The sequence below is a fragment of the Clupea harengus genome, chromosome 12 (assembly GCF_900700415.2).
Source record: "Clupea harengus chromosome 12, Ch_v2.0.2, whole genome shotgun sequence".
NCBI classification, from domain to species: domain Eukaryota; kingdom Metazoa; phylum Chordata; class Actinopteri; order Clupeiformes; family Clupeidae; genus Clupea; species Clupea harengus.
Window position 1 is genome coordinate 2,161,513 of NC_045163.1, and position 144,179 is coordinate 2,305,691.

At 42.0% G+C, this 144,179-nt stretch overlaps 5 protein-coding genes across 24 annotated transcripts in view; 4 read left to right on the plus strand and 1 right to left on the minus strand.

The window, feature by feature from the left end:
* Positions 1-1,533: 1,533 nt before the first annotated feature.
* On the plus strand, positions 1,534-7,943 carry oacyl (O-acyltransferase like). The gene is made up of 14 exons (XM_031577864.1): positions 1,534-1,564; positions 1,696-1,866; positions 2,358-2,491; positions 2,597-2,675; positions 2,764-2,899; positions 3,191-3,459; positions 4,884-5,060; positions 5,261-5,363; positions 5,994-6,159; positions 6,783-6,862; positions 6,966-7,015; positions 7,126-7,304; positions 7,458-7,644; positions 7,767-7,943. Exons 1-14 carry the CDS (start codon positions 1,534-1,536, stop codon positions 7,934-7,936), a joined length of 1,932 nt encoding a protein of 643 aa, XP_031433724.1. The 3' UTR covers positions 7,937-7,943.
* Positions 7,944-18,718: 10,775 nt separating this feature from the next.
* alpk2 (alpha-kinase 2) lies at positions 18,719-31,132 on the plus strand. 3 transcript variants are annotated; one of them, XM_012840317.3, is made up of 12 exons: positions 18,719-18,827; positions 20,925-21,047; positions 21,354-23,967; positions 25,070-26,642; positions 27,189-27,336; positions 28,217-28,344; positions 28,469-28,507; positions 28,641-28,960; positions 29,160-29,248; positions 29,825-30,042; positions 30,193-30,241; positions 30,358-31,132. In XM_012840317.3, exons 2-12 carry the CDS (start codon positions 20,944-20,946, stop codon positions 30,557-30,559), a joined length of 5,484 nt encoding a protein of 1,827 aa, XP_012695771.2. In that variant the 5' UTR covers positions 18,719-18,827; positions 20,925-20,943; the 3' UTR covers positions 30,560-31,132. The 3 variants fall into 3 exon arrangements, with proteins under 3 accessions (XP_012695771.2, XP_012695770.2, XP_012695773.2); XM_012840316.3 differs by having other exon boundaries at positions 18,821-18,903; XM_012840319.3 differs by having other exon boundaries at positions 18,821-18,903; positions 28,641-28,939.
* Positions 31,133-35,983: 4,851 nt separating this feature from the next.
* Positions 35,984-103,533, minus strand: nedd4l (NEDD4 like E3 ubiquitin protein ligase). 18 transcript variants are annotated; one of them, XM_031577733.2, is made up of 33 exons: positions 103,038-103,533; positions 91,637-91,710; positions 83,075-83,156; positions 80,846-80,884; positions 79,098-79,151; positions 69,108-69,158; positions 68,483-68,533; positions 65,908-65,981; positions 65,291-65,393; positions 63,635-63,789; positions 63,122-63,257; positions 62,806-62,973; positions 62,402-62,482; positions 60,261-60,320; positions 58,647-58,784; positions 57,537-57,695; positions 54,579-54,776; positions 50,208-50,285; positions 49,000-49,014; positions 47,973-48,027; positions 47,159-47,217; positions 46,954-47,019; positions 46,375-46,604; positions 44,263-44,384; positions 43,941-44,011; positions 43,723-43,818; positions 42,378-42,451; positions 41,680-41,740; positions 41,326-41,385; positions 41,104-41,211; positions 38,456-38,552; positions 38,020-38,092; positions 35,984-37,843 (listed from the first exon to the last, which is right to left on the minus strand). In XM_031577733.2, the coding sequence occupies exons 1-33, from the start codon at positions 103,080-103,082 to the stop codon at positions 37,741-37,743; spliced, it is 3,036 nt and encodes a 1,011-aa protein (XP_031433593.1). In that variant the 5' UTR covers positions 103,083-103,533; the 3' UTR covers positions 35,984-37,740. The 18 variants fall into 18 exon arrangements, with proteins under 18 accessions (XP_031433593.1, XP_042565403.1, XP_031433594.1 ...); XM_042709469.1 differs by having other exon boundaries at positions 65,920-65,981; positions 103,038-103,532; XM_031577734.2 differs by lacking the exon at positions 69,108-69,158 and having other exon boundaries at positions 103,038-103,532.
* Positions 103,534-117,585: 14,052 nt separating this feature from the next.
* On the plus strand, positions 117,586-132,841 carry prlra (prolactin receptor a). The gene is made up of 9 exons (XM_012840272.3): positions 117,586-117,800; positions 125,663-125,763; positions 126,070-126,202; positions 127,519-127,688; positions 129,253-129,419; positions 130,011-130,149; positions 130,957-131,053; positions 131,233-131,302; positions 131,489-132,841. The coding sequence occupies exons 2-9, from the start codon at positions 125,697-125,699 to the stop codon at positions 132,305-132,307; spliced, it is 1,662 nt and encodes a 553-aa protein (XP_012695726.2). The 5' UTR covers positions 117,586-117,800; positions 125,663-125,696; the 3' UTR covers positions 132,308-132,841.
* A 7,098-nt stretch (positions 132,842-139,939) lies between these two features.
* The window catches only part of agxt2 (alanine--glyoxylate aminotransferase 2), an 11,219-nt gene continuing 6,979 nt past the window's right edge, over positions 139,940-144,179 (plus strand). Inside the window, exons 1-6 of the mRNA XM_012840286.3 lie at positions 139,940-140,172; positions 142,113-142,201; positions 142,597-142,787; positions 143,027-143,150; positions 143,403-143,497; positions 143,824-143,917. Of these exons, the coding sequence (XP_012695740.1) occupies positions 140,073-140,172; positions 142,113-142,201; positions 142,597-142,787; positions 143,027-143,150; positions 143,403-143,497; positions 143,824-143,917 (693 nt within the window). The 5' untranslated portion in view covers positions 139,940-140,072. The remainder of the gene's footprint in view (positions 140,173-142,112; positions 142,202-142,596; positions 142,788-143,026; positions 143,151-143,402; positions 143,498-143,823; positions 143,918-144,179) is intronic.

Below are 144,179 nucleotides of genomic sequence, written 5' to 3' on the forward strand. Positions count from 1 at the left end.
GATCTCTGCCTCTGTTGTTAACATGGCTGCCTTAGAGATGTGTTGCCTCCGCTCCTGCTGTGCAGGTGTGTTCACAAGCCTTTCCTCCAGGTGGGCCTCAATCAGACGTGCTTTGCAGGCCCACTGAAAGCTCACATTTCTCTTTATGCTGAAAAAAGGGGAGTGCCAGATGTTATTCTCCTGTTTTCCTCTTTGCCAGATGTTCTCCTCTTGTGACTTGCCAATCAACAGTGTAGCCTAGCCACAGCAAGCTCTTGACCCGCAGCGCAGGACTCCTGTGTTTAGTCCGCCCCCTAGTCTCATCTTGTCAGGAGCAAGAGTGACAAGGAGCCAAAGGAGAGCAAAACGGAAGACTGAAGAGAATATTGACTTGCCTTCTCTCTTAAGAATGTCTAAGTTTAAATAAGCACATTTAAACTGGAAATGTGTTATTTTGCTTTGTTCTCCCGCTAATCAGCAGTTTACTGTAGCTAAAGTTCAATACATTTTCCATTCCAAGTTTGGTTTTACGTTAAAGAAAAAAAGCAGTTTTCTAAGGACAGAAATAGCTATTCATGTTTTGTTTTGGTTCCCCTATTCCTTTTACGTAAAGGACCTGTTTTTTTTAAGTTTTGAGCGTCTGAATATTTGTCAAAATAATATGCATGACAGAAGCCATCAGTGGTTGTTATCTGTTACTTAGAAGGTGTCTTGCTGCTGTTTAGTAGAGATATTAGATGTTTGTGTACAAACTTCAGTAAACAATAAACACAAGCTCTGTTGAAGTCATGGCCTCATCATGCGTGTTTGTATTGACCACCAGGCCCGCTGTCAGAGGGGGGGGGGGGGGGTCAAAGGGCAAAGATGACCCCAGGGGAGGGGGGTAGGGGGGGGGGGGGGGGGAAGAAGAGAGCTGTTTTGCCGTGCGCAAATGGAACATGCCTATGGCCAGTCAGTGACCTGTGCAAGGGGAGGCCATCTTGTCTCCAGGCACGAACACAAGCACAAGCACAAGGAGAGCACAAGGAGAGCACGATTACCTCAAATGGCTTTTACTCTTTCTCCTTCAGTCCATGGCCACTTCTGAAAATGACTAAGTGAAGTGAATGAAGGATGATGTGCATCTCCTGACGTCAAGCATCTCCCGGTCATCTCTTTGTTCCATTCACGTCCTTTCAGCCAGCGCCTGCCCTGCAATTAAAGTGACATTTCCTTTGATGTGAGATCAATGCACAGTTGCCAAGTGCGCTGTCGTGCGTGTTTGGAGCAAAGGTCTATTTTCCATGTAAGGCACACCCCTGACCTTTCAATGCAGACAGCATCAGTAGCAGCTGGCTCTCACGGAGGTGCCAGCACTCCGCTTAATCACAGGGGACACTAAAGTGCTCTGTAGCACCAATACACAGCATCACCTCACAGGGACATGCCTGTTGTCTGTTCTTAAGTGAATCATCAAGTGAATATTACTTCAATTCATGATCTCTATCAGTAAGATAATGGCCTTAAATGTAAATGTGTATTTCCCTGTTCTCGGTACCTGAGGTGTATCCTGTGATGAGCAACATCGAGCGGCTACGTTACTGGGGTGTGCTATGTGGTTGATACTCAAATCCCTGATTTGACATGGATGTTAACTTATTAAAAGGCATGTCGTGATGAGTCATCAGTGTGTGTGGTCATGTGTCTGTGTTGTGATATTTAAATCGCCAAATGCAGAAAAAGGTGAGACTTCGGACAAGATGCTGCTTGTCTGGCGTGAGGTGACCACCTGCTTCCTGTTCCTCTCCATCGCTGAAGCTTTGAACGTCTCCCACAGGTGCATGCAGGACACCCAGACGTTCCTTCTGGAGCTGAGCAAAGACAAACCAGCAAAGTATGCAGCTCTCAGTAAGTCTGACACATTTCTTCAAAAGGGGATAGTCTTTCGAGAGGCGTTTTGTGTATGATTTTATTCATTTGGATCTTTCATGAACAAGAAAGTGAATTAGAAGTTTCTTAAACACAGCACCCAAACAGCCTGATCAAAGTCTCGTTTTTATCTTCATTGGTTGGAAGCTGAATGGTGTGAAATGTGCTGAAGATACTGTATGATCCCCCTATGGGAGTACTGTCTGATACTCATAGCAACTGTGTACAACTATTTATTTCAAGTTCATTTTGTATAAGCATGTTTCAAGGTGAATTACTTGATTATTGGAGAGCTATTGCAGAACAACAAAGAAATCAGTATATGAAGTGTCCATATCACTTTATAATTCCCTCCCTTGAATGAACTTCATTTGTCATGTCCTGACCCAAGGCCAGTCTCTTTGTCTCTGTTCAGTGAAGTTGAGCTGAAGACCCTGAGTGTATTCACCCGTGCTCTTGCATCATTGCAGTGTATGATGCATTTGGGAAGCTGGGCAGTGATGTGGAGGGCGGTAACGTGAACCGACCCGGCTCTGTACATGAGTGCCTCTCTGTGAGCGCACCCCACTTCAGAGGACAGTACTGCCAGGTGTACCTGAAACAGGTGACTGCATGGCTGTATACAATGTCATCTTTTAGCAGAGCCATTCACAGCGTCAGGTTCATAACACCACTCACGTTAATACCACATCTCTGTGCTGATATGCAGGAGGAAGTCCAGTATTTTGTGGGGATTTGTGTTCCTGACTCGTGTGCAGAGACAGAGGTGCAGACACTGGTCGTTTATGGTAATACAATTCAGTGTAAATGTATTGTTGTTGACATATATTATTTGTTATTGCAACATACATGCTATATGTTTGTGTTTGTCTTTAGATATGTTACAATCGGGAGGGGAGTCACTTATACCTCCAGTGCCCTCTCTGCTTCTGTCCAACCCCACGCTGGGCATCTTCATGACCCAGTGCCTTAGTGCCATCACTCCAGTCGACCCCTCTGCTGTCATCTGCCTGTGAGGATCATACAAATCTAGATATCTATGCACCTCTACTCTGTCTGCCTATCTGTCTTTCTGTCTGTCTGTCTGTCTGTCTGTCTGTCTGTCTGTCTGTCTGTCTGTCTGTCTGTCTGTCTGTCTGTCTGTCTGTCTGTCTGTCTGTCTGTCTGTATGTCTGTCTGTCTGTCTGTCTGTCTGTCTGTCTCTGCATCTCTCCTACAATGCCTTAAAATGGAGAGTATCTGTTGAATTCGACTGAGAAACGCTTTGTTTGTGTGTTGTGTGGCTGGCCGTGTCTACCCTCAGGTGTGTGTGTGCTGTGTTGCTGGCGGGGCCCCTGCTGGCCAGCCTTTATGTGGCCCTTCTCAGGTGGAGGCGCCAGAGAGAGGTCACCCCCAGCCCACACACACCCCTGAACTCTGACCCCAGTCACTATGGCAGTGTGCTCTCCAACGGCTCTCCAGCCAGTCAAGCAGACATGGACACCCCTGAAAACATCACTGCAGACATAGACGACAGAACCAGCGAGGACAGCAGCCCAAAGAGCAAGTCTACACACCCCAACACCCACACAGGTAAAAACACAGGCTTACGGAGCGACTATTCAGTCATTATTCGTCTGGCCGTAAACCACCTCGCAAACAACACACAGTATAGTGCAGGGGCTTTAAATGTTATTCTAAATAATTACTGGGCCTTTTAGATGTTGTCGTAGTAAAATGATAGATATGAGTTGTGTGGAGTGGCTGTGGCTGAAGATGTCAAGCATCTGGGATTCAGAGGGCTGTCAATGTCAACCTGACCTGACCTGACTGTGTGTCAAAGTGAACTGCTCCCTAACACATTGAAACCCAGGCTCAGTCATTGGTAGGTGAATGTGAGGTCTGAGGTGTAATGCTTTTGAAGTGCTCTCAGAGTGGAAACGTCCTGTCTGGATGAGGTCTATTTGAAGCCTGAGTGCCAGAGGCATGTTAAAAGGCTGTAATTATTATAAAAAGCAGAAGTCTCAGGAGCAGAAGAATAACATTTTTTATAATAGTTAAAGTCTGTTATGAAAGTGGATTCTTGTGGTCCTTTATTTAACCAGAGGTTAAAAGAATGTCTCAAGTGCATGTGTTTCCTTGTTTGTACGTGTGTGTGTGTGTGTGTGTGTGTGTGTGTGTGTACATATTTGTTTTTGTGTGTCTGTTCGAGTAGAAAAAAATGGATGACCTAAGGTTGTCCTTGACATTCACTACAGTGCAGAGTTTTTTTCTTAATTTCTAGTAGTCTCTAAATATGACCACATTTTCATATGTTGTAGTGTCTCTAAATATGACCATATTTTCATGTGTTGTAGTGTCTCCATACCTGGCCTATAATGGCAACCCACTTCCTGCCTGGTCATATCTTAGATTTCCTTTCCAAATGGCTTTAGGGAGAAAATGTTCAATCAACCATTAGGCCCACTTACTTTCTGAAGTGATTTCTCACAGAGATCTCATTAGCACATTGGCTGTGACTCATTCCTGTCATTAAATGAATCATTGAAAGGAAAGTTTCAGGTCTACCCCTATGCACAAAGTCTGTGAAATAGTTCATTTTTATTTGGTATATACACTGACATTGTGTTAACACAGTTATGGCCCCTTTCATATACACTAACATAGAGAAAATACATATGAAATGTACATGCGCACACAGATTTATCACGCAAGTGTTGTGCATGACAAGTGTGAGACTATGTTTATGTTGTATGTACTATGTTTACAGATCTTGTACACATGGGCAATCATGCATCCAGTAAATTGCACTGCTGTTGTTTTTTTTTTAAAGGGGGGTACATTGGTTTGTGTAGGGTTGGGTGAGCGACCGGTTTGTCATGTTTGAAAAGTGTTGTGTGAACTTTGTGTGTTCAATTAGAGTGTTCAAATAGAGTGTTCAATTAGAGTGTTCAAATAGAGTGCCTGGTGAATGTTCTATTCTGAGTTCCGTTACTGAATGGCTGGGTCCCTTGCAGGCTGCTTCCTGTCCTGCCTGCAGACCCTCTCCCTGCAGGGCAGCAGTGCAGGAGTGCTGAGCACCGGATGCTCAGGCAGTACCGGCAGCTACTCCTCCCTCAACGGCATCCGCATCCTCAGCCTGCTCTGGATCATCTCAGGCCACAACGTCCAGCTCAGCGCCTGGAACAACCTGGGTGACACATCAAACACACATCACACACCTCAGACACTGCCACATGTTAAACATATACATGAGATTCAAATACACTCTCTCTGCTCTCTCTCTCATTCACTCTCTCACCTCTCCCTCCCTCTTTCTTTTTTACTCACACACACACACACATAGACTCTCACACATAAACTGCTTCTTTTGTCCTGTTTTTGTCCCTTTCAGATAACGATAAGCGATGGAAAGAGAGTGTGGAGAGGAACCCTCTCTACGTGTTTGCATTCAGTGGTCCTGTATATCTGGCGGTGGACACCTTCCTGCTCCTGGGGTATGGCACAGCATAGTGGAGTAAAGTGAAGGATAGCTAGACAGTTACAGTTACTGTTCTATGACCTTCTATGACCTTCTATGACTGTTACTGTTCAACTCAAGTTACAATGGAATGGTGATGGTATTGTTGACATTTTCACACACAGAAATACCAACTCGCCCCCCCTCCCACACACAAACACACACACACACACACTCACACCCACACACACACACACATTGACATATCTCTCCTGTGTGATTCAGAGGTCTTTTGAGTGCCAAGTCCCTCTTGGGATCCATTCAGAGATCAGAGGACCAACTGAGCCCAGTGCTTGTGGCACATTTCCTGTTCAAGAGGTTTAAGAGGTAAGCCTTTAACACCTGTCATAGACAGACAGAGGACAGTTTCAGAGCCGTATAATAGGAGTGCTGCCATGTATGTTTGATAGCCATGCTGTGACTGGCTCCTCTCTTTGTTACCAGATTCAAAGAAATGCATGGTCTACGTGTGAATGTATACAGATAGAAGTATGGTGTAGATTAATACATAACAGCATGTTGCATAGGTAGCAAAAGCAGGTTTTACGTTTTTTTTTTGTGTCAAATGATTGAATTGAACAGCACTGATTTCTTTCTTCTCTGGCAGAGTTCAGCCTCTCCACCTCTTCATCGTGTGCCTGGCTATTGGTCTGTTCTCTGTGGTCCAGCGAGGGGCGTTTTGGTTCATCGCTGACGATGAGATTCGGAACTGTAAGAAATACTGGTGGTCCAACCTGCTGCTAGTGAACAATCTGTTCACCATCACTGACATAGTGCGTACCTTTTCACCATCACTGACATAGGCAAGGCAAGGCAAGGCAATTTTATTTATATAGCACAATTCATACACCGTGGTAATTCAATGTGCTTCACATACATACACAACAATGTGCTTCACATAAAAAAAGCAAAAGGTCAGTACATGATCATAAAAACAGTAAATTATAGAAAATAAAAGCATGAGAACATTAAGGCATAAAAATAGTAAAATATAGGAAATAAAAGCATAAAAAGAATAGTAACAATCACTAGTCTACTACAGTAAGCAATAATACTTCAAAGGAACTGTTCATGGCCAGTTAGCAGAAGGCATCTGAGAAAAGTTTGGTCTTTAGTCTAGACATAGTGCGTACCTTTTCACCATCACTGACATAGTGCGTACCTTTTCACCATCACTGACGTAGTGCGTACCTTTATTATGATACAGTACCTCTGATGATCCCTAGTAGAGAGGTGAACTGAGAGGAATTCATGTGAAGCTTGTGCTTTTGGTGTACGAGGGGTCTAATAGCTGTCTTTGGGTGTATCAGGGGTCTAATAGCTGTCTTTTGGGTGTATACGGGGTCTAATAGCTGTCTTTTGGTGTATCAGGGGTCTAATAGCTGTCTTTTTAAAGTGTGCACCATGGACCTGGTACCTGTCCATCGACTTCCAGTTCTATGTCACCACCCCTATACTCATATTGATATACAGATGGTGAGTTACTGTGCACTCTGTCTTCTCCTACTTGTGTTGTGGTGTTTGCTTGTTTGCTGTTTTGATGACTGTGCTCTCACTGTGCTGTGGTTTATGACTTTAGGAACAAGAGGGTGCTTGTAGCCGTGGCGATCATTCTTATGGTGGTGTCATGTTTGACCAGTGGCCTCCTCACGGCCATTTTGCACCTGCCTGTTCACCAACCCACCACCCTGTGAGTCAGATATGTCATGGCCAGTGCTGGTGACTGAGTTACACAGCAGCCTTCTTGCTAACTCCTGGTGTTGTTCATTTCCTGTTTCTGACTGCCATTCACAGATCCTATGAGAGCTACTTTCAGTATTACTACAACAAACCCTACACTAGATATGGACCATATCTGATTGGCATCCTTGTGGGAATCTATATGACAACCAAAACTGGGCAGTTTGTGAGACATCGGGTAAATTCATGGATCATTATATCATTTATTATTATGTCACCACGGTAACAAGTTAGATTCCATCATCTTGATCTCTCTCGTTGCTGGATTTTTTTATGTGATGTCGCTGACACCCCGCTGTTCCTTGTTTGACCCTTGAACTTGTGCTGTCAGTGGCAGGCCGTTCTGGGCTGGTTCTCCTCTCTCTCAGTGATGGGGGCTGTGGTGGGCCTGGCCTACAGTCTGAGGGAAGTTCCCCCGAGCCCCTCCCTGCCTCACGCACTGTACCAGGGTCTTCACCGCAGCCTGTGGGCCCTGGCTGTGGCCTGGATCATCCTGGCCTGTGAGGAGGGCTATGGAGGTGAGTGAGAGCAGCCGCTGGCCAGAGACGGCTGGACTAAGGAGCCTGGAGGATTGAAGAGGTTGTTATGTGTTTGGTTTAGGAGCTGTAACAATCATCTGGTCTTCCTTGTACCTGTGTAGGGTTTGTGGACAGGATTCTGTCTATGACTGTGTGGATTCCTCTGTCCAACATCAGCTTCGCCTGCTATCTCATCCACCCTATGCTTATTATTCTCTATAATGGCAAGCAGGAAACAGCCATTCACTACACTGACCTCAACTTTGTGAGTGCTTCCCATTTACCCTCCTAACATCCAAGGATGCAGTATCTGTCAGCACATTCATGTTGTTTTTAGCTGTGCACTGACACACAGTCAGTGTGTTTTCGCATTCAGTTTGTGTTTTTGAACCTTGACCTTTCTCCATCAGTTCTACCTGTTCCTGGGCCACAGTGCTTTGACCCTTTTTTTGGGCTATGTGCTGACGGTTCTGATTGAGAAACCGTACCTCTTTCTGAAGTCTTCATGAACTGGAGGAGGCGATGACATACACACACAAAAAAACACAACAAGATACTATGGCTACTAGAGCTTATATTTATATGTAAATATTGCCATTGTAATTTTAAATGGTAAATTATGTGAAAAATAAAGTAATGTTAATATATTATGCTAATTCAGATTCTAAAATGTTCCACAATGTGTCAACCCTGTCAATGGTTGATTGTTCAATGGAATTCTGTCCCCCTCCCCTTCCTCCTTTCATGTTCTTCTCCTCTCTTTCTTGTGCTATTCCTCTTCTCTATTCTTTTTTCCTTCCATTCTTTTATCCCCATTGCTGCTTGAATACGGAGATTTAGTCATCATTTCACAGAGCCTTTTTGCTTCTGAGTGCCCATTGAGTCAGAGATGATGGTGATCAAGTAGCCATAGTATTAGACATTATGTTCAATATTCAGCTTTATTAACTTGTGTCGGGCAATTATTATTTCTTCCTTTTTGTGAACCTGTAATTATGAACCATTTCGAACTTGGCATAAGTGCCTGATGGCTCACCAGCTGTGATGACCGCAAGCAGCTTTGGGTGTGGATTGTTTTATGTTAAATATCCCCCTCTAGTGGTCATATTGAGTAACTGAGTAACCAAATGTTTGTTGGGAGTGGAAATTCTATGCCCTCTGGCCAAATACATAGCACCATGAAGAAGAAATTACATATGTGGAAAAAGTAATCACAATAAAAGTCTAAACGCTGTAAATCATGTGTTTGAAATACACAAGAGAAACTAATTTAAATCAATTTGGTCTACGTGTCGTTAGATTTTCTCAAGCATTCAGCTCAAAGATGTGTCAAAACAATTCCTCTGCCCTTGTTCATGAGAGGAGCTGTTGAGCGATGACAATGTTAACTGTGTAGGTCAGACAACTGACCTAATGGACATAGCTGCCATTTTGACACGTGGCATTTTGTGGCAGGTGACTACTATCTCTGTACCTGTGGAAAACCATGTGTTTGTGACCCGTAACTGATTAGAGTAATTAATTACACATGTGTTTGTGACCCGTAACTGGTTAGAGTAATTAATTACACATGTGTTTGTGACCCGTAACTGGTTAGAGTAATTAATTACACATGTGTTTGTGACCCGTAACTGGTTAGAGTAATTAATTACACATGTGTTTGTGACCCGTAACTGGTTAGAGTAATTAATTACACATGTGTTTGTGACCCGTAACTGGTTAGAGTAGTTACACATGTGTTTGTGACCCGTAACTGGTTAGAGTAATTAATTACACATGTGTTTGTGACCCGTAACTGGTTAGAGTAATTAATTACACATGTGTTTGTGACCCGTAACTGGTTAGAGTAATTACACATGTGTTTGTGACCCGTAACTGGTTAGAGTAATTACACATGTGTTTGTGACCCGTAACTGGTTAGAGTAATTAATTACACATGTGTTTGTGACCCGTAACTGGTTAGAGTAATTACACATGTGTTTGTGACCCGTAACTGGTTAGAGTAATTAATTACACATGTGTTTGTGACCCGTAACTGGTTAGAGTAGTTACACATGTGTTTGTGACCCATACAGTAACTGGTTAGAGTAATTAATTACACATGTGTTTGTGACCCGTAACTGGTTAGAGTAATTAATTACACATGTGTTTGTGACCCGTAACTGGTTAGAGTAGTTACACATGTGTTTGTGACCCGTAACTGGTTAGAGTAATTAATTACACATGTGTTTGTGACCCGTAACTGGTTAGAGTAATTAATTACACATGTGTTTGTGACCCGTAACTGGTTAGAGTAATTAATTACACATGTGTTTTTGACCCTTAACTGGTTAGAGTAATTACACATGTGTTTGTGACCCATACAGTAACTGGTTAGAGTAATTAATTACACATGTGTTTGTGACCCGTAACTGGTTAGAGTAATTACACATGTGTTTGTGACCCATACAGTAACTGGTTAGAGTAATTACACATGTGTTTGTGACCCATACAGTAACTGGTTAGAGTAATTAATTACACATGTGTTTGTGACCCGTAACTGGTTAGAGTAATTACACATTATAGGTGTTCTGCTGTAGGATCACAAACACCAACAAACTGCATTGACAAAACATACATTAGATCAGAGAAATAGTCCTAATGACTCAAACTCTACACCTAACAATCACGTAGTCAATTAGTTTAATATATCATCGACATTTTTATTTCAATTTTGATGTGGTAATGGTTAACAAACAAGCTGTGTAGTTATCAGATTATGGTTACCTATCTACATCAATCAAATGGTGGGCAGGGATTGCGTAATGACTTGCTAGGAGGATGTAAATAATGCATCCTAAATGCAATCAAAACATAATAAAAATCACGCTTTTATCCAGTAGGGAATGACAGCAGTGTGAACTGAATATTATAATGGTTTTAGTTTTTTTTTTTTGCATCAAAGGTAAATAGTGTGCCTTTTAAGAGACGCAAATACACCATCAGCGATAGCTGAGAGTCTCTCTGGCAGAACTTAAAGTTTCCATCTCTGAAAAATGGCTCATGGATACGTTGGATCGTTAAATCCATTTTGCAATAGTGACCTCGGTGTTCAAATAGGCCTTTTGAACTGGACACTGTTTATGAGACCACGCGTGATGATGACATAAGACAAGCTGAACAGCGAGTCACAGAGATCCTCCAACTGCCCCATGGCACTCTGTTAATCTCCCCAATCATTCTGACCCATGCCTTTGAGATGACTGGACCTGCTCTCTGGGTATAGATGCATCCTAGCACCTCAGGAACTTCAAACTGGAGCCCCTGGATTGGTGAGGCCGAGGCCGTGTTGGCCACCTTGGGGGGCACTTACGGGGGGCGCTGGGAACGCAGTCAAAGGGCAGCCAGAGTTACGTCTGTGACACCCCAGTCCAGCTGGCCCGCCTCAGTGAGTCACGGCACGTAGCAGGAGCTCCAGGCGCCTTCCAGTACCACGGCACCGTTTATATTTAACCCCTAGGAAAGACGACACTGGACACACCTCTGCCACAAACACATACCCGACTCAGGCACACAGGCCAAAGAGGACACACACACATCAGCCTATAAATCTATTGGTGATACATACAGACACACAAATTACATACATTCCTCAAACATGTGTTTACACATCAATTCAATTCAATTCAATTCAAAGTCCGGTTTATTTATATATACAGTATATATATATATATATATATATATATTATATAGAGCCCAAACAATAAAACTGTGTCAAGGCGCTCTACTGAGCCTAGGGCCTCAACCCCCTAGATTAAGCACAAAGGTGAAAGGGGCAAGTGAACATTTGAACCCTGGCTCATTGGGGGGGGGGGGGGGGGGCTGATGCCAATATCAATATGCTGTCATATCAGTAATATTGTGTGTATTGTGTCAGCTATTAGTTCGATTGTATCAGGACCCATGTAGCAAACTGATATTACAGATACCATCATCAGACTACATGTATTCAATACGTTTTGCCACATCCTGTTAAGAAATACAATTTCTACATGTTCCAGGGCTTACTTACTATCACGGGACTCTCCTAATTATTACCTGAACTTACCTTAGATGTATGCACAACACATGTGCGTGTGTGTGTGTGTGTGTGTGTGTGTGTGTGTGTGTACCTCCATATTTATACTGTTCAACAACTGTTGAGAGTATTATTCAGTGTTTACAATCACTCTCTGGTAGAGCGACACATTACTTACATTAACTGACTCAAATGACATGTATTACTTTGTGAAATCTCAGTGCAACTGTTGTTATGGCTAATGTGGATACTGTGATATCTATTCACTTCTAGAACAGCACAGGCTGTTGATATGGCTAATGTGGCTACTGTGATATCTATTCACTTCTAGAACAGCACAGGCTGTTGATACCCTCTTTGGTAAACCTTTGCCTAGTGGTCACACTTGTATTTACAGTGTAGTGTTCATTATCAGAGCCACCACTTTGTTCCTTGATAGAGCACAAGGACTCCATGGATGTCACAGACTTATGTCTGTGTCGGAGCAGCCTGTGCTCCGCTCCATTAGCACACTGACATGAACTGGATCCACTATTGTCGTAACACCGCAGCCTATCAGTTCAGTTCACCTCCTCTGAGTGATGGCATGTTGCCCCACTGCAATGAATGACTATTTTCAGATCGATTCTTCAGAACTGTGGACAGCTCAGCTGGCAGTGCCATTATCGCCTGAAGTTCAAATATCAGTTTGACAGGTGTCTATGCTTGGCCTCGTGCAAGTATGCTTTAATGAAGTGCGTTTGGCATTTCAAAATTGTTTGTAAGAGATGTGTTAGGCTTTGTGTGTTTGTGTGTGTTTGTGTGTGTGTGTGTGTGTGTGTGTGTGTGTGTGTGTGTGTGTGTGTGTGTGTGTGTGTGTGTGTTGCACAGTTATCATAGTTTTAAAATGTTCGTTTTTATTTTGATATAAACGTGGATCTATGTCGCCATGGTACATCTCTGACCTAGCCTCCCAGACCCCCCACTGCCCCTCCCAGTAGCCCTGTTGCCCTGTGTCCATAGCCCTCGTTAAACACACATTAACAGCCCTGCTGAGTTTAGAGGACCCCAGGGCATCTTCACACCTGTTTCTGTTTCAGTGGAACAATGAGTGAGGACCTGGGGTCTCATAAATGACTCTTCAGTGTAAATCATTCACATGAATATACTCTTTCCAGTTGTTTATCAGGTAGGCTAATGCATGTTAGACCATATATCATATAACAGAAGAGGTCCGAAGATATGAGTACCTTTACAACCCCTCCTTAAAAACGTATAAGGACGTTCAAATTACGATACTTATGTGGTGCCAGTGTTGACAAAAACGTTGACTGCGACTGTTTGGACAGAACGCGCTAATTCACCGAACAAATACTTTCATATTAATTTCCCACCACTTGTTGGTCATGTCATCCATTCATATCGATGTGAATCAATCAATACTAATACATCTTTAACTGTGATGTGTTTTTGTTTCATTTCACAACGTATTTACTGTATAATCAACGATAGCAGGTGCCCGCTTGTAAACAGTCCACATTTTATTTGCTTAAAACACACAGCAGTACTGTCAAATCAGAAAGCAAATCAGCTGTCAAAGGGCTGTTACCTGACCAAATACCTTTCAAACTCGGTGATAGTATTCACAACTAATTTGTTCTTCATTCTATCAAATATGATGAAGTGTGGTCCGCGACGGCCACAAGTAAATTATTGCGACATTTCTAACATACAACTCAGAACGAAGAGAACACAGCCAGTAGTAGCCTAATCTAATAAAGAGTTGCCTAATCTATTAACAAGGTCATGGATTGGTGGTTTAAGACAGGAACTATGAAAAGAAAATTAAATGAGAAAGCCTCTAACATAGACAAGGAGAAAGTGGTTCAGCCTCATTGGGAATTATCTCGCCGCGGAGTTGCATTCAAAACACTGTGTTTTTCTCCCGCTGAGACAGCAAGATGATAACTAGGCTATATTCTGTGTTGTGTGACGTTGGATAATGACAGCTCTTAATTATGAAAAGTTGACTACTAGGATGGCTGTATTAATGCCAGTGGGCTAGCCTACTGTTGGTAGTGAAATACTGCGGTCAGTATGCGCATCGTTGTGTTTTGTGATGTCTGTCTGAGTGTGTGATGGGAGTATGAGGCTGTGAGCGAACTATAGTTTGTAACATAACCAAGTCACGCATGGAGCAGGGTTCCAGATGCTTTGCCTTGCGCATTGTCATATCTATAACTAGCCTACTGGTACGTACAAAAGGAGAGCCCACCCGCGAAAATCATGTGTGCGCTAACAATTGTCTGGCGCCAGGTCTTGGGTAGGAGGCATGTTGTTCCGGGGATATTTAGTTAAATGGTCCGCAAATTTTTTTTTATTGGCTAAGTGGTCCTTGGTCTGAAAAAGTTTGAGAAACACTGCTTTATAGACAATAACGATCATACACTCCCATTGCACTCAAACAACCATTGTATCAATTAGCCTATTAAGTACTGTATTTATTGATTGCAAAGAGTTCAACGTTACAGCAACATAACTTTGCTCCGGTCGCTAAATCTGATATATCCGTGTGCATCATCGCTCTCCCTCTCTCTCTCTGCCACACCCACCCTGTAACCTACGTGTTTATACATTATAGAAGCAAGACCATTATATTGTAACAAATCACGGAAGCGTGGTATAATTGTTATGGCTTTTTATTAAACACTAAAACACAACACACTGTCACAATGGCACAGGCTTTATGCCCACGAACAGACTGTGCTACCGTCACCCACCTGTATAAGCTCTGTCCCAATACAGAACAACGACATGTAATTAGAACGGTAAGGAACATATAGCCTAGGGAACGTCGTTGAGCGCTAGTGCATCACATAAAGTACAACAGTATGCGCCCGCTGCACGGCATTACGGGGCGACTATGCCGGCACGTTATAATATTCTGGTTTAAAGTTAATGCTTGTGAAATCAGCTGTCACTCGACTATTACCTGACCAATACCTGTCAAACTCGGTCATAGAAAAATATCATGAATGCATATTTATTACAATGGGGAAACTATAAAATCGGAGTACGGACAACTAATGCCCAGCGTTGACGATGCAGATATAGAGCTGGAAACAGCTAAATGAGCTACAGCCCAAATACAGTGAGCTTTATCAAGCCCTGGAAAGTTCGGCACATTTGCCCGTTTCCACAGCGTCTGCTGAGCGGTCATTCAGTACAATGGGGCGTCTTAAGACATATCTTACGAAGTACGATGACTGACAAAAGACTGACTGGACTTGCTCTTATGAATATTCACACAGATTTGGAAATCGACAGCGAAGAAGTACTTAAACAATTTGATGCAACTGGCAGAAGGGCAATGCGTTTTGGCTGTAACCCATTATTTGCGCGTGTGTGTGTGTGAATGTGCATGCGTTTCTCTCGCCTTTTATCTTTCACCTTTGAATAATGTAACTTATAAACACGTTGGCCCAGCAGAAACAAACAAACAACGCGATGGACAACCCAAGAGGCAACACGCATTTCTGGACCGATGAACAGACGCGATTCATGCTCAATCAACTGTTGTTGTTGGTAGTGGTGAAGAGGTCAAGCGGAAATGGCTGTATCACCACTAGTTGTAATGAAAACAGCGCCACCTATCGTATCGGATATGACATGCTTTCGACCAATGATTCGATTTATTCACTGCCATGTATATTGGGATAATAGCACTTGCCCCGAAAGATAGCATAGTCCGACTAAGCAAAGATTCGAATTATACCATCATGTAAACACACTGACAGACTCAAATGATAACAATGAAGAAAATTGCTTCATTAAACTCAATGCCATCCTGTATAAGGGGTTTGTGAAAATGGTCAAGGTCGTCAAAGGTGTAGCTAATATGTCATAAAGTGGAAAAGAACAATCTCAGGCAAAAGCATGTCACAATAATGTCACTGTGCAAATAATGTCATTTTGACCTCGTCACTAACAGTAGTCTTATCGGACATTCTACAACAGGTGGTGTGGTTATCATGAACCACTGCTTTCCTACTAGCCAGTTTCACAAAAGGAGTACAAATATCAAATTATATGTCATATAAAGGGTTCTTGAATACTTAGGGGTGAAATGATTCAGGGAAATAGAACTACAACATTATATAACATATTACAACATAATAGTGAGTAAGCTTGATGAATTTTAAGTAAGTCTGGTGCAGGAATTTGAAAATATGTTAACCACCACATGGACACAGAACATACATAAATACTTCTCACATGAAGCATTCATACATAAATACTTCTAACATGAAGCATTCATACATAAATACTTCTAACATGAAGCATTCATACATAAATACTTCTCACATGAAGCATTCATACATAAATACTTCTAACATGAAGCATTCATACATAAATACTTCTAAAATGAAGCATTCATACATCAATACTTCTAACATGAAGCATTCATACATCAATACTTCTAAAATGGAGCATTCATACATAAATACTTCTAAAATGAAGCATTCATACATAAATACTTCTAAAATGAAGCATTCATACATAAATACTTCTAAAATGAAGCATTCATACATCAATACTTCTAAAATGAAGCATTCATACATAAATACTTCTAAAATGAAGCATTCATACATCAATACTTCTAAAATGAAGCATTCATACATCAATACTTCTAAAATGAAGCATTCATACATAAATACTTCTAAAATGAAGCATTCATACATCAATACTTCTAAAATGAAGCATTCATACATCAATACTTCTAAAATGAAGCATTCATACATAAATACTTCTAAAATGAAGCATTCATACATCAATACTTCTAACATGAAGCATTCATACATCAATACTTCTAACATGAAGCATTCATACATCAATACTTCTCACATGAAGCATTCATACATCAATACTTCTAACATGAAGCATTCATACATCAATACTTCTAAAATGAAGCATTCATACATCAATACTTCTAACATGAAGCATTCATACATCAATACTTCTAACATGAAGCATTCATACATCAATACTTCTAACATGAAGCAGTCATACATCAATACTTCTAACATGAAGCATTCATACATCAATACTTCGGACATAAATAGAAGCCCATTGGCCAGCCTTGTTTCACATATTTAGGTCTGAAGTGTGTGTGTTGTGATATTTGCAAGTGCAAGCAGAGCAGCTGATAACGCAAGTGTAACCACACTAAGTGTAGTCATGCTTCCAACCTTATGCTGTTCATTTGATAAGGCAGGCGTGTTTAATACTATCTTGGTGAGACAAGACTTTGAGGGTTTGAGGGGACACTGGGGTAAGATGAGGGTGAGGGCTGGACTAAGACACAAACAATTTGTTGCCAAGGCGGCACAGTGAAACCCAACCTGAGCTATTTTAGAAGTCACCAAATCTCAAAGATGCTCCTGGATGGTGGGGAGACAACTTCAGAGAAAGTGTGTGAGAGAGTGTGTGAGTGAGTGACCAGGCACATGCAAGTGTGTGTGTTTGTGTGTGTGGAAACTATTCATGACCTAAGATCAAAGTGGAGCCAGAAACTCTTTCATCCTTGAGATTGCAGCTCTTATCTTATCTTTCAGCTGTTGGACTACACTTGTAGAAGACCTAAAAACAAAACAAAACATCACCGGACCTAAAAACATCCTAGTCCATTTTGGTATGTGTTAGGTAAAATGGTCAAATAAACCAAAAAAGAAAACTAAGAATAAGGAAAATGTTGTCAGGCTAAAGATTGTTTTGGACTACAATGAAAGCTAAGTCTGAAAGTAAAACTAGCAGTGAAAAAATAATTTTGTTAACAGAAATGAAAATAAAAACCAAAGTTTTCAAAAACATAAAAACAAACTAAAAACTACAATGAACATTGCAATACAAACTAAAACAAAATAGAATTGCAGGTAAAATCTGCTCCGTTTTCCCCCTCGATTTGCACTGTGGTTTCTATAGCACTTGTCCTGTTCTGTTTGACTTCTTGAGAGACACTATGCTAATAAAAAGGACCAAGGATGAATTAAATACATCATATTTGATGTCATGCTTTCCTTCATCCTACCTTTTTCAGCTTCTTGCTAAAAGGCTTTCCTCATAATACCTGAAAAACGTCAGCTAACAGTAAAACTAAATAAAAACTAAACTAAAAAGAGTAAATTCCTCAAAATAAAAATAAAAAATCGAACTAAAACTGAACAGAAAGAAAACCCGAACTGAAAGACAAAATAAAATAAAAAACCTAATGAACGTAATGAAAATGTCAAAACTGTGATCTTTACTTGCTGTGCCAGACCGCAATGAAAGAAACTAGTTTCTGGAGTGACTGTAACACCTTTCTGTGTATCTTGGCAGCAAATTCAACTCATCAGGGAAGAAATATACAGAGAAAAATGTTCCATGTCACAATACCATCCGCCCTGTTGCCAATCCGCTATGTGTTCCTCGAATTGAGCAACAGACCCATGTCACCGGGGTTTATGAAAACAACCACCTGTCAATGGAGGCACCTCACATTACACTCCCACGTGGGTCGCACCTCTCCCTGGGGAAGAGATGAGGAGGGACAGACAGACAGACAAACAGACAGCTAGAAAGGGGAGGAAGACCCACGAGTGCAAAAAACAAGAGAATGTACAGTATATTAATGGGCTCTAAAGGCTCTGAACGTCTCACAGTGCCTAGAATCTCTAGTCTATTTCACAAATCTCTCAACAAAAGTGTGTTCGTATTCCCATGTGATGCATTAAAATGCCTCTGAATACCAAGAGCTCGCTGCTTGGCATGGAGGCTGCACAGCACTGGCGCCACTCGGGGCCGTCTGAAAACACTCAGTCCGTCTTCACTCGCTCGTTTCACAGCCGCTGATTAAAAGAAAACAGTCGGAGAGAAAGTAGAGCTATTCGTGATGGACGATCAGAGAAAAAGAGAGCAAATATAGCCATGTGGTGTTAAGTGCTCAAAGCCGGCACATGTCTAAGCTATCAGGTAACTGACTTTGTACTTATGGGGGACAACAGCTAAAAATAGTCCCCACCTCCCCAAGTTCCTTCAGTCCCTTGCGTAAAACATGGTTCTGTGCCCTACATCCCTGTTCAGTTATAGGCACTCGGATGTTAAAAAGGTATGTAAAAACATTCTGGAAATATCCTGAGGGGAAGACAGGTCCATTGTGACGGCCGAGGCCTTCGCTTTCAGGGGTAATTAATACAGCATGCGCTTTAATCCAGTGGCAGCTGAGCCGGGGGACACAGGCCAGTCTGGGGACTGGGTCTTAGCTTGGGATGTTTACGGGTTGTACGCTTTCAACTGATTAGTCTGTTGAGACAGAAAGACAGCGTTCAACTACTCATTTCATTCATTGTTTATTGATGGACGCGGTTATTTGAGTAGCCATTTTGTGTAGCCTTTCACAGATGGTGTTCTGTATTCAAATCCTTACTGTAGACTAGTTTCTCTGTACGTTAGTTTGGCTGGTGAAGCCATAGAAGATGTGTTATGTATGCACTAAAGGTGATATCGAGCTGAATTTCTTGTTTACACAACAAAAACAGTAGTACGTCATCATACTTATTTTTAGTTTGCTGAAGGTAATGGGCATAGGGAGTCAAATACAGCTTGTACTCTAAAGAGAGCCACCCTGTAACCTGTGATGACAGTTTTATTGTACCTTAAATATAATCTTGAGGGGCTAAACCTAGTTGATCCAGTAACCAGCCTCCACGGGACCAGAGACCAGAGGAGTTCAACAACATCAATTGGCCTGTTAGTGTTCAAATTAACCATTTAAAAACATATTTACAAGTGCATACAGCAAAGAAAACAGCACCTTCTGTGGTTCAAACAACAAAACCTGGGGGGGGGGGACATGCAGTTCATGATGTTTTACACCCTTGTGTAAAAGGATGTCTCAGGATGGAAGATCCTCAATTGTCAGAGAGTCTACTGTCGATCTGAGGAGAACTTGTTTGTTTTGCACTGTGATAGCTACATATGGGTTTGGGTATATCAAACTAATTCTTCAGGCAAGCACATTAACATTCTTCCTTATTTGTTTTCAGATGTGTTTGCTACAAAGAAGCACAGGTTTTCAAAATGTCGAACCTTACAAAACCCCCATGTAGAGCTTTCATTAAATAAATCAGAAACGGGATTAAACTCCTTCTAATAGTGCGCTCGCTCGCTCGTGTCTCCTGTAGAGCTTCATTTAGACTGCTGAGTAACTCCATCTCATCCATGCATGTGAAGAGGCATACCTCCACGCTGGAGTTCTCCCTTCCATCTCTGGTTTCTCAGAAGGATGGAATGAGTCCAGGTCATCCAACGCTGCTCACACCACGGAATGACTCCCCACATGGGGCACAAGCTGATCTGACTGACTAGTGCCTCACTACAGCTCCAGACTAAAGTTAATGTCCTATATGCAATAACAAATCTCATCACATCAATATGTGTGTGTCCATTACAGGGCTTTATGCATGTGTGATCAAATCACATTACATTCCTAATTAAAATTACACTAACTCAAAAGGAGCGTAGCCAAAGGGTGTTGTTTGACTGTTTATTATAGTCTAAAGCCAACAAAATCGGAAACAACTTTTCAAAAACACCCCTCGCAGTTCTTAGAACCCAATAGTTTCAATTAAAAAAAAAGGGGGACAGCATTCTGTATTTAACTACAGGCAGATGGAATCCATTTAAATTCCACCCAGAGAGTTCCGAGCTACTATTTAGAGCATTTCTGTAAATTGGTCTTAACAATCCTAACATTATCCAGAGTTCCTCTGGCTTCATGATGTAAAATGTAACCAAAGAATGCAACTGGCACTTGAGTAGTAGTAGTAGTAATAGCAGTAGTGAGTGTGGGTATGTGTCCAAGATAAGTCTCCCAGGATAGCTATAGAGGCTTGTCAGCAAGAGGAAGATATGGGTCTCTGTCCTGAAGGGTATTAGAAAGGGAACAATGAAGCACTGGGATGCTTGTGATGATCTGGGAACACAGCCATGGGTCTCATCCTCAAAAGCTATTCTAATAACAGTCTGGGTGATGTTTACACTGGTCCAGTGTAGGTGATGTTTACACTGGTCCAGGAATGTGAAAGTGTACAGATTCCAGAACAGGTTTAAGTCTTAAAAACCTCTCTGCTTCCAAACTAAGACACTGAATTGAGGAGGATCTCATTTGCCTCTGCAACCTCTGTGTCTCTTCTCTCCTCTCTAGAGGTCAAGATTAGGACTTCATGAAAGACATGACTGACCTAAATGACACACAAGAGGATGAGTATGGATACGAATACTCAGAGTTCGGATGGACCAGAAGGCTCAAACCCACAGCTGTCACTTGGTAAAATGCATGTGGAGAAAGGCAACCTGATGAATATGATTAGCTTAAAGAGAACTGTAGCAACACACATGAAAGACACATGCATAGACAGTATTATACATACACTATTTGGGATCAGCCTCTGTCTATCAGCCTCTGTCTATCAGCCTCTATCTACTGTACCAGCCTCTGAAATGTGGAATGTGCTCATTTGACTCTGACTGTCCCTGTCTCTCTCTCTCTCTCTCTCTCTCTCTCTCTCTCTCTCTCTCTCTCTCTCTCTCCCTGTCCCTGTCTGTCTCTCTCTCTCTGTTTCTGCCCCTGCAGTGCCCCACAGAGCGAGTCCAACAATGTGACAGTAGGCTTAACCACAACAATGACAGCAGGTCATCCTGACCCTACCATTATCGCTGTCTCGACGGCCCATGACACGTGCCTTGCCCAGCAACAGTCCACTTTAACGACTCTGAGTGAGAGGGAACCCAGCTGGGCCACAGACCAGATTGAGGACAGTGACATCTGTACTGGTCCTCCTCCCACAGACCAGATTGAGGACAGTGACATCTGTACTGGTCCTCCTCCCACAGACACAGGCGTGGAGCCCTTCTGTCCCCCTGTAGACTGCAGCATTAATCCCACCGACCTTCTCACTGACACCCGCATAGTCTTCAGTACCAGTGCAGTAGAAGGTGACATGGGTCACCGCACCCCACTTATAGAGAGCACAGTGGACCCATTCATCCCTTCTGCTTCTGTAACCAGCAACAAGAACCCAATCAACTCTCTGACCAACACTAGCATGGTTCTTCATTCCCTTCCCACGGACTGCATTGCTCCTCCTGTGCACAGCTCTATGGATCCTACCTCCCCATGTCTAGACATAAGAACAGATAACATCAACTCTATGGATCCCACGTCCACATCTCTACACATAAGAACAGATAACATCAACTCTATCTCCACACCTCTAGACATTAGAACAGATACCATCAACTCTATCTCCACACCTCTAGACATACGAACAGATACCATCAACTCTATCTCCACACCTCTAGACATACGAACAGATACCATCAACTCTATCTCCACACCTCTAGACATACGAACAGATACCATCAACTCTATTTCCACACCTCTAGACATTAGAACAGATACCATCAACTCTATCTCCACACCTCTAGACATTAGAACAGATACCATCAACTCTATCTCCACACCTCTAGACATTAGAACAGATACCATCAACTCTATCTCCACACCTCTAGACATGCGAACAGATACCATCAACTCTATTTCCACACCTCTAGACATTAGAACAGATAACATCAACTCTATGGATCCTACCTCCACATCTCTAGACATAAGAACAGATAGCATCAACCCCTACACAAACAATACCATGAACCTTTTCAGTCATCCCATAGACAGCAATATGGATCCCATATCTTTCACACCTGACACCACAACTGTCCCAGCGATAGTCACTCATTTCACTGACAAACAGGATAACACTGTGGGGGGTGACAAAGAGAAGTGCATCAACTGTGACTCCCTTCCACTGATCCAGACTACAACACGTGTGTTGGTTGAGGAGCCTCAATCTCAATGTTCTCCTGATGTCAGAGAACACTGTGAGGTCAGAGCTATCTGTGAGTCAGAGAGGTGGACACAGATGGACACTCGTGACTGTGGCAATCCAGAGGAAGATAGCCATTTTGAAGCACATACCTTATGTCAGCCTCCAGAGAAGCTGGCGCCAGAGGAACCTCGTGGCTACCAGGAAGGTGACACTCAGGGAGGCTGTGCGGTCAGTGGTGACTTCAACACATACGACGTCTCAAAGCGTCTTAAGGGCTCATTAACAGCACACCGCAGGGATAGCCATGAATGTGAGGCTACATTGGAGCGTGAGGTTTTAGGTTACTGTGACACACATCTCTTGATGCAGACTGCTGAGAATTTCATGATGAAAGCGGTTGAGATTAGCTCTGAAGGTGAAATGATGGAGGGTAGTATTACTGATGGAGCCTTTGTCACACATCCCTTGGCCCATAACTTCCAGAATACAGTGACAGAAAGCCACCCGCGAAGTGAAAGCGGTAACTGGGACCAGTCAGAGGCAGGCCAGAGCCCCGCACCTGTTGCCCTGGGAGACTTAGCTGATGTCTCCACAGGAAAAGAAGGAGTCACTTTCAAGCCAGCAGATTATGACTCGTCTAATGAGTTGTGGTTGGATGCTTGCCAGTTCTTGGCAGGTGAGGAGAATGAGGGGTCTATTTTAGATGAGTGGGGGCATTCTCCCTCTGTGAGCAGCTCTGGTGAGCCAACACACAACACAAAGGAGTCAAGTTTCCCAAGGGAAGCAGCCACTGCCGTGGATGAGCCAGTCAGTGGCTCTGCCTTCTGGAGGCCACCTGTTGAGAGATGGTCGTCCACAGACAGCTGGGTTAGTGCACTCTCGGACTGGGCTCCTGCTCTGCCTGCACATCCAGAAGACCCATTCATCAACAAATCGTTGGCAGAGGCCAGCATGGCTATCCAGGACCAGGCAGCGGAACCCAAGCCAGACGGATCAACCCAAAGCGGGCAGATGCTCACTACCCTCCCACAAAATCTGTTGGTTCTTGGTGGACATCACTCAACTGAAGTCAGAGCGGAGGTTTGGGCAGATTCCAGAGGACAGACACCAGACCCAGGATTACGCGGCTGCCTTTCAACTCCCCCGCAGAAGGGTACGGCTTTGCCCAGTGACATAGGGGCTGCCTGCGACACAATCTCAGGGAGTGACGCCCTTACGCACCCAAGCCTATCTGACTGTTCCAGGGACATGCTTTATGGGGAGGGCTGTAGGATTCAGAGAGAGTCTCTGATGGATTTATACCACAAGGTGCCATCTTCCTTACAGTTTGCAACTAAAGGCAGTGGACAACACTATGCTAAGGTGAGCGAGCATGTAACTGTTTTGGCATTGTTCTACTTAAAAAGAGGGGGCATCAAGTGGCTGATGCGTCCTCCTGAAGGCTAAACTATGTTTCAGAGAACACATTGGTTGATCGCATTGATTATGTCGCAGACAGTCTGTATTACATTTTCTCAGTGTAGCATTGTCTGACCCGCACCTTTACTATTTGTCCTTGATACACCTAATATAGCACTCTGTGATGCCAGACATTTCTGTCGTTGTTCTCATGTATTTGTTATGATACACTAGCCAAGGGCTGGCAGAGGTGTGGTGTCAGGCTAGTGCACAAATGTCAGCAGAGCCCCCGGGGGTGTAAGGATCTCATTTAGCCTGGAACACTATAGCCACAGCTCTGCTTTAATCACACACGCATAGGCTACTGCTGAGAAGTAAACACTCATTCACATTCATTAACAGGCAGGCTAGTACACTCATAAGGACATACTAGGAACACTGGCAAATGACACGAAAACACTAACTGAGACTGACAACTGCGGCTGGACAGGAAGTAGAAGAAAAAAAGGCAGATAACCAAAACGGGAGGCTAAGTATAGAGCGGGGCATGATAATAGCGCACACCCAGTGGGAGTGGAGGCGTGGGGTGGTGGGGTTGTGGGGTGGAGCAGTGAACACTGAAACAGGACTCCATCAGCTCCCCCAGTAACTCACTGCACTCCACTCTCACCCATCTAACTGGCTCACAGGCTAGGGAAACCCGTTTCATTGGCTCAGCTTATTGTATGCGAGTTACGTAGGTAGTGTGTCTCTTATAATAGTGATGGAATTCTACCGAGCCTATATGCACACTGGACTCCTTTACTAAGACACCATGGGTCTGGGGCCAAGTAAGCTAATGCTCCAGGAAGGTATGTATGCAAAACAAAATGACGAACTATATGAAAACAGATATGGGAATAGAATACAGGCGGAATTTCAGTTTGACAGGCCATTGATCAAAATTGTTTGTGTTATATTTTTCCGCGTGTAGCTTCCAAGCATGCTCATCATACTTTTTTCCAGTCTAGTTAAACTTCCCCTGGAATTGCCGGCATAATCTTTTAGCATTTTCCACCCCCTTCAGCAAGAGACCACTCCGTGGGAGGTGACAGAAGTCGGTGTGTCCCTGCCCGTCTTGAACATTAAGGAGGAAGGTGAAAGGAGTTATGGCTCTCTGAACATCTCCGATTACTCCAGCCGATCAGCTCCAGCAGTGGGGCGTGAGGAGGAAGGACACAGCAAACGCACGCCTCGCCCGGCCACAGACAAGGGACACTTCACATGCAACTTGGACCAGACAGGGTCACTGGGGTGTACCAAACAAGAAAATAACGGATCTCAGCTGCCGGAGGATAAGAGAGGATTTCTTTCACAGTTTATTATGCCCTTAGCCCCGCTCTACCACCCCTGCCTTGGGAACACTCCCCAGAGACTCACTCACTGCTCTTTGGCAGGGGACCACCTCGGTGCAAGAGGCCTGCCGAAGGAGCTTCAGACTCGGACAAACTCACACGGGAGCACCCATCCCCCTGTCCTTCTTCCGTATCTACAGAATCGTCTGAAGACCCATCCAAAGCTTCCAGTGGTGAAAGATATTGGTAAACATGTGACGCGTGAGCTCAGAGCTCCCCTCGACACCACTGACACTTCCACCAGCTGTGACTCTTCCTCTCCCTTAAACACTTCCTCTTCCTCTGATGAGCAAGCTGTTCAGGCAGATTCAAGCTTCGAGAAGTGTGTTGACCAAGAGTCCTTGTGCAAGGCGAGAGTCCTTGGCAAAGATTGTACTAAGCTGCTCATAGCCACAGGAGAACGCTTTGCTGTTTTGGAGCAGGACCGTGTGGCCTGCCTCACTCTGGACTTGGACTACAGTTCATATCTTCCTCAGTGTGTTGGAGGACCTAAGAGTGAGAAAGAACAAATAAAAAGTGCCAATATGTCTCACAAGACTTTAAAGGCTGCTTTGGAGGGCAAAGGTCGCTTCAGGCACAAGGATAGGTCCGGAGGTCCTCACTTAACAACACACGCCTCCAAGAAACAGGAGAATGTTCATCCTGAGTCTCAAAGCGGCTCTATGTTAGCTGACGCTAGTTGTGAGGATGGCGTGGTGACTGTTATTGAGACCATTGTCATCACAGAGAAAGTCAGCGCCAAAGCTCATGGGAAAAAGAAGAAGAAACACCATCCGACTACTACAACAGGGAAAACAGAAGCAGTGCCACTGGCTGAGGTTGAGAATGGAGCCAAGCAGAAGACAACAAAGGATAAAATGGGCAGTGTTGAACCCTCGTTACACATGGAGGGTGGAGTCAAACAGAAAGCATTTGGGGCAAAGAGCAAGACTGACACTTTTGAGGCTAAGCTGGCTCAGAGGAGTGGAAAAGGCCTGGCCAAACCAGTGACACAGCCAAAGAGAGAGGCTCTGCTCTCTGACATTTCACCAGCTCAGAGATTGCTGCAAGAGAACGCAGGCAAACCAGATAGCAAGAAGAGTGACAACATCAGACACCTCACTGGGGACAAGCATGGGGTGCTCCCCTCTGAATCCAAACAGCAAATACCGAAGGGCTCTCTCCAACCTCAGAAGGGTGGAGAAGTGGGGCATAAGAAGGCCTACAGTGAGGTGGTCAAAGAGAGGACACACACACTAAAGCAAGGTGCGGAAGATTATGGCATCTTTATTTCTGACAAGGCTAATTATTTCTTACGCCTTCTTATGATCAGTTTGTAGGGTTGGGAAGATTACTTTTGAAATGTAATAGGTTCTAGATTACTAGTTACCCTGTTAAGTTAATTTAACTATTTTATTTACTTCATCAAAGTAATGTAACTTATTACATTGTATTACTTTTTGACTGGCAGACGAACGGTGGTGCAAATTCAAACGGGAGAACCAATCAAAAGCAACGCTCAAAATTTTAGCAAATACTGCCAAATGAATGGAGCCTGTTTAGATGGCAACAAAATGGATGCTAAATTCTACAGCTTTATAGATTTTTTAATGAAAATGTAATTCTCAGTAATCGCAATTGATTACAATTACATTTATTTTGTAATTTAATTATGTAACTCTGTTACATGTAACTAGTTACCCCCAACCCTGTCAGTGTGCGTACTGCATATCTGTGAGTTATATATAATGAAGTGAGTCATGTATGTATGTGAGGTATCTAATAATAATATGTCTGCATGTGATACCAAAGTCCCTCAGGTGCTGGAGGATATCCAAGCAGTGCCGGTCCTTAATGATGCCCAAAGTATCTCTCTTCAGTGCCAGTTTGGTACCCTCACAGCAAGTTCCACTGTCACCTGGACAAAGGGGGGAACCATGTTGTCAAAGAACCAAAAGGGGTGAGCAAAAATATGTATTTTCTTTTTGTAATTATTAAATGCATTGTTTTGAATTTTCATCTTGCCACTCTTAAATTAAATTAAATTAAAATATTTTAGCCGGCGCATAGATGATCTGGTCACATATGTTCTGCTCTGCTGGTATAAATCTGTATGATAATGGTAGTCTACCATCTTGTGTGGATGTAAATGCTGTAATGCTTCAATTCTTTATTCCCTTTAAAGTATTTATTTATACGTTTAAAGCACTTAACTCTTGAGAGGCGTAATCAGGAATGAATGCATTCAGTGAGGCATCGCACAATACGTGAGGGCATGTTTGTCAGTAATTTGATATTGCTGCCTTCCGCTGTGGAAAGGATTTTTCAAAGTGGCATTTATACAACAAACACATCCCACCTCCTGGGGGCACTGTGTCCCTGTTTGACATGAGTTGTCCGTTTGTCTAAAGCTATACTGAATATCAAGTGAGTCGATGACTCATCCTTTGCCTGTGCGTGGGAGTGATTTTTGCTCTTTATGTAAGGCTGTGATTCAGACTTTCAGTTTGTTTGATGGTGTTGTACTCATCTCTCCGGACCCTTTCTCTAGATATAGAGCCAACTGGGATTGTTGTGTAATGATTACCTCTGCTAACTTATGTAATACCAAAATATAAAGTTCCTTGTCAGTGGGTTTCAATTGGATCATCTTCACATTTTGGGAGAGTGAACTACCTCTGGAAGCATTTCCCTGAGAATAATAAAGATGTAGAATGTGAAACAGGGAGGGGTGCTAAAGTGATGCTGTACACTGAATTCCATGGAATCATGCATAATAACTCCTATACAATACAGCTCTGATGTGAACAGAAAGAACATACTCTTCTCTCTGCTGACAGGGCTGGTGATGAGGGCCAGGCGTGTCTGACCCTGCTGAAGGCCTGCAGTAAGGACCTGGGCATGTACCGCTGCCTGCTCAGCAGCCTTCACGGCTCAGCCTTCTCTGACTTCCACCTCACCTCTGAAGGTAAGGCAGCCAGGCCCTCATTCTCCAAACCTTACGATGCATCACTGAAGACACTACTAACTCATCTCCTGCTCTCGCAGTCCTCTCACCTCTCTTCTCTTCTCTTCTTCCTTCCCTCCACCAGTTCTCTGTGAACTTCTCATCCCAACTCATAGTACTGAAGGTTAGTGTTGTTACATAAAAACCTTGCTTGATTATTTCATCATTTGAAGATCATTTGACTTCAATTCTCAATATATTTCCCCCCTAGTAGCTTTTAATTTATTCTATCTTCCTGCATTTCTGCCCAATCTCAGTGGAGGCCTCTGAAGTCACGGGCGATGAGGAGGATGTGCACTGTGCCCCGCTGCTCTTCAGGGACAACTTCCTGTCAGAGCAGTATTTTGGGGAGAACCAGCCTGCCAGCATTGTGACGGAGAAAGAGCACTTTGGCGAGGGCATGCACCGCAAGGCCTTCCGGGCCACACTAAGGGCCGGCATGGCGTCAGTCTTCACCTCAGGGCACCCGTGTGTCCTGAAGGTGCATAACTCCATCAGCCATGGCACCAAGAACAGTGAGGAACTTGTTCAGAGGAACTACGGCCTGGCTGTGGAGGTGAGACATAGCAGCCATGAGGTGAATTCTGTTTATCATTTGAGTTGCCGTAGATTTAGAGTTAGTTAGTGCCTGTGCCAGTTCAAGTGTGCTACATGTAGACATGTATTCTAGATTGTTTTTTCTAGAATCCCATACCTGATGCTGTCGTTGAGATGAACTGGTATAGTATCTAATGATCTGTGCAGCATCGTCCTCAACCAGATATTTATACCCTTAGGAATGCCATGTACAGAATACTGCCAGAGAGTATATCAAGGAATACAACCATGTGGCCAAAGCATCTAAGTCGTTTGGAGAAGTTCCTGAGTGAGTAGAACGTCTAATAAATGAGGATTGATTAATTCATTTAATTCATTCATTCATCCACCCATCCATCCACCCATCCATCATCCATCCATCCATCCATCCATCCATCCATCCATCCATCCATCCATCCATCCATCATCCATCCATCCACCCATCCATCCATCCATCCATCCATCCATCCATCCACCCATTCATTTATCCATTCATCCATTCATTTATTGATTCATTCATTGATATAGCTTATAGCAGATGGAAAATTGAAAAAGGAATGAATGAACAGGTCTGTAGATGTACAGCAGATGTTCATGTAATATTCATTACCAATCATCAAACAAACACCCGCCGACTACAAGGACAAAAAGCTTCTGGCCTTCCCTCCCCTGTTACTGTCATATCAAGGTCCCAATGAACTACCCTGTTTTTGTGTGCCATTCCCAGAATCATTCCCATCTACCTGGTGCATCAGGGGTCCCAATGAACTACCCTGTTTTTGTGTGCCATTCCCAGAATCATTCCCATCTACCTGGTGCATCAGGGGTCCCAATGAACTACCCTGTTTTTGTGTGCCATTCCCAGAATCATTCCCATCTACCTGGTGCATCGGCCCTCCAGTGATATTCCCTATGCCACCCTGGAGGAGGAGCTTATGGGTGACTTTGTGAAGTACTCAGTGAAGGATGGAAAGGAAATCAACCTTAAGAGGAGGGATTCAGAGGCCGGGCAGAAGTGTTGTTCCTTTCAGCACTGGGTCTACTCCACCACAGAAGGCAACCTGCTGGTGACGGACATGCAAGGTAGGTCACCTCATCACACACCGTGAGACTGATGTTCAGTCCAGACACGACTTAACAAAACTCACATGTAACTGTGTCTGTTTGGTCAGTTCCATTGGGGAATTCCAAAATGTTCATACCATCTCTCTCTTTCTCGCTCGCTCTCCTCAGGAGTTGGCATGAAGCTAACAGATGTTGGCATCTCCACCTGCAGGAAAGGGTGAGTGTTGAGTGGTATTAGCATGAGGTAACAACTGACTGAATATCTGACATAATGGATGTTGATGACCATCAAGTTCACCTTATCTTCTAATCTGCTGGATTGCTATTTTTCAGGTATAAGGGCTTCAAAGGGAACTGTGCAGCCTCTTTCATTGACCAGTTCAAAGCCTTGCATCAGTGCAACCGCTTCTGTGAGCTCCTGGGCCTGACGTCTCTGCAGCCCAAGCCCAAAAGGGCCGCTCCTCCGGCCAAGCCCAAGCCCCAGCCTGCTGCCAAGAAAAAGACTTTTGGCCCAACACTGAAAGGAAAGTCCTGATAGATTGAGAGATGTGGCCAGCTTGTGAATGGGTGATTTATTTTTTCAATGTACATATCTGCAACAGGAGTGGGATGATGCAGTGTCACATGAGTTCATTGTGGACTGGAGTTCTGCGTTTGTTCTTGGAGCAGAGATCGAACCATGCTTGCACACAGTGTTAATGGACTGAAATGCTGTTATAAGATAAGAACAGTGCACATGCTCTTTACAAATGTTCACCAACTGTGTGAGGTGTTTGCGGAACATACCGGAATGAGCTCATGTATTTGTTGGTCCAGTCTTGGACTTTACGAGATTCTATTTAATTACACACATTAGGATTGTGTCCCGTAGGATTGTGTCACAGCGCCTTCTTCCGTTTTTGTCACAGAAGGTTTTCTTATCATCTGGCACATTAGCAAAAATTGTGTTCATTTGAACACTATACTGAATTTTGAGTTATGTGTCCCACATAACATATATTGAATTCTTGTGAGTTATTGTGTCATGCGTAGATTCAGATTGTGTCTGATCAGCTGTGAATATATGAATATATGAATGTGTTAAACACGCCAATGTCAATGTTGTTCTTCTCTGTTCTCTTTTAAATTATGGTTTTTTTTCCACCAAGAAGAAATCAATTTGAGACTGACAGATGAAATAACATGATTATTTTTTGTGTAAGATGAAATATACTTGTGTGATGACATGAGTGAATTTTGTTTTTGCATTTGGTGTTCTTTTTACCAAGGGTTAAAGAAAGAAGGGAAAGATAGTGTTTGTTTGTTTGTGACTGTATTTAAGAAGCTGTATATTCTGATTCAGTTGAACCGCTTGTTTCTGCAAGCACGGCCTATTTTGAGATGGCAACTAGTTGCGGGATGGACATTAGACTTGCCTGTAAACCATTTGTGGACTGCAGACAAATGCTCAGTTTGGTAGCAATCGCTTTTACATAAATCTGACATTTTCAGGAATAGAGGGATATTTCATTTGCAATTACACAACCAAATGCTCAGACACGCAATTTGTATTCTGTAGAATAGAATATCCTTGTGTGTCAAAAGGGGAAGTCCAAAAGAAAAGATTTGAATGTGTAAGGTCCTTCCACTTGACCTCGTCTTTATGTTTACCTGCCTCCTGTAGAATGTCGCCCTTCACAAGAGACGTAGGTTATCACCTACCCTCTATTTTGAATGTTCATTTTCATACAAACTGTACATAGCTGAGAAGAACTGGCTACCAGTGCTTCAACACTTTTTTTTTTTTACTGTTGTCAGCTTCCTTTTTGACCGAGAGAAAGTTTTGGTGTTTACCATGGACATAGACATGGTCACTGGCTTGAGAATGAGGACAAGGTGCGGTGTGTGCATGTGGGGACTGAATGGCTATGGTGGGGGTGGGGAGGGTGGGGGAGGGGAGACTTTGAGGTGTAAATATGTGAGGGGCCACACGGAGCCTGGAGTACAGGAGAAGTCTTCACAGCGCAGTCAGAAATCACACGCTTTGTTTGCATTACTGTCAAAAGCATTGTGGTTTGCCAACTGAAATATGTATTAAAATGAAGCATTTTATCAGTGCAATGAGTTCAGACTTTATTGAATATCAAGGCCAACATACAGTAATCCAAAAAAAAAGCACAAACTTTGCCACAGTATGATACTGGTGGTGAGACCAGAGCCCGTGATACTCAGAGACCTCTAAACAGGTTGAATGACTCTCAATCTGTGTGCTTACTGGCATCCACCATGTCTGACGAGTGGGTCATGTAACGCCGGCGGTGGAGGTTTCGTCGTGTTTCGCACATATCTGTCAAATAATCGCCCCCAGATGCACACAGGAAAATAGGTCAGCAGACATGCAAATACACGAACAGCCGGTGTCAGAGAGTGGTGTCAGAGACCCTCTCATATGGGGCTGCTATTCTCTGTTCACCAGGGTAAGGCATGTTGACCCAGTGAGTGGGCCAGGTGGACTTGTTGTTTTCACTGGGGCTATTTCCAGTGGAGGAGATCATTCAGGTCAGGCGCTTCACAGAAACTTAAAGGTCCACCTGTTGCTATACATGTTAGCATGCACACAAGGACATTGCACTCATGTAACTGGCTGTTTGCTGTTGGAGATTGTTCTCTCTATAGCTATTTAGTGTGATGATGGCGTTTGACTGCAAGCGACACAAACACCATTGTCACACTCCAAAGCTCTAGAGGACAGCGATGTTTGCCAGGCCCTGGGAAAAGATAGTAAAAAGGGAGAGAAAGAGAGAGATAGAGAGAGAGAGAGAGAGAGAGAGAGAGAGAACCAAGGTACCAAGGTAAATTCAGCCAGAATCAGAAAAGTCCCTTCCTACCTTACCTACTTTCTATATGTAGATGGGGAAGATGATTCTTCCACCAAATGGAAACACACTCACACAGCTAGAACAAGCTGGTTTGAGCTGGTCACGGGGCTAAAGCACCCTATCACTGAGCTCCGGCCAGGTGGCAGCGCTGGACTCGCACCTAGAGTCGCCTGGGGAAACCTGCAGCTGCTCAGGCCATGCGGCTGTGTTCACTGTGATAGAGTCCCTCTCTGAGAAACTACTTCTGAGTTAATGATTGAAGTTCCTTCTACAACTAACAACTCTGTATAGTAAATATCACATAATATATGAGCTGTTATGTGATTCAAATTAGAGAGGAGAGACCAGATGGAGAAAGAGAAAGAGAGAGAGAGAGAGTGAATGAGAGAGCGAAAGAGAGAGAGAGAGAGAAAGAGAGAGAGAGACATTAGGACAATGTGTGATGTGTGATCACGGTTGTCATTGGGATGCTCACCAAATAGCTACTGAGGTGATCACGTATTTGTCTTCCTCTTCCAGGCCTCCTCTCTCCCAGCAGGTGTCTCCTCTACATGCATTCACAGTCACACATACAACAGCATACAAACAGGAGGGATCCCTTCAAACCAGCCACACAATCAACTTCAGCCCACTCGCAATTCCAAAGAGCTTCCCTAACAAGTGTTTTGGTCCTCATGCTGCCCCTGCCCCTGCTTTATGTAGTCGAAGAGGAGTCTTTGGACAAACACCTAATTCCCTCCTGTGATAAGCTCGAGGGAAGTATTGATCTGGAGTGACGTACCTCAAAAGGGGCAGGAAGCACACGCAGGTAAAGCAAAGCATTGCTGGGAATCACACAAGACGGATAAAAAAATGGGGTATTTTTACTGATACATTAAAATACTTGAGCAAAAAATCTTATAGATATTATTATATTATATTAATATTCTTAGATGCAAAATCTGTTTAATTCATGAAGTTGATGTTTCAAATGGATATGCCAATCACAATGACCCAATGACAAGGCAGGAATAACAGTAAAGCATTGGTGTTGAAATTACTGAATGGTGCAGTAAAGATGAAACTCCATTTCTGTTCCATTTCTCTTTATCGCCACATTTGCCCCACTCCCCCATTCATTTACTTTTTCCTCGAGGAGACGAGGGACATTTGCCAAAATACGAATGGAACACTCATTCAAATTCAGAGAGGACACATTTATTCAACAGCAATGGTGTGTGGTTAGAGCACCAACGTCAAAGGTTAATGAATGATAAGAGAAGCGCTTCACAGCAAAAGTATATATTTAAGATCAGCATTAGACTGTGTGCTTCATCTCTGTTTGAATGTTAGTTTAATGTTTGCGTACAGGCAGGGGTTCTCTCAGGTCAAAGCACAGACAGCAGACCTCGAAACCAGACCACAGGTCACGGAGGAGAGAAAAGCACAAGGCTAAAAGTTCAAAATCACTTTTACACAAATCACTTTTATCAGGAAGTTTAATTTCACAGAAACACCTTAGCCAACACAAAGGACAACAAATGTGCACTGATGTGTGTTGATCCTAAAGCCTTATGTTACAAGTGTGGTGTGGTGCTGCAGGGGTGGAGTGGGGGGTTGGCTGTGGGCTTGTTTGTGATCAAATTGTGGGAGCTTGATAGTGTGTACCAGGATAGGCTGTGCGTATTTGCTCGTCCTTGGAGCTGATAACTGTCAGATTGGCTGTGTGAATGAACTGGGTTTCCTTCACCGTACATGTGCAAAGCAACTGTTCTCTTTATGCAGGCAGCATATTAAAAGTCCTATATAAGTGAAACTGCATCACTGAACTGGATCCACTAGTATCAGGCTACAAAGATGTAATTCATATAATCACTACTGGCTCATTCTATGTAAGATCACCCATTATTCTCCGCTGTCAAGTTGGTTTTGAGGTCATTGTCCGAAGGCAGCCTCTCACCATTGCTTGTATCTATCAAACTCAGATTTGATCAAACTCAGAACATTTATCAAAACCATGTTGTCATTTTAATGCTGTGTTAATACGTATGTGTGTGTGGTTGGTCGTTTTCTTTTTGCAAAAGTTTATGGAAATTTACAGAGAAGGCAAATAAATTGATCACCCTCATATTAAAAAATGACCATTCTTACAGGATACTGACCGTGAAAAAAACATCTGTGTTCTGTGGAAGGGTTTTTTTATGATTAGGATAGTATTTCTTGGTTAAAAAAATGCTTAACATTAATGCCATTTATGCCTAACAAACAATATTATACTCCTATTCATGTCCCAAACTAAGTGTTAATGAGAGCAGTGTACTATTCTACAATACAATGAAACAGGAGTTTGAATTTATCTCCAAATAGTTTATTACATATTTAACATACCTAAACATACCTGTGGACACAAGTATTTGTTTTTAATAGATCTATTCTGAGCTTTCTGTCAAGCTGAAATGAGTTAATGCTGCCCTCCAACCTTAGAACCAGTTTGAGAATAGAAGAACTCCAAGTTAGGGTTGGACACCTTCACACATGCTACTCTAGCTTTCATATCAATCGTGACCTCTTGCATGGTCCTGCAGTGAGCTAATCATACACTCTGTGGCCAAGTATAAAGGTTTGACAAGAGTATTAAATGTATTAAGGTTTTACAAGAGTATTAAAAGTATTCAACACAAAGGTTACATGACATACATAAGTGAATGAGATATAAGTAAGGGGTAACGGCCAGAGGTGTCACAGTATATGAACATATTGAATAAGGCGGAGGCAAAGATTTCTACAACGCCAAGTGGAGAAATATCAGACACCAGGCAGCCAATCAAAAAAAGAATATATTTGGTATAAAAGCGTTTAATATATATACACATAAGACTCATTTCTCATAATTTTGCTGACATACATCGGATCAGCAATGCTACTGCTGCTGGCACTCATGATATCTCAATGTTAGGTTATGATGTTACGACAGAGAAAATGTGTGTTAAGCTTTTGCCCATTCAGGTTCCACAATGCCGATCCACTGCCGACAGGTGTGGCAATAAACTCCCGTCTTGGCAGGGTTGCTGACCACAGAGACCAGACGCGAGGCACACAAAAGAATCACACCACACCATTCCTTACGGAGTTCAATGTCTCACTTTAATTTGTTCCAAGTAATATGAAATGCATGAGCTTGTGGTGATGTGGAATTAAACAAAGTGATAATTCCCCCATTCATAAAAAAGAACCCCATTTAAAAATGACACAGAAAGAAAGAAAGAAAAAAAAAGGAGGACAGATAAATAATACCATTAATTTATTAGGCCACATTTATGTTTAGTGAGTGGCTGAAGGAAGAATCTAGAAAATGGGAGACCCAGGTCTGGGTTGCCATGACTGTGTGTTAAAACGTTAGCAGCAGTCAGATGTAGACATAAGGTATTGCACCAGGTAATTGAGTGCTTTCAAGAGCAGAAATCAACAAACAAACAAAATCACATTCAAGTTAATATAAGACGCAGGACAGCCGATATGATCAAGAATGGGATCAATAAAGTGCCCTTTTGGTTTAGTGGTGTGTGTGAGAGAAAGAAGCATCGACAGACAGAGAGAGAGAGAGAGAGAGAGAATAAAACAAAGACAAAAAGCCTGTGGCTTTCAACATCACATCTTGCACAGCTTCAATCGTTCATGTGTTCATTAATACTTCCATCTGATGTAATACATACATATGAGAAAGAATTGTTAAGAAATTAATTTACAGCATTATGGACATGGATAAGCATAATCTTCATATTAATAGTAATAATAATAATAATAATAATATGTATATCTGCTGTGATGTCCCCACCTTCTCCAACCCAAACTAATGTACATGTCTTATATTTTCACCACAGCCCTTCTTGTACATCTCAGCAGGAGAAAAACAGAACAATTACTATGTAATCATAGCAAACACAAGTAACATGTTCATGCCAGTTTCATAGCACTATGATAAATGTGTAAATTGAGGCTTGCTCGCAATCCATATGGATGATTTTTCACTGTTGGCTTGATTCATGCCTACAGATAACATAGCCTAAGGGGGCAAACCATCAGATTGGTAGAAATATCACATCTGAGTATTCCCTAAGAGTAACCACAAGGATGATAAAAATCCAATAAAAATGATTATGAACATCCTGTTGCTTCATAGCTTTTTTTTGTTGCAAAAGGAGAATTAAAAAGCCAGGAGGCAGGACAGCGTGGCATGTTGGGGAGGAGAGAGTGGACTCTGATCATCGGTCATCATGTCATCATCAGTGCTTGGCTTGTGTTGCTAAGGTAATATGGTAGTGTGAGACCTGCTAAAGTCATAGTTGCAAGGTTGTCTTAGTGTTTGCTTTTTTGTTGTTGTTTTTTTTTATTTGTTTGTTTTTTTATTAAAATAATGCAAAAACTCAGGGCCGTGCCCGTTTCCAGCAGAAGAGAAGAGTAGAAATGCACCGGAGACTCGTGTCTAACGAGATGGAGAAGGGGCCTCTGCTCCTGCCTGCCCTGCCCTGCCTCAGCCCCCCCAGACAGGCAGACAGACAGACAGACAGACACAGACACCGACTCCAGCATAAAGGGCCCTGCTCTTTTGCTTGACTGCTGGGCTATGAGCAGTCTCAGGGTTGGGCTGCAGCCCGCTGCATGCATAAACGTGCACGTCTGCGTCTGCGTCTGCGTCTGCGCAGCTACACCTGTGGGCCACTAGGGCTCAGTGGCAAAATGGCAGCTTTATGTGTGTGTATCTGTGTGTGTGTGTGAGTGTGTGTGTGTGTATCTTTGTGTGTGTGTGTGTGTGTGTGTGAGAGAGTAGTGCTTTGTCTGTAGTTGCATTGCCAGGCAGTTCTGATCTCTCTCTCTCTCTTTAGTCCACTCCCTCAAAGCCCTGGGCATTCTCGACAGCCATCAGCAGCTTCTCTCTTAAGTCTTCAAACGTGTCGTAGGCAGGCAGGTCCAGTCGATTGAAGCTAAAACACAAATGCAAAGTACACTTAGTTTTGACCATCCTAAGTGTCAGCACTCAACTCATTGCAAAACAATTCAACTGAGACAGCAGACAGTTTTAGCGATCTACCTGAAGTCACTTAAATATATTTTTAAATGTGGTCCACACGAGTCCCACACAGGAAGGCTAAGTACATACCAGGTGTGCGCTCGGGGCAGCTTATCAGGCGTCCCCCACATCTCTATGGTGAAGAGCTGGGGCCCATTGGAACCTGAAAGGAAAAAAAAAGTCCAATCAATCACATAAAACATGTCATGAGTGCAAACGAGTCAAATCAAGCTCACACACGGACACACTCAGCCACACACTTTAATATCACATTTCCAAACCCCTTTAAAAAAAGAAAAGAGCTGAATAATACCCATCTCCTGGGTTCTCCACTGAATGAGTCACAGAGAGAACTGAATGATCCCCTGACAAGCACCCCCATACACTGGAGTGCTTTTGTGTATCCATCCTTGTGTGCAGAAGTACATTTGTTTTTTTTGTGTATGTGGGAGTTTGTGTGGGTATATGGCGGCATGCATGATTGGAGTATATGTATAGTGAGGGTTCATGCACGTTTCTTTATTACCATAGAGCTCAGCGAAGCCGTTCATTGGCACTCGGGACGTCCCAGTGACAAACTGTAGCAGACGGATCCTCTTCTCCGCATCCATCAGAAGCACAGCCTAAAATGACAACACACACACAGCCAGGACTATTAGTACTTCTGGTCGCCTTATGCCTTATGGTCTCATGACATTGAACAGTGTATGCTTTTCTGTGTGCCTTTGCAGCCAAATGCAAAGCCCTTTGGTCCCTAGCTCAGTAGCAAATGTCCCTGTAAACAGCATTTTCTTTTTGCTTCGTCTAATGCGGAAAACTATGGCTTCTATGCATTCCCAATGTCGGAATATCAGTAACATTCTGCCACAATGACTTCACTCTTTAATGATGACCTGTCATTTAATTTAGCCTGTAGAGTACAACCTCTCAGATGAAAGAAGATGTGGAGCCCCAAGTGGATTCACAGGCAGCCTTGTGTGTCATGCAAACAAATACATAAGGTTCCAGTTGTTACCTGATAGCTTACAGGTAAATAAGCCGAGGTTCAATGGAACATTCCATTTTACCGCTTTGGGTTCTAGTGGCGTGCACATTCACATAATGCACCATTGGAACGTGGTCCAGTTCTCAAGAATAAAATGAGTTCACTGCAGTCTGAAGAACTGAAGGTTGACGCATGCTAGCTTTAACTTGTTCTGGACAACTCTGATATCCCTGCAGCCTTTCAGTGGGATGATCAGGAGGTTGTTAGGGGCTAAGAGATAGGATAATGACACATTTTGAGACAAATGTTACATTTACCACTAGTTTCAGACTGTCCTATAAGAAATTAATACTCAAACAAAAGTCCTTTAAGTGTAATGAGAGATGTCAAAAATGAATACATTTACTCTATTGCTGTCTGAGACAAAACATAGCTGTTATTTCTACTGATTGGAATAAAAACCTGAACACTTTTAATGGCACATGAAATACAGCCACACATGGAGCCTCGAAGAATAGGTTTGGACCCTCACTGTGGTGAGTTACAGAGAAGGACAGACACATTGGTGAAGGTCTACTAAATGTTTAGGCAGGGGAACGGCAATTCTCAGTCCAAAGATGTTGGGCTTCAGTTTGCCGATTGGAGCATTTAAAAAAAAAAAAGCTAAATGCTGTAGCCTACATAAGAGGCTTTTTGACAATCTCCTTCATTGTTTTGTGTTGTTAATTGATTTATGCCTTTCAGTAACCGAGAATGTGCCTTCAGTTTTTGACAACATCAGTATACACAATGTGGTTATATGTCTGTGTACATGTATGTGTTTTATACATGCAACACATGTATTGACCCTAACCCTAACCCATGCACATCAGTGTTTCCTATGCGTGCATTTCATATTATTTGTGCATCCTTATGTGTGTGCAGAGCAACTGGTCTGTCTCTGTGTGTGTGTGTGTGTGTGTGTGTGTGTGTGTGTGTGTGTGTCTCTCTCTGTGTGTGTGTGTGTGTGTGTGTGTGTGTGTGTGTGTGTCTCTGTGTGTGTGTGTGTGTGTGTGTGTGTGTGTGTGTGTGTGTGTGTGTGTGTGTGTGTGTGTGTGTGTGTGTGTGTGTGTGTGTGTGTGTGTGTGTGTGTGTGTGTGTGTGTGTGTGTCAGGGCATCAGGCTCCTGATAAGCAGTTTCTGCTCTGTTCCAACAGCTTTCATCTGAGCAAACAGCAGCGTATCTCCAAACAGACTTTGATCTGAATCAGGCTCCCTTGCTGGGGGGCACAGGTCACAGCGCCACTGACACACACCACCCCCCAACACACAAACACACACATTATTTTTATAAGTTTCTGCTGATAATTACAAGCGGTAATGTGGCTGTACAGGTGTATTTTCTCCAAAATGAATTACTCGGTCACATCACCAAGGTGCTAAAAATATACATCCTTCTATTCATCTGATGTTACATTTCTGAGGGAAAAAACCTTATGAGTTATTTTGCCAAGTATAAAGGGCAAAGTTCCTTCCATTCTTGAGTGTTACTGAGTCATTCAACTGAAAGGGCATCAGGGATGAATGAAAAACAAAAACAACTGTTTGGTTGTGGTTTGTTACACATTTCTGTGAGATACTGCAAGCTTGTGATACATTTGGTAAAACTAGAAAATGTGAGTAGTTTCTACAAGGCTAATTGTAGCTTTACTAGGTTTACAAGGTTAGCTACTGCAGTATGTAAATATTTTGCCAGGCAGATTCATTTTGAAGCTGGATATTAAATATTACACAGTCCATCCTATATAGCCATTTGTTCGCACTGAAATCTCTCAAACAGTTATGCTAGCCCAAAACTGACATTACTATATATTTCAATTTGCAAACTTCAAAGTGTGCACTTGTCCATCAGTGAAGTCACCAGAGGTTTTCACTTGACCAATACAGCAATTCATGTCAAACCCTGGAACACGTATAACAAGTACCAGTGAAGTTCGAGGGATTTAAGTGTAAAAGCCAAACCAAACAATCATGGCTTATGCGAATGTGGGTAAAAAAGACAGAGAAAGAGAGGGACAGAGAGAGAGAGAGACTGAGAGAAAGAGAGAGAGACAGAGAGAAAGACAGCGACAGAGAGAGAGAGACAGAGACACAGAGAGAGAGAGAAAGAGAAAGAGAGAGAGAGAGAGAGAAAGAAATAGGGGAGTTACCTTCCAGAACCACTGAATGACAGGATGGTTGGGGCAGTAGCCATTCTTGTAGACCGTGTGCTGCCTCCAGTCATTCACATCCACATCACCCAGACCACACATCAGGAGCTAGACAAACACACACAATCATGAACACCTAGATATACAGAAACCTAAGATTGGTCCTCACTACACCTCCTCAGAATGTGTAAAAAAAGCAATACATCTGGTGCTAGTGCTTACCTCTAGCTCATTCTCATCAAATATCTTGATAAGGTCGATAATAATGAGTTCAGTGAAACCCTGTGAGAAAGACAGTATTGGTCATCAAAAACAGATCCAAATGACGTGCAGGTACACAGAGACAGAGATCATGTTTCCTTTACTATTGAACACGCATTCATTTTTATAGCTCTGCCAAATGTTTATATTATATAATATTTGCCTGTTAAATGAATTAACAATGTGGTACTGGCCTAAAACAAAAGCTACACTGATGAGATTAAAGTATGTTATTTTTCCAAAATGTATTGAATTCTGCCCCCTTGTGGTGAGACAGAGGAGTGCCCCTGAGGTGAGTGGTAGTGATGTAAATACCTCCAGAAAGGCATTCATCTGTTTCTGCACCCGGTTCACAAACCTCCACTGGATGACAAGACTACACACAGAGCAGAAACAACACAACATTTTATAAGTATCGTACTGACAAAACCATGATAACAGAAAAAAATGGTGGCAACACTGCAGGAATGCACTGCAACCAGCTATAAGGCCTGGGCATGTCTTCACTCTAAGGTTATAAGGCCTGGGCATGTCTTCACTCTAAAGTTAAAGCTATAAGGCCTGGGCATGTCTTCACTCTAAAGTTAAAGCTATAAGGCCTGGGCATGTCTTCACTCTAAAGTTATAAGGCCTGGGCATGTCTTCACTCTAAAGTTAAAGTTATAAGGCCTGGGCATGTCTTCACTCTAAAGTTAAAGTTATAAGGCCTGGGCATGTCTTCACTCTAAAGTTAAAGTTATAAGGCCTGGGCATGTCTTCACTCTAAAGTTAAAGTTATAAGGCCTGGGCATGTCTTCACTCTAAAGATAAAGCTATAAGGCCTGGGCATGTCTTCACTCTAATGTTATAAGGCCTGGGCATGTCTTCACTCTAAAGATAAAGCTATAAGGCCTGGGCATGTCTTCACTCTAAAGTTATAAGGCCTGGGCATGTCTTCACTCTAAAGATAAAGTTATAAGGCCTGGGCATGTCTTCACTCTAATGTTATGAAATTCTGGCCTTGGTCTACTCACTCAATATACTCCTTTTTGTTGTCATTTGTGACCAACATATCTGAGCCATTGGGTTTCAGGTCAACCTGGTATGTCTACAGGAAGACAAAATAACAAGAGATTAAGAGAGCTGGATCACACATGTAATTTGAAAGGGTTAGTTGAAATATTCTCGTTTAAAGGGCTAGTGGAAAGGGCCTGTGTGTGTGTGTACAGTACCAGACAAAAGTCTGGACACACATTCTCATTCAATGGTTTTTCTTTATTTTTATTATGTTCTATACTGTATATTAATACTGAAGATATCAGAACTATGGAAGAACACATATGGAATTATGTAGTAAACAAAAAGGTGTTAAACAAACCAGAATATGTAATATATTTTAGATTCTTCAAAGTAGCCACCTTTTGCTTTGATGACAGCTTTGCAAACTCTTAGCATTCTCTCAATCAGATTCATGAGGTAGTCAGGTAGTAGGTGTGCCTTGTCAAGACTTAATTTGTGAAATGTCTTGCCTTCTTAATGTGTTTGGGACCAACAGTTTTTATTGTGCAGAGGTAGGGTTGGATACATTTTTGGTAAAAGTTACCAGCCTCAGAAACTGCCATTTAACAGCACCTCAGATCAGAGCACAAATTTGAGATTTTTGGTTCCAACCGCCATGTCTTTGTGAGACGCAGAGAAGGTGAGTGGATGGTTTCTGCGTATGTGGTTCCCACTGTGAAGCATGGAGGAGGAGGTGTGATGGTGTGTGGGTGCTCTGCTGGTGACACTGTTGGTGATTTATTCATAAATTCGAGGCACACTTAACCAGCATGGCTACCACAGCATTCGGCAGCGACATTTCATCCCATCTGGTTTGCGCTTAGTGGGACCAGCATTTGTTTTTCAACAGGACAATGAACCCAAACACACCTCCAGGCTATGTAATGGCTATTTGACCAAAAAGGAGAGTGATTGAGTGCTGCATCAGATGACCTGGCCTCCACAATTACCTGACCTAAACCCAAATTGAGATGGTTTGGGATGAGTTGGACCGCAGAGTGAAGGAAAAGCAGCCAACAAGTGCTCAGCACCTCTGGGAATGCCAAGAGTTTGTAAAGCTGTCATCAAAGGAAAAGCTGGCTACTTGGAAGAATCTAAAATATAAAACATATTCTGGTTTGTTTAATTTAGTTTACTACATAATTTCATATGTTAATCTACAATGTAGAAAATAATAAAAGCAAAGAAAAACCATTGAATGAGAAGGTGTGTCCAAACTATTGACTGGTACGTGTTTTTGTTTGTACACTATGAAGTTCAAGCAAGGGTGCATTCTGTGTGTGTGTGTGTGTGTGTGTGTGTGTGTGTGTGTGTGTGTACCTGGCCAAAGTTGTCTTCATCAATACAAAACCGCAAGTCGAGTTCAGTGGGATCGTTCTCCAGGATCCATTTGAGGGAGTTGTAGTACTCACTATCCTACAGGTGCACACAGGGACACAGTCATTGAGCCACCATGCCACATACACAAGTATTAAAACATAAGCTTCAAAACATGACAGAGGAGTCAGACAGTATGTTGAGCTGCTGTGCCATCTTACCACAGACTCCATATCCTTCAGTGTGATCTGTTTCCCCAGCATCATCTTATAGAAGGGGCGGATGAAGAAGCCTGGGGCAACATCATGACAGAAGCATTTCATTTATTACATTAGATTAGATTTGAGTATATGTGTGGAATAAATAGAAACTCAATATCATGACAGAAGCATTGATTTATTACATTAGATTAGATTTGAGTATATGTGTGGAATAAATAGAAACTCTTTATCATGACAGAAGCATTGATTTATTACATTAGATTAGATTTGAGTATATGTGTGGAATAAATAGAAACTCTTTGAAATATTCCAAAATGCATACCGTCTAAAAGCTTCCCATGGTACACAGCCATGCCTGCCACGCGTCCAATGAACTTGAAGTATGAGAGGTGGTCCTCGTTACAGAGGCCTGAGTTGGGGTTGATCTGCAGGGTGTAGTTATCCCTGGAAAACACAGCAGGAAACACATGAGTCAGACAGACAACAGCCAGCGGAGACCACGGAGAAATCCATTTCATTGGTAAGTCATGAGGACAGGTAGTGACCCTTGACCCTTGACCCTTGGGAATGGCCTACTGGTTGTGTTAGGCAATATATTCTGACAAAGAAAGCTCTTCAAAACCACTTTTAACTACAGTTTCGATGGGCCCCTCTAGCAGACTGCCTGAGCTCAGCTGGGTGCAGCCACCAGAGAGAGAGAGAGAGAGAGAGAGAGAGAGAGAGAGAGAGAGAGAGAGAGAGAGAGAGAGAGAGAGAGAGAGAGAGAGAGAGTGAACACTTAGAGCGTGTGGGAAACTCCACACTGTTTTTCTCGGATCCATCCATCACCTAAGTACCACATCCATCTCCATCAGTCATGCGGAGGAAGAGAAGCCGGAGGGGTGCAATGTCTGAGACCCATATATGAGCAGCACCCCTGAGACGCAGTGGAAACGGCCTGGGAGTCTCATTCTGATGCTCGCATGTGTGTGAGTGTGAGTGTGAGTGTGAGTGTGTGTGTGTGTGAGAGTGTGAGTGTGTGTGTGTGTGAGAGTGTGAGTGTGTGTGTGTGTGTGTGTGTGTGAGAGTGTGAGTGTGGGTGTGTGGAAACGGCCTGGCAGTCTCATTGTGATGATCGCATGTGTGTGTGTCTGTGTGTCTGTGTGTGTGTGTGTGTGTGTGTGTGTGTGTGTGTGTGTGAGTGTGTGTGTGTGAGTGTGGGTGTGTGGAAACAGCCTGGCAGTCTCATTGTGATGCTCGCATGTGTGTGTGTGTGTGTGTGTGTGTGTGTGAGAGTGTGTGTATGTGTGTGTGTGTGTGTGTGTGTGTGTGAGAGTGTGGGGGTGTGTGTGTGTGTGAGTGTGGGTGTGTGTGTGTGTGTGTGTGAGTGTGGGGGTGTGTGTGTGTGAGTGTGGGTGTGTGGAAACGGCCTGGCAGTCTCATTGTGATCAGTTCCTGCAGCTTCAGGAAAGAGAGAGTGAATGGACGGAAAGACGCAGCTTGGGGGGCCGCGTCACGCTGAGACTTCCCACAGTGAGGGAAGTTCTGTTTTTATTTAATTATTTTCTTTAAGTTCTCCTGAGTCCATTACTCTGAACTACAATGAAAGAAACTTTGTTGTAGAACACTTTGCCTGAGCTGCTTGGATATTAGAGAAGAATCAGGATAAAAAAAACAATGGCTGTGTAATCAATCCAATATACATTTGTCCAGTATGCTTGCTACAGGAAGACATAGAAAACACCATTATAGGTGCTTTATTATTATTATTTATGGTCGGCGAAAACATACACGACTTAAGTAATTAAGACTTCAGTAATTCATGAAACTTGGAATGGTTGTAGCCCCACATGGCAGATACAGAATGTAAGGTTTGTGTCCCTAGGTGTGAATGTCCCTTGGTGCTAGCGCCCCTGGAGTGGGGTAGGCTCTAAGCACTTTTTGGGCAACAGCTTGAAAACCGCTTTGCCAAAACATTTTGATGGCAAACTGGCCTCCCGGAGTGCATTACCTTCATTACAATTCAATTGTAGAGTGGTGCCACCTAGTGGATACTGTTCAAAGCCAAATGAGTCCATAGGGGGCGCTGCAACTGACACATTTCAATATCTCAAGAACTGCTTAAGTTAAAATGATGACATTTTGTATGCTTATAGTTGGCTACATTTGCACACATCTCCTAAAGTTCCAATTGGCTCGTTCAACAAATGGCTGCCAACAACCAATCATAATTCAGCAGCCGATACATGCCTGTGTGAATGGCCAATCTTAATTACATTTTGTTGGCTCTATAATGGCATATAGAAGCTATTTACACAAAATCAGCCATAAGATGTCGCTACAACTTGTTTTCCTCTGTTCCTATGACATGGTTTTGGTCTATCTTCAAAATGAATTCAGAAGGTCAAAACATTCAACCTTTCTCTACATGGGGCAGTTGGCACACAACACTCACGTGGCTGAATACTCGAAGAGGCCGTAGTAGGGGTTGAACATCTCCTTGGAGAGCAGGAAGAACCACTCACGGGCCACACCGCCATAGTCCAGGCCCTTTTCAGACTCAAACTCTATCCACAGGCGCGCCTTCAAGATGTCCGGTCGCTTCAGCGACATGATGCGCCGATACGACTCCTCGAAGATGTTGTTTCTGTGGAGCTTCATCTCAAAGCGGTTGGGGATATCCGCCTGAATACAAATTGGGAATGGGAGAGAAACAGAGAGAGTGGAACAGGTTTGTGTGGTAAGAGGGAAAAGCAGACAGAAGGGATTTTTAAAAGAAAAAAAAAAAGTAAAATATGTAAAACAAGAGAACATGATAGAAAGACTAGAAGAAATAAAACAGTAGAAAACGAATGGAATTGGCTATAACTACGCAGTGTGCGGCCAGCTGCTTAGCAATGCATGCCAAACGTGTGAATTTTCACACTTCTTGAACAGAGATGAAATCACAGTGTTAAGAAATACAAGAACACTGACAGCGAGAGGTTCATACGAAGCCCCACGGCTCAAGTCGTGTAAAAAGCACGGGTCTTACCGGTTTCTTTAACTTCTTTCTGAAGTAATCGTATTTCTGTTTGAACTCCCTTGAGTATGGCACAGCCTGGGAGAAGAGCATTATGGGAAATGTCAGATAGTGAGTGAAACTCATCTGAGATTGCGTCATAGAATAGAAACAGACATTTCTGGACTATGTACGACAATTCCACTCAGCTAAAGGTTTAGAGGTTCCTGAAACTCACAGGGCCTGTGATGGCAGGGCTCTGGAGCCGAGGGTCCTCCCACTGCGTATTTCTGGTGTCTGGAAGGAGAGAGGATTACATATGACAGCCCATAACAGAACACTCTCACACAGTCTCACAGCTTAGCACTTCAACACAGGCACACGCTCGCTCACACACACACACACACACACACACACACACACACACACACACACACACACACACACACACACACACACACACACACACACACACACACACACACACACACAGAGTAGTTAGTCCAACAGGTATATTGACTGGTATAAAGATGGGTCATGTAGTTTGACACATGTCGGCGTAAGTGACAGCACCTCTTCCCATGTCAGCCTTTAATAATAGATGCTGTGAAACCTGATCGCTCAAACCCATTCCCATTCCCACAAGCCCTTAGCTATTGATTCTGCCCTGCCAATGAGATGCACCTGACTCAGGCTCTTCCATGGAGTGTCCCCTTCTCCCTTCTCTGTCTCTCAAGTATCACATTCTAAAGTTACGTCCTCACTCGCCTCTCTGTTTGAGGCTCCTGTTCTGCTCAAACTCTCTTAATCCTTCCCCTTATGTTCCCTCCTTCTCGCTCTCTAACGTCAAACCGCTTTTAAATATGTCACACGAGGACTGAAGGCTGAGAGAATGAGTGCGAGAGAGAGAGGCATACACCAGCACTGGAGAGGGCTCAGGGAAGGGAAGGGGAAGGGGGAACTCAATGAGAGGGATGGAAGAGGAGGATTAAAAAGCATCTGATCTCCAGGGTGACGGTGCATGAAGAAGAAGGAGAAGTTGGTGTTCTTACTGTGGTCGATGTAGAAGGTTCTTCCATCAGCATGCACACGCTCCTCCCAGCCAGGCTACAGAGCAGAGAGAAGAGTGTCAGCAGTGGCACCTCTCAAATACAAAACACACACACACAGTCCAAGAGAGAGGGAGAGGGAGAGAGAGAGAGAGAGAGAGAGAGAGAGAATATACACAACACACACAACAGCAATAAATACTTAATTTGATATGTAAAGGGGAAGACAACAAAATTCCACTCACATGCAAAACCACAAGCACACAAGTTTTCCCCCTACACCCCATCTCTCCTTTTATCACCCCTATCTCTCCCTCACTCTCTCTCTACCTCCTACCCATCCCCGCTGCAGCCAGGGAGAGAGGCTGCCCGCTGCCACGGCCCCGTCGGTAGGGGTGGAATCTGGCCTAGCCGCTGCCCTGGCATGCTGCACGGCACATATCCACCCGCCTCAGGCTGAGCCCCCAGCTCAGAGGGCCAGTTGGGGCCCTGACCTGACCTGACCTGACCTGACCAAACACAAAACACCAGAGCCACCCAGTGTGTCACATCACAAACACACGGGCCGCAGTCTCCCAGGAGATGACACACGTCCCCACTACTGACAGGGACTAGGGTGTGTGTGTGTGTGGGGTGGGGGAGTGGTTTGGGGGCACGGCACGCGGTGCAGTCGCAATCAAGGGAAGATTCCAGGCTCAACTGGAGCTGAGGAATGGATGGAGCAGAATGGAGATGTGTGGTGGGTGGAGGGGGTGATGGAGGGGGCCAGGGAGCTGGGCCAATGACAAGCAGGGACGGAGCACGATTGAGGGGAGGGGTGAGGGAGTGGGGAGCTGATGGGGACAGAGTCAGAACCATGCCAGTTATGAGAGTCCGGTCTGCAAGCAGTCGGAGAGAGAGAGAGAGAGAGAGAGAGAGAGAGAGAGAGAGAAAGAAAGAAAGAAAGAGAGAAAGAAAGAAAGAAAGAAAGAAAGAAAGAAAGAGAGAGAGAGCAGGCAGAGGGAGGCTGAGCTTGCAAACCAGCACCAACCTCCTCTGGAAGATTCTACCGGCCAAACGCCACCCCGCGCCACGCAGCGGGTCAAACCGCCGTCCCACACGCCACGGAGAGAACAGAGAAAAAGCAAACACACACACACACACACACACACACACACACACACACACACACACACACACACACACACATACATACATACATACATACAAAAATAATAAAAGAAACACCACCTGACCGTGAGAGACTGCTGCTTTGAAAGTGAAGATCATTTAAAAGTGTCATCCTAAAATATCAGTATACTGCTCGAGTTCAATGTGATTTAATCTGTTTGGTGAACTGCTTGTCTTTATGTCAGCTTCTTCTCTGCGACGCTAACGGATTTCATTGCCTGTCCATGTCTGCTAGCATGCCCCTGGTCTTACATTGTTACATTTCTGTGTGGCTTAAAAAAGTGCTTTGAAAAAGACCAAAGATGAAAAAAGAAAAGAAAAAACACATTTTGAAAAACTGGGAAGAAAACAGCAGAGTTTGAGCAGACATCCTCTCTCATAACTGTAGAGCACTGGTGCTCCAATGCAGGCTCATATGCATTCAGCATGGGATCATAGCAACGTCTGTGACTGGCTGGATTCTTAAGCTATACTACAGATGACAAACTGGATGTAAATATAGCCTCCAGAGACAGGAAACACCCAAGTGCAAATGATCCCCCTGAAATCAGGAATGGTTGAGATATGGCACTTAAGACCCCATTAGTGTGGAATGAATGGAACCAAACCCACAAACAACAAGCCATAATTTGCTTAGTCACTCTGGACATGAAGAAAATGGCCCCAGCTTTCTGCTCTGTGGGTGGAAATCACAACCCTAGACATTACAGTGATAATGTGATTTCTTGTCACACACACACACACACACACACACTAAAGATAGATAGATAGATATATTACATCCCACCCCCAGAAGAAAACTCGATCACACAAACACACACTTGTATAAAAGTATAGTAGCTCAGCCTCTTCAGGTAACTTTTCTGCACATATGTAAGACCTCAAATTCATTGGTAATAGTCTCCTGCATAGATCCTTATGGTGTAGCCCTCTGTGCCAGACCATTAAAGGTGCAGTCTGCAATACTGGATGAAAGGCTACCCTGTCCCATAGGGTATGGCAGACAGTGGCAATAGACCAGGTCTTGAGCAAATTGTGTGGGAAATGTGGTTGTCTTTTCCTACTCACTGGAAGCGGGCCAAGGTCACCAGGGTCCAGGGATGCTTTTGTCCTCATGTGGATGGGGTATTTCAGGCGTGGGTCCTCCTGAAAGGAGGCGGAAACAAACCTGGAGTAAGTGGCTGAGTGGGAGAGGGAAAGGGAAGAGGGGTTTACCAACAAAAGCTCCCTGTTGCCTTGAGGCCTTAAATATAATAATATTCAGTTAGCAATCCCAGGATTCAAATCACCTAAAGAAACAAAAATGAATGGCAAGGGGATACAGAAGATAACAGAACTCATACAGACATGTTTATACAGTGTTTCCCCTACCGTTATATTAGGGGGGCGCCCCGCCCCCCCAACGGCACCCCCCGCCCCTCCTGGAAGGTCAAGTTAATTTTGTTCAATTTTATTTTCTATAAAGCGCCAGGTCACAACGGAAGTCATTTAAGATTACCTTTCCTATAGAACAGGTCTATAGCTTGTTATTTTATTAAACAAAATAAATAGCCTTATGTTATTTATCTTATTTACACGACGGCATGTAATTTCTGTCTCTACATGGTCGCGCGATTACAATTCTCTGCTCTCAGTATCACGCATGGCGGAGTTCCGCCACGATGCGCACAAACACACACACAGACACGTGCGCGCACACACAGGTGAGCACGCTCCCACCAGCGGACAGAATTGGGCTTAAGAATCAGTGCACAGCTACGGACACTTAAGCTTTAAAAAACACATTTCCAGGCGTTCATGAATCCAGCGATCTTTTCCTAGGTAGGGTCGAGAAAGAGGCCTAATGAGAATGGCTACAACAGATGTGGAAACAGAACGTACGCCCATGTCCGCACCGAAAATTCAGAAATAGATCTGGCTTCCATTTTTTATCATTTTCCGCGAGTTCTGCGTGGCCCTTTTTACATAGAGTCTGGTAATAAATCTATGACATGTAATGAACATTATTTATTTTGCTGTGAATAATGAAGGAAGCAATACATCTGATTATTTCCCAAACCCTCAAGAGCTGTTGCCATGGAGATTTAACGTTACTTTCTGTTTGAAGATAAGGTAGCAGCTAGTGTTGAAGAATGGATGACTTTAAATTGGACGACTTTAGATTAATATATGAAATTGAACATTAACACCTATACGGATAAAATAAATAAACAAGGATAGCAAAACTGATTGAAAAGCATAGAATGAGAACGGCAGAAACACAGGCCGGACGTTAGAGACAGATCACTTTTTTTGCGTCATATGAAGGCTGAGACATTCATAAGATTTTATTCAGTCTTACTGATGGTCCTTTTGTAATGCCAACATGTGCACTTCGTTGTGGATAAGTAAAGCCTATTCTGCTACATTTTTGTAGTCCTGGTAATCTTTTGTTATTTTTCAACAAATAATTCAATTATAATTACAAAGAGGACAATTCGCAACTTTATATCCCAACTTTCACTTGTTTTCGGCAATTTCATTGCAAAAAACACCTACAAATAAAAACTTTCATCGGAACTTTTTGGAAAAGCTCCTGCGAAATCAGGAATTTTAGGCCGCAAATATCTCAAAACATTTTCTTCCAGAAGGCCAAAAAGGTAAACTGCAGTGACAAAAGCTGCACACTTTGGGGATAATTGTCATAAAAAGACATGTTCCGATGTTTAGTTCAATGTACAGTTAAAATAATTGTTCAGTTGTTATATTGACTGCTGTCATTAAAAGAAACACATGAACACCATGATTCCTTTAAGCGTTTGTGTCGGTGGCCGCGCCGCGCACCGTGCCCCCCCCCAAAGCTGTAAACCTAGGGGAAACACTGTTATACCTACTCAGATAAATACTTCAGAAATGCATATTTACATAAAAGCTTTAGGCATGAATAGACAACTTAACAAAATAAACTGGAGCTACATAGTATATAGCATGTATACAGTGGCTTGCACAAGTATTCCGCCCCTATGAAGGTTATCACAATTTTCTGATTTAGAAAAGATACTTGCCCATGTGTCTCTAATCAGCATTTTGATTGTGAACATTTAACCTGTGGTATATTTCTTAAGACAAAATAACCTCAAAATACTAAAATAAGGGGTTTAACTACTTACACAAGTAGTTTATTTGAATGTTAGCGCACAAATAACGTATAATGCATATGGAAATATACTAGACCACATATGTTCACAATAAAAATAATGATCAGGAAAATTAGTTTAAGTGTCTTTTGTAATTGTGATCATGGTGATGACGTTCATGGGGGGTTAAATACTTTTGCAAGGCAATATACCATGTCAAAGCCTGGTAAACAAACTCCTTTCATCCTGAAGAACTAGCACAACACTATTTGGTCCCGAATGAGAAATAGGGGTAGCAGCAATAGCACTGCAAATTGAACAATACTTAGAAAAAATCTATGTTTCCATTAGTCATTAAATGGCACTCTGCTCAATACTGCTTCCACAAAGACACAGAGAGGCAAACAAAGCAACTCTTGTGTTGATGGAATTCGACCACATGGGAATTGACAGAGCCTGCGATACCCATACCAAACACCAGGTGTCAGAATCTAACCATATGAAATATTACCATCTATATTTCAGCTTCATGAACCACACTCCACCTACACTCCACTCCAAAGGTGTTTACGTGAGCATGTAGGCGTTGGCCGTTACACACTTCTACAGTACCAGTCTTTCTGTTCCAGTCTGTCTTCTAATATGGGTAATGTCAATAATACTCCACCTCAAAAGCTAAGACTTGCCATTTCAACTCTAGCACAAACACACAAATATAACATTCTCTTTGTTTGGAGAACCACTTCGTACACAAGCCAGAAAATCTTTTGTGATTTTATCTGTAGGTTAGTTTTAACTTTAAAACTAGCCTGTCATCAATGTTTGCGGTTTAGTTTGTATGCGTGTTGAGTATTTCACAATAACCAGGACTGCAGCATGACTGACAAAAGTGTTTAACACGCCATGAAAATGGTCACCTGACCTTATTACTGATTACATTTGCCAAAAAGAAAAATCTGTCTTACCCAAATACTATTAGAAAATCAATAGGCCTGAACAAATCAATAATGCTTTACAAATTTCCTGAATAGTTTTCCTACAGATGCTGGATAATGTCATCAGTATTGCATTAACAACATGCGTTATAAAATAGTCAGCCTAGACAGCATATTATCCTACAAGAGATCTATCAGCAACGCAGCTAATGGAGTAAGAAGCCTAATCATTGCAGAAATAGGTTTATTTTGGTACCGGGTTCCTTACCGGTCTGCTGAAACAAAAGGAGAGCCATTCTGGCTAACGCACAAGTTGTAGTTTCAGCGGGATACATCAAGGCACACTATCTAGGAGGTTCGCTTCACGACATTTCTGAGATATGACATAGGATAAATAATGATTTCCTGTCCTCTTTCTCCTAATTGCTGCTGTGGATTTAAGCTAAAGGTCCATGGAGCATTTCATCTCATTAAACCCTGATGCTCATAAAGGTGCTGTGCTGTAGGATACTGTTTGTTGGGGGATGTTGGCTTTGTATAAAATGTGTGATTAGTTCCAGAATCAAAACCAGAATGTGGAGAAGTCAAACCTATTCGGTCTCATTGAATCCCAAACCCTACTAGATGTCCCCCGCTTTAGAACACTGAACACGTACCAGTCTGCCAGTGAGGGACTAAAATACATCAACAATACATTCCCCACTGCTCCAAGGCCCAGGGATTCCCCTGCGCTGCCCTGCGCTGTGCTGAGAGCTTGTCCACCTGTCTAAAGGCACGCTGACACCAAAGAGCTGTTTTCAGAGATCTTGCCAGCTCAGCAGATCGACTCCTCCATCAGCTGCCAGCTGCCTGCGGCTCATGCAGGCGGACCAGCGTGGGAACCTCACTTATCCAACGGACATCAAAACACAAGCAATCTCCACAAACAGCATAACAACACACCCAAAGCAACTTCCCAAAAAACAGCGCACAGGCAGCCCAAACTAAAAAAACATCCACGAGATTATGTCAATATTCTCACACATCTTGAGGAAGAAGAATGCAATGTATTGAGGATTTCAAAGTCCTGACTTTAATGATTCTTATTTGCCTTTCTCAGACTGCTGGAGTTGATGATGAATTCCACAGCCTTCACTCTTGTTGTCATTTAGTAAACATGTTTATATCTAATTCACAAAAGGAACAGTTAACAGTTGTGCATATCTGTTTAGGACATGAACATTCCAGCCATTGTTGTGGGGGTTCTGAATATGGTGAGGACAGCGAGGAAATGGAGTACGGACAGTGCTGGGAAGAATGTGTGGCTCCAGAGACATGAAGGGGCTGTAAGGTAACGCTCAAGGGGAAGTGCTGTGGTGTTTGGGATGAACGGACAGATAGAGCCTTACCCAGGTGGTGACCCTGCTGTTGTGATCAATGAAGAACGGCCGTCCATTGGGGGCGATCCTCATCTCCCAGCCGGGTGGTAGGAAGCTCTGGGGAGTCTTGGGCGTAGACTTGGGGGAGCTGAAGGGGGAGGCCTGTGGCGTCTGGGGATTGGACACGGTGTCCTTCACAGCTCGACGTACCTGAATGTTATTGGCCCCCTGGGAAAAAGAACGTTTATAGGTACAGGAAAGTTAGCTTCTGAAGGATGAACATTCACTTCTTAAGTTTCCCGATGGCCTCATAGAGAGTGAAATCTCATGACAATTACTGTACATCAGGAGTGTTACATAAAACTTTTAGCAGTGAACTTTGGAAAACTTGTTTTTTAATCCTGAGCCAAATGTAATTACCAGAGGGGATTTCACCTGTATGCACCCCAACCATCTCTCTGCCTTTCTCTGGCACACACACGCTCTCTCTCTCTCTCTTCCCATTCTTTAATTACTAAGGTAAGAGGTGTGCTCTCTCAAGACGGACACACGCTGCCTCTTCCAAAAGTTAAAAATACAACAGCAGGGTTATCAGTTGTTTCCGTCCCTTCACAGCTGTGTAATCGCTTGAGTGGCCTTGAGGATTGCGGCGCTGGAAGGGCCATTCTTTCCTCTTTAGGACTGCCTTGGGGGGCCTCTGAATATTGAAGAAACTTCAAAGACGTTTCTCCACTTCATCAGAACTGCATTTGGACTTTTTAAAGACACTTAATACAGAGATTTCCGTAATTAACTCATTTCATGTAGATATGGGTGCATTTGTGTGACCCTTACATTATTTCCGAGCTGCCTAAATATTGAACGGAAACATGTTTCACATTTTAGCATTCAATCTATAACATAAACAGCCATACATCATTTCACATAGGAACTCAACCCAACTTGAATGGCAAGCCACAAAAAAAAGCAATGTTGGTATGGCAACACCTGATTCCTTGTCTAACTCACTGGAAGACCCTCATTACTGCCACACATGTTTTGACATTCACCCGATCGCGTTAATTAGGCTTAATGGTTGTGATGACAATCGGTACTGTGTGGCAAAGAGATTGAATGGCACTGCCCACGCTCATTACCAATCAGACACCCAGTGCTCAGACCAGCACCTAAGCCCGCCTGCCTGTCTGTCTGTCTGGGCCTTCCTGCAGAGTGTGTGAGCAGGCATGTCTACTGCAGACAGTAAGGCACAGGGTTCTCAAGACACTGAGGCTCACACAGGCAACTTACTACAGTAGGAACAAATATTCACGAAAAAGAAGTACAGTATGCTGAGTGAAATACCCGGAATTAGAAGAAAAGCATGCGTGGTGATTCAAATATTAAGACCTGAGGTTCCTCGTTTAGGGCTATTTGACCTTCGCTTAGGAAAGAAAAGAGTAAGACCTTCCCAGAAAGCCACTGTGCAAGCTTTGGATACCGTGAGCGAATGAGTGCCACCAGAAACATTTGCCTAAGCGAGCAACCAAGTGTGTACACAGACACACACACACCACCCACGCACACACTACACCAACACCTACAAAACACACACACACACACACACACAGACACTACACCAACAAACACACAAACTTACACACACACACACACATAAGTGATGAGTGCATCTAACTTGATATCCACAACAGCTGCTAAACTGACTTCATCACCATGATGCAACATCACCCAAGAGGTCATGCCCTTCTCATGACCAGGGAAGAACCAATGCACATTATCCAGCCAGCATGTCCAGAGATCACTTAATGAGAATACCAGTCCATAGTGAGGGCAGGGGGACGAGAGAAACACCTCCAGGTCCAACTGAACAGAAGGTTAAACAGAGAGAGCTACTGAGGAGTAGACTGCATTATCAACTCGGGTATGTGATCCTAACCTATTCAGGTCAGGTAACGCAGGGGGCACTAATCACATCCACACGGTCCATTACACATTAACCACAAACTCTACTCCCTCCGTCAATACAAACAGCCACATTGCATGGACAAACCACCCCAAACCTTCTCACCAATACAGTCTAAAAAATAAGCTCTCTCTGCTGCCTGAATATTGCAAACAAGATCTCAGCTACAAAAGCACAATCATGCCGTCTCCTCCAGTGTTCTGCACAACTGTCTAAATGGTAGTTAGCAGAAGCTGCTGCTAATGCTAATGCACATCACAGATTAAAATGCTAAACGTTATGTCAGGGCATAGGACATGCTGCCTTAAGGGGACATATTATGAAAATTCTACTTTTTTTTAGTGCTTCCACACGTTAATCTGGGTATCTGGCATGTCTACCTACCCCAAAACACTGGGGGGAAAAACAACTCGGGCGGTTTGTTATGGTTTCTCTATGTCAGAAAGGATATGCTTGAGTGAGGGCATAGGACATGTTGTCTTAACATGTTGACTTAAATGTAGATTACTACTTTTCTGACAGTGAATACAGCATTAATACACCTTCATTTATTTGCTGGTTTTCCTCCTGATGACAGCACACTTTGTACACACACAAAAAATGGCATCAACAACAACAGAAAGACATTTTTGATGACAGTGGAACTACAGGTAAGTAGTAGTGGTACTCAAAGTGGCCTCCAATGACAAAGTAGAGATAAGACACACACAAACATAGTGAATGGACTCTACAGAGGGAGAAATAGAGATGAGGACACTGGGACTGTTACAAGGGAAGAAAAACAGGACACGACACAACAGCAGAATGGCAGAACCTGATGTGAGCAGAAGGAAACAGGGAGAGAAGGCATGACAAGATCAGTTAGATGAGAGATGGGAAACGGAGGAGGAGGAGGAGGGGGAGACTGCCCTCACCTCCAGTGGAGTGGAGAGGGTGACGGTGGGGGAGATGGGGGGGTAGAGTGACGAAGGAACGGGGAGGATGAGGAGGAGGAGGAGGAGGAGGAGGAGGGGAGAGACTGCCCTCACCTCCAGTGGAGTGGAGAGGGTGACGGTGGGGGAGCTGAGACTCCGGGGCCGGCGCATCTGGGGCTCGCTCAGGTGGCCCCCACTGGCCCCGCCCGGGGAGGGGGTGGCGCCCCCGCTGGTCCCGGCTCCAGCCGAGCTGCTGGCACCGTCTTCTGTGTTCTGGCAGAGGGAGAGGGAGCCGTTAAAGAGAAGCACTTCACCGCATGCGGCAGCAGCTCTTCTGCAGGAGGCGCTAATGAGAGCGAAGGCCAGAGCAGACGAGAGAGAGGAACACTCGCCAGACAGGCAGGAAACGCCTCTCTGAGGGACAAGACATGAGGGTGAAGGGAAGGTAGGCTGAAGAACTATAGATTGCTAAATCTGTTCATATCGAACAATTTAAAGGTCTACTGTGTAACTCTCGTGAAAATACATAAAGCTTCCTTTACATATATGTGTTCGCACCAACTTTTCTGCCCTGATCAAATATCTGCCAAGGGAAATCTATGCAATCATTGGAGAGCCATTTCAATCTGACTAGAAGCGCCTGGATACTAGATATGGTTAAGTAAGCAGATACTCATACTCAAGTCTATCTAGCCTTCCCTATATAACCAGACACTACATAAGGCATGTAGTGGGTGAAGAGAGGGCAAAAGGATTACAAAGGGCACAGAACAGGCATTCTTTGAAAATGGCAATACTGCAGAGAGGAGGACCAACTGGAATGGTCCCCTAGAAGAGAGCTTGGAGAGAAATGACACTGTCAGAGGGAGGGAAGGAAGGAAGCTAAGCCCCACACTGTACCAGAGAATGAGCTTATTCTCTCCAGTGGAATTGGATTCATTTTTTAGGGTTGATTCATTTCAAACTTTTTGGAAAATCATGAAAACAGAAACTGTGACTGTTTTAAACAATGGGGACAACAGAAAGTCAGTCATTCTCCTGACAGTGAAGGGCTGCTTTCAGTGCCTAAAATAAGACATTGACAGACACACTTAGAGAGAGGAGAAGAGAACAAGGAAGGGGAAATGATCCAATGTGAAATGCAGTCCCAAAACATCAATGGGTTGGGTTAGCCTGGGCCTGGTCTGAGAGGCCTGTGACCTGTGACCTGGTTGGCGGGTATACCTGCGCGATCGGCCGGGTCCAGGTGGTGCTGCGGATGTTGTGGTTGACATAGTACATGCGTCCCTTGCCGTCCTTCCGCTCCTCCCAGCCAGGGGGCAGGCCTGGGGTGGTCAGCGCATAGGCCGCTGATGATGGAGGCTGGGCCAGCAAGAGGCAAGTGGCACGTTAGATTAGCGCAGAAGCAAGCACACAACACAGCCATACAGGCATGACCAAGAAGGCCCGCTCATTAGGAAGAACAGTGGAGGGGAAAGGGACAACACGTTCTCCAATATGTCTACTTATGCCCAAGCTTATCATTAAAGAGACATGATGTTATGAGTAATATGCTTAAACTTGGGGAAGAAAATGGGTCCAGTTTCACTCTACAAATCACCAAATGCATGCAGTTCATTCCAAGAAGCATCAAATAAAAGTTGTTTTTCAGAAGAATGACTGTAAAACATTTGAAGTGTACACAGGTTCAATTGTGCATTTCTTTTGTGAAATTCCAAAACTAGCATGTCTCCTTCCAGGGCGGACACACTAATTCTGTCACATAATGCATAAGCAGCCATCTCATGTCAATCTAATACCACATCCAATCAGAGAGGAACAGTTGGGTTCAGGCTAAAACCATCTGGGTTCCGCAGCTGTGTGGCCTTCTTACAAACCTGGTGGAATAGTTCTCAAAAAACTCTCGCCTCAGAATAAGTAAAACATTTTCGACATGGACCTGTAAAAGTAAATGAGTTTCCTGTGTATGAGGTTCAGTGCCAATGTGGTTAATGACTAGAGGGATGCAAGATAAAATAACTCTTGAAATGACACGAAAACATAAAAAAATAAACAAAAGCAAAAAGATTTAAAGGAATGCAGGTACCGACACAAGTGAGCAACAACTGTAACGTAAAAATAAAATAAAATGGTGTACTTCACACTTGTGAACAGGATGCCCAATGATCTGTAACGTGTACAAAAGACAATCATGCACAACTGCTCTGAAGCCAAACACACAACCTCACTCCTAGGGGACAAAGTGACATCCACAGGTGGCCACTAGAGCCACACACTACTTCATAAATGCAGGGGTTGAGCAGGGCTGTCAGGAACAGGGGGGGGGGGGGTCACCACTGATGTTACCTTTATCTTTAATGTACGCCTCAACCTGGAACTCCCTTTCACGCGGGATTTATAGTATGAAAATAAAACGGACTGTGGAGAAAGGAAGGCATGTCACAGTCATGTCAACAACAAAAAAGAAGAAAAAAAAAGAAAAGAAAAAAAGATGAGCACTGGAAGTTTGTAGTGGTGGACACTGGTCAGGGATGTGTGCAAGAAGAATGAAGTGTGTTGTGGTGGACACTGGTCAGGGATGTGTGCAAGAAGAATGAAGTGTGTTGTGGTGGACACTGGTCAGGGATGTGTGCAAGAAGAATGAAGTGTGTTGTGGTGGACACTGGTCAGGGATGTGTGCAAGAAGAATGAAGTGTGTTGTGGTGGACACTGGTCAGGGATGTGTGCAAGAAGAATGAAGTGTGTTGTGGTGGACACTGGTCAGGGATGTGTGCAAGAAGAATGAAGTGTGTTGTGGTGGACACTGGTCAGGGGTGTGTGCAAGAAGACTGATATTACCATGGGCTCCTCAACGCCTGTGACAGTTTGAGCTCTGCTTCGTCTGGCCTGGGCGCTCTGCTGGCAGACAACAGCTGGTTTAAGAATGGGACCAAAGGGGTTGGGGGATGGAACGCACAAGAGGCAAGGGGGCTGGAGAATGGGGCTATGATTATAACCTGGGGTAGTGATTGGAAAAGTGTGAGGTGAGGGTCCAAGGTTTGAGAAAAAACTGAGGGGCATCTTGCCAAGCTGATTTCCCATACAGAGCTTAAGCCAAGACTGAGTGTGATTTCGAAGAAGAAGAAAAAAAAAAAAAGAGGAAAAAAAAACAAACAAAAAAAAACAACTAAAAAACCCACACCAATCATTTAAGGACAAGGCTTAAATCACTGTCTGTGAAACTATCCCCCACAGTTTTTAGATTAGGCTTGAAATGAAGTGTGTAGTGAGGACAGGGGGGGGATTTGAGAGCGCGGGATGTTGATTGGTGGAGGGGATGTGAGGGAGGCCAAACAGGACGGTGCAGCGAGGCGCACATGGGCACACCGTGAGGAAAGGAAAGACTTGCCCGGAGAGACAAGCTGGTGAGACTCCAGAGCCCATGAATCATGAGATGATTACATTCGATTGGAAAGCTGCTCTGATTATGCAGCAGCAACAGAAGCAGCGCGGCATGGAAAGGTCATTACGGATGATTATGCAGGCCAAAGAGGTTAACTGGAGAGGTTTGGAGTGACAGGAAGACAATTGGCACAGTAATTGGCACAGTCTTGCTCAGATTTCATTCTCCTCCTTATAGTAAGACACTGTAATTGCATTGTAATTGAATCACTTATCTTCTCATACCATTCTCACGCACACACACACACATCAAAGGCTGGAATTACAGCCAAATTGTTTATACTAAGACCATTTGCTTTCTCAAGAGTATGATTTTAAGTCACTTCCCCACTATGACACATCAATAGCAAACCGTGTGTCATCACAGGCACAAGCGCGCACACACACACACACACACACACGCACAAGCGCGTATAAACACACACACACACAGTGACAAACTGTTCTGCTCTGCTAATGCCACCCACTCTGTAAATATCAATGAGGTACGGCAAGACTATGACAAATCAATCATTTGTGCTTCCAAGAAGCCCTTAGGCCAATTTTCATCCCACAGCTTTAGCACTCCAGCTTTCAGAGCTCCTCAGAATGGTCAGCGACACCAGCTAGAAAAACCTGTTTGTGGGGAACTGAGGTTTTTTCCTTATTCATATTATGTAGTAACTAAGGCCTGAAAGAGCTGAACACAACTAAAAAACTTCTTAGGGATTTCCAAGATGAACAACAAAATGATTTTCCAAATAGGTAATCCTTCAGTTCAGCTACTGCTCTAAGTCTATTGGCATATCCGAGAGTAATGTTGTACTCTTAGATGAAATATAGATGCATATTGCTGGTTATACCTCAGAAATGATCCTGTGGCAAGAGTGCCTACTTCCTGTGACACATCCTCGCACTGTCTGTGAGTCTGTGAAGCCTGCTTTCTCGCTCAAGTCAGGTGACCAGTGAAGTGTGGCCAAGTGAGTCATGGCTGGCTGCCTTCCAGTGTGACAGGTCTGCAGCGTCTGCTACCATTCCCAGCCCTTTCCCACTGGGCTCTGGATCTCTCAGCACTCTGCTACCGCTAACGCTACCGCTAACTCAAGCATCAGCTCCCCTAACCAAGGCTGCACCCTCGGCTCACTTACTCATTACTAAAAATGATCTTAAATGAGACGCTTACCAACCACCACTTCAACCGACTCCCACTCCTGAATCTATTGCAATCAGTTAATACTTCCTAATGATTAATAATACTACTTATTATAAGAATACTTTAAACTATTTTTGGTGCTATGGTTAATAAGTTGTTTTATAAAAGCATGGTTGTATATTTTTGTAATGTCCCTGAATGGAATATGTGTAAATGGGTAATGATTTGAGACTTGAGGTCAATAGGACGCTTGTAACTCTTAAGGTCTGTCTATATTAGCAGTCTGTTCTACTGAGTCCACCAGTGAATCATGAAGAGCGGAGGGCACCGTGGGGACAGGAGAGGGGGAGAAAGGAGAGGAGAGGAGAGGAGAGCAGGAGAAAAAGGGGAGAGCAGAAAGGCATACCATTGGAGGGGGTGGCTGGACCTGCTCACTAACGCCATCAGTCATACTGGAGGAACGCAGTCTGGAGGAGAGATGGCTCTGCTGGAGACAGCATGGGGGAGGGAGGAGTGGAGAAGACAGACATAGAAGGACACACATTAAGAAAAGAAGCCTTATCTAACAGAGCCCTTCATTGAATGGGGCTCATTTATTATACATTTGGATTCTTTGACTAGAGGTACAACATGACTCTACCCAGGGGGAGTGATATAGTGTGTTTGAAACCACATGATCAGAGTTTCAGTTATATTAGCTACTAGTTGGAAATGTTTTCAAAGATTAAGCAAGTCCTCCCCATCTTTCTTAAGAGACATAAAAGCCGCTCGGTGTCCCAGTGTTGGTTGGGTTTCAGACATGGTGCTTACCACAGCAGAGCTGGGCCCAGGCAGCTCCCCATTAGAGTCAGGGGTGAGTGACAGGCGGAGGCTTATCTCCTCAGAGAACTCCGGTCCACCAGGCGTGGCCGAGGACGGACCTGGCAGGGATTGGCTAAGGGAGTCAACAGCGCTCTCCTCTGTGATCGTTTCCCATGTCTGTTGTTGGGGACGAGAGCAAGCATTCCTGTTATACTTTCCATCCATTTTGATATGCCATTAGCCTTTACAATGCTCAGCAACCTGCCACAAAATGGACCCGTCACACTGGCCCCTACAGGGCCGAAAGAGTGCCTCTCAGACTCACATCGTCCACGTCTCTAGGCTCCTGGTGCTCGTTCTCCAGGTCCTCACTGATGTGCCTGCGAGTGCGGAACACACGATGTGCCTCCTGGTTGATCTCCCGCAACTGGTTATCATTCTCTGTCTCCGACACCACATCCCTACAACGAAGAAAGGAGAAACTCACCCACTGTTCAAAGTCAAAGTCAGCAGGATCTGCTTGCTGGATTCGTCGGGGTATACTTTATCGACTGAGAGCAGGAGGCACAGTGAGTATGTGTGTGTGATTTGTGTGTGTATATACACAGTATTAGGCCTCTTCCACAGTGAGTATGTGTGTGTGTGTGATTTGTTTGTGTACACACACAGTATTAGGCCTCTTCCACTGTGAGTATGTGTGTGTGATTTGTGTGTGTACATACACAGTATTAGGCCTCTTCCACTGTGAGTATGTGTGTGTGTGATTTGTGTGTGTACATACACAGTATTAGGCCTCTTCCACTGTGAGTATGTGTGTGTGATTTGTGTGTGTACATACACAGTATTAGGCCTCTTCCACTGTGTGGTGCGGTTGTTGTGATTGACAAAGTAGGTGCGGCCCAGGTTGTCGACCTTCTCTTCCCATCCAGGGGGTAGTGGGGGCAGAAGCTGCTGGGGACGCTGGGTGCCTGGGTCAGTCGAGTCTTCCCAACCCTGAGAGACGGTGAGAGGGAGGGAGGAGGACACAGAGAGAGACAGAAGCGCATGAGTAAGAGGGGTCAGGTAAGGAGAGCAATATGGTGTGTGTGTGTGTGTGTGTGTGTGTGTGTGTGTGTGTGTGTGTGTGTGTGTGAGTGTGTGAGTGTGTGAGAGGGGTGTCAGGTAAGGAGAGCAATATGGTAAGTGTGTGAATGTATGTGTGTGTGTGTGTGTGTGTGTGTGTGTGTGTGTGTGTGTGTGTGTGTGTGTGTGTGTGTGTGTGTGTGAGGGGTGTCAGGTAAGGAGAGCAATATGGTAAGTGTGTGAATGTGTGTGTGTGTGTGTGTGTGTGTGTGTGTGTGTGTGTGTGTGTGTGTGTGTGTGTAAGAGGGTGGTCAGGTAAGGAAAGCAATATGGTAAGTGTGTGAGTGTGTGTGTGTGTGTGTGTAAGAGGGTGGTCAGGTAAGGAAAGCAATATGGTAAGTGTGTGTGTGTGTGTGTGTGTGTGTGTGTGTGTGTGTGTGTGTGTGTGTGTGTGTGTGTGTGTGTGTGTGTGTGTGTGTGTGTGTGTGTGTGTGTGTGTGTGTGTGTGTGTGTGTGTGTGTGTGTGTGTGTAAGAGGGTGGTCAGGTAAGGAAAGCAATATGGTAAGTGTGTGAGTGGTGGTACATCAAGGAGTGAGTGAGTCAGTAAGAGAGGGAGGGAGGGGGAATATCTGGATGCCAGGACCAGCATGGTTTCATGTCCGAGTGAGCACAAATTGGGGAGACAGCGGGGCATTTGAATTCTCACAGTCAGCAAGATGAGAGCAGAGCTGGAAACACTACAAGAGAAATGCAGCTTCAAGATATCAGACATCTTTAACAGCTCACTACATTTTCTCCAGCTGCATACGGGCAGACAGACACAGACACAGACACAGACACAAGGACTTTCCCAAAGATCACATTTCTCCGGAAAATTAGGGGAAGTAGGTAAATGGTCTTTCCAGACAGTGCTTCTCTCTCTTTCTCCCCCTGTGTGTGTGTGTGTGTGTGTGTGTGTGTGTGTGTGTGTGTGTGTGTGTGTGTGTGTGTGTGTGTGTGTGTGTGTCTGTGTGTGTGTGTGTGTGTCTGTGTGTGTGTGTGTGTGTGTGTGTGTGTGTGTGTCTGTGTGTGTGTGTGTGTGTGTTTGTGTGTGAGAGTGTGTGCGTGTGTGTGAAAGAGAGGGATAAGGTGAAAGAGAGAGAGAGAGTGTGTGCGTGCGTGTGAGTGAGGGTGAGTGTGTGTGTGTGTGTGAAAGAGAGGGATAAGGTGAAAGAGAGAGAGAGAGAGAGAGAGAGAGAGAGAGAGAGAGAGAGAGTGAGTGTCTGTGTGTGTGTGTGTGTGTGTGTAGGAGAGATTTTAGAAGGGGAGGGCAGTAGCAGACCTCAGAGAGCTAATCTATGAAGAGAAATGTAAAATGTAGAGACAACATGAAAAAGACAGGCAGCGAGTAGAGAAGTCCTCCGTTGGCACTCAGTGAAGGTCATGCTGTACCTCTGCCTCCTCCCTCATCTCAGCGGTGTCTTCTTCCTGCGCTCCATTCTTGGGCAGATAGGCCATCTTCAGACGGAGGTACCCTTTCACCCGGGACTTGTGACTGCAGTATCCACACAGAACACAAAAGAGTCAACATGAATTCACATTTCATTCATTAAGACAAAATAAGTGCATACATTTAGATATTACATTCTTAGTCCTATCGTTTTCATGAAGTTCAAGAAAATGTTTTAGAATGTAAAAAGGGTCAAATTAAGAAAGATATAAGAATTGGAAAATATATAATAATGCATTTACTTTTGGTAAAAACCAAACCAACCAGTAAAAAACGTAATCTAGATGGCTGCACAGACACTTGTGCTAAATCTACATACAAATGTAGGCTGATGAAGACAAATGTAAAATATTACTTTTATGACCAATTTTATGTAAGGATTCATACATGGTTCAGCACTAGCTACTTCTTAGGCTGAATGTCTATTAATCACCATAAGCTCACTAAGCAGTGAGGGGAACAGGCCTAAATGATCATTTTACAAACGTGGCCTTGCCTATCATATTGTTTTACTGTGCTAAAACTACAAACAATTCACTTTGAATCTCTTCCTGCTTACATAAGCACTGACCTTCGAGGACGCAAAAGGAAGTCTTTAAATGTGTATGGCCGCTCCATTGCCGGGTCCTCTGTCTGCAAAACATTAACTTCTTAATTCACTTCAGATTCTTCAGCATTAAAAGTCCAACAAATATTCAAATACCCACAGTATGAAAGCTAAATCACAACCAACTGGTAGAGGGGTGGTGGGTCACTGGATATTATCCAGTGAGTTGTTACACAACAGCCCTCTCCTGTTACATATTTAACAGCCCGCAGGTTGTACAGTCATGGCAAAGGAGGACCTGTCATTAGTGGCTTCTGAGGAATCAGAGGACTTTGTGCTCTGCCAGAGTAGGGACAATAACATGCATTGGTCTGAGAAGCTACAAAAAGAGATGAATGTGCTCTAAATGTTTAGCGTTAGTGTGTGTAAGTGCATAGTATCTTGATATTACCCATTATTTCAGATTCCAAATGCTTGTCATTGTTTTTGACCACATATCTAAGATTTGACTTTGTAAAGCAAGTTAATGTAAGTGTTTTTTTTTTTTAACTGATCATTTATAGTTGAATGTGAACAAACTAATCTCAATAGAAGAGGGACTCAATCTCAGTTGCCAATGTCTAAGGATCTAAGGATCATAAAGACTAGTTGAATCAATATGAATTGTTTTGATTTGAAGTAGAAACAGTTAACAACTTTGCTTAAAGCACCCACCTTTTTGCAGAGTTAAACCGTTTAAGGTATGTTTTTGTAGGTAGCTATTTTTCATAACATCATCAAATTCATTTTGATGGTTGTGAAGGAGAGATTTAATTTCACTAGTCACCCAGACTATTCATTGTGTAGTTTTGTGCTGTAGGTCGGAAACCCGCGAAAATGTAAGAATGTAAAGACGCTGCCAATCAGCTAGAAAGTTAGCTAGCTTTCAAAAGTGTAGGGCTGTAATGAACGATTATTTTGATCATCGATTAATCTGTGGATTATGTTTTCGATAAATCTATCAGTTGAAGTACTTTGAAAATGAAATATTTTATAATTTTTATATTTCAAGATTTGTACACTTACCATGCTTTTTACATTAAACAGAAGTTATAATAAACAAAGCCATGAAACATTTTATTCAATACATTACTACATATTTTCTTTTTAGCGTATTGTATTGTTGTGTTGTCATATGTTGTCCCTTGTGGCACCAACAGGAGCAGCGCTACACATTTTGTTGTATGCAGATACAATGACAATAAAGGCTTTTCATTTAATTTCATTGATGCATTTGTAGTAGCTTTAAAAATAGTTTCTCTATGCTGTGCACTTCTGCTGACTGCCTGGGGTGAAATTTCATGTTTCATAAACATTCATGACAAAACGTCATGGTCGTTACTTAGTTGGTGTTGACGTGGCTAACATTTCCTTAGAAATACCATTTTAAAGGCCAGCCTAAGTGTGAATCCCTCCTGCTTTAGACCTAGCATTAGCATCTCATCTGATCTGTCATCTGTCAAAGTGTTAAGCCAAGTTTGGGTCCAGTGCTGTGGGCTTGTGGAAGTGCATATAGCCACACCGCTGCTGACAACAATCCTCAGTGGAATCGGTGACACTTCGGTGTTAAGCATAGGGAACAATAAAACAAACAATCCAACCGAGTTTGATGTCAATGCACCACTTATTTGGAAGAGAAGAATAGCATAATGTATTCTAGTGGCTTTAACATCACACGATTCAGCGTGTCTAACACGACGAAACTTCCTATCACTAATTATCTACATATGCATTTGCTGCAGGCATAGAAACATCAGTAGAAAAGATAGATAGATAGATAGATGGATACTTTATTAATCCTGAAGGAAATTTAGGAAATTCAAAACGCAACATCTTTTAAAATGTTCTAATCAGTGTTTGAACCATTGGCAAGCAGTGACTATCACTGTCAAGATGGATGTCCATTTTGCTAGTCTGTGTCAATTATAATTGTCTGCATAGTCTGTTATTAACACCAACATAGCGAATTAGTAACAAAAAAATATATGGATACGGTCACCAAGTTGAATTTCATCCTTTCAGTGAAAATTCCCTAATTTTAGAAAGTCATGCAAGCAGCTGCATTGCATTGCCATTCGTACTTAATTTGATTTTGAACTTAAGTTAACAAAGTCTCCTTCCCCAGAGCCGACATGTTTCCTTTTCAAACGCCTGCATATGTACTCCCGTGCTGGTGCATCAACTCTGCATCGTTGCAATGCAGTTGACGACCCTCTTAGCAGAGGTCAGGGTTTGTATTGTATTGTGGCTGTTTTAGGGAGGGAGAGCGCAAATGTTCCTGCGAGTCTGATTGCCGGCGGGGCTCAAGGGAGCCCTGTCTACGACCTGCCCCTCTGTTTACATTCCACTTGGCCTTCTTTCCACTCCGTACAGGGAGGTGCTCCCTGCATAAGGGACACCTAATTACAAACAACTGCCTACCCGACACCATGAGGATGATCCCTAAAGCTCTCCATCATATTGTCTCACTCCCTGGTTGTAGCTTCTTACAGCTGACATAAAAAAGCAAATATCCACACAATACAGAAGAGAACAAATGTGTACTCACCGGCAAATGATTAAGAGGCACATCAACTTGTCCGAGAAAGTCATCTCTTGTCTGCAAAAAGTAAAAGATTAAAAGAGACAGACAGATTTTTGATAAAGAGAAGATGAGAATGGAGAAAGAAAGAGGCAGAGAGAGAGAGAGAGAGAGAGAGAGAGAGAGAGAGAGAGAGAGAGAGAGGTCAATATGTGAAGCGCTATCCAAATGTTTGGCTGCCAGTTAGTGGAATGGCTGAGTGCCAGGATGGCTCATAGGGGAAAACCACAATGATGAGGGGAATTATACACCTGTGTGACCCAGCGGAGGAATGTGTGTAATCAGCAGGATGCACAGAGAGAGAGAAACAGTGAGACAGAGACAGAAGTGGAAGAGAGTGAGGAGAGAGAGAGAGAGAGAGAGACCTGCAGGGTAATGGACAGCCAGGAGCAGCTTGTGCACCGAGAGGTAATGCTTCAGCAGGGAGGGAAACCCAGAGAGGACCAGAGGGGCTCAGAGAGGGGCAGAACCAGGGGTGGAGCTTTAGATCAGGTGATCCCCCATTTGTTAAGCCACCCACATCTGAACCAAAACGGTGAGACTGACAGGTGTGACTGACAAATGACTGAACCACTCGAAAGGAGTGGATTACCTGTCTGGGGTTGACATGCCCATTCTTGGAGCGATCGAGACCAAAGTGTGCCTGCATGTGGAACAAACTGGTTTAAGGAGAGCAAGGGCCAGCACACACAGCCACATCACACGCCTTCATGGACTTACAAGACAGGTGTAAATGGGCCGCTCAGCAAGAAGTCTCAACCAATATCCAATGAGGTGCATTCAGTAGAACCCCTTTGAGCTCAAACGATAGAGGCAGTGTGTCATCACAATATAACATCATAGCTATGGTCTGACCACAAGCAGGAGCAGGAGTGCCGGAAATTATCATAGGCATGATGTTCTTAGCAATAACAACAAAAATGTGGTTTTAAATAGATTTTATCTACAAACTCAAAAAGGAGACCAAGAAGCTTCCAAATATTTGTTGAAAAATTGACTGAAATGTTCAGCACAAATGTGAAAAAAGAAACAAAAACACAAACTCCTACACAGGCAGACAGTATAATAAAATGGGTACGTTTGCACATTTGCTTCTCAAAATAAATACATTTACAAAATAATTAAAATAACACTTGCATTTAAGGACAAAAAATGAAAGCTCAAAACTTCACTTAAAACTGGTTCTTATTCAAGACTGTGACCCAACCTAACCTAAGGCCAATGCAAAAGAGGAGTCCTAGAGATCATCAGGAAAGCAACAAGCAGTAGACCTAGAACAAAACCTACCAGAGCTAACCAGTCATGTTTATTCTAGAAGTCACTAGAAACTTCCAGTATGTGACTATGCTGACTCAGGAGCCTACAGATCCATTGCACAAAAGAAAGTTCCAGACTCTCTCTCGCAGTACCCACATATGCATGACTAACACTTAGCACAGTAGCCCTGTTTTCTCTTCCAGTTTACACCCAAGACATTCAGAAATAAAAGGTTATATGAGTCAGTCAGTCCATAATAGCGAGTGCACTGTGGGTCACAAATTCTTCAGAAGCACCAACACTATACTGAACAACACTGACACTGTGTAAAGGACAGAAGAAGCAAGAGAGATGTGGGGTATTTACGGAATAATTTTAACAAACAATGAAGCCTTTTGATATCTCCTTAAACATACGGTTATCCTTATCTAAACGTAACCTGTAGCCTCATTTCATAGGGTCACGGTTGATATGCAGCTGTCTATATTACACAGACACAGAGTCTATGGGGATTAAGGGGGAATCAGTGGGAAGGAGTAAGAAACAAGGAAAACTGGGGAGAATAGCTCAAAGGGGTAAGAAGACACGGGTCAGACTCTCCAAATGGAGGAAGCTGGCTGTTTTTTTAGCCATTTCGTTGTGAAATCTAAGAGCTCTGTCCACATAATCCCTGGGGAACACGCAGAGGAAAAGGTTATGTTATAATGCCACATAACCCCAGTATCACTGAAAAGGTTATGTTATAATGCCACATAACCCCAGTATCACTGAAAAGGTTATGTTATAATGCCACATAACCCCAGTATCACTGAAAAGGTTAAGTTATAATGCCACATAACCCCATTATCACTGCCCAGAGTGTTATAATGCCACATAACCCCAGTATCACTGCCAGTTTCCTGCACCAATGTCAACAGATGGACATCATCTAAAGTAAGCAGGAGACCCCCCTGTACATATTGTCTGTACATGCAGTGGTGGCTGGTGCCCTAACAGCAAAATTCATAAACCAATGTTATCTGTGTCGGTAGCCAACTCAACAAAATTAGCATGAAGCAGTAAAATCTAGTTTGAGTTAGCTAGCTAGCATTGTATTCTCATAATGTAAGCTAGGTAGCCAGCTAGTCACTAAATACTACTCTACCTGACAGTTAACTTGCAAACCAAATGTAGCTCACCAAACTCTTTGTAAGTCTTCATAAAAAGTTTTATTGAAGTCATCAAAGTAAATGTGAAAAACACACATCTGACTGTGTGTTACATGCTTATCATATTCATATTGCAGTTAACCAAACTGCTGTGCTACCTCCGTATTTAACATGTATAAATCAAAGATTCTAAAAATCTTTGTATGAAATGAATGCTGCCATGTACTTGGTCCAGCCCCTTTGCGCAATCTTCAGAGATGCCGTGCGTCCAGGCATGACAAAACTCATTTATGAAAGACTACTGTCCTATCAACCTTGAGATATTTTCACCTGTACAAAATGCATTCACAACCCTCTCGCAGACTCCAAGTGAAGCCGTGCGTCAGACCGTGTCCCAAAATGATGAGTTCAAAGCCTAATGTCCAATAAACATTGATCTTTTCTACCTTTAAATGAAGTGTACTTTGAGCTGATGCTCACCATCAATGAGGTCCTATGGGCTTTGCTTCCACTGCATATTGTGGTTAAAAGAAGGCAAGTTAAGTTAAACTAACAAATAGTACGGCAGTTCTGACAGATACTGAACTTGTCTATTCTGGAAATATATTAATGTGAATCAACGGTGGTGAATGATATTGACATACTGAGTGACATTCTACTGACCAATTTCACAGATTTTTTTTTTTAAGGGGAAGCCGTACAGTCTTAAAGCAATCGCCACTGCTTTCTTGTGAATGGCAAGAACATCTGGCAAGTCCACACAAGTACATGAGCCAACTGCAGATGGCTACAAAGTAGACAGAAGCAGTAGCGCCTGACTGTACTTGTGTGGAATTCTTAAAGAAGGAAGGTGTCACTAACAGGCCAGTAATCAAGAACAAAAGGAGATTTTCATTTCTCCATCATCTTCACACGCTATAGCAAATACTCTACGAAGAAAAAATAAACAATGACAAGATTAAAATAACCTCTGATCAAGTATAATTGATCTCCTTCTTCTTCTCTCAGAGTGTGTTATCATTTCAAACTGTTGCAGGATTGCAATAACAAATCAAGCTTTAGCTTGTCATATGCTAATGCTAATGCTAATGCTATTCCCATCATATCTGCTGTTACCCCACGTCCAGGAAACAGAAGTGAGACACCGACGTAGAGGCCTGATGAGTTCTGCACATTTGAGACATCCGGATGTCTTCCTGCTCCACTTCCAGTAATCTCATTCAGACAGGTACTGGAAATAGTCAGCCATAAGCTTCTGTGGAAAACCTGAGATGGAGCTTTGAGTGACATCACCTGTTTCAGGACTCCAGAGGCAGTGGAATTTCTCACACAGTAGACTAGAACGCTGACCATCGGAAAACAAAATGTCTTCTCCATTTGAGAGGAGATTCTGCAGCAATGACACTAGGCTATATGAAGTGTCCCAGAGAAGTATACCTCACTGATAAGGTTTAGAATAGCATGCATGGCACTGCATCCATCCTATGCAGTCTACACTCCTCACATTCAGGCAATGACAGTGTTTATTCAGTACCCTTTCTGGTTAGGAGGAAACCTATTTTGACCGTGGTTGGGAGTCATAAGAGGATACTGAATAAAGAAAAAGACTGAATAAAGAGTAAATAAAATGTCCAACACCTCATTTCAAACTTGCCTGGCCTCAGCAAATGCAATAGAAAAGCAACAGGAGAGTGAAAGCTTAAGAAAAAGCCTCAGATGGAAAATAAGTTTGTGCCTTTAGAAGCTCAAGAAGTCTGCACGATGAGCTGGGTTTTTTATATACACACTGCTGTTACTGAGTTACTGATGGCTTGTTAAATTTCATATGGTCAGTTTGCCAGTACTGACATCTTAGATCTTAATCACCATGGCTGCAGCTGTCATGAGAAACCCACGCCGATCCAGGCCAAAAGTAGACAGACCACTCTGAAAACTAACAACAACAACACTTCAACAGGAGACTAAAGATAGCGCCATCTCTTTAAACGGGATTCAAAAGGGCCGAATTTCTCTCAAATACAACTGTGAAAGATCTGTATGCCTGTTTGCTGGAGCAGGAAAAGCCATTGATGTGTGTAAAAGTTCAAATGCCTGTGGCCAGCGTTCGAAGGCCTGTGTGGTTAAGCCTCACTCCTGGCCAGACCTTCCTTGCATTTTTAGTTTTCAGAATGTGGCTAACCCTTTCCTGACTTCCCCTCTACATCCCTTTACTCCTAATTGTGGCTACTTACCTTTCTACACTTAAAAAAAACATTTATAGATCGAATCAAATCAACCTAACATATTTCAGTAGCGGTGGGTGTCTAGATTACGACTGGTATCTTGTTTGGATTTCAACTGAAACATGTTTCTTCCTTTTCTACACTTAATAAGATTAGTGCTGTTAGATATAAAGGGGAGTAGTGCATTTATTTATTGATTATTTCATAGGTGATAGAAGATTTAAAAGCAGGACAGAATCGAATCACTCACTGCGTCATAAAGCAAGCCAATGGCCGAGTAACACAGGGTGGTGTTAAGGATATGTTATGTCATTAAGCATACCTGAGGTTTTATCCTGACTGGTCCATTTCTCAAACTTGTATCCTGTGCTGACATGGGACAGTGATCTGCACCCTGGCTGAAGTAGATTTTAAACTGGGGCTGTCTGAGTTTCTGCTCCTTTTGAATGTTAAATGTGCAGCCTTGAGCTCCATCCTCACTAGCATCTTCACTTTGGGTGTCCATCTGCGAGGTGCTCCCCAAAAGGTCTGGAGTGGACCCAGTCCGCCGAGGGATGGCATGGGGTTTAACTGGCTGAGAGGTGCTCCGTTCCAGGCGGATCCTGGGGTACCGTACAACACGTCCTCCCTTAGATCCAATGAAACCCAGGTTGAAAGCCTCCTTCTGAAAGTCAGAATGTCTCGGCTGGTCCTGCTGAAGCTGAAACACAAGCCTCTGAGCCCCAGAGCCACCATCCAAGTTCTGCTGGACAGACCAGTGGCATGGACCAGTCTGACTGTCCGATCCATAGGGCAGGATCCTTAGCTGCTGGACCTCTGATCCATCTGGGGAGTTTCTCTTGATGCAGAAACCTCCAATACTAATCCCAGGAGAAGTTCCGGATAAGTATCCATCCTGAATATCGCCAGGCCCCCCACAAAACACTCTCCTCTTTGGGAGAGCAGGCTCAGTATTAGGGTGCGTGTGCTCCGCACTCATCCCTCGTGGGTATTCAGGTGGGGCATTCCAGCCAGGAGCAGGCTCTGTGTAGGCGGGGGCAGGTTCGTCTGGGTATGCTGGTGGGCAGTCCTGGTAAAGCGCATCATCTGCAGGTGTGCTGGAACGCTGGAGGGATATCTGCATAGAGGAGCTCTTGGTGGGCCGTGGCTCAGGAGAACTGAGCTGTGGGATGAACATGGAGGAGCTACGCTTGAGCGAGGCGTCTCCGGCTGGCTGTGCCTCATAGAACACCCTACCCTGCCTTGGCTGCATCTGGAAAGACATGGCTCCACCGGTGCAGCGGAACCCCATCCCATCCTCAATGCTCTCGTCGTCAGGCTCCTCCAGCTCAGGGGCTGTGTTACTGCGGCCGGCGCCAAAATACAACCGCAGCCGGTGGGACATTCTCTCGTCCTTCTGCCGTCTGAGCCAGCCCTGGGCTGCCGATGGCTAAACTACTCAAGAGGCAAATAAATCTCCCCTCCTTCCTAACCCCCCTTTTGTGTCTATACTTCTCTCTTGTAAATTTTCCACCCACCTTCACTCAAAGAAAAGACCAAGAATGAGAGCAGCAGCAGCAGCAGCAACAGCTCACACCACAGTAACAGGAGAGGCACTGCCAGCGAGCCAAAACTTCAGAGGACTAATTCCAGAAAGAAAGAGAGAGAGTGAGTGAGTGAGAGAGAGAGGAGGGGCAGCATTAGAGGAAGGGAGAGAGGAGGAGAGATCCAGAAAGAGAAGGGAAAAATAAAAAGAGACTCCCATCGGCCAAACTGTTAAGACTGCGCGCCCGATAGCGACAGACAGCAGAAATAGCCGGAGTGACAAGCAGCATTCCATAAATGATTGGATAAGGCCAGCCTTCGCTCTGCATGGGGAGGTAAGGGTAGGGCACTCAGAGTCATGTGACACAGATGACACCCACTTAGGTCCTGGATACTACACCCCCATCACCCCCCACACCACAACCCTCTCTCAGCTGCTTCAAACCCATCAGAGGAAACTGGGCCCGGGGGGGGGGGAGGGGCAGAGGGGCAGAGAGGGAGAGCTGGATACACAGAAAGAGTGAACACAAGCTCAACTGAGTAACATACAGTCATACATAGTCCAAGTATCATTAATTATGTATGTGAACATACATCCCCAACATTAGAACCTTAGATCAAGACTAATCTGAGAGAAATGCACTGTTTTAAAAGGGCCGTCCTCTCTGAAGGGCGGCCAGGAGGGACCTGAAAGCCATCATCTGCACAGGCAACATAACTTCAAGTCACAGAGCTCACGCCAGCCCTCATTCCCCCGCTCTCCTTCCAACCCGCCTCACTCTTCCCCCTCCCCGAAGAGTCTGTTTTTATAAACATACTTCAGCTTTACTCACTCCTGACAGGCCAGGTGGTCTTGGGAAAGCCACCCTGCTCACTGTGCTGTTGGTACTGAGAGGAACTTAATTCCCAGTACAGAATGTATGATTACAGGAATTACTATGGACATCAACAAAACTACTGATCAACTTCTGAATATGTCTAACTAATAATGAGTTCTAAGTTGAGCTTAAGTATAAGTTGAGTTACGTTGAGCGTAAGAAATAACTTGGACTAAAATGAACTAATCATCAGACAAGGACAACTGCTGGAGCATTACACAGTAAGCATCCATAAAAGCCCCCCAAATCACAGGTCTGAGGTCTGAGGCTGCCACTGAACAAGCAGGCTATAGGGAGGATGGGAACAGATCCCGTTTGTGTGTCTGTGTGTGTGTGTGTGTGTGTGTGTGGATGTGTGTGTGTGTGTGTGTGGATGTGTGTGTGTGTGTGTGTGTGTGTGTGTGGATGTGTGTGTGTGTGTGTGTGTGTGTGGATGTGTGTGTGTGTGTGTGTGTGTGTGTGTGTGTGTGTGTGTGTGTGTGTGTGTGTGTGTGTGTGTGTAAGGATTTCTGGCCCTTTGATTCCTTGACAATGGCAAAGAGTTCACTGTGATGTAGCCCTGAGTACGTGTGCAGTGGTCATAGTGGGTGCTTTGTCCTGGCAGTGAGGGAAATGCCAGTGCCCTCAGAATTGAACGGCAACAGACTGCAGTCCTTGTCTTATGACGCATAGGGTAAGAGGTTGTGTGTATAGACGTGTGTGTATGTGTGTGTGTGTGTGTAAGGGAAGAAGGGGTGCATGTGTGTGTGTGCGAGAGAGAGAGAGAGAGAGAGAGAGAGAGAGAGAGAGAGAGAGAGAGAGAGAGAGTGAGGGAGAGACTGCAAGGCTTTAAGACTAATGTGTCATTCCCACTCACACCGAAAGCCAGGCCATTTTACCATCATGGTGTGGTGTGGGGATGGAAGCTAAATGGTTAAGTGGAATCGTTAATCTATCCCCTGGCAGACTAGTGACATTGATGATAATCTTCTGACATGGCTCGAGTGGGGATTGGAACCATTGGATTAACATGTTCAAGACGGGCAAGGGGGAGGGGGTGGGGGACTCCCCCTTTATTCATTACATTGATATCAGAGTAAGCCCTTGCCCCATTGATGCCCTTCTTGGTGAGACGATTTTGAGGACTTTAACGGTTTCTTCAGGCTATGCAGGCTATCCAGGTTGCTATAGTTGCCGAGTTGCTATGCTAACAATCATAGTCCGATTTGATAGTTATGTAGCTGACGTTACAGTCTTCTCAATATAAAATTGAAATAGGAAATGGCAGAAACTCTCTGGGTGCCCTATGCAGCTTTTCTGCTTGGCCTCCAAATACATACGTTTAATTTAACAGCTAATTAGTTCATATAAACACTCTAGCAACTGCCAACTCGTAAGATTGTTCCCTAAGCTAAAGATAGGTAGGACAGTTCATAGCTAGGTTAACTGGCAAGACACCTCAGGTTGTATATGTCTCACAGAGGCTCGTGCTCTGTAAAATACAAATTAGATACAGTCTAATGGGACGATACCCGGAACTTTACCGTTATGGAATACTAAGTGGGAATGAAAATGTGCTATCTGTCCTGTGTGTACCTGACACATTAATGGGAATATATAGGATTGTCAATAGGATAGTTTTGTGAAGGATACGGTCATGCATGTAGGGGACGGTGGTGTGGGACAGTTGTCCACTGTGTGGCGTAAGCAGATGGCGTAAGCCATGGTGGCCTCACACCAAACACAGAGCAGCATTCAGCCCGGCTGAAATACTCTGCCTTCAACAGAATGCAGGATCGCTAACCATCTCGAATGCGTGTTCACAGTATGCAACTGTATCCAGTATGTGCACATCAGGGTAACTAGTACTGCTAGTTAAAAATGGCTTTTTCCCTCCTTTTTTTTTTAAAGGGTGACAAATTGTGGTTGAAAGGGATGAACCGGACAAGTGAATACATTGTCGTCATGATGGATGTGAGGTTATAACAATCAAACAACAACAACAACTACTACTACAACAACAACAACAGGCCTACCTATTATTATAATTAATTATCTAACTTAAAAATGTAAAAATGTTTTCATTGCTGTGCCTTTAACAAAAATGTTAGGCAAATATTCTCTGTTCAGATTAGCCAGCATTTTCAAATGTGAAGTGACACACACTATATCCCCACCAGCAAAGTGAAGAAATGTACCAAAAATAGAAACAGCATACTATCTGCTAGCTTTTTGACATTTCTTGCTTCAGTTTTTGCTTTTAATCCGTAGAGCTGGTGTACAATGGAATGCTCAAACATTGTGGGTTATGGTGAACAACTTCAGATAAAGACAGAGACGTAGAGAGAGGGAAGGACCCATTTGTTGATCTGAGAGAGAGCAGGCACTAGACTCAGGCATCTCTATACACAAACATATAAGGAAGTGGCTGGAGCCCTACACAGAGAACAAGTCAGCAATGCCCTGCCAAACATTAATTGCCAACCACTCACCAGCAAAATGAAACGACTCGTGTTCCATAGCCGTGGTCTAAAACAAACATAAACATACATGCACGCAAACCAAGAACAAACATTCTATTTCTCCAGTATTCCTGAACCTTGTAGAATATTACTTAGGATTAACTATTGCACTGCCAAGACCACACATTCAGGTACGGATATTTTAGAGAGCTGTCCGTCGCTCTCGTGCGCCCACATGCTCACACATTCCATGCTAGTAAACAAGCACAACATATTAAATGTTTGCCTTCACGATGTGCAGAATGCATTCCACAGTAAGGAAGACTGTAATGCAGATTATGTAAAAAAAGATTATGAGAATATTCTATTTATTGCTAGGCCTACATATCAAATAAGATCAGAGAAGAGAATACGGGGAGGTTCACAGGTGACATTCAACAAAGGAGTCCGATGATTTTACATTATAACAATCATACCAGAAAGCCTGATATGACATGACAAAACAAACAAAAAAAAACGAAATAAAAAGCCATCTAAACGATAAGAGCTGGTAAATAGAGTATTTGTGTCCTGAGGGACAAACAGCCTTTTGAGAGGCCACGGCAGAATCAAATGACCTTTGTGTGGCAAAGGAAGTTACACCACCAGCAAGATCCAAACAAACAGGCTAGATAGGGCTTCCATTGACCTTCTATATTAAACTAAACATGAGGACAATTAGGCTATTTGCAAAAAAATAAAACTTAAGCACGGACTTAAGCCAAACGGAGTATTACCAGAGGGTATCAAATGCACCAGCAAACTGAGTCCTGCATCTAGGCTCTGGGCAAGAGGACTGCAGGACTTTAGACTTGTCTTATTGGAAGCATAAAGGAATAGATAGGATATCTGCATGAATTACACACTGAGGTTGTGAGGCCCCAGGGATTAATCTGTAGATTGAGCAGCATATGTAAACCATAAAGTAGGTCGGGTTGTCAATTCTAATACATGCATAATCAGCTGAGGCTGGAGGTAAGGCATGGCAAATTATTAGGGCTGGCCTTCCAGAATGTGCGGGAGATCAGGGCATAAAAGCAGCATGAGAATCAGGCCAAATTGCGGCCGCTTACCAGTCTGTTCTCATCAAACACCTCAAGCATCAGGCGATGATTCTGAGGGGAGACCTTGAGGGGAAGCATAGAAAGAACACTACGTCAGAGAGTATAAATTCTGGACAACATGGTGACCTACACAGACACTAAGCCAATAACTCACTAGGAATCATACAAGCACACACATGTTCACAGCCATGTACACAAACTGAAATGTGAATACACAGAGTGAATGTAGCACTGCACGATTAGGTGAAAGTCGTATTGTGATTATTGAGGACATTATTGTGATGACTTTATAATAAACAAATGGCATCATGACTGTACTTGCATGGGCAGCTAGTATCCCCTTTAACTGAACATAAGACAGGCATGTGAACTACATTGATATATTTTATATAACTGGGCAATCAAAACAATTAGTATGATATTCCCCTGTACAGAAAGGGTAGACATTACACCGCCACCAGGGTCAGAAGAACTGACTTCCCCTGAAACCCCTCCATTATTGGCCTTCCTGTGTTGTTTGCCATGGCTAACAATGGCGCTGGCCCTCAGCCTTCTCTCTGCTTGCCTTGAACACATGGATAGGCTATTAGAACACACCTGATCTATACTCAGCATTAAGGGGAACTATTCTTCCTATCCTTACATCTCAAATCACGTTAAATATGGACAGAACTGACTAAATAGATAACTGTATCAAATTACGAGTTTACTCCAACGGCAATGTACTGCCAACAAGTGTCCCTGGCATTTTTGGCCACCATGGTGATAGGGTTTATTTTAACTCTTTATAGCCATGAATTATTACAGTGTATTCCTCCTGTGAACAACGTGGCGTGAGCCATTGGTTATAAACTCAGCCTGCGTTGGTGAATGTGCCCCTTTTATGAGAATGCGCACAAACTTGAGTGAAGTCACACAGAGTCGACAGACATCTTAATTACAGTCATAGTACCGTTTAACAACAATTTAGCGAGAGTTTGTAAACCCTGAATTCCCTTGATAACCCGGAGTTAAATCTGAGCATCTGAGTTAAACTCCCTTCGTAGGACAGCCCCCTGGTCTAAACACCAGAAAGTCATGTGACCATACACTGCACATTGTTCACTGCCTAGAGACAGACTGGTCATCTCTTTATTATGGGCGTAGATAATGAACAGACTCTACACAAACAGACATGCACATGTTTTTATTTCATTAATTGCACAGGCTGACATCGCAATTGTGCTTAAATTAATCGTGCAGCACTAAGTGACAGTGAAGTCAATGAATGCAATATATTATATATAACAACCTCAAAAAACAATATATTATATATAAACACAACTTCAAAAACCAATATGTTATATATAACACAACTTCAAAAACCAATGTCAGCCCAGAGATGTACAGGTGGCTTGAAAATAATGATGAAATCCCACACCCTTGCTACAAATTCCATAGAGCATGAGATCTTCTGAAGATAGTTCCTGAAAATCACATTAATGTGAAGCATCTCATAAAAATAAAAAAAATCAGGCAATGTGCTTTATTACATGGGCGGAAGGCTAGAAATGAAGTCTAATTATTCTCCACCCATCAGCACTGCAGCGTGGATGTGACATCCCCCCAAAAACCTAGTCACTGAAAAACCCTCTGTCTGCCTTCTCTGCCATTGGCCTGAGAGTAGTCAAAGCCTGAACACACAAACCCCTCAAAAACACAAAAACATGCATTCACAGCCCGGACACAATACTGGGGAGCATATGGTAGGTACTCACTCTGAAATAGAACTCCTCATTCCATTTGGGGTTCAGGGTCTGGGGGGGGGGGGGGGGGGGGGATGCACAAAAAGAGCAAGAACTTCACATTAGACTCCACACATCAATCACTCTATTACTAAATAATAAATCATTGTATAAATAAGAGAGCATGTTCATAAAGCTGTACGTATGCCTCCTAGCCCACATCTCCACAGGTAAATAAGGAGACAAGGATTCAAATGGGATTGGTGTAAATTGAGAGTGGGGAAAAACAAGGAAAGCGAACAGAAGTAGAATAACAATCTGCACACGTCCTGTACTGATTTGCTATAAGGTAAAGGACAGAGTCATTATCCAGCATGACTGACATAATCTGACAGACCAATTAAAAAACCCAGTGAAAAGCGCACACACACACACACACACACACACACACACACAGAAGTCCGATGTTTAATGTGGTTGATACCTTTAATCAATCTGACACCTTTGTGACAAAGCCTATAAAATAGTCCAGTTATTTAAGATAAATGAAACACATCTTTAACAGAGGCCTGTCTGATTAATAAACATTCCACATGCCTGTTAAAATTGCACCTATAAAGATGCTATATAAAACTCCACTTGGGATCTTTATGCCACTCCCACTCTGAGTGCATTCAAACTGAAGCATAAAGCTGAGAACTTCTGCCGATTGCAAAAGTCATAGCCGTGTTTCTACTATCAGGCCAAATCTGGGCAAGCTAGTGCATGCCAACGCCAGCTGCGTTTCCATTGTCACTTCCGGGGCTTGCTCATTCCTCCCACCCTTGGGCCTTGAACTTGCCCTGGATGTGTTACATTGTTTAACACTAGACTTTAGCGCATAATATCTCACCTTGAACTTCCCGCTCGCATGTGAAATGGGTGGCTGCATAATGTGTACACCAAGGCGGCATGCTATGGGCGTTTTTTGGGGCACTACTGTGGGGCTATCAACACGATAGTAGAAAAGCAAATGTGTTTTATCTGTGCGGCTTGAGGCCTCAAGGCATTAGCCCCGGTTGACCTGAGGATAGCCCTAGCTCACACTGGCCCGATAGAGGAATCAAGGTTATTCACATGTGCTTGAGATCTAGGCCCCAAGTAAGTATCTGACCAACACTCCCTATAGTCACTAATTGTTTGGCCTGGTCCCTGCCTCTGTTCCAGCTAACAGGAATCTCAGATGACATTTTTTAGTTTGGTTTGGTGATCTTATACAGATCTGTCATGTTATGTTGGCTGACTAACTCATAATGACTCCACTTTAAGATCCAATCAGATCAAAGTGTGTAATCAATGTGTAGTATAAATACCTTATTTAAAAGATTTGCTTGGCAAAACCAATATTATAAATCTTTGAATTATTTTAATTAATGCTAGGATTTTTTGTAACTATCAACACACCTTGGAAAAAAAGAAGGAAAAACAAACAGGTCCAGTTATCCTTTAGGGACAAAACTGTGTGGAGACACTGGATAGAGAGGAAGGAAATAATGTCTGTGTTTGTGAGAGTGTGTGTGTCTTTTCAGTGGTTTGCTGACCAGTGCAATAACCACTGAAGACTCGTGAGACCTCTGGACACACACAGGCAAGACACAGAAAAGCTATATTTATCCTGGGCAGACCAGAACTATTTGGCTCCCTACAGTAGCAGGGAGGGCGCTGTATCACACACACACACACACACACACACACACACACACACACACACACACACACACACACCCTAAACAAAATACTTCCTTGTTCCTTATTTGAGTATTCTGGAGAAAAAAAAATGTAAAACATTTTTTGCTAAGCAAAATGAAGTAAAGCCATTAAAGACCTAAACACTCCAATGCTCAGGGCTTGCTGTCAAGAACATAAGAAACTCTTATAGTATAGTTATAGTAAAGGTATTGAGCAGACGCTTTTGTCTAAAGGGACTTACAAAACATTCAATAAAAAAGTGAAACAACTCATTCATAAAATTCATAAAACAATTTTAAGTGTCATTAAAGTAAAACCATAATGTATTACAACAATAATAATAATAATACCAAAGCTGTGATTATATACAAAATATGCCTCAAATATATCGACAGCTGTGGTGTCAAAGTGCTCCCTCTGGTGTTTGTGGCATTCAGACTCATCAGAGTGGTGATGACTAATATTAGCAATATTATCAAAAACCTTAAACATTCAAAAGGTTTGTGAAGAATTGTACAGGAAAGAGAGACTCACCTTTTTGATGGTTTTGGTCTGAACCATGGCAAGCTCTTTGTTTTCAGTTGCCACATACAAGGACAGTTTAACATAGGGGTCACTATGAAGAAAGGAAGACAGACAGACAGAAGTGTTAATATGTTACAACAAAAAGCTCCATTCTGGGTTTTTCCATATTAATTTGTTATACCTTCTGCTTACATGTAAAGCAGTACCCCCTGCAGAGCGTCTTTACAATTTAAACAGGGACAATGAGAGGGTGGAGTGAGCAGTTTGTCAGACACGCTCACAAATCTTTGCGATTGCGATAACCTGTAACGAGACACAGCATCCAGCATCCCAGATTACACTGAAGCCCTAATTTACTACAGATTTGCGAGCCGATGACGAAGATGACGATGATTACTACCTGCAAACCAGCCTCCCACCTGATATGCTAATAGTGTGCAACGTGGGCTTTGCTCAGTGATTTTCCTTGGAAGCAAATTTAGGAGCGGATTTGCATCTAGGACCAAATTAATATGAAACTAGAACAGCCCTCAGAGAGCACAAACCTCCACCAAGGCCAAATGCCCATTGAGCCCAATCCACTCCCACATTTAACAGGTTCTTCCATGGCCCATGCTCCACCCCTCCTCAAGGTTTCATGAAAATCGACCTGGTAGTTTTTAAGTAATCCTGCTGACAAAAACATAACCTCCTTGGAGGAGCTATATATGGGCGTTTGTTTTAAGGCACATTAATCACATGATATCCGAGTTTTACAAATCCGTTTTAAACCACATTCATACGTGGTTTGAAATACTATGATGTTAAGTTCTCATGTACATCACGCATACAGGAAACATGCTAGATTGGTGGCAGAGGGAGCAATTGATAAGCGGTGCAGGCAAACCGGCATTGCCATGTGGTAAATTGACAAGCTACTTTTATTTCCCTCTATGTTGAGTTGTTTCATGTCAAATTCAATATTACTTCCGGGCGCAATGTCATTACTAAAGCAACCTGAGACCGGATATGAGGATTAATGAGTAAGTAAACGCAGACCTAACTTCACCGGTGCAGAGGTGGAGGTACTGTTGCAGAATGTAGATGTGTCCGTTCTATTCCACTATGGCTATTTCCACGCGATTAAGTTTAGGGCTTATTTATTTATTCACTTACATTTGCAGTGTTCGTGTAGTGCTTTTATTTATTTTAGGACATCACGATGCCTTGTAGAATCATGACTATAAATATGAAATGTAATTGTTAATGATACAAATATTCTCGTATTTATGGAGAGACATGAAATTGGCTATCCACCGATGATCCCTATTCCACCAGACAGAGCCTGAGAGGATCTGCAGAGAAGAATGGCAGAGAATCCCCACATCCTTGTGTGGAAAGCTTGTTGTGTCACCAAAGAAGACTCAAGGTTGTAAATGCTGCCAAAGGTGCCTCGACTAAGTACTGAGTAAGTTATGTCAATGTGAGGTCGTACTTATATCGACGTGATTTCAGGAATGTGTTTTATCGTTTTACCAAGTAACTGTATAATAAGCTGGATAATGTATACTCCGCTGGTCAGTATTGGAAAATAAATCCCTTCAATCCCACATTCATGTGTATGCATGCACCAGTGGGAGTGTCACCTTACCTCACAACCTAGACCCTTTCTCTTAATAAATAATAAGAGAGGGTGAACATCATTTTTTGTTTGTTGTATTATTATCTATGACTGTATGATACCAATGATTCACTCTTTTGGATATGGTATTAATAATTGAATATGTTGGTTAACCTAGCTAGCAAACAATATCTTATTAAGATACACGTTTAGCAGCCCAAGCCATATCCTGAAACCTGTCCTCGATCACTCTGTTGTCTGTACCACCTGCCTAAACTCTTCACAGGTTTTTCAAAAATGTAAGGACTTCCCTCACCATCAATATAAAACGACTCTTCCTACATTTGCTAGGTTTCACTTTCACCTTGCCCATTTAAGCGATTCAATTTGGTTAACAGCCAACAGGTACAGGGAGCAGTTGAGGTCACTGTGGTCAGGTCATCAGTATAAGCTCAGATGGGAGGTAACCTACAGCCTTCCACCACAAACAACCCATTTAGATGTCCTTAGAATTACCAATAATTGCCATGATGAAGGCCAACGATAAAATGGTACATCCAGCAATGATGCCAATCTCCAAATGCTGCCCGAATAAATGAATGGATTTGTTAAGGTATCCACCCTTAACCTGAGGCCCTGCTCCTGATAAAGAGGAAGCAACCCTGGTGACTGCAGTCACTCCAGATCTCTACTATTTTATGTTTTCTCTCTCTCTCACACACACACACACACACACACACACACACACACACACACACACACACACACACACACACACACACACAGGTTACAGTCATATACAGTTAAAATGGTATTTAGGGGGAGATTATTTTTTCCATTCCCAGGAATTACCAATTGAAAGCGTAATTATAATCTGTTGAAATGGAGCATAATCAGTTTCATCCTTATGTCTACCAAACTGTTAGCTCTTGCTCTAGAGCAAAAGATAGCCCATTAAATGCCACTTCCTGTCAGAGAAAGTGCCTCATTTAGCTTCAGGTGCCACATAGACAGCCATGCCAGGCGCCTGCCAGTATGTTGCCACAGCAACTGGCCATTTGTCGAGAAGCTGAACAGAGACAATGATGAGAGGAGTGAAGGGACAAAGTGGACAATGAGGTACTTATGAGACGGCGGGTGGGAGAACATAATCTCTGATCCTATCTGGCCCTCTAAGAGTAATCACTAGTAAGAGCTGCATACTTCCTGCAGTATACACCTAATCATTGCATCTTTTGAGAAAACCATTGACATAGTTAGTAGTGATCAGTGAGGTTTTTTTTTATATATATATATATATTTTACATAAATAGTACTCACTTCCTTTTTGTCATTGTAAATGTACACACATACACACACATTTTCAAGCACCACCTTCAAACATTTTTCCCCAGGATAGGAGGAATCAATGGTGACCCTAGTAGTTTAACAGTTAACCTGGAACAACCAGCACTATTTAGAGTCGACACTTTAGCCAGTTCTACTGTTTCACCTTCTTTTTGTGTCGCATACATACAATGACTGGTCGCTGTGTCGCACACTTTCGCACATTTATCTGTAAAAGAGTAGATTTAGCTGATAAAGGCAAAAAAGCAGAGAATTTATATTTGGAGCTGAATTCTACAGGGTATAGGTAAACATTATTAACTTACATATCGTTTACATGATTATTGTTTATATCATTTAATGTATAGGAGTCATGACTACTATTGCCACTGCATATTAACCACATCATGTGAACAAAGGGGCTCATTGTGTACATTTTCACCCAATGTGCAACTACCACAAGAGCAGCCATGTGCTGGGGTGTGTGTGTGTGTGTGTGTGTGTATATATATATATATATATATATATATATGTATGTGTGTGTGTGTGTGTGTGTGTGTGTGTGTGTGTGTGTGTGTGTGTGTGTGTGTGTGTGTGTGTGTGTGTGTGTATATATGTATGTGTGTGTGTGTGTGTGAGTGTGTGTAAGTGAGTTGAGTTCTGGGCATTGCTGTGCCTTACTGCCTTAGCTCGTGGGCGTTGGATCGTCTATTTTTGGGTAGCGTAGTGCATTATCGTGCATGCAATTTGTCAACACAAACTTTTTGGAGAAGAACATTAATGAAGAACTAAAATGCTGGTTGGCAAGATAAAGGTGAGTTGCAGGTGTGGTTCTTGGAGAGGTTTCCAGAGATTTTGAGAGGAAAGCACATCCCAAGAAGCAGGAAGCAGGATCATTACAGAAAAGCAAGAAAATCCACTGGCTTTCTCAAACATCAATACAAAACAAGTAATTGCATAAATGTAATGAAATGTGTGACTGTGTAATCTTATCATCCTGTCTGGTAATTGTCCCCAAGTCCAAGCACAACTTTCAAAGCCAGAAAGAACATCCAATACTCCTTTCAGAAATCAATTTCAACCTTGTTCCTCTGTTGGTCTCCAAACAGTGTAGGTGGCAATAATGATTGCAATGATTATGAAAACAAAGCGAATAGCCTATTCATTTGTTTTAATCAAGTAGCCTGTGTATGTATGTATGTATGTATGTATGTATGTATGTATGTATGTATGTATGTATATATATTAGTGCTGTCAAATGAATAAAATATTTAATCGCGATTAATCGCATTTATGTCATAGTTAACTCAAAATGAATCGCGATTAATCGCAAATTTGTATCTATTCTAAATGTCCCTTCATTTATTTATTTTTTCCATCATTTTATTTTTATTTTAATGCCCTTATCAACATGGAAAAGTGGATTGGCTTGCTTAATGCAAATGTTTTATTTTATTGAAAACCACCATTGCCAAACAGGGCGGTACAAAATAAAATTATAAAGTGCACATTTCAGGTAAACAAGGACTCAGCCTATAGTGCAGTTAAACCATGGCTTAATATTTTCTTTTTTTTCAAGTTTGCTGGGAACATAGCAGTCAGGCCTCTTATTTCAGAAACAATGAACCGTAACAGTCAGTGTGTTTACATGATGGTATAATTCGAATCTTTGCTTAGTCGGACTATGCTTTCTTTCGAGGGTAGGTGCTATTATCCCAATGTACATGGCAGTGAATAAATCGAATCATTGGCCGAAAGCATGTCATATCCGATACGATAGGTGGCGCTGTTTTTATTACAACTAGTGGTGATACAGCCCTTTCCGCTTGACCTCTTCACCACTACCAATAACAACAACAGTTGATTGAGCATGAATCGCGTCTGTTCATCGGTCCAGAAATGCGTGTTGCCTCTTGGGTTGTTTGTTTGTTTGTTTCTGCCAGGCCGATGTGTTTATAAGTTACATTATTCAAAGGTGAAAGATAAAAGGCGAGAGAAACGCATGCACATTCACACACGCGCGCAAATAATGGGTTACAGCCTAAACGCATTGCCCTTCTGCCAGTTGCATCAAATTGTTTTAGTACTTCTTCGCTGTCGATTTCCAAATCTGTGTGAATATTCATGAGAGCAAGTCCAGTCAGTCTTTTCGTAGATAGATACAAACCTTCAGGACGCAATGAATGTTTGGCTAGAAATTTGCCGAACTTTCCAGGGCTTGATAAAGTTCACTGCGTAACTCATTTAGCTGTTTCCAGCTCTGTATCTGCATCGTCAACGCTGGGCATTAGTTGTCTGTACTCCGATTTTATAGTTTCCCCATTTTAATAAATATGCGTTCATGATATATTTTTCTTCTTCTCGCGTAGCAGAAGGTACGCACAGTGCGTACGGCTGCAGGCGCCACTGGAACTCTGTGCAATTAATACAATACATAATAGGCTAATTGATACAATATCTCCTCGTTTGAGTGTGGTTGTTTGAGTGCAATGGGAGTGTATGATCGATGTTGTCTATAAAGGTATTTAGGTAAAGGTATTTACGGGAAAATATCTCGATCCACCTGTCACGTCTCTGTCTTTAGAGGGCAGCGCCAAATAACTGAACACAACTAAACTCACGCGTGCCTCGCGGCCACAATACCAAATTTCATCATATTTGATAGAATGAAGGACATATTAGTTGTGAATAGTATCACCGAGTTTGATAGGTATTGGTCAGGTAATAGCCGAGTGACAGCTGATTTGCTTTCTGATTTGACAGTACTAATTCGTGGTTTTTTCCAGCGCCAGATAACCGAACACAACTAAAGTCACGCGTGCCTCGCGGGCACAATACCAAATTTCATCATATTTGATAGAATGAAGGACATATTAGTTGTGAATAGTATGACCGAGTCTGACAGGTATTGGTCAGGTAATAGCCGAGTGACAGCTGATTTCACAAGCATTAACTTTAAACCAGAATATTTTAACTTCCCGGCATAGTCGCCCCGTAATGCCGTGCAGCGGGCGCATACTGTTATACTCTGTGATGCACTAGCTCAACGACGTTCCCTATATGTTCCTTACCGTTCTAATTACATGTCGTTGTTCTGTGTTGGGGCAGAGCTTATACAGGTGGGTGACGGTAGCACAGTCTGTTCGTGGTAACTTGCACCAGGGCATAAAGCCTGTGCCATTGTGACAGTGTGTTGTGTTTTAGTGTTTAATAAAAAGCCATAGCAAATATACCACGCTTCCGTGATTTGTTACAATATAATGGTCTTGCTTCTATAATGTATAAACACGTAGGTTACAGGGTGGGTGTGGCAGAGAGAGAGAGGGAGAGCGATGATGCACACGGATATATCAGATTTAGCGACCGGAGCAAAGTTATGTTGCTGTAACGTTGAACTCTTTGCAATCAATAAATACAGTACTTAATAGGCTAATTGATACAATATCTCCTCGTTTGAGTGTGGTTGTTTGAGTGCAATGGGAGTGTATGATCGTTATTGTCTATAAAGCAGTGTTTCTCAAACTTTTTCAGACCAAGGACCACTTAGCCAATAAAAAAAAATTCGCGGACCATTTAACTAAATATCCCCGGAACAACATGCCTCCTACCCAAGACCTGGCGCCAGACAATTGTTAGCGCACACATGATTTTCGCGGGTGGGCTTTCCTTTTGTACGTACCAGTAGGCTAGTTATAGATATGACAATGCGCAAGGCGAGTTTGAAAGGTATTTGGTCAGGTAACAGCCCTTTGACAGCTGATTTGCTTTCTGATTTGACAGTACTGCTGTGTGTTTTAAGCAAATAAAATGTGGACTGTTTACAAGCGGGCACCTGCTATCGTTGATTATACAGTAAATACGTTGTGAAATGAAACAAAAACACATCACAGTTAAAGATGTATTAGTATTGATTGATTCACATCGATATGAATGGATGACATGACTAACAAGTGGTGGGAAATTAATATGAAAGTATTTGTTCGGTGAATTAGCGCGTTCTGTCCAAACAGTCGCAGTCAACGTTTTTGTCAACACTGGCACCACATAAGTATCGTAATTTGAACGTCCTTATACGTTTTTAAGGAGGGGTTGTAAAGGTACTCATATCTTCGGACCTCTTCTGTTATGTTTGTTCATAGTCAACAAGAATAAGCTTGTGAGACAGTCTGCAGGATATTCATAAAGTATGTTAGTATGTACAGTTGAGACAACGTATCGTCTCTTTCGTCTTCCGGGTCACGACTTGGCAGGGAGGGAGGGAGGAGGGCGGCGGGATCTCAAGCATGCGCAAAGACGCAAAGTCCAGTTCCTTATCCAATTCACCGTTACATGCCGCAATAGTCGAACTATCAACTGGATCGGATCGAGTTATCCAGGGGTGTTAGTCCGACTATGTGCGGTCCGACTACGATCCGACTAAGGTGCTTACATGAAACGGATAATGCGATTTCAGTCCGACTAAGGCAGTTATTCGAATCCATGTAACCACGGTCAGTTAAGTTACCAATAAAAGGTAAGCCTACTACTTCTTTGCTTTCAGCCAGCTGCCTGTTGACATTTTCATATATTCTTGCTACGCATCAGTTAAAAAAAAGCCTACAGTTAAGTTATCTATTTAAAACAGCCCTACGCTGTAATTCCAGCACAGTGCCAGGGAACTTTAATCCATGTTTTATTGGTGGTTATTACTATGATAACTTCCTCTTCTTCAGCCCAGGGTTGCTGCCAGACACCTTATCTCCCAGGCTGTGCAGTAATACATTTGTCTGAATGAATGTATGTGTAACAGGAAAGCTATAAAATATACTGAACATAAACAATCCACAGGGAAATATAAATCAATAACGGAAAAGTACAGTATTTTTCACCATGTGTATGTGATTTTGGTTTGGAGGCTTTGGTTCATTGGTGTTCATTTGGTTCAAGTGAATGCATTTATGATTTAAAAGGAGGGCCTTTGTGTGAGTTGTATGCATCCTGTTGAAGACCATGAGATCAAAGAAGCTCATTCTCAAACAATCTTCTCAGGAGTACAAGGGAATGTCCCATGCTGATGTATGAAAGTAATGTACTTCACACAGCTGAAGGTGACAGCATGGCTACATAGTAAAAACAGTGGCTGTGTTGGCGAGTGCAACAACAGAGAGGGACACGAAGGCACACCATGGAGCAAATACACAGTTACTTATCTCTGCGCTAAACTGGATTTATTTACAGCCTCAGCCCTTGTGCAAAGGGCCTGACTGGGGTCACACAGACCTCATGCAACAGCTCTGGCCTTACAACGAGCCTTCCCTCCCGTGCTCTCCTGCTGCTAACCCAGTAAGTCAATGGTAAATCTTGATCCCTCTTTAGTTTTTACAGAAATTATTTTCAGAGATTACTGAAGGGGTAAAATTTGCCATTGTTGTCCGAATCACAAATGATAGTGGACCCGATTGGGACAAGGTCCCTGTACAGAAAAAAACAGAGTATCTGTGTTTGGGGTTAAAGTCTAACAGGTGAGCGTGGCTTCACATGTGGTGTTATATAAAAGCTCTTGACGCTGTTCCAAAGAATTGCTGAGCGTTTTACTCGGCTTAAACCCAACCTGCTTTACCCCCCTTCGTGTAGTCGTGGCACAGCTCCACCCCTTTCATACTCACCTTGCTCCAATGATGTCCTTCTTGGCCAGATCAATGCCAGCGATGACCTTGACACGGAGAACACGAGATTCATTCTGCAGTAGAAAAAGAGAATGTTAAGAAACCAGAAACCTGAGCATGTCAACAACAACCAATGAACAAAGCCTGACATGTCTAGCAATGTTACTGACTAACTCTGTGGGTCTAATTCTACTCATAACTGGGGTAACCGAAAGACCATCACTCACAAGACGATGATTTAAAAAAAAAAAAAAAAACTATGCATACCTTAATTCAAAGAGAGCTTTGTATTATGAGCCCAGGGTTTTAAAGGAAATAGTATTCTGTGCACAAACCGCACCACAAGGCTTTAACTGACCAAGTCTGACAGTAACCGGACTCCAACAACATGCAAGTTTAACCGAAACCAGGCACAAATTAATGACTTTAATCAAATAAAAAGACTTTGAAACAAAACATTACTGTGTTTCACACTTTCCTACTGTGTAATGCAGTCTATAGGCCACACACACACACACACACACACACAACTGTGTTACATTTGAACTCCTCTCCCATAATACTGCAAAGTACTACATACTGCAGTTGCTATCAAACAAGATATAAGCTCATTACAGCCTTTGCTAGGAACAGTGTCAGTGTAAGATGTGTTACCAAGATGGACAACAACATAGAGAAAAGTTATACTCTTAATTTAAATGATAAATATAATTTTTTTTCCCAATGTCACTGAAGAGACAGAATTAACTTGAACACAATTTAAAATTCCAATAGTTTCAAGGTGCAGGCTTTTGACATTGCCTATTGAATTCAGACATTTATTAGGTCAAGGACCCTTTCAAGCATTACCTGCAGGTACAGATGGGAGCCCTAGGGGGGTCAGGGGCCTATCTGCTTGGTTCCCAAGGAACATGGAAGAAACCAGGCTATGCAAGCTTCCCCACATGAAGATAACAGTCACTCAGTACAACTACAGCTGAAAAACGATAGCCAACCCTCACCTCATAGTGCATCATAAACATATCCTTATCTACACCCCAACCCTCAGGCCTCTTCTTGTTTAGCTTAACCCATATAGGTACAAAGACTAGACCTATATTTAGTATCATAAGGAAAAAGGGCCTCTGACTTTACTGTGATCGGTTTGAAATGATGACAATTTGCAGTCATACTTTGTGTAGGCCTAAGCCTTCAACATCAGCTAGATTAATTTTTTACATGCATGTAGTTTTTATTCTTTTATTGATAATGGAAGTTGGATTTTGGAAAAATGCTACTTTTTTTATTCATTGTATATTTCTGGGGGAGTTCATTGATACCCATTAGGCTATTTGATTGTGTGCCATGTCGTTTTTGACATGTGGCTGGTTTCTTATCATACTATATTTAGTCTGGTTACTGGACAGAATATTTCAACATCTGATTTCTTTGGGAAAGGTTGTGTGAAAACTTGCAACAGTAAAAGTTCAATAGCTCATATTATAGGTTGACACCACAACAGGAAGGTCAGACACAACAAAACACACAATACAATTAAGTGTAAATAAGTTGATTGCTTTGATCTGTCTCCTCCCCTTTTGAGAGAAAGGGAGGAGCAAGAACACTTCTATGGATTTATAGTAAAACGCAAATGCAAGATAATCTCAGTCATGGACTTGTATGGGTTAAACAGTCTCTTTTGCCTTTTCCCAAAAGCATCTCCACATATCTACTTCTGTGAAATGTGGGTAAGTTAAATGTGCAACAAATATAATCAAATATTACAACTGTAAACTACTATATTTGCAGGTATCATAACTTGAATATCTACTTGGGTATGATTAAGTGTCAGATTGTCAGTAACGGTGCAAACCCATGACAGCGACGCGATACGCTTCCATCGCTTTGAGTGGGCGTGTTGTAGCGTGTGGAAATATCATTTTCAAACCGTCAGAGACAACACCAAACAATCTGATTGGCCGCTGCCGGGAAAAATCGCCCCTCATTTGCATAAGATTCAACTTTTTCCAACTTTTATCGGTCGCGTCGCCCAAAACGGTGGTCTACGTCACAATGGATTGGCTCCCGTTGAAATGCATGGGATTTAGAATATCGCGTCGCTCGTAACGGTGTCATGGGTTTGCACCGTAAGTGACAGACAGTTCTGCAACTCAACACAGACTAGAAATGATGTTTTGTTTTCCTGTTTGTAACTCAGTAAATACACACTGTGAAGAAAAGCCCAAGCCTAAGACTGAACTCACACTGATTCTATGTTTGATATTTCAAAGAGTTGGATCTCATGGGTGTGTGTGTTCCAAGAACACCGTGTTTGTCTGGGAATCAGCCATGCATATCTTTTTTTTATGATATGCAAACAGTAGGGCCTGCATGAGCTGAGAGGCTTAACACAGTTATGACAGCACTTTGTAGCGAGTTAGAAGGCCTATGCTATTCAATTTTAGTTGTTAGGATTTTTCCACTCCTTAAGGCCCCGTCACACCATGACGTTCTGGTCAACGTTCTATGATGTTAGAGGAAACGTTGGTAATCATCCATGGTCGCTGGTATTGCGCCAGAAGAGCTTTGTGTGAAAGCTGGTGAACGCTGTAATCGTCGGTAATCGTCGGTGATCGGAGGAGAACGCTGGTCCAAAAAAAAAAGTTTTGAACATGCACAAAAGTTCTCATGGAGATCAGCGTTCTTCAATGTTTAATTTAAACGCTGGAGAACTTTCGTGGAACGTTTTATTAACTTTGCACGCGTTTGGCTATGGTAGTCAGTCCTTGGTAGGGTAGACTGAGTACAGTTGATGCACCCGAAATAACTTATGTGCGCAGCAAAAAATCCTGAGACGTGAATTTTAGTTTGGACATGCCTACTAACATCCTCTATGATCCAGGGAAATTTGTGCACCTAACCCATCTCTCGTAGGAAGATATCGGCGAAAGTTTTTTCACCAAGGGAAGATCTTGATTTTATCATGTCCCTTCTACAATTAATATGTTATTAACCATACGTGATCAACAAACGCAACTTACATCATTGCAAACGTTATTCTGTGCACTATACATCTACATATGCAATGCTATCATGTCATGCAAGGTCGTTGCATAATCTAGCGAAAAGCGGAGTGGAGGGTATATATGCTTGCTTGAGCCCAGCATGAAGTAGATGTACTGAACTTGAACATAGCTGAGCACTGTTATAGCTGGTGCTGTTCCATGGCAGATGGATATGATACGAAGACTCTTGTGACATGGACAATGTGTGTGGATGTGTTGATGTTTTCTAATAATAAACATTGAGAAACACAAATTCAGTGTCAAATTTAAATAATTTATTTTAATAACATAAAACCCCAGGAATAACGCCCGTTATTTCGTAAGTGACAGTAATAATAACAGTAAATCTTCGTCCGAAGACATTGCTAGTGAAAGAGGCTTTGTATTCTTCTTACTTTCAGCAGCATTTATCATCTTCTTACCTGCAGCAGCGCTAGTAGCAGACACGTCAGCACACGTTTGTCGCGCACCAGTGTCGCTGTTACATGCTCCTCATGCGTGAGTCCCACGCTAGTAGTCATGCGTCAGTCCTACGCTATTCTTTCGTTAAGTCACACGCCAGATGTGTCCACATCGCCCTAGAACGCTCGAAATTGAACGATTAGAAAGTTCAGAGAACGTTGACCAGAACGTCATGGTGTGACAGGGCCTTTAGGAATGATTACACAATACAGACCTCAGTGTAGTTAGTGCTCCCCTATCTCCACCTAACACACATAGCCTTGGCATTTTACATAAGGGTGGATGACAGGCGACTGATTTTATCGTAATCAAGCAAACAAAATTATAAAATCATTACTAATTCAAAATAGAATGTTTTAGGTCACTGTTTTGATGCGTTTAGTTTAGTATTTATTTTAAGGCAAACATGCAAGTCCTGTCATGTGACTGTAGTATAAATGAAGTAGTAGACGTGGACAAAATTGTTGGTACCCTTCTGTTAAAGGAAGAAAAAGCCACAATGGTCACTGAAATAATTTGAAACTGACAAAAGTAATAATAAATAAAAAAAATACTGAAAATTAACTAATGAAAATCACATTGCTTTTGAATTGTGGTTCAACAGAATAATAATTAAAAAAAACGAATTAAACTGGCCTGGACAAATTATGGTACCCCTAGAAAAGATTTAAAATAATTTGACCATAGAGACATGTTAAACTAAGGTGTGTCCTCTAATTAGCATTACAGGCTTCTTCAAACTTGTAATCAGTCAGTCTGCCTATTTAAAGGGTGAAAAGTAGTCACTGTGGTGTTTGGTATCATGGTGTGTACCACACTGAACATGGACCACAGAAAGCAAAGGACAGAGTTGTCTCAGGAGATTAGAAAGAAAATTATAGACAAGCATGTTAACGGTAAAATCTATAAGACCATATCCAAGCAGCTTGATATTCCTGTGACAACAGTTGCACATATTATTCAGAAGTTTAAGGTCCAGGGGACTGTAGCCAACCTCCCTGGACGTGGCTGCAAGAGGAAAATTGATGACAAATTGAAGAGACGGATGCCCAGAACAACTTCCAAAGAGATTAGAGGTGAACTCCAAGGTCAAGGTACATCAGTGCCAGATCGCACCATCAGTCGCTGTTTGAGCCAAAGTTGACCGAGGAGGACACCACTGTTGAAAGCAAATCATATAAAAGCGAAACTGGAATTTTCCTAAATGCATATTGACAAGCCACAGGGCTTCTGGGAGAATGTCCTTTTGACAGACGAGACAAAACTGGAGCTTTGCAGTTTCAAGTTATTTCAGTGACAATTGTGGATTTTTCCTTCTTTAAATGAAGGGTACCAATCATTTTTTCCACGTCTGTATAACCTTCACATAACATTCAGTGAGCAAGGCTTTTGGCATTATACATATTATTTTACCAATATAAAGTTTTAAAATGCTCAAGGCAGTAGATTCAATTACGTAAATGCTGTCCTGTGTTGTGACATGGATGATGAGGTGTTTTTTTTTTTTAAATAGGCAGTTTCACTGAAAACTACAGGGGTCCATTTGTCAAGCAACTACCAGGACATCCCCGGATATTTGACTCATGTGAAAGGTTGGAAGGTGTGTTTTATTCTCTTATTACATTTTCAAATTTCATACTCTCTGTCAAACGATGAATTTGGCCATTTTTGTTAGTCCTGTGGTGTGATGGCTCTACTTTCAAAAAATGTAAATATACTTTTTAACCCTCAGGAGTCACCGTTCCATCGTTCTAAACTGATTGAATATCACTACGATAGTTCCATCGTTCTAAACTGATTGAATATTTCTACAATAGTTCCATCGTTCTAAATTGATTGAATATCAATATTTTCATGATGACAGGTGAGGCTCTGCCTCCCCTGCCTCCCGTGACCGCACGTCCCTGCTTTAAGAGGAACATTAGGGACATTGGACCTCATTCTTGAAAGCAGTTAAGAAAAAGTTAAGAAGAAATGTATTGGATAGAATAGAATAGAATAGATGTTTCCCTAAAAACAGTGACAACTTTGTTGAGCACTGAACAGCTGCCAATAGGTTCAATGATAATGCCACTGAAACACACAATCCTGGCATCCACGAAGCAGAGTAACTCAGATGAAATTTTTTATATTTGTTATCTTTATTTATCTAGACTAGTCTTTTATTTAATCTTCATTTATTTTTGTTAACGTAGTTCATTTTTGTGAGTAAAATAAATCGATCATGTTCTTTAGTGTTACAAATTGTTGGATTTCACCCAGAATTATTTCTCAGTTTTTTCCAGTGGCCTGAAAAAGAAATTTCATGAAATCCTTATGAAAATGAAATACTGTTTCACTTCCATTTGTCAAGTACCCATAGACAGTGCTTTGTAATGACATGACTGAAGGCAAGAAAGCTTTCAACCCCAACTCGATTTATTACGTTAGTGTAAGAGGTCTCTGCTATCCAAGACGTAGATCAATAGCATTCTAAGCAGGTCTAAGCAACTGATTCACTTAAGCATATCACTGTCACTTTCATATCACTGTGAGCAGTGTCTATCACAAGAGACACCTCTGCCTGTCTAAATGGTGTTTAGGACTCGTCCAGTTTAATCCACAATGATCCAGTTTAACTGCCATGTCATATCTAGGCTATTTCACTTTGCTCTATTCAGCACATTTGGTCACTATAACCATGATATCGAATTTTCATACTGTTTAATCTCAGTACATTGAAAGGGGAAGTGGACCAAACACTGTGCCTTGATATAACCCAGTGAAGAAGTAATGAGACTTGGTCATATGTCCCCATCATGACGCTTAAAACAATCGTTCAAAAAGATAAGAATCGCTAACCACAGCTAGGGATGGGTATCGTTTTTTTTCTAAAACGATACTTTTAAAACGATACCGGTGCCTAAACGGTGCCTGAACCGATACTTAAAAAATAAATAAAACACAAAACAACGATTGACGACATTAAAAAAAGGCTTTTTGTATTGCCAAGGCACATTTTTTTCTTCAAATGAAACAATATATTAACTGTTTAAAGCATACTAATAATATAAATAAATACAACACACTTGGCTTCAAACTACAGCTTCAACCTGTTTTACTTCAAACTATGAACAATATATTAACTGTTAACAACAGTTTACAGCATACTTAAATAAATATAAATAAATACAAAACACACACACACTCTGTACACTACAGCTTCAAACTTCAGCAATTCTTTTGCAGAAATATGAGCATATTTGCCTTCTGAGTCAAAAATGTATTATTTTTTTTGCATTTATTTCATGAAATTTCACTATTTTCTGATTTGTTTTATACCTATCTTTTCTATCTTGTTTATACTTAATCTTGTTATTTGAACACACTGAGTACGTGAGAACTTGTACTGCCCCTTTAAGAGATTAGGTTTAGTTTTGCTGGCATCTCCGTTCAGTCTTCAGTCTGCAGTTGCTGATCTGCTTGTGACTCTTGCCTTCTCTCCCCTTCCCTCTTTACACGCAATTGTTTAGTTGCATTTGCTGCTTTTTGTGCGAAATACAGCAACACTTTTGACCGTTTACCTTCCGGCATTTTCTCTGTTAAATTGATGGCTAGCTCTGTTTGTGCTTGCTCTGTGAAATGCTGCCTGCTCTTCGCTGTTATAAGACTGTTGCTATGGAAATACCAATGAGCGTGAGCGACACAGGCCAAAGTTTGGGGAGATGGGGCAGTTTTAAATGTGCCCCTCGAAATCAGCCTAGCAACCTGTGACCAAGAAAAAGTAATTCATACAGATTAGGGCTGAACGATTTAGGAAAATAATCTAATTGCGATTTTTTCCCCCCCAATATTGCGATTGCGATTTAATATGCGATTTTTATTTTATTTTATCCTCTTTTTTTCCCAACAAAACGTAATGAATTATTTAAATGTGACCAAAGCAATATTGTTTGATTTGCATGATTTGTTGCTGTTATTTATTTCAATCGGCTCAGGCACCAAAAGGAAGCACCGAAATCTGCATTGCATTTCGGTCCGGGTAGGTACCGGTTGTATTGGAACCGGTGCCATATTGGAACCGGTTCTCGGTACTAGGGATGGGCATTCGATGAAATTCTCTTAATCGATCGTCGGGAGAATTAACGATCGATTTTCAATTAATCATTAATTAATTCACTATTTATAGGCTATATTAAAATGCAGTGAAAATAGAAAAAAACACAGTGTGTTACCTCATTGAGATCTTTATTACAAGATGAACAACTCTTGTGGCAGTTAAACAGGATCCGTTCAATGGTTACACTTGAAAATATGCGCTGCTGTACTCTTAAGCAGCGGAGCCGACAGCTAGAAGCCGGTGCTCATAAACACAACTGACCCTCGTTTTTATTTTTTCTCCAAAATAAAATCAGATTATAAATAAATTAGGGCTGTCAATAGATTTAAAAAAATTAACTAATTAATCTCACATTTTGGAATTCATTAATCTAGATTAAAAGTTTGTTTTTCTTCTAAAGACTAAATCTTATAAATTAACGAATAATCACTTCAGACAACGTGTATTTTAGACACTGTTGTTTAATTGTATTTTTTTTCGTGGTCTCTCGCAGTCATACAAGGAATGTATGAGAGACACAATGGTGCCCCTCAACGGTAAAAATTGTCCCCTGAAGCAATTCGAATTACCTCAGTCAGCCCACCGTCTTCAACTATGTTGATGGGCCGACAGTCACCGACAAACCAAACTGCTACAGCGTTGGTAACCTTTTCACGGACTGGTCTAGTTATTTTCCTAGAGAAGTCGTGGAGTGTGGGTTGGCGACCATCTAACCTGGGACTGCTTTCTGTCGGGTGCTTTGTATTAAGGTGATAATTTAAAGACGAGCTGCTTCAGTGATGGCTACATTCAGCTTGACAAATGCCACATACAACTTTAGTTTTGTCGATTGTTCCGTCATTTTGCCTCTTAAACAGAAACTTAACGCCCAACAATCCCTCAGCTCTCTCCATCTTCAACTACCGTCTCGGTCTCTCCTATCTAACTGACTGCAGGCACGCGGCGGTTTCGTGTCATGGGTCAACGCACACCGGAAGTAAACAAAATTGCGTTAACTGCGTTAAAATATTTTAGCGCATTAATCTCGGCCACAATAATCTCATAGATTAACGGGTTAACTTTGACAGCCCTAAAATAAATAAATTACACGCACACTACGCAACAGAACATGCATTCGTTTTATCGATGAAAAAAGAAATGTCCTCGACGAATTTCTTAATGATCAATTAATCGATCGTCGATCAATTATGCCCATCCCTACTCGGTACCCAACCCTAACCACAGCAGGGCCAGATTTGGTGATTCAGTGTGAAAGTCTGCTGGAAGACCCACCCAGATAAGAACTGATGACTGTAGTTCAGAGCCTGAAAGAGGTTGATCGCAACGGGGTCCAAAACATAGGCCTATATAGTAGGAATCTTCCAGATCAGGGATTTGGATATCTCTCTCTAAGAAGAGTGATTCACCATTGCCTAGAAGAGTCAGCCTGTGTCTGGGTGCTTTAGTGCATTAGTCAATGATCACCGCCACTTTTTATTTGACATGTTATCAGCAGAGAGGGAGGTGGCTGGTGCAGGAGGCTGAGGGCTAATGAGAGATTTGAAAGTAGAGAATAATTTCCTAGTGCCTATGACCCTCCTGATCTTGTTTTGACAGAATTATTTTTGAAATGATGATGGGAAAAGACGAGTAGCCTTCAGAGACAGGTGTAAGCAAAATGTAGCCCAAAATAATAATCTCTTGTGTGAAGCGTAAGGTGCCGGAGGTGGTCAAGTATCGAGTCAATGTACTGATCAAATGGTGTGAATTCTGTGCAGTAGAACAAAAAGTAATTTAAATCATTGCATTGCCTAAAGACTACCCCCCTAAAAAAAAAACACACAGAAACGGGATTGGGACTGGACAGATGGGACACATTTCTTCTGTCATAGGACAGTATTTTTGCGGGAGTGGGATCAGACAGGAGTGAAAATCCACTGCCGTGTCACCCTCTACTGTAAATTGGAAATAAAAATAGTGGCTCTGAACAAGCCATAAACAATCCCAGCATAGGGATTCCCAGATGGCACAGAATTTGTGGAGGGAGATTACTGAAACAATTGTACAAACCTTTGTGTGGTTTACTAACGTTACATATATAAACCATATGGAAAGAAATCTACAGAAAATGTATCCATGGTAACAGTATTCAAACTACTAATTCCGTAGCAATAGTGCACTAACTATAGTTCCGCTTTTGTAACTGGTGTCAACAAGAAAAGGTAATTTTGCTGCTTGGCCCCCAATCAGATGTTCATTTAACAGCCTTCTTGGAGATTAGAGGGTAGGACCTACAGAGATGTAGGCCTAACATGTAAATGTATGCTGTTTAGACTGTATTTCATTTTCAACATTAGTTTCAACATTCATTTGAAACTATGCGTTTAAGATCGGTCCGTGAAGAAAATGAACTCTGATTGATCATCGCAGCATTTTAATATCATGCATATAATGATTTCATATTTCCTTAACGTTACGGCATTCATCAACGCACAAGGCAGTAGCCAAAGCAATGGCGCCACAAATAAAGCCTGGCACTTTCTGCAATGGGCCGTGGGCAACTGCAGACTGAGTCCATCCCCACAGTTCGCCACACTTCAGCTGACCTGGATTTCTGAATGCTACAGAGCTGAGGCTTCATCCACGACAGGCTCTGGTTTGTGCACCGTCGAGTTCTACATACTCTCGACGTAACATCAATCTCATGTTACCATCACCAGAGTTCACCTCCATAATTAACAATGATTATTATGTATTATTTTGATTTTAATACAACACCGACAGCAGTGTAACGCACAACGTGAAATATTAGCGCGCTACTGATAGCCTTCTTGACACATCACACTCTCTATGGAAGATGCTGTTGTCTAGACAGGATATTTGACTGCCATCCTGTTCATTCTGCATAGAGGTACTACTCTAACGTGAATGGGTAAAGTTAAGTTACATTGGGCAGCTAGTATCAGCCAAGCATCGTACTGAATCACTTGAGATATCGGTCACTATCAACGATAACATTAGCAAATAAGAACTGTATTTCAACTTTTGCCAGCTGTCACAATATTAGCAACCCGTACAGGGCCATTGACACTATACAATATGGAGATGTTAGCTAGATAAAATAGTTAGCAACAGCTAAGGTAGCTAGCTATTTCTCTACCAATTTTTCCAAATAACGTTACATAGCACTATGTTATCTTTCTGCAATGTACATGGCATAAAACGTTAGCGAGCATAATCGTCATAATAAACTGACTGACAGTGGTGAGAACATAGCTTACTTTAGCTCGTTAGCCTTGAGTTAAAGACTAACGTTATCCTAACTTGTAGACCATGGAACGTTCAGGTTAAACTTGCATGCCTAGTCGATAAGTCATCAGCAGAACCCCAACATAGCTAACGTTGGTAGTCTTACACATGCTAACTTGCTCGTATCTAGGAATAATTTAATATAGCAAAATAAGAACGTATTCTTCCAGCAATTGAACATGTATGGACACTGCTTGTTAGCTAGCTAGTTAATTATTACATAGCGCACGTAGATTGAGACACTTAACGTACACTCTATGGTAAATAGTAGCTTCCTATGCTAGCAAGCTTGGCATTCTGGCCACTTCACTGATACGATATGAACGAAGTTTAACATCTTGAAGCTAGCTAACTTATAGACAGCTAATGCTAGTGAAGATTAATATGTGACTGCAAATAACACTGAGTTCTTCAACTAGGCAATGGCTACCTAATAACAGTTGATGGAGAAAGCACAAGTGTTTGAATCATAACGTTATAACATTGTCGAGCGCAAGAATTCACTTACTTCGTCTTCAGAAAGTCCGTAAATTGGTTCAAAATTCGTAGCCATATAGCCAAACAAAATTCACTCACGAATACACTAGCCGCTTAGAAAGCTAGCCAGAACAATAGCAAAGTGCCCCTCCACCTCCTTTACAGAGTGTTTTTGCCCGCAGGGAAATCCTTTCTTCGGTTGATATGACTTGGTTGTTTTAATTCCGACCAGTGTTTAGACTGTATAACTGAGCGAAATCTCTTGTAATGTCACTGTATTTTGAAAGTTAATTCTTGCCACTTCATAACACTGTGAAACGTTCGTATTGTACTGAAATGCTGTCATCCAGTCACTTCCTTCCAGTGAGACTCTGCCCACACGCTGAGTGAAGGTGTCTTGAGCCAACCACGATATTCTTCAAAATTTGTAGAGCAGAAACTGGCCAATAAAACCAATGGTAAGGCGTCGAGGACTTTCACATTTTTCAACACAAGGCGGTTTCCTGTGTTTTCCTGTACTACTCACGAGCAGAACCGTGGCTCAGTCTTGGATGGAGTTTTAGCGCCCTCCCGTGCTGTAGGCTATTGTACAATTTTCCGTTTGCTGTTGCATAGTACAGGAACAAGGCCGTTATAATGTTATTTAAAGTCCATTAGATCAGGGGTTCTCAAACTTTATGGGGTCAGGGACCCCTCAAAGGGCAGAACATTTTCCGAGGACCCCCTCATAATCGCATCCCAAATTAAACCATATAGGCTTATAGCTATTTATAATGTTATATGCTTTTGGACTCTTTTACTCTAAAATCATATAGTACTAATATCACAAGAGTTTTAGATAGTCATTTTATTACATTTGGCATTACTTGACAGTATGTAGGATAGATTTTTAAATTATATTTTTGTAAAATGTGCTGAGAAGCTACTTAATGTTCATAGTTTGTCCAGTCCAGTTTATTTACCCGGTCTTGAACGATGGCAACCTTTGGAAGCCAGATATCTGCTGTTGGTTTATGGTTGATGTGATGAGCACTTGTCTGTATTAGGGTTGTCACGAACACTTAACAAATGGCATTCATATTAGTATTAGCCTCCAGCAAGATTTTAATGAAAACTACATGGTGACATCATAGCATTGATTATACACGTATAGCGTTTTCTTTCTAGAGTTTATTTTGACAATGAACTGGGCTACGTTCTTGCAGCCAAATTGAAAGCTACCAACGTCTTTAACGAGAATACATGCAATAGGGCCATCCGATATGCCTTCGGCTAACCTATCTTTTAAAAAGGGCCTTCTGCAACGATAAACACGACCCGTACTGATGGAAGATTAAATACATCACTTGCAGATTATCGCAGTTAACATTACTAGCGTGAAAAATGCGGGTTAGTTACGTTAGCCACACTGCATTATGATCATTGTACTACGCATCGTCAACATTTTGTGATGGGGAAAATCGCTTGTCGCTAAACTAGGCTAAAACTACTAGTGTTAGGCTGTATATGGGTGAGCTTAGAGGGGTTCATGTTTATAATCACATTTGCTAACCTGTAGTTCTTTGAACTCTCTGAAAAGTTCGGGTGTCTGTCTGAGAGGTGCTTAGCCATATTTGACGTGTTGCCTCCCTTTGCCAGAGTGACTTTGAAGCATGTTTTACAGATGGGTCTCTGTGTGTCGATGGGCTTTCCTTCACATTCTGCTTCGTATCCGAAGTACTTCCAGATCTTATTTCTGACATATATTTTTTTTAATACAAGCCGAGGACGGTCGGCAAGAGCTCCTGCACATGAGGCCATGTCTCCCCTGAGATCACTCGCAGTGTGTGAGAGCTGGGAAGCCCCGCCCTTGCAGTCAATGCGTGCAGGTAGCCTGACACTGACAGGGAGCGGAACAGTGAGTGCGCTCTGTTTGCGAGCTATTTTAATGAAGTACCTATACTAAAAATATGCAAATCCGTATCGTTTTTTACGTAAGGTTTCCGCAATAAATAAAAAAAACGTTGGAAGCCAGACTTTTTCGCGGACCCCCAGGCAAGGCGTCGCGGACCCCAAGGGGTCCGCGGACCCCAGTTTGAGAACCACTGCATTAGATAACTTAGTGGTGTAGTGCTGTAGTCTAAAAGACCTATATAGATATGTGAATGATTAACTAGAACAAAGCCTACACTTTCTGTCTAGCATCTCAGCGTCATTTCAGCAATTTCTACTTTCTACTTATCGAGAACTTATCTTCTTTTTATTGATTTTTTATTGTATTTATATAATTTATTTGTATGATTTTTTTAGCTGATCGAATGCACTCTTCCTTTTTAATCTTGTGTGTTCTTTTAACTGTTTTAATTCACTTTTCTTTTCTTATTCTTCTATGTTCTTTTGCTCATTTATAAAGCACTTTGAATGACCAATGTATACGTCCTGCTATATAAATAAATTTGCCTTGTCATCCAGGAGACTGTGAGGAGCAATTTGCTGACGTGTACTGGATTAGAATCAAGGACTACTCCTTTAATGGACAAATGGCCAGTCATTTCTAAGTGACGTCAGTTTCCTGCTCAGACACCATCACTACAAAATACATTAATGTATAGGCTTGACAAAATAGACAAACATCAGACTAGAGTGGATTCAGTGATTGTGTGTGAGGTTCTTTACCAGTAGATGTCCTTATCACTGTTGTACACAACAAGCTGTGTTCTATCGCTCAGAGAAGCAACTGGAATGTTTTTGTCAAAAAATTTCCCTCACTTCACTCACATACCAAAGTTTTATGTATGTAATTTTACTGCCAAGCAACATTTTTAAGATATGGAAACTTCACAAGATTTGTCAATTGGGGTAGATATCCGATATTGTTGACATCTAAAAATCTAAACGCCTTTCTGTCTGAACTGATAACTGACTTCAGACAACCTTAAGCCTGTGTTAAAATGTACAGTAACTTGCACTGATCGGTGATGAATGAAGACTTATATTTCCCTTAGTGAACCCATAACCTCCTTCAGTGGACCACACCCCTTTCATAATCATATATTTGATCATGTATATCTTGTATTATGAGTAGTAATGTAAACTTTTATTAATGTAAACTTTGTATTTATTACTTAAAATACACATTTTCATTTGTCATTTACACCTTAGTTTTATGTATTTTCTGTTGTTCTTGTTTTGCACCAGGCCTGTCACCTACACATTTCCCCAATTGTATATACTGTTCAAAAGCAAAGATGTTCCCTTGTTGTGAAATGTTTTCAACATCAGATATTACTGTGGATTTTTGCCATGCGTTGCTTTATACTTTATCTGGGATAAGACAGCAGTGTGGGCCTGCAGTACACCTGGTACAGTGTCATGAAGTGAGTCTGAGTAGAACCGAGCTTGAAATCCAAACCAGTCAATAACCATTGACTGCTGTTCTTCAGTGCCTCAGGAAATGAGCCCATCAGGTCTCTTGTGCTCAGACTTCCGCTTGGCTGATGTTGCCCTACCAACACATTGGCTCCCAGATTCTTTTGCTGTATATCAGAGATTCATTCTGAAACAATATTTACTGTTGTCTGAAAGAGATAACCTAGCACAATAAGAGTATTTAAAAATGAAGCCTTGCTCCAGATGGCTATATTATGTAAAGCCTTAGCAGGAGTACTGCTGAGAGGGACAGTGAACTCCCAGTCCTCCCCTGATGTTATGCCATCTGAGCAGAGTAAACCTGTGTTTGTGTGTGTGTGTGTGTGTGAATGTGTGTGCACGTGTGCGTGTGTGTAAATGTGTGTGCACGTGTGTGTGAATGTGTGTACACGTGCATGTGTGTGAGTATCCTGGGTTCATCTGTGTGTGGTGTTCATGTGTCTAAAAAAAGGCATTTGTGTGATGCACTTATCCTTGCTGTTACTGCATTTTACAGTGATCAGCTTTATTTCACACACACACACCATTCACATTAATGCATAATACAACACGTTTTAAGGCTAGGTGAAAATGGGGACAAGTTGTAGAGGAAGAGGAATTCTTTATTCTTTATTTTAACTCTTTATTGTCTTTCCTGTTAATGTATATGTAAAGCACATTGAGTTGCACATGTGCATGAAATGCGCTATATAAATAAAGTTGGCTTGCCTTGCCTTTATAGAGGATGGGCAGAGACCATAATAATCACTGTGTAATCTCATGGCTCCACACACTGTTTTGGTGAGAACTCTCATCATGCCTGGTTCATGTAGGCTTCCGATGACCTTGGTAGAAAGGCTACATTTTTCCCACTTGTCATCTCCTAGAACCATAGGGCTGAAGAGGACAGGTGAAAAAGCACACAGGGCATACTGCACAATGTAGGAGATATCATAAGGGAACGGAGGGGAAGTAGCGGGCTGCTGTGACCACGGTGCTCTGGTAGTCCAATCCCTCTCAATCTCACTGGGATTACAGCAGAGGAACATAACTCTCTAGGGCAGGGGTACTCAATAGGCGGACTCCGGTCCAGATCTGGACCCAGACGCAATCAAATTTGGACCCAAGCCAAAATCAACATTCTAATTTAATCATGATCCAAGCGAGTTTTCATTGGTGCGTGATTTCGCGCTATATATTTTTTTCCTACTTGATGTGGTTTCTATCTTCCGTGTCCAATCCAGAGGTCCAATCAGGAACTGTAATAACAACATCACTAGCTATGACAACTCACTCACTCAATGTTGGCCGCGAGCTCTGTGGGTCACGCAGGTTGTGTGTGTCAATGGCAACAACACGGGCAGATAGATTTGTGAACGGTATCTTTTTCTCAACAAACGAAAATCATGGCGTGCTTTAAACCCGACAAAAAACGAAAAATCGCGAATTTACAAATACAAGACTGACAAGTATGCATTTGTGCTGCCTGTGGGGAGCACAACACCGATGTGTTTAATCTGCAACGAGACGGTTGCCCTTGTCAAAAGTGGTAGGGGAGAGCGGGGTAATGTGAGACATTTTTTACATTTGCTCTCCTCTAGGCGAGCTAAATTGATATATCAGTAAAATGTACACATTTCCCATTAATTCAGGATGTTTCCTAGCAATTGAAATGATCAGAATGTCTTCAGGACAAAGGGCAGTGAAAATATGATTGTTTTAAAAAAAAGTGGTCTTGTGTCTCACTTTACCCCAGCTTAGGGGTAAAGTGAGACAGACCAGTGAAATCAAGGGGGTAAAGTGAACCACTTACTTTTTCCACTTTAAAACTACCATAACAACACATGTTGTAACAGTAAGAATCCTGACAGCTAGATTGACAACCACACATTCCAAAACTAATATCGGACTAGTAACAGAATCAAGGGGATTGGTCAATTAAGCAATTTTTTTTAAACACTTGAAAGTAACTCTGAACAAAATCATATACAACATAATATAATTCAAAATGTTTTTGTTAACATTCAAATGACAGATAAAACCAGTTAGATTTGAACACAGTCATGGGACCATAATCAGAACCAGCTAGAACAGCCTGGGACTCAGAACACAGGACTAGACCCACCTGGATTAGAACATCAGCCTCATACTCATTTTGTATTTGGTCGCAAAGTTAACTAGGACAAAATCACCGACGGACAGATCTGTGTTTCCAGGATCACTTCTCTCATCCTCAGAGCTCTCTTTGTCAAACTCATCATCAAGTGGGACAGGGACAACACTCTCCTCAGAGCCGCTATCTATGATTTTCTTTTTGGGTGCTTTCTTTTTCGGTTTTCCCTTTTCTTTGCTATTTTGCTTTTTCCCTGCCAGTTTCTTTTGTCTCTCTTCATAAGCCTTTTCTATTGTCTGCTTCTCAGGAGTATCAGTTAGGATGGCTGTCTTCACACGCTTTCTTTTGGTTTGTGCTCTGGGGGGACATTTGGGAAGTGGTAGGATTTCACGAGGAGACACATATCCAGGTCGGCTCGGAACACATGGCACATCTGAGTCAGCTGGCGAGGCACATCCATGTGGACCACGTGCAGTGGATGGACCTGTATCAGCAAATGGATCATCTGCAGCAGGTGGTTCATCTGCAGGTGGTTCATTTGCAGGGATTGGACCTTCTGGATCATCTGCAGGGGGTGGATCATCTGCAGGGCGTGGACCATCCGGATCATCTGAAGTGGATGGACCACTTGGATCATCTGAAGTGGATAGACCAGTGGATGCAGGCTGCAGCTCAGGATTTGGCCGGTCTGACACCATGGATGGTGCAAACGCTTCCTCAGGGAAAATCCCAGTGGACCTGAATCCAGAAGTGATATTCCGTGGTGTCACAGCTGACAAGGCCTCATTTACAAGTCCTGCAATCTGGTAGATGGGGACTGTTTTGCCAGGGTTAGATCTCTCTCCACAGTGTCTCACTTTACCCCACAGCATTTGTCTCACTTTACCCCACAGCCACTTTTTTTAGAAAAAACAACATCTCTTAGCAATTCAGGCTTATTTTCACTAGCATCAATCACATGGTTTTATGTGTTGGAAGTTCATCAACATGTATGATATAAGTTTTTCTACCTGAATCAATTTGCTTTGACACAACAGTTGATTAAGTTCACATCAACAACATTTACTTTTACATGCAAAAAACACATTTTTGTGAAAAAACATACTTTCCACAGCACCAGCACCAACCTCTCCTTCATGGCAAGGGGGGAATGGGAGGGGCTTGAAAACATAATGGTTACATGACCACAAATGTGTTCCGTTGCCTAGGTACAGGGGGTGTCTCACATTACCCGGTGTCCCACATTACCCCGCTCTCCCCTAACGTGAAACGTCACTGAAACAAAGCATGCACACTTCGAACAAAAATATCCCCAGAACTCTGAGGTAAGGGCCAGAAAAATTAACCATCTGCAATCATACCAAGCAACATGCAGTGTAATAGTTAGATCAGCCACACAACAAGAGCGTGCATACCTCAACATACTGTTGTTGTGAGTCTGCCTTTTCAACCATGAATATGGTGAAAAACAAATACAGGAGCACTCACTAATGAACACTTACATCAGTGCCTCCGCCTGGCCTTCACACCTTTTATGCCCAAGTTTAAACCACACAAAAAGTGTCACCTTTCACACAAATAAGGCCAGACCACATCACCTTTTGTGCATAATTCGAACGTTTTTGTTGGAGTTATGTTTTTGGATTTCGTCACTGTTCCGGACCCTGGACTGAATGGAAATTTGGTTTCTAATTGAGTACCCCTGCTCTAGGGAGCGTGCTGCCCATACAATTAACTCAGACTGGAGACAAATAAAGATACAGAGATTAGGGCTCTCTGTGCTTTCACAGAACAGACTGTGCTCTGTCAGGAAGCTGTGTCCATGAGGTGTGGGTGAGTGTGTGTGAGAGAGAACTCATGCATGACACAATTTCTCTTCAGCTGTCTCTTTAATCAAACAAACCAACCAGAAGTGGCTGCTTATACGAAAAGAAATGTGTAAACTGACATTACACGACGATACAACTGTCTGTATGTAGTTCAATTTCAATTCAATTCAATTCAAATGTATTTATATAGCGCCAAAATAATAAAATTGTCTGAAGGCTCTTTACAGAGCCCAGGGCCTGAAACTGACCCCACCCCCTGGAGCAAGCACAAAGGCAACAGGGGCAAGGAAAAACGAAACCTAACAGGAAGAGACCTTGTGCAGAACCTCGGCTCATGGGGGTGTTGGGGGGCAGGTAGAGAGATACAGATAGGTGTAATGTAATGTAGAAAAAGACAGAAAAAAATCTAACTAAATATGTCCTTGCAGGGATTTGAAAAATGCACCCTGGTCTATTTACACAGCTTATTCTTTGTTTCCATTCAACTCCTGGAGACAGGAAATATTTTGTATGTATTACTTTTGTAATATTGCACTGAGAACTGACACTGCCATGTAATAATAAGACAAAAGACCTGAGGATTTGTGACCAATTGTCTATTACACCAGGCTTGGGTGATATTGTGACTGACACGGCAATTTTTACTGTGGTCTTCTTGGAATGTTGAGAGTTGTGAGGAGACTTATTGTTTAGTCGTGAGCTGTCTCTTGTTGTAACACTGAAACAAGAAGTGACTTTCAGCATGTAGTTTCCATTTTCCAATTTAATTAACATGTTCATATTCTTGACCTACTGATCTCCCCTCCCAGCAGAACACATGAGGATCCCGGTCGTCCTTCACTTGAAGGACATAAACAGTCTTGGGCTGATATCTGTAAGGTGTTCTGCCGTCTGTGAGAATATGATACATACTAATTTGTTCGCAACTCATTAACTCAGACTCATTAACTCAGACTCATTAACTCTATATGCTCTCTGGAACATTCTGGTCATTGCTATGAAATAGAAGGGTAATTGTAAACAATATTTTAAAATATCTATCTTAACTCTGTTGAACAGTGTAGTAGGGAATGGGATTTATTTTGATAGCTCTGGGTGTTGATGGTAATTAGTTTTATACCATATATTGAAGATTCAGTCTTAGGTTTGATCAGTCAGGATTCAGGTTTATTCTTGAAGAATGGCGGCCGACCACTTGTGAGACAGAGACTTTCAGATCCATCCTCCCTCACAGAACTTCACCTCAGCATATCTGACTTATTCCTTGAGGAACAGTCTGTTAAATACACTATATCTAAGGGGTGTCACCGTCTATTCAAATGGGCCATGCATGCAGGGTTCTTTGTCTCGACCTGGGGGGGGGGGGGGGGGGGGGTGAGAGTCTAGTATCACACCTCACTTACCCAGGTCAGAGACAAAGAATATTCACCAAGCAAAGTCCACTCATGGCTAGTTAAATCCAAATAAAAGTAACAATTATGACTAGGTATAATATCATTGACTTATTGACTATGGCATATTCTTATGACCTATGCTGGTCCCTTCAGTGTAGATGACCGACTACTATGTGTTACAGAATTATTTGATAGAATTACATTGTCAAGTCATTAGCAATAGGTAAAAAGTTGCCTCTGTGAATATTGAGTATAGCAGAGAGGGAAAGTGGATTAAGAAATAAATCAGTAAGAAGCAGTCAAATGAAAATGGCCCACACCTTCATCCTGTGTTGTGGTGAAATCTATTCAAGCAGACTATAAACAGCCAAATGTATTTGGTGTGATCCACTCAGGGGTAGCTCAAGGGTTTGGACTGATTGAAAGAAAATTGATGTGTGGGCGATTATTCGCTTATCATTTACCTCAGGCAATGAGCAACAAGCAAGCAGCAATAAGGGGGCCAAGCGAACCTCTTGCTACAACCAGTATGATCTCTTTAAGTCTTGGGTAATCACAGTTAGATTATAATAAAGTAAGTGCAAACTCCTGGAACATTTTCAAGCCATTATTGCAACAATACATACCAAAAAAAAATAGACAGAATTCAAAATAGCATATAGCATACGTAGACTCACATGACCAAAGAAGAATATTTCCAATCTTCAGAATTTCACAAGTAACACATTTCTTTTTTTAAATTCCTGACCAGACTACATGGTGACAGTTTTTTTAAATTTCATTTCAAGATAAAGAGGATTTCAGCACATAAACTGATAGGTGTTGATTGCAAAGTTAATAAAGAAGGCCGGAAGCTGTTTTTCTTTCTTCACAATGTCCTCTGCTCAGAGTGGACTCAATTTTCATAGAAATTAGGACATTTATAGCATTCATATTTGTCCCATTTAAATTTTCAAGGAAAATTAATCTGACGTTATGGCTTGCAATTTAGACACATCTTTCAATAAAATAATATTTTATTATAACAGAAAGCAAGTGAGCTGGACAAAACACATCAAAGAAATTACAGAAATAGTCAGTGTTGGCCAATTCCTTACCAGCAATGGTTAAAATGTTGAGACCCAAACTATACCCCCGGAAGATCATGGACCCTCACATGTCCAGTATCTCATGACTCTCAACTCTCTCAGGCTGCTGAAGCAGATCATAATGATTATTGTGTAGAGGGTGAGGAATGTTGAGGAATGTCTTTGTCGCCTTTATAATCTCATGGTTCCGGCTATATTACAATAAATATCTACACACAACAACTAAGTTGATTGGTGCTGTTGTCAAGTTATTGCATTTCATAATGTCATGGTGCTACGACTCGCAGGAGGAAAAGCAGCCTTGTTCCAAATGAGAGTGCCATTCAACACCACAGTTGCAAAGCAGTGCCACCATGTTCCTAATGAAGTACTGAGGTTGTGTCTGGTCCTCTGAGACAAATGGGTGTGTGATGTGCTTCATACAGAATTGATATAGCATGAAATTAGGGAATACAGTGGGACTATAGCATCAAAATGGTGCCTTAATGCTCTTTACCATCTGAATGCACCATCACCCTCTCATTGGATTTCCTTAGTCACATATATGCATTCATGATTGATAACTCCATAATAGATAGTATTATACCCTTTACCCAAATGTTGTTTACAACACAAAAGATATTCTCCCACAACGCGTCTCTCCCAGGTCGAATAAGCAGGATGAATTTGGCTGGGTTGTGATAACATTAGAAAACCACAAGACATTTAGTGCAACAACATTTCTGTTGTTGGTGTTTGTTAAAAAATGCGTGCATTGTCATACATAATTATGATTTTTTTTAAAGTTAGTGTAAGTTTATTTCAAAACTGGAATGGCACCATCTGCTTTAGAGTGCAGGGTAGACTATGTTCTGTACATGTTGAGCTGCTGAACGTGTCCTAGCTTGAGAGTGGAAATGTTCTGGTATCTCACACATTTGCTGTAGCCAGAGAAGAGTATGTAGATTGGGTTCTGAGCTGCACATTCACACGGGGAAGGTATATAAAGTGTTCATTTTGAAATTGGTTATAATCACACCTTCATTAAGTGTGCTTCAGAGAAAAGCATTCACAATTATCATTTACCTCAATTTGTATTTGTGTGTGTGCGTGTGTGTGTATGTGTGCGTGTGTGTGTGAGTGTGTGTGTGTGCTCACGCACATGTATGTATGAAAATAATTTATCTGGAACTGGAACTGGGAGATTTCTCTTTAACCCCGAGGTGTTCTTTCCGTCAAAATAAGTGGGTGATTGTATTGTTAGCTGTGACGGCACAGTCCTCGGAGTCAAAAAGGCCATTTATTACAATGTAGGCTACTGAAACACATTTATTAATATGATTGGATAGTTAAATCTACCTTTTACCCTCTGGGGCCTTTAGTTATTTCAGAAAACATACTTAGCACACCTTAAATACTTTTCAGTTGTCTTGTTACCTGTTATTTACGGCTCCATGGTACAGTATGTAGGCCACTAAATCAGTCTCTGGACACACCCTGTTTTGCTCTCCATTTCTGTACTGAAAGAGTCAGAACTCTTCATTGAGTAAAATTCCCCTCACGTGATATTTGCTGATATGCCTATTCAAACTCAATTTTCCTATAGTTTAAATCAATAGCGCAGGAGTATTGCATTGCATGTTTTTTTACTGGGATGCATTTCTACATATTTTATGTATTTACTTACAATGGGCCATATTTCCAACCCTTGACGTGTGTATGTTTAGCCACAGGTTTACTGTAAGTCATGAGTTAATAAATACATGTAGGAAATAGGGTTAAGTTAACCCTGTTTGTAGAGGGTGAGACTGGCCTGTAATGTTCTTACATTATGTCTGCAGGAAAGGTGAGAGGAGGATTCATTGTTTTCTGTTAAACGGGGCATCTGTAAGCCAGCTGTGTTAATGGAATCTTCTCCATTAGTGACATCAAAGTTCACACTAAAGCATTATCCCCTTACTGAAAAGAGTAAACTCAAATGACACAGCTGTCTCCTCCTACTATTCAGAACATGGAAACATAGGAGGGAGTACTTTGAAATGTTGAAGAAAGATATTACAGTAATGAATGCCATTTCTATTCCAGTACTTTATTCATGAAAAAAATGAAATTGCATTATTTGTTATTTGTACATGAAAAGAAAACATCTTTACAAGATTAAATGATAATGTAAGACGAAGTTGAATTGACTACTTACAAATGACTGGGCAAACCATTCAGCAAGACAACATAACTGATTGCCTGGTCATTACCGACATTTAATTGTTTTACTTTTCTGTAATTACTTTTCGATTGTTTCCCATAACCAAAACATAGAGTGAGGGCAACGCTTTCTAAGCATTCGCTACATTGCAATAGACATGGTCCAGCGTGTTATTTCCTCTGGTAGAGAAATCAACAAATTGATAGAATTTGGGGATTATATATAGATATAATAAACACACCGTCCGGATGACCTTTGCAGTTTGTTTGTGGAAGTATGCTGTTTAGCCAGTGCTAACTTAGCATTAGCTTGCAGAGAGATGTAAACTGCAGTGAGAGACACTACTGTAAATTCCCTTGGCAGATGGAAAGGTCTGTAGCCTACTTCAGCATTATAGATTCTAAGTATTGAGCAAAATTGTTCAATAATGTCTGTGGAGGTGCACCTAAATACACCTCATTTCATCTAGACATAATGTCTAAACTTCTGTAGGGGTAAGTTGTTCTGTCAGAAATACAACCCTTTCTTTGGCTAATTGTATATTTTATGCTATTAAAAAACCTTTTGTTGCTTTTTAGTTAATTGTTATGCTATTATTAAGTGGGACCCATACAAGTACATATTATTGCAAAGATTAACTTTAGTGTCACTGATGTGCAATGATAAGTGTTCATATAACAAGCAAGCATATACCACTTATACTGTCACTGTAACGTACTACTATATTGTGGGACCTTGTGACCATCTGTTCATTTTATCCTTATATCATGGGTTCTTAGAGAGAAATTGGGTCTCCCCAATCAGAATGAACCGAATATTTTGGCTAGGCTAAAACATCTTGTTGCATCCTTTGGGGCATTGAGAGGCAATCTCTGTTACATCCTTTAAATTCATGACAAAACAAATAGTGTGCTAATAGTAGTGAAATCTTTGAATTGTCAAGGTGGGATAGTCTGCCTGTTTCAGGCATTCTATTGCATTGGTTCACATTTCTCCTGTCCTGAAAGAATGTGAACAAAGGCATAAAAACACCTGAAATAAAGCGTCAAGATACACAAGAACAGGAACCATTCTATACAGGAACACTTCGAAGTAACTTGAAGCAAAGGGCTTTTCTCATTTGTGTTTACATTGCTTACACCTTGAAAAGTAAACAAATATCAATTTAGGTAACGGCATGTAGAAATTCTAGGTATTGTTTGAAGTGTGGTAACAGTAGTTGCATTTCAAATTGTTTTAATTTCAGGTAGGTCCAGGGTGTATGTTGTAGGCTAGTTCATAGTTTTTCGTATACATCCATGGTTATGTATGGTACTTTAATCAAGACATAATACCATATAGATGTGTGTGGGACCATGAAGGGCACCCATACTTAGTCTAGAAAGCCTAGTGAGTCTGGGATATCTTTAAGTGTCAGTGAGGCCTAAATGACAGGAAGTCTCATTGTGAGAGCAGAGCCAGATGGTAAATAAAACTACTCAACCTCAGTAAGGAGGAGATGAATGCCATCTTCACCCTCCAGAAAAGGCTATGGAACTTTCTGTTCAGGTTCATGCAGATCAGTTATAATGAAAAATGCATCCAAGTCCCTCTTTTTTATGTAACCTTTTCCTTATAGCTTGCTGACTAGCTTGTTTAAAAAAAGAAGTAGATTTTATTTACTTTCCGAGGCATCCAGAGTGTACTCAAATTTAAAGTTGAACAAGCAAGGTAAACGTTAGGCTGGCAGCACCAGTCAAGAGAAGGTCTACATTACTGTGTGAATGGCTTTGAACCATTTGAATGCAGAAGGAAGGTTTGCCGTGTGAAGCAGACATAAAACGTATTGCCATGAACAACGTGCCCCAGTTTCTAAGTGATTTGTGCATTTACACCATCTCTCAATGGGAAGTGCAGAACAATAAACAGTTATCCGATTAAGTGGAGGTTTTACTATGTTTGATGAAGAACAAGAGTAAATTACCCATCTGTTTGATTAGTGAACATGGGCAGTCTAATCTGAGTTGAAATAGCACTACCATGCTATTGGAGTTTTGAGTCTTTGGAGCAGATATTTTGTGTTTTGCAGGAGGCAGTAGGCCCCAGGAAAACACTTTCTCTCTCTCTCTCTCTCTCTCTTTCTCTCTGTCTCTCTTTCTCTTTCTCTCTATGATGTTGTATGTGTGTATGCCACATGCATAGGCTACGTAATGGCCTACACACACAACATCATACAGAGAGAGAGAGAGAGAGAGAGAGATAGACATTTTAGGAGAATAGGATTTTTAAGATTTGCTCATGTTTTTAGAAACCATTCCTCAGGTGCCCTAGTTGAATATATTTTTGTTGTTTAGATTTACCATGGCTCTACTTTTCAGAAATGCAGTAAGCATTTACGAAGCTAAATAGCTGAACCGACAAACACGGTTTAACAAATTGAAATGTCTTTTTGATTTGATTTGTCCACTGACATACCCCTTACTTGATGAATATGAGGGCGGGCGCGCACAGCGTTGGATTAAGCTACTGCATGTTGTCAGAGGTGGGCGGTGCCTCTGAAACCTCAGACCTCAGAAAGCAGACCGACAGCCTTGACAACATCGCACACTCCACCCTCTCGAAGAAGACCGGTTAGACAGGGGATGCTGCAATTCAGTCAGTTATACGTTTGGCTCTAGAGAATCTGAGGAAGTGCGAGTTTCTTGACATTGTGTGAACCGGTTACAAAGTTCAACAGCTGATGATTTAAATAATTTCACAGTTCAATGTAGCCTTTTAATGTCATTCGTTGGACGTGGGTGACACCGCTGAGTGTTTGATAGGTAAGTCATCTCTATACAATAGAAATGATGTCTATTGCGGGCGGGCTGCTGAGCGTTGGAAAATCGTAGTTGCTCACCTGTAAACTGTTGGATGAACCACTGAATAGCCAGCTTTAAATCACAAATGCACACGTGTTTTAACTTATCTGCTTTGTTTGGTTACTATCCTAAATAAGTAGGCTACACTTCTTGGAGTAGCCTAGACTAAAAGGACACAGAATTGAGAGCGGCTAACGCGAATGTATTAGCCTATATCTGCTTTTATGAAATGATGAATGAGATTGGTGAGAGTGAGTAAATGAGAGTGGTTCAAGAGAGAGTTCAGTACTTTTGTGTATAATGGGTCAAATTTAAAAAAGGCTACTCATACTGCGAATGGATGTATGTTATATCTGGATTCATTTAATGAGAGGGAAAGTCGTTTTATACATCCTGTATCTAGTTGAATATTTCTGTGTAGATTTATATGCATTGGACTGCGCTTGCGGGTGCCTAGGTTCTTGTGAATGACCAAAATGTCTTGCCTCGAAAAGTGACTGAGGTCACAGGTATAAGGTATAATTGCTCTGACAATCCTATCTCCATTTGAAATATCTACGAAAAGCGAAAGTAAATACCTACAAAAAGCGAAGGATTTATGTTGCCCAGGTTTAGTTTATTTGAAAGATTGGTCACTTGCTGTGGCTTGCGGTTTTAGAACAATCGAATATCCTATTCCAGAGAACATATCCTAAAAATGATAATAAATAGGTCTCAATATTAGACGATATCAGTAATTATAGCCTACTGCAATATTAATTGGTTTAGAGTTGATTTTATGCCCACTTTGAGAGCTTTAAGTAGTCATGGAGTTTTCCGATGTTATTGAGATCAATATAAGAAATACAACCATCCTTTTTCTCACAAATTAATTTGCCAATTCACAATGAAAAGTAACTATGATTTTTATTTGTGTTTGCTTGTGATGATATGCTTGTTTGTTTACTCTGAATGGTAAACAAATGAAAGATATATTCAAAATAGAACTAGATGGAGAATGCCGATACAGTCTCTCATTATGCAATGAGCTTTGCCTAGGATTAGTAATCCTTATCTGTGACCATAGTCAGGCTACTTCCAGTCCTTAAACCACTTTTAGCTTCTGATTCACAGACAGTTAAATCATGTTTATATTGAAAGGTCTATAATTAATATTCTGGACAGCTAAGCACATTGACTGATTTTATTTTGTCATAGTTTAGAAAAGAAAAGAATCAGTCAGTCAGGAGTCATTGTGTCGTAAAACCATTGGTTGGTGCTGTATTTCACCTCTTATCCACATTACAACAATTTCCTCTAAACTGACCTGATAGTTAACAGAGGTGAGCAATATATGCCTTCAGCTGACCTCAACCAACAAGGTACTGTCTGTCAGTGAAAGCCAAGGTCACTATGTGAGCTCAGAAATGACATAGTAGCCCATATCAAATCAGTGCCACTCAAGTACAATGCGATAACCACAATCTTTGATTTCATATAGCTTATACTTGCATGTTAAGACAAGGATGATGTTTGAAGCTGTCATTTTCCATTTTCCCTAGTGCAGGGATAATAGTGCTTAATAATTAACTTCCTTTTCTTGAACCCTGAAGCCTTTTCCTAAAAAAAAGAAAAGAAAAGAAAAACAGGAACACAATGGCCTGCCAGCCAGCCATAAGCTTCTTAAACCAATTAATAAAACCAGCTCAAATGTATCCATGCCAACAGGTAGGCAATGCACTGCTGAATGACCAAATGGATGCTGTGCCAGTGGTTTAAAAAGGTTTACTATCTTGATAGCCTGTTTCATTGGTTTAACCTTACTTACCCCTTTGATCCACAGACGCATTCAAATCCATTGCTGTACATGCTCCTGTCCCACTCAAATAAGAAGGGGTGTGTCACATGCTTAAGAGCCATAAAAAGCAGTTCTATTTAATCATGTTCAACAAGTAACTACCAGGGAGTCTTCAGTGAAATAACTGCCTAAAGGAGCCTATAGAGTGTGGCCTGTGGTCTGACCATAATTACCGGTTCTTACGCCATTTCTTATTTTACATTGTAGTTTCCTTGTTTCTGATTTGGGTTCGCATGTTCTGATAGCCTACTTCCTTATCAGTCAACTCTACCCAAAGAATGTTTATTTTTCTGTCTTTGAGAGTGGCAAGGGCTTTGCTGGCTATAAAGTAATGTTCAGGACTTGCCGTACAGCAAAGAAGAACATGAAGTTAATGTGCTATGTCCAAACAGTAAATTACACATAAAATGATTACAACAAAATTGTGATAACTCAGAAACAGCAAACAGCATTTGAATTGGCTGTTTCCAGGGTAATCATAGGTTGCGTACAGTGACGCAAATACATGGGTATTTGTGATAACACAGAAACCTTGAAATCCTGACAAACAAGTTCCTTCGCTTCAGAATCAGAATCAGAATCAGAATAGTATTTATTGCCAAGTAGGTTTACACCTACCTGGAATTTGTTCTGATGTATAGGTGCATACAGTAAACATAAAACCCTGTACCTACCAGGTGTTAGTCTGCTGTTTTGGCATCAAAGAGGTAATATGTCATGGAGGTCCTTAGTGTTTATATGTATGTTTTTTATTCAGGCACAAGCATATAAATATGCATACACTATTGTTAGTTACTGAAATGTAAAAGTTAAATATTGAATTGTTTTGTCTGTTTCTTCCACACCTTGAACATTCTAATATTCACATTATCATACCAAATTTTCTTGGAGATGACTGAAAAATAGCTCAAGTGTTTTCTTTTTATTGCTTCCTCACACCTCCAGTGCAACGTGACCAGTGAATGTTGACAACAATGTAAAGCCCACAGGTGGTCATTAGCCAGTCTTACGCAGGTCTTAGTCACTCTGCAGCATCAGATGTCTCCATGGAGACCTGACCAGTCTAAATAATGTAATATTCCTAATCCACCCAGGTAGTGTTACTGTATAGCAGTAATCCAAGGCTCCCTCTCTCTGATCTCTAACACCTCTGGGTGTTATTTGACACCATTGATCACACCTACTAAAAAAAAGGGATTGCATGGTGCCACAGGTTAGGTGTCTCTGATGTGCAGTGGGTAGGCATCATGCATCGCATGTTAATGCTCATCATGTGAGACTTGTGAGTTCTGCCACACAGAAGTCCTGCATCATTTTGGTTAGGTGCTAGGCTGCGTCACACCCCTGTTCCGCCAGGCTGACCGTACATTTTTACACAGATATCATCCCGCTCAGACCCCTCATTCTGCCTCTTTACCTTTTAGACAGAATAGTGAGGCGGAATGACAGCGCAATATTGCCGCCTTGAAAACACTGTAAAAACACCTATAGGCCCCTGTACACACCTGGAAGTAACATGCGTCATGGGTGATCCGATCATAAGTAGACAGCTATAAGTTCAGGTGTCAATGGACTCAAGACACATTGATGACGCATTGAGATCCGATCACACAGACCCCATTCAGAGGTGGTCTGGGATGCATATGGCCACGTTCTTTTATCAGTGCGTATGTGGATTTATCCTGGGCCACATTTAATGACTGCCTACTCAACTGACATTCTCTGCATTAGTGGAACTATGTACTCATATGTGCGTAGTCATTGTTCTTTTTTTTCATTTTGAAAAGCCCATAGAGATATATTACATCAAACATCTTGGGCGATTGGGTTGCCTGGAACACAGGAAGAGACCCAGTCCCGCCGGTTCAAAACAACAACGCGTTTGGTCTTTGTAAGCGGAAATGTACATGTTTGTTTGGATATACAGCGGGGAAGTGAGATTCAATAACAAGTGGTGACTCGAGAGAGACGCACTCTAATGCTAGGTGTGAGCTGCCTGTCGTAGAGCTGTCCACTTGTGATTGAATCACCCAAGCTGCATGTTGCATGTGAACACCCTAATATATCTGCTCTGAATGTGTGTGAACATAGACACATCAAAGAACACACAGAAATGATAAGACAAGGCGGTCCTTAACGGTTGGAGAGATGTTGAGACCCTTTGTGATGACAAGGTTGAAAACTAAACTCTCTTCTTTGCGCACTAATAATCATATTTTACTAATTTTACCTAGCTTTTAATGAAATGTAATTTACTCTTATTCCTTGGCATATTTTGACAAATGGGACTCAACAGACATATCCATGAATCATGATCACACAAGTGCTGAGATGGCTGACTGAATGCAATTGCTACAAGAGAATACTCAGGCCAATCTGGTAGATTTAGAGACCATTTTCACCTTTCATCTTGTATAATGATTTATGTCCTTGTTAAAGGAAAAAGAGTAAAGAAAAAATTATGTCCATGGGCTAGGAGGAGTAGTCACCATGCGATAAAATATTGGCAGCCAATCTTTTAATAATACGCTATCCACCTTGAACAGTTACATTTCCCATTTCTGACTATTCTATTCGGCCTTACCACTGATGTACAGTAATTATTCTTCAATTATGCTGTAATTTAAGGTGCAGCTCAGGATCATGGTGTTTTTAATGGGCTTTTTGTCCACAGAACGAAAACATACCCTTTTTATGATTTATTTTAATTTGTAAAAACACAAACCATCCCAGCAGCATTCAACGCAGAATCAGACGGAAATAGAAAACCAGCAAACGGAAATGTATGAAGTGTCATAGTACCCATTGATTCCTCAGCGCTTTCATGGATAGGGTTGGTATCGTTGTCATGGATACATTCCATTCCTTTCCTGTTGCAGGTGAACATGAGCAAGCCACTCCCTCTTTTCTTGGAAGTTTAGCATTTGGAATTGTGCAGGCTACTGAGAATTGCTTTATTCTGGTTTCAACAATGGAGAATTCAAACAACTGAAGGTGATCTTAATGACCTCCTAAATTCTTGTGTATTTATATAATAAAGCCTGATTCTGGGACTTTAATATCAATTCGAAATGTTAGTGTCATCATACTTTGAGCGTTTAGGTGACTGAGTTTAGACGTAGGAGAAGCAAAGAGGCTTTACTTGTCAGTGAGAGCACGCAGCAGGCCTAATACCCAAGGTGTTATGCAGTGTCACTTTCTCAAAACACGTCACAGGAGGTTTCATAACATAGTTCAGGTTATTTACATGTCCCAGAGAAAATTGTATTTGTATTGCATATATATTCTCTTTGCTAGTGTTAAATCTTTGGTATTTGGGACCTTTGTGATGGCTTTGTGATGCTGTGAATCAGGACACAAAGAAGGCAGTCAAATGAGAACAGACTGAAGAATAACTGAAAAAGTTGGTCAAAAGACATCGTGTGGAAGCCCTCGTGTCCAAGCCGTGCTTCCCTGGCTTAGTGACGTTTTTTAAGGAGGTTATGTAAGTTGGCTATATGCAGCACAAAGGGCAATCCCGAACCCTTCCTGTAATGCCAATTATCCAATCACTGTCATTCCACAAACCAATTGGTGTTTCATGATGCTGTTATTGAGATCAGGCATTACGATAACAGTTGCATAATAGCTTTTTTATAAATAGACATTCTTATAAACTGGCTCTCAAAATGTGTTTTTCTCATTAGATGTCTTAATTTAAATGAGGGTCATGTGGGAGAAAGATGTATGTTTTTGATATGAAGTCTCTAGTAGGGGGGAGATTCCAGTAGATCTACTAGACAGAATATTTAGTTTCCTTGTACATATTCATTATCCCTTTCTGAAATACGTGCCTGAGAATTGTTTTGTAGCATGATTTGATATTTGTATCACTACCTATCAGTAAATACAGCCAGTACTTTGGTACTGAATGTTCTCGTCATGATTATTTATATCGTTTATAATCATATCTAAGACAAAGATTTGCATATCACGTCTTCTGCCCTGAGAATTTTAAACGTGCCTATACATTTCACTTTGTTTCCTTTTGAAGGTGTTTGTTCCATTAGCCAGGCTCGAAGTCAATGACGGAAATGTCCATTTTTACAGTGAAAGAACTATATCCATATGAATGTATAACTAGACATTCCACTCCAGCCCACCAAACTACGATTTGGAAGCATGATCCTCACAGAACACTAAAGGCTGATAAGGCAAGCTAAATCTTTTCAAACTGTTGTGTTCACTGGTGCTGCATGATATATTGCCTGAACAACTGGTTCTGTAGCTGATATGCCTGACAAGGTCATGTTTTCAGCTCTGCATCCTACAGTTATCCCGTGGACATGAGCCTGGTGAGATGAGGTATGAGGGCAACATCTGCATCATGTTCTAAATACTGAAGCAGATGCGAATGGGTATCTAGTCCAACCCAGGCCTGCACTGATTCCCCCCTCTTATGACATAAGCTCTTACATAATCAAATATGTTGTATTTCCAGCTGTTTTCCTCCCTAATCCTCTCTGTCACTCAACATGGAGTAGAGAAACATTTACACCCTATTCACTGTTTCATTTGGTCCCAATCTAACCACTTCCCTTGCTTCATTTATATCTGACCAGCCCCTGGTGTTTTTGTGTGATATGGGAGAGGGACATGGTAAAGGCCAAAAAGTGGACTTCTACTGGGGTTCAGGCTCTGGGCTCTGTAAAGCGCCTAGAGACAATTGTATTGTTATGGCGCTATATAAATAAAATTGAATTGAATTGAATTACTGTCATTAAAGAGATTTCAGATGGTTATTAACAGTATCAAACAGTATCAGAACATTAGTGGTGGAATGGCTCCTTTAGGCCACTCTACCCTTAAAGATGCAGTCCGCAGTTCTAACGCAATGCACTTTTTGTCAACTTCAGTGAATTGCTCCTCACAGTTCTGTATCTGTCTGTTAAGTGTGTGGGCTCAAAAAGGTCTTAGTTCACAGTCCTGGTGCTCTTAATATGAAACAAAGACATTGGCTCAGACCAGGCCATGAACAATTCCATCAGATCAACGCGTTGCTTCAGTAGCATTAAAGGGAGGTGTCATTTGATTGACCCTTCGCTAGAATCGTGGACTCTACTCTAACTGAAAATAGGAAGGGAATAGAATTAAGAATTTAGAATATAGATAGTGTGAAATACATTTTGTTCTGTACTCTATTCCAATACATTGTTGTTAAAGCCCTTTACTTTATTAGCTTGAATTTGCATCCAGTAAGATTTGTTGTTTTTCATAGTGGATCATCTCTTTTATCAGAGGAGGCCAACAGCAGAGAGCTGTCTCTCAGAGACATGTTTGGTGCTGGTGAGAATCATGGTGGTGCTGGTGAGAATCACAAAGAATGTGGAGACGTACCGTTAAACTAGATTTTATTGTGTGTGGAAATCATTAACCTTCAGTGCCGCTCACTGAAATAAACTCTTCCACTTCATGAAACCTTCAGACCATTGGACAATTTTGATATAAGCTCAGCTTGTTGTTATTTGTATGGACAACAAACAAGCACTTGATGAACTTTAGACAACGCACAAACACTAACACACACACACACACACACACACACACACACACACACACACACACACACACACACACACACACACACACACACACAAAACACTCACACACACAACCACTGTCTACTATCTTGACCAACAGAGGAGAATAGCTTAGGTTATTGGGTGTAAATCATTACATGACATTCATTGTTTGGACTTCTGAGCTTTGTAATCACATATGTTCCCCTGGTATTTTTCCATGGCTGCCTAGGCGAGCCCCTGTCTTTTTACCAAAAGCCTACTCACTTTTCTCTTTAGTTTCAGTGAAAGTGTTTTTGTTTTGCTAACCCTCTAGTTTTTCACCAATGATTACATTTTATACTTGTTCCTGGCATATTTCTTCCCCCACTGCATTTCAGTTTTCATCAGTTGAAGTTAACGGCACAACTGTCTGACCTTCTTTCCAGCGTTTTCCACAAAGGTCTACAGCCCACTGTCACGATGAAAAGAAACATTGCAACAGATCTCATCGTCTCCATCTTATTCACTGTAGTGACAGATACAGTTTGTAAGTACAAATAACATTATTGAATTTATTAGATATTTGGAAATGTGAAAAGCTGGTGAGATTTGATTTAGTTAGTATTTTCATCTCTGCACTTTGGCCTGTCACCTTTAGGTATGGCACTGAGCTAGAATCACTATACTAGGCCTATTACTTGAGAGGAGATGAACGAGCTTGTTTCAGATTAGATCTTGTTTCAGATTAGATCTTGTTTTAGATTAGAGCTTGTTTTTGGATTAGAGCGTGTCTCAATGTGTCTGTTGATGGAGAAATATTTACAGTTTGAATTGCCTGACCTCCCTGCCTCAGGTATCACGCCCCCAGGAAAACCCAAACTCACAAGTTGTCGCTCGCCTGAGAAGGAGACGTTCACCTGCTGGTGGCAGCCGGGCTATGATGGGGGCCTGCCTACCACCTACGCCCTATACTATAGCTTGGAGAAGTAAGCCACAAACTCATCAAGTCCCAATACATAGTCAAACCCACAAGTTAACCGTTCTGTTGTAAAACGACATACACAATATTTTAAACTTGGTGTGCTCCAGTACTTAATTTGACCAAAATGGCAGTGGTTAATACAGTATAAGAATACAGCAATATTTGTGAAACAGGTTATTTTGACAGAAAAAGTTATTTTTTTTAAATGAGATTTTTTAAGTTGATTTTCAGGGAGTTGAGTTGGCTTTGTGTACAGGGGCAGGTGAACTGGAGCATGTGCCCACGTCAATTGGTAGAATTGTTTATGGAAATACACAGAGCAGGAATCTATGCAGGTGTTTTGCAAACAGCAGCCAGTGTCAACAACGAGCAAAGGTCAACAACGTAAATCACATAGGTAGTTGAAGTTCCTGTATGCAGTATTAGTTACTTCTTGGTAACATTCATCAGTCTCTGTCATGTAATCCGCCATTCTTCAGTGTGTTGTAGCAGTGATGCATGTGGATTGTTAGGCAGAGCGAAAATATTTACCTGTTGACCAGGAGAACCGTCTATTTCAGAGTTGGGTGTCAGGAGACAGTTGGAGAACGCAGGCGTGGGTGACACCTTAGTGTCCTCATACTTTGGAAATGAGTGTGATTTCAAAGTATCAATCTCATATCCTTAGCTGTAAACGTGCTTTAAGCTTGTTGGGATGACTGGCTATTAAGTTAATTACTCAATTCATTAATTAAGTCAATATTTCACAAATGTTAAAGATTGCTTCATCATATTGTGGGGCCTCTGCTGGTTCCCACTCTAAAGCTTGTGACAGTTTAGTTTGAAGTATTACACAAATGTGTTGCTTACAGTAGTTCTAATGTAATATTAGAGCTGTATTATAATATGCTAATGGTAATTACAGTATCTTTAGCAAGTTCATTCGACAGTTTATGTGTAAGTGAAGGCCAACACACAAACACACAAACACACAAACACACACACACACACACACACACACACACACACACACACACACACATGAATGCACACACACACACACACACACACACACACACACACACACACACACACACACACACACACACACACATGAATGCACACCCGTCTCCTTTAGCATGTCTATCAGATGAATCTGAAATGTGCTGCTCATGCCCAGACAGATACTGTACAAAAAAAATTGAGCATGTGTCACGTCATGCCGTCATGTTGTAATGCTGGCCACATTTTTCATGTTGTGACTAAAAGTATCTAAAATGACGGAATGGGTGCTACTTAAAAACAAATACATGAATGGTGTATTTTCACTGTCCTTTTCAGCTCGGCGACAGTCTATGAATGTCCGGACTACCGCACAGCAGGGAATAATTCTTGCTTCTTTAACAAGAATGACACGAACATTTGGGTGAACTACAACATTACTGTGGTGGCCACCAACAGACTGGGCAGCAGCTACTCTGACCCTGTGGATGTGGACGTGGTCTACATCGGTGAGTTTCCCCTTCTATGGCCTTTTTCCACACTGTGTTTTCTCTGTTTTTATCATTCACCAACCATTATTGACATTTATTGTACTTTAACTCACTTGTTGCACATTTCCCTTGGTAGTGTGTGTGACGTTTTAACTAACGATGTAATATTTAAGAAATCAGTATTACATTACATCAATTTATCTTTGTTTTTTTATGGCTGATTTTGATGCTGAAACACAAGAGTTAGTGAAAGGTCGATGAAATGGTTGTGGCCATATGCATTAATACAAGACATACAAGAAAATATGCTGAAATCTGGGAGGAGCTTTGGCATAAGCGGCAGCATTCAATTCAGTTCCATTCATTTTTATTTTTATAGAAAATATTTACAGAGCCCAGGGCCCCCTTATAGCAAACACAATGGCGACAGGGGCAAGGAGAAACTCTCTGTTGATCAGAAAGAAGCCCTAATCAGAACCGCGGCACTTAAGGGTGGACGGCAATCAGGAACATTGCAGATCAAATCATACACGTATCAGGAAGAGCATGCTAGCATACATGTGGTAAATGTACACAATACATACAAACATAACATGGTATACAAATGATACATACAAAATTGGTAGAGTATAAGGTGGAGAGAGAGCATTCCAGTATTGTAGAACACCTTAGTGGGTATACAGTGTGCTCGTAAGATTGCTATTACAAGGGTAAGTAGAGTAATGGCCTAAGCGCCCACAGGGACCTGGGTTCGAGTCTGACCCGTGGTCATCTCCCGATCCCATTCCCATCTCTCTCTCTCTCTCTCATTCTAACACTGTCATTCTCCACAGCCCACCTGAATAAAAGACAAAAAGCCCCAAAATAATTCTTCAAAATGATGAATTCTTAACTCATACCTCATAAACTAAAATGCGTATGATTGACTTATGACAACATTTGTATGCCTGTATTCAGGTCTGTCTCTTGTTGCGTCCTTTGAGTTTGAGGGTGTGTGCAACACCATGACTTCCTCCGTGTAAACATCAACAGGACCAGTCTTGCAAGTTAGGGTTTCTCAGAAGTGCAATGGCTGTACTTGGAAGTTTGACATTCATTGGTTCTCAAAAACAATTTAAAGGAACTACAAGGTTTCCACATAAGGGCAGGTTATATGAAACTGGTCTTTTCTAGTAAGGAATCACACTCACTTCAGTTTTTAAAATAGGTGTAACACACACACACATTTTACTAGAATGTCCTTGTATAAGATTGCTTTCTTTATGAATGCCATAATCACATCTTTTAGTTATGAAAAGCTATGGTGTATTTATTGTGTAATCATAGGGAAAGGTTAACAAATAACTTAAGGCAACTGTTTCTTCATTTGTGAGAGTATTATCACATTTACAAGTCAAGCACAGTATTGAAATGCAACATCAATGCATGCAATTTCCTCACTTTTACAGTAAAACTTCTCAAAGGGCCGGAATTGTTTTCAACTTTGTAGTTTTTGATATTTTGATTGGTCAGTCCCCAGTCCTCATCTCTCTGTTCTGCTGTTCTTCTCTTCTCTTCTGTCCTGCCCTCTGCTCTCCCACAGTTCAACCCTATACTCCAGAAAATGTGACTGTGTTGGTGAAAGAGGATGAGCAGGTTCCTTACCTACGAGTCTCATGGGAGAAGCCACGTAATGCAGACACAGGTTCTGGCTGGATTACCCTCGTTTATCAGCTGCGTGTCAAACTGAAGAGTCAGGACGAGTGGGAGGTGGGTGGAGTGAACTCATTCAGCCACAACCCAAGTTTGTGTAGCTTAGTATTACATTTGTTTGGTATTAGGTTTGGATGAGCAGGGCATCAACTTACTGCAAAACTACATTTCATTTAAATATAAAAACTTCAGTTACGTACTGTCTGTATTTTTCACAGCACCATAGAAGAACAAAACCCCATAGATAAAATAGCTGAGGGGCAGTGGTGGCTAACATTTAGGAGACCATGCAACACTATTAATTATTTACTCACCATCGAAGGACTAGGCAGCCATTTTATTGTTCCTTAGCCTCTTGGCAAACACAGACACAAGGACACGATTACCTTGCCCTAGGGAATAGGCAAATAATAAAGGTAATTTTTCAAAAGCTTCAACCCACTTTTCCAAGGAATGGAATGCTAGACAGTGTCTACGGAGGTGTCTTTTAAATATGAATAGGGAAAATAGTACGATTATGCTGGTTTTATCATTTGGTAGGATATGTTTATTACATAGCTAGTTTTTGTAACATTCTCAAATTAATTTGGATGTAGGCTTAAACTTTTATGACCCAATCCTTTTGTTTACTTGTATCTGTGTATCCAGGAGCATGATGCTAGGCAACAGAAGTCATTCAACATCTTCAGCCCTCACTCTGGAGGCACCATGGTGCAGGTTCGCTGCAAACCTGATCACGGTCTGTGGAGTGAATGGAGTGCCACAGCCTATGTCCAAGTACCAGACTGTAAGTCCCCACTGTAACTGTGTTTTTTGTAAGTCCTCACTGTAACTGTGTGTTATTTGGCCTGTCTTCTCCACAAAAGATTTCAGCCAAATCCATAACAAAGTGCCCATTTGAAATACCTCAAGGTTAGACCCAACGCCACCAATTTTAGGTGTTCTAGTGGTACACAGTGATAATGCTGTGTCTCACTTAGTCAACCTGGGTTAGATCCTCATGGCCGTTTTTGCTTAAAGTTTAACAGTAAGTGAGAGCACAAGAGGACGAGGTGAGTGTTAAGGCTAGGGTTAGGGTTTCAGTAAGGGTAAGGAGAAATACATATGTATTAAAAGCATCAAATAACTGCAGCTGGTCAAATGTACAATCTGTTTTCTGACCAGCAATTATTCATGTGTATATATAATAACAAATGAAATTCGCACAAGGGAGCTGAAACATTTTTAGGATATATTAATGCTAATGGAAATGTGATACTGGGCTATTTTCCTCTCTTAGTGAAAGCATATTATTCTTCCTTGTTTTTTCTTCTTGTGGTATACCAGCACAGGGCCTCAGATGTTTTGTTGAGTTGATCAACCCGTTCAGCCTGTAATTGCTCTCCAGTGGTATTCCAGGATCCCATGAGAGGCCACTCTGACTATGCAATAACATACATTAAAGCAGCTTTCACCTTTTCTGAGAACTGTTCTACTTCTGAGCAGTGAAACCATATGTAGGCGTTACAGAAAACTACTCAGCACTCACTTATTTGCATATTTGCACAAATGCCACTGCTCTATTTAACAATTACACAACTTCTGTGTTTTTCAGATATTCCCAGGGAACGATCAATGTGGATTGTGGTAGCTGTTTTCTCTGTGTTGGTCTTTTTCATCCTCACTTGGACACTACATTTAAAGAGAAGCAGGTAATGTCTAAAGTCAAAATGGAGTCGTAGAGTTGGATAGTGCCTTCAGTGACATGCAGAGATTTCCATATTGCAGTGACTAAAAGACCTACTTGTCAAGATGGTGTAATGGTAATCTCTTTCACTGAAGTTCAGGTCTCAAGAATTCTTTGTTTTTCTTGGCCTCTCTCTCCCTATAGTCTGAAACACTGTCTTCTGCCTCCTGTGCCTGGACCAAAAATCAAAGGCTTTGATCAAAAACTCCTCAAGGTAGGGTACATTTATTTCTGTCTGTGTACATATCACATCCTGACACTAGGTGCATCAATGAATACATCAACTTCATGTAGTGACAAACACCCTCTTCCTGTTCCAACTCTGGGGTCTCCTTTTGGTGTCCACCTTGACCTGATGGAGCTTTCACTGATCCAGTCATCCTAATTCTTTTGTTTTCAGAGTGGGAAATCGGAGGACGTGTTCAATGCTCTGGTCATTTCGGGCTTTCCTCCTTTGTCAGACTATGAGGATCTGCTGGTGGAATACCTTGAGGTTTATGATAATGAAGACCAGGAGCTGATGCTGGATGGGAAGGACCTCCAGGAGGGATGCTTGAAGTTGAAAAGCCCCTCAGACAACGACTCGGGCAGAGGAAGCTGCGACAGTCACACTCTGCTGATGGAGAAATGTGGAGTGGCCAAAGAGGAGCCAACTCTGGAGTCACCAGTCGTAGAGGTAAAGGCAGCTGGAGGCTTTCTCTCCACTGAGACACAGTCCAGCACAACTGAGCCTGCAGATGCCCAAACCAGTGCCTGGCCAATGGTGCTATCTCCTGATCAGAACCACTACCATTCACCCTTGAAGAGTGCCCCTGATGTGCTCATCTCACCTCCCACATCTCCCCAACAAGAGCACACCATGCCCAGGACCATGGAGTACGTGGAAGTGCAGAAGGTGAGCCAGCAGAATGTACTGTTCCTCAGGCTTCTGGCGGAGCAGAACCTGGGTTCCAACCCCCTCTCTGTTGAGATGCCTGAGGAGGACTACAGCAAGGTCAAAGGTGTGACCAGTAATAATGTCCTTCTGCTCCAGCAAGAGGCATCCACCCAGTGCCACAGTATCTATCAGGAGGGAGTCCAGGAAGAACCATGCCCCATGATCCAGCAAACCCAGTTGGGGAAGCAAATTGTCCACAATCCCCCTACTGTGGTTCATGGTGGCATGCAGTTGACTTCCAGTGGCTATGTAGACACTGTCACCATGATGCCCACTTACTGACAAACCTCACTTCACAGAAAGATATGCTGACAGAAAAACAGAAGGACTGACCTCTCAGGGGTAGGAAAGACTTTCAGGAAGATTACTATGACGACCAAAGAGACCAGAGTGACACGATTGATCCAAGGTCATCATGCACAAATACTGATTTCTCACCAGCTCATTAAGAGAAAAATGTGTTGGCTAGCAGACTTTGCAACATTTCTAGCGAGAATAATTATAATGGAGCATAAATGGGATAGAGTGGATCCATTCAACACTGGAAATGTCGTTTCTTTTGATTTTGTGTTCCATGAACTTCATACAGAATGCATGAATTTTATAGAAGCCTGCAGTGTCTTTAAATAGTTTTAGTAGCACAATTGCTTCAACTGTATTTAATCCAGCGTCTGTTTTTCAAATGATGGGTCCAGGGGCGGTTTTAGGCACGGGCGACCTGGGCAGCCGCCCGGGGCGGCACTTTTTCATAAGACATGGGGGGCGGCAAGAGCACTTAAAAAAAAAATGTATCTGGGCCGCGAAGCGATTTTCTATTATCTATCATATCACTGTGTGTGGAATTGGCAAATTGGCGCCCCCTGCAGCTGCAGGCGCCTCTGCTCGCTAAGAAGGTGCGGTGGACAGATCCTGAGTGAAAAGGTAGAAGGGGGAAGGGGAGGGGGCGCGGGGGACAGTTCACCTCTGGGTCGCGGTTTTTCTGAATTGTGTGAAATGGCTAATACAAATAGGTAATACAGAACGATTATGTGGTCACCAAGTCCAAGGTGAATTGGTGGAAGGAGACCACTGACTGCTTCAACTTATCCAACTGGTGAAGGTAGTACGTGGTTAGCAGAGTATAGATAGATAGATAGATAGATAGATAGATAGATAGATACTTTATTTATCCCGAGGGAAATTAAATCGCCCGGGGCGTAATTCCATGTAGAACCGCCACTGGATGGGTCAGTTGTATCTGCAGTGCTCCTGCTCGGTTTAATTAAGAACCTATGGCCACACCTGCTTGGCCCACTTCATCCCAGTTTTACTAAATCTGTCCCAAGTGAGTGATTTGAAAGATATTACTGTTGAAGTACAACTTCTGCTAATATAAATGTAATTGTGCTCTATGAACATATTTAAGTCATTTATTTAACTTGACTGTCACTCTCCAAATCAATGGTTAATGAATCTTTAACCCTTGATCTAACATAGTGGTCCCCAAACTACAGCCCGCAGGCCAGATACAGTCCGCCCCCACATTCTGGGTGACCCCCGAAGCAATTTATGGGGTATTGGGGTATTACAAAAAAAGTAATAGTGCTTACAAAGGAATGGTGGAATCTTTGTGAATCTTTGTCAACATTCTATAACTGTCATTCTGTAACTCTCTTTCTCTCTCTTTCATTCACTAATTATTTATCTTTCAGTCATATCTATCTACCTATTTCTGCAATATATATTTTTTTAAATCTTATTTTTTTGTTTTTCTCTTTCTGCTCTCTTTCACTTTCCCTTACTCTCACTCACTCTCTCTCTCTCTCTCTCTCTCTATCTATATGTGTTTTTATTCATTTATTTCTCTCTCCCTATGTCCGTCCTTATGAAATACACTCTGAACCGTCTCACTCTCTTTAATAAATTGGAATTACCACCACGTATTGTGTTTTATTCAATATCTTAATGCATTGACCTATTTGCATATGTACTTGGTTGTTTTTGTAGTATTATTTATTTGTTTTATTAGCTATCTTTTAAACTTTTTAATCTATAACTTTGTATTTGTTTCAAATTTCCCTGATACATTTGAATCACAGCCATGAGGTAGTACATATCTCAATAATCGCATTTTATGTCATATAAAGTAAAATGCTTGTAAGTATTTGAGCATTTATCTTTAACACATCCTAATATTTTGCTTATATTTATATGTTGTTTTGTACTGTTCTACTTTGCAAGCAATAGTGTTTCCTTCCAGAAATGCAGTAGTGCACACCTTTTTGAGCTGTGAACTAAACACCGTCTAATCATCTTCATTTGCTGATCAAGACCTTAGACATATGCTGCCTTCAAGTGCAAGGAATCTACAAGGAATTTGTATTCACCACTAGCCTCACATTCAAGTCCCTGGTCTACTACAAATAGCAAAACATCTTTTAAAGTGAACAACCTGTTCAGTTACGTACTCCCATTCAATACTGTGAATGGCGATGTTACAGGCATTGCCAGTCCAGGGCTGTGAAAACAATGTCCTATGTGTTTCCTAACCACTTTTCCTTGACCTTGGTGGAAAATTATTATCAAGGTCAAGGAAAGTGAGTGTGAGACACAGACACAGTGTTCTTCACTACTGGATCCTTAGACTGTGATGAAGTCATCTCCAGGCTGATCTTAGCACATTTGAATTCCTTCCCCAAGCTGGTCATTAGTAACGCTAAAATTCCCTTTCCATACAAAGTTACAGTACTTACAACGTGGCACCCCAAGATATTTCCTAACTCTCTCAAATTTCTCCACCTCTGAAATAGCAACATCATACACAGTCAAAGGCCACCTTACGCGTGGCAAAAGCCCAACCTGCAAGCATCACAATTTCAGTTTACCAGGCAAGAAGGTCTTATTAATAGTACTGAAAACCCTAACAATGAATTCTCTAAGCTCTAAAACCTGTTCTCAGTCACTCAATGTGGAATTGTACCACCTGCCTAAACTCTTCACAGGTTTTTCTACAATAGAAGGAATCACCTCAACATCAATATCAAACGTCTCTTCCACCAGTTTTCCCTTACTGATAGAAACACTTCTACATTTGCTAGGTTTCATTTTCATCTTTGCCCATTTCAGACTTCATTGAACTTGGCTAACAGCTAAATACATGGAGCAGTTGTCGTCAGTGTCGTCATGTCATCCATATAAGCTCAGATGGGCGGTAACCGGTTGCCGTCCTGCAGCCATTCGGCCTCATAATTACCTCCATCGTCATGGTGAAAGCCAACAGTGAAATGGTACATCTGCCAGGATATGGTGTAGCTACTTGTGTTAAAGCGCAACTGAATATCCTCAAAATATGCCCTGACTAACCCTGAAGTCTTCTCAGGGGCCTGAAAGTAGCTGAATGCCTTCTACAACAGACTGGGTAGCACCACTCCAAAGGCTTTTGCGAGATCAAATAGCAATCAGATGTCTCTGCCTTTTGTCCTTGCTGCCAGAATTTGGTGCCAAATCATGCTACTGTGTTCCAAACGTCCAGAACATCCTGGGATTCCTGCTTTCTGCACGGACATAGCAAACTGTTTGCCTCAGATAGGAGCAGTGGCGATTTTAGCCCGACATTTCTGTTGGGGCAATTTTGTATGACGTCATGTCATCGTCACAAAAATAGAGGTAACTGATTATTATAAGCAGTAGGCCTATATGGACAGGTAGGCATAGGCTATGGGCTGCATTTTGAGTGCCGGCAGGGAGCAGAAATCCTATTTCAAATACATTTTACAAGCTTCAGGCATTTTTTTCATCTCTGGTAGATCCTCAAGCTTATCCGTGAAGTTTCCTTCCACCAACCACATATACAAACCTGAAGAGCTTTCCCCTTATTCAATGAACTGGCCATATCCGTGACCATGCCAAACACCAAAAGACCTGATTGGACCAATTTAGCCCAAGAGGCAGGCCTATTTAAAGGTGGAGAAGGGAGGCATGAGAAAGGTGGAAGAGAAGGAGCACTGACCTGCTGTGAGGTCAAGTGAATACTGTGAATACAGTGAATACTGTGTGCCTAGTTTGTGCCTAGTTTGTGCCCAGTGTTGTGCTTAGTTTGCCTAGTTTGCCTAGTCTTTGTGAGTACTGTGAGTACATTTTGACTTTAGGATTTATTTTGTTTGTTTGTGTTAGGTGAAAATTCACCCTAGTTACCTCAGGACTCCGGAGCTGCATATAAGTATATTTATTAGACAAACAACAATTGCAATCGGGCTCACTCCCAGCACAAGGCTGAAAGTGAAGCAATGATAAACACATCGCACAAGGTATATAGACAGAAGTTTAGCGTTCAGTAGGGAAGAATCCTTCCTTGAACTTTTGTTACCCTTACCATCCTGTGGCAAACAGGCAAAAAGTTCGTCTCAACCCCAAGAAAAACTATACTAGCGTGCACGCACAACAAACCAACAATATACTCACAAACAGCTCGGAGTCCACCCCCTATAGTCCAATTCAATTCCTTCACTCTCGGCTCTCCTCGCTCGCAGGCCCTGGCCTCCTTCCAATTCAAGTTGGAGGTCTTTAGAAAAACTGAGTCTCGTACTCCTCCGTACGGTTTAGGTCCTGATGATTAGCCCAGTGTGGAGAGTCGAGGAGGTTGTTGGAATTACGGTCACGAGCCCCCAAATACTATGTTAGGTGAAAATTCACCCTAGTTACCTCAGGACTCCGGAGCTGCATAAAGTATATTTATTAGACAAACAACAATTGCAATCGGGCTCACTCCCAGCACAAGGCTGAAAGTGAAGCAATGATAAACACATCGCACAAGGGTTATATAGACAGAAGTTTAGCATTCAGTAGGGATAACCACGTGGTGGATCTCTGACGTCCGAGGCAAGGATGGAAGTTTTGCAAGGTCGGAAGAAGCTTATCACCTCTGGTCTAAACATGCTCTTGTAGATATGCAGACTAAGTGGCACCTAATAATCTGAGTTACATACATGCAGAAACACAGAAAAGCCATGTTCCTGCTTACATAAGTACATGATTCATATAAGGTAATTAATAATACAAGGCACTTGATTATTATATTCTTAAGTCATTAACAGTGTTTGGAAATTATCTCCATCAGTCCCTCCTTTTATCCGTTTCAGTGGATAATTCAAAATCACAATCACAATCACAATCAATCATCTTTCAATGTTTCAACAATTATCAATTTCAATGGATAACCTCAAAATCATCACTCTGAGCTTCATCATGGATTTTTGGAACAGAGATCATTACTGAGCATCACTCCATATCATCATAAGTCAATCATTTAAAATGTCATCATATTTCTCATCACACATTTGTATACTTTACCAACATAGTGGCTGTCAACTGTGTGTGTGTGTCAGTAGCTCGCCTAGGCTTTAGATAACATTCAAACAAGGCCTCTTTGCTGTGTCCTTGAAGGCCCTGTTCCCCATCAGGCATTCTGCAGAACACATCGGCTGTTGAATATTACTGGGCAGGAAAATGTAAACAGTCTCTTTGTTGAAAGTGTGTTTGGGCAGTCTGGTTCACCCATTTCCGGCTTTAGGTAGGCCCCATCGCGGACATTTGACCAAGACCGGTGCCTGTTGTGATCAGTATGCTAACAGTCCCAAAATGTAGAGCAGTACAGTTATTATCAAAAGTTCCACACATTGTTTAATTTTTCCCTTGTAACTCCCCATGACTTCACAGAGATAGGGCCGCCCGCCCTCCCAGTATCCACTAGGCTCTTCTTCCCCACTGGACAGTGTTGTTTTCTTCACCAGGTTTGAGACGAAAAATTGCCTAAGGCAAAGAATCCCCTTTGTAGCTGGACTTCTGTCACAGTGGGCCGGCCTTGGAAAACTGTAGAGGAAGACAACTCCTACCCTCTGTCTCTTTCTAAAGAAGGCTTACTCGTTTACAATGTGTTAGATGTATCCAGGTGGCTGTCTCCGCTATCTTGACTGTGGTAGATGTTGACAGTAGCACTTGATATGGTCTGTCCCACTTGGGCGAGTGGCAGTGTTTTCTTTTGAGGCTGTTGATTAGGACCCAATCTCCTGGCCCAACCTTGGTTACAGCCTCACAAGTTCCTGTGAAGCAAAGAGTTCTGAGAGCATTTTGCTAATTCACATTTTTGCCATATATTTTGCAAATGTATATTCAATCTCTTTGTCTGTTTCAGCAAATGCTTTGAGAGTTTAGGCACGCATGCTTAATTTCACTAATTTCACTCTTGGATTCTCAATTTGCTTTTAATAGTTTGGATTTAACTCAATAAAATCAATAATGAATGATTAAACATCTTTCTCATAAAATATAAATAAGAAGTAAAAATATATGCTTACTATCCCCACTTATTGAGGCATGTTTTCACCATGGCTCAATATTGCAGCATATCTTTTAGTATTGTGAGATCTAATTCTTCAATTGTGTACATGTCAGATGGTTGTTGTAGTGCGGCCTGGTTAGTGGCCTTGTCTGCTTTGTGGTTTCCCAATGAAACCAGGTCTTTGCATGTGTGTGCGCAATCAGTGCAACTAGTTCCGCTGCCTGTGCGGAATAGTGTGGAAGTAGTAGCTGTGCGTTCAAGGTTTATTTGCTTGGACCATCAACAAACAATAGTTAAATCAGCTTCTGGAAAAGGCATATCTCGTAGGTCAGCTCTGGCTGCCATAGTTTTTATCTGTCCTCTGCCGTAAGTAAAAGTGTAGCTGGGTTAATTGTCACGCAGTGCTCAATAGTGATATGAGGCTGCGTGAGCAAAACAGTCATGCAAGATAATTGTCTGGCTGGTGACATGTAAGCATGTGGAACTCAGTGTAAGTCGGCTGTGTAGTACAATAGGAGCAGAGGCCTGCACCTCAAAGGCTGCAGCCACTACTGCTTGTAAATATTCAGACATTGCTTGAGCTAGTGGATCTAGCCATGTAGAATAGTATGCCACTGGTCAAATGGCCAACACTGACATTTCGCTTAAACCCTTTAAATTTACACAAGATTTGGGGCATTTCATTTCTTGTATCATTCACCATAACTTGTATCATTCAGATGCACAGAATGACCGAAATTCTTAAGACAAGACACAGGTACAACAACCTATCATAACATAACATAATATAACATAACCATAATAAATATACATATTCACCATAACCAAGTCTTTTTGCTGTATTAAAAACATGTAGATACTTGACGCCATGCATACCAACATGTATTGTCAGTGGAAGGAATTCCTACTACAATGGTACATTGAAATCTGAAAAAACAAAACAAACAGAAAGTAATCAAATTGCATGAACCCAACCCAACTTCACACATCATTATCTTAGCAGATTTAACTTATCTTCGACAATTACACTAAGATGCAGGTTCTACAGGTGGATATTAGTCACAGAGAAACATTTCATCCTGATATCCTCAACTGTGTTGAAGATGTCAGTGTCAGAAAATGCTACAGCACATTTTGGACAGTGCAAAATTAATGTGAGGGTACTTTAATTCAACTTGACCTACTTCTGTTAACGTTTGGTGTTGGGCTCTGAAATGTAGCTTGGTATTCATATCAGGAGTATACATTATAAATCTTTTTGAAAAAAAAAAATGGTTTCACGTGGGGAATATTTCGCATGGTGATTTCGCATGGAATGACCCAAACATCTAGTGTGCTTTGAATCTCAATTGAGTGGAGTCCCTTTTCAAAGTATTTAGACAGAGGCCATGTTGGGTTGTCTCTTTTTCCAATTACATGTTTTTTAGGTTATCCAGTTAAGGGTAGCATTTTTTTGGAATCGAGATTTTGAATTCCTCGAAGATCCGGTAAGATGCGTTATTCCACTAAGTAGGAGGAGTGGAGATAGAACTGCGACTCTAAATGACTTATCACTAGAAAAGAGGGGAACAGAGGTCAGCTCAGTGTCTCTCTAGCTGCCATTGGCTGGATGTGTTCTCCGCCCAATGCAATAACTCCTGAGGACAAAACACAAAGATTTATTAGTGAACTTGTACGTGTGAACAATCCGTAAAAATCACACAGCAGCCGTTTGGATTGGAAAAGGCAGACATGCAGAAAGTTCTCTCTCGTATGCACAGGCCATGTGCGGCCAGGAGATCCGATTATTGGAATGTTATTGATTTCACTGCCAGAATCCACAGGCCTAGCGGTGAGTTATGAAAACATTAGCGTCACTTATTCGACTCATTAATCTGCTGATATAGGGGAATTTTGCTATTTTTCTTTTAATATCGCTTAGATGTTTTTGACTTTGTAGGCTACATATGTTGAACCGACCGTCAGTTGTACTATTTCGAAATTGCATTACATAGGCTAATTAAGAGGAATCCCACGACCTTAGATTTCACTGGCCATGGTCCACTGTACCTACCATCTTTAATTAGCCTATATATATTTAACGTTAATGACTATGCCTACAGCATTATCAAACCAGCATATTAATGCAACCAAAAGGAAGAGGAGCAGAAAGCATAGAAGGCATATGTTTTTTATTTTTTTTTTTACCTAATGCACGAAAGCTTAATCTTTTCACTTATTTTCCCGTATGCGTCTCGATTAACTTGTGTAACAGTGTAGGCTATAGTGGGTTGAATTACTTATTTTAGTCAGCCATTCAGTCACTTTCAGTTAACATTTTCAGTTTAAACAAAGTTAATTATCCTCTATCTAAACTTTGTTAGTGTCATATCGTTCCCCTATCTATCCTAGAGCAGTAAAATAATAGGGTCCATCCAGTAAAGCCCACCTATAAAATATTGGTTGTTAACCCAGGCTTTTCTCAGATACACGTGTGTCTAGTTTGAACTGTGAACAAGTTTATTGACATAGCCTATATGTGTCTATCTCAGGAATCTGTCAATGAAGCTCCTTCAATTCAGTATGTGGCTATATGCTGCGTCAGGTTCCTCCATCTGTCCCACAGCATGGATTTACACCACTCCCTCCAGTTTTTGGGCGATTTGCAAATCAGCAATTTTTCCGCTTTTTTCGCGATGCTGCATATCTTCATTTATCGCATACATTGAGCAGAAAAGTGCAACTTATTTCCGCTTCTTCTGGCCTCCTGACCTATAGCCCAACCTTTAACATTATGTATAGTCTATCTCAACCACTGCCACTGCTTAATGTCCCACTAGTTTGGTGTCAGGTGTGTGATGGATTGAAGACGTAAAGGTACTGCATGTGCACTGTTGCACAAGCGGCAGAGCAAGGAGGAAAGGTGTATTCAAAGGTACTAAGTGGGCAGAGCCAGGCCGAGGTTAATTAGTGAAAAGTTTGGTTAAAGCCGAGCAATCACATTGTCAAGTAATTCCTTTAAACTGAATATGCCAGATTACATTACAATGTAATAAATGGCTATATTGCTGTGGGTTCTGATCAGATTTACAAGGAATAAACCCCAGTCCTTCTTCTATTGTTCAAAACAATCAAATTCATTGAAACATAATTGTAGCTTGTATATTGTTAATCAGTGTAGCCTATGTGATTTTGAGCCTGTAATAAAATAAAGCGTTTTGCTCACTTAGATTCTATGACAATCTAACATTATTTTTTATTAAGATTGATATAGCCCCATCACAGATAGGCCTACATTATGGAGAGTTTATTACGCAGTGTGACCAAAAAGTTCGGAGACTGCATCTAGAAAAAGCAAAAACCATAGCCCGTACTGTAGCTTCAAGGTCATCACCTTGTGCAGTGAAACATTACGCCCAGTGCTCCCGACATGCTTGGAACGCTCCCTGGATGTCCCAGATGAATAATCATATTTTCTGTTCAGTTTTTCTTAAACAATAGTACAGGATTACTCATGATTACGGTTCTGAATATTAACAAGAATTTGTCATTTTGGAATAGAGTTCAAAGGGTCAAACCAAGGCATGGCATTTAGTTTCAACTTAATTTCAATAACATTCTAGATTACAAAAATTACAGAAAAAACGAGAAATCCTTGAATTGGGGGCAGCCTAAGGGGTAGGAGTGGGCTATTACAGGGCTTTTCTCCGAATCAGCTAATGATAATAGCAGGAATATTCCTTCTCAGCTCAACCAAGTGACATAATGCTCTTTAACACTGTCTTGGTGTAGGTGCATTATGTCAGAAGTCTGCAGTGGAACACACAGTCCCTGACCTCCCGGAGATGCCTCAGTGCCACTTCAGACCTGACCCACACCAGGTATGTGCTCACCTTTAAGATAAGCGTTCCTGACCCATACCAGGTAAATGCTCACCTTTAAGATAAGCGTTCCTGACCCATACCAGGTAAATGCTCACCTTTAAGATAAGCGTTCCTGACCCATACCAGGTAAATGCTCACCTTTAAGATAAGCGTTCCTGACCCATACCAGGTAAATGCTCACCTTTAAGATAAGCGTTCCTGACCCATACCAGGTAAATGCGCACCTTTAAGATAAGCGTTCCTGACCCATACCAGGTAAATGCTCACCTTTAAGATAAGCGTTCCTGACCCATACCAGGTAAATGCTCACCTTTAAGATAAGCGTTTGAGGCTGATGCACACAGCATGCTGTCTACAAGTGACTGAGCATCCCTGCCATTGTTCCACCTCAGGGCATGTCTGCCAAGGAGATGCTGCATATCAGGAAACACAACTGCAACCCCATGACCATGAAGGTGACGTCGTACAAAAAGCCAGTATTTATCCATCAGGGCCACATGCAGTGGCTGTGGGATGTGGATGGAAGGCGTTACTTGGACCTCTTTGCCGGAGTGGCCACAGTCAGTGTCGGTCACTGTCACCCGTAAGAGTTGTTTACTGTTGAGATGCATGATTATAACGGCTTTATTGTCTGATTTTACATTGTCCAAGAGACAAGCTAACCTTTATATAATGGTACAGCACTCTGATACCACTCTTGCATCAACATCTTATGAGCTTGGCATACACGCCTCTGCTGCAGGTGATCATTACCTGCGACCTCATTTCAAATGAGTAAAGAAGGAACGTGACTGTTTTCATTCGGTTTTCATGTCTGCACAGGAAGGTGACAGCTGCTGCAGAGAAACAGTTAAGACGCCTGTGGCACACCACCAACATCTACGTTTACCCCACCATCCACGAATATGTAGAGAAACTAGTGGCTCTTCTGCCTGAGCCGCTGAAGGTACAAAGCACCAAGACTAATATTCTGGAGAACTTGTGCTTTTAGATGCTCCTGCATGGGGTATAAACTGTTGAGCCTCTGGAGCATGTGTTTGCTTTTTCAGAGCTGTAGAAAATGTCACGTGTCTTTCCATTTTCCAGTAAATAAAATGGTGTGTGCGGAAATGCTATTCAAAGGCCGCACACATACACTGCTGACTTGATGGTTTAGGTCGGATACATCATTTGTATAATACATTCTGTATGTCTCAAGGTGGTGTACCTGACCAATAGTGGTTCAGAGGCCAATGAGTTGGCCATGCTTATGGCACGACTGCACACTGGCAACTTTGACATTATTAACTTCAGGTATACCCGACTGCTTACCCAAATTCATGCCTACCTTCATTCACTTTCTCAAACAATATATATTGCGATAATTGTTATTTTGGAGTATTATCAGCGTAATGCCATTACCTGTGCCATTCATGTTAGTTTAAATGGCATACTTACATTTACTAGAAGAAAATCATGTGCTGGAAACAAGTTTCCCCTCAAATTCAATATTGACATTGTCAGTATGGTACAGTATGGTGATTGAAATCAGGTAAACGCTATATAGGTAAAAACAATATTGTATATACACCAAGTAAAACTGAATCAACATGATTTTTGCCACCATTTTTTTTTTGCAGAGGTTCATATCATGGTGGTAGCCCCCAGACTATGGGTCTGACCTCAAACGCTGCATACAAGTATCCAGTAGCCTCAGGACTGGGCTGTCATAATGTACGTATCAGACTGGGAGTGGTGTATCTTTGTCAAGCATCCTGTGTCATTAGCTGTTCATGTCCTTTAATCACTTGACCATCAGTGTTAGCAACAAAACACCCTGAAACACCCTGTAATGCGATCTCTGACTGAAGTTAGATTGATCCCATGTTAAAACAGGGTTCACACAGGGGTCTCCCAAGGTTTGCAGGTCCCAAGGTCTCGCATTGCAAACATCTGAATCTCTTCACAAATCTGAACAAATGCAGTGTGTTTTTGT

Coding starts and splice junctions, on each gene's coding strand:
- oacyl (XM_031577864.1), top strand. CDS start 1,534: ATGAGCAACATCGAGCGGCTACGTTACTGGG. Junction 1,867..2,357: donor AGCAAAGTATGCAGCTCTCA/GTAAGTCTGACA, acceptor GCATCATTGCAG/TGTATGATGCATTTGGGAAG. Junction 7,305..7,457: donor GGCAGTTTGTGAGACATCGG/GTAAATTCATGG, acceptor TTGTGCTGTCAG/TGGCAGGCCGTTCTGGGCTG.
- alpk2 (XM_012840317.3), top strand. CDS start 20,944: ATGAAAGACATGACTGACCTAAATGACACACAAGAGGATGAGTATGGA. Junction 23,968..25,069: donor GTGGACAACACTATGCTAAG/GTGAGCGAGCAT, acceptor CACCCCCTTCAG/CAAGAGACCACTCCGTGGGA. Junction 27,337..28,216: donor TTGTCAAAGAACCAAAAGGG/GTGAGCAAAAAT, acceptor CTCTGCTGACAG/GGCTGGTGATGAGGGCCAGG.
- nedd4l (XM_031577720.2), bottom strand. CDS start 74,526: ATGTCCCACCGGCTGCGGTTGTATTTTGGCGCCGGCCGCAGTAACACA. Junction 60,321..62,401: donor TCCAGCCACCCCCTCCAATG/GTATGCCTTTCT, acceptor GTTGTCTGCCAG/CAGAGCGCCCAGGCCAGACG. Junction 43,819..43,940: donor TGAAGGATATGGAGTCTGTG/GTAAGATGGCAC, acceptor GTGCACCTGTAG/GATAGTGAGTACTACAACTC.
- prlra (XM_012840272.3), top strand. CDS start 125,697: ATGAAAAGAAACATTGCAACAGATCTCATCGTCTCCATCTTATTCACT. Junction 127,689..129,252: donor TGTGGACGTGGTCTACATCG/GTGAGTTTCCCC, acceptor GCTCTCCCACAG/TTCAACCCTATACTCCAGAA. Junction 129,420..130,010: donor AGAGTCAGGACGAGTGGGAG/GTGGGTGGAGTG, acceptor CTGTGTATCCAG/GAGCATGATGCTAGGCAACA.